This window comes from Mobula hypostoma, chromosome 4 (genome assembly GCF_963921235.1).
Source record: "Mobula hypostoma chromosome 4, sMobHyp1.1, whole genome shotgun sequence".
Taxonomy (NCBI): domain Eukaryota; kingdom Metazoa; phylum Chordata; class Chondrichthyes; order Myliobatiformes; family Myliobatidae; genus Mobula; species Mobula hypostoma.
Genome location: NC_086100.1, coordinates 11723427 through 11867605, shown reverse-complemented (window position 1 = coordinate 11867605; position 144179 = coordinate 11723427). Strand labels below are relative to the sequence as shown.

The 144179-nt window shown below is 43.8% G+C and overlaps 2 protein-coding genes and 2 pseudogenes across 3 annotated transcripts; all 4 read right to left on the bottom strand.

Annotated features, from left to right (window-relative positions):
- Positions 1-26616: 26616 nt before the first annotated feature.
- Positions 26617-36631, bottom strand: LOC134344716 (extracellular calcium-sensing receptor-like). 2 transcript variants are annotated; one of them, XM_063044803.1, is made up of 6 exons: positions 36359-36631; positions 32663-33254; positions 32418-32629; positions 30575-30799; positions 27638-27761; positions 26617-27530 (listed from the first exon to the last, which is right to left on the bottom strand). In XM_063044803.1, the coding sequence occupies exons 1-6, from the start codon at positions 36608-36610 to the stop codon at positions 26617-26619; spliced, it is 2319 nt and encodes a 772-aa protein (XP_062900873.1). In that variant the 5' UTR covers positions 36611-36631. The 2 variants fall into 2 exon arrangements, with proteins under 2 accessions (XP_062900873.1, XP_062900872.1); XM_063044802.1 differs by having other exon boundaries at positions 32418-33254.
- A 22767-nt stretch (positions 36632-59398) lies between these two features.
- LOC134345066 (extracellular calcium-sensing receptor-like) lies at positions 59399-72355 on the bottom strand (annotated as a pseudogene).
- An 11215-nt stretch (positions 72356-83570) lies between these two features.
- Positions 83571-98440, bottom strand: LOC134345065 (vomeronasal type-2 receptor 1-like; annotated as a pseudogene).
- A 13326-nt stretch (positions 98441-111766) lies between these two features.
- Positions 111767-128393, bottom strand: LOC134344715 (extracellular calcium-sensing receptor-like). Its single transcript, XM_063044800.1, is given in 7 exon segments — positions 111767-112671; positions 112760-112883; positions 115189-115416; positions 115523-116359; positions 127146-127358; positions 127361-127439; positions 128290-128393. Coding segments are annotated over 6 exon segments (2373 nt in total). The 5' UTR covers positions 127427-127439; positions 128290-128393.
- Between the last annotated feature and the right edge of the window lie 15786 nt (positions 128394-144179).

Here is a 144179-nt window from a genome sequence, read left to right as displayed (position 1 = left end):
TTAATGCTGACGGCGGCCTGTCTCCCAAACCTTCCAGGAGCATTAAGCGGCGTGCTCGTTCGCGCCGTGAGAGTCCGAAAGTCCTCATGAGCAGGGCTTTGAATGCTGTGTATTTGCCGTCCTCCGGGGACGACTGTATAAACTCCTCAACTTGTGCAGCTGTCTCCTGGTCGAGGGAGCTCAGCACGTAGTAGTAGCGAGTGGACTCCAAGGTCATCTGCCGAATGTGGAATTGTGCTTTTGCCTGTGCCAACCACAGACGGAGTCTCAGCGGCCAAAAGCTTGGCAGTTGTAACGAAACTGCGTGAACAGATGCGGCGTCGGTCATCTCTGGTCCAAATATTGTTTGGGCCGTCGGGGTCACCAATTGTAATGATGTGCTACACACAGCGCTAGAATAACCACACGGAGTCGGTGAGTTAGATTTGCGATGAAAGAGATTTATCCAAACTTCGCGGTCCGCTTTAAAGCCTTCCCGTTCCCGCCCTCCCTGGGCGGGACTACTGTGGGGAATGTATATTCCCAGACCCTTTCTGCGAGCGGGATTTTCCCCCTGCTGGTGAAGATGGCCTGGCGCCCTTTTGCTGCCGGCCCCCTGCCTGTGCGCGCTGTTGTGAGCCGGTTCGTGTGTGCCAGAAAGTGGGTCGCCACAAGGTTAGTATTATTAAGAAGTTGCCCAATTAAACAAATCTTCATGGAAATAGTTTAAAAAAGACAAACTACCATTTAACTGAGTAACAAACTGTATATTTAACTGAAGTACAGAATAAATTAGAACACTACCACTACGACTACAGTACTATAAAACTGTGTTTCATTCCCTGATCGTTATTGACAGCGGAATTCATTTCGAGTACGCTGCTGTGTTCTTTTGATTGACTGCAAATTAACAAAATCACCGCGGACACCAAGTGCAGATATGGATTGCCTTCTTGCGTGAAATAATATTGTAATCCAACAATAAATTTCCCAGCATCCAGTGTCATCACGGGCTCATGTTCAGATGTGTCACCTTCATCACCAGGTGCAGTGCCTGATGGCCACACAAGTGTCCGTGACTGACGCTGGTTACACCGACACTCTGCAGTAGTCTTCTGTCCCAATTCAGAGGCAGTGTCCTCAATAAACAAAGGTATCCTGATTATTTTCTTGATTTGCTTTTGTTCCTTCAGAGTTCTCCTTAATTAGTGGCTGTCCCAAATAACCTGAATCCACTGTACTTATTAATCCTGCATTTAGAATGCCTTCCAATAATTTATCCATAAATTAATTGGCCTATCATTTGCTGGCTATTTCTTAGAATGTTTCTTGAACAATGTAACAACTTTAGATATTCTCCACTCTCCTGGCTCCTCACCCATGACTAAAAGTGGTTTAACTATTCCTGCCAAGGCCCCAGCAGTTTCAACATTAGCCTTCCACAAGGTCCAAGGGAAAACCTTGTCAGGCCCTACTGATATATCCACCCTTGTTGGCCTCTAGACAGCCAGCCCTCCTCTTTTGTGACTAGATACGGTCTATGACTTCGCGAATTTTTGCCTCAGTTCGACTATTTGTGTCTGTCTCCAAAGTAAACACCGATGAAAAAATCTCTCTCTCTCTCTTTCAGTTCCATGGATAGATGACCATGCTGATCAACCAGTGGACCAACTTTGTCTCTTGTTATTCTTTTGCTCTTAAGATGGCTAAAGAAACCTTTGGGACTTTCTGTCATCTTGCATTGCACTGCAACCTCAAGTCCTCTTTTATTCCTCATAATTCCTCTGCTGAGAAGTCTTTTGCATTTCTGAAACCCCTCAAGTGCCTCATTTCCATGAGTTGTATACAGGAGCCATCCTGTATTCCTTCTGTTGCTAGCTGCCTATGGACTTTACTCAAAATGCATAAATTTATGTCATAATTTTAAATAATTCTTTCTATACAAAAGAGACAGAAGTTGACTCGTCATGGTTGTGACAGTAGCAACATCAATAAATATGTAACAATTATTGGAAAAGTAGCAAACTTAGAGGAGATTGTTTGAACTTGTTGCATTCAGCAGATGTGGAGGGTGGAAAGGGGGTCCTCGGGAATATAGTTGACCACGTGGTTGCCTGATTTTATTCCTTTTTTTATAAATATCTGCTGGTGTTGACAAAAACTTGGTACACATTTTGAGCAACCACAAATAAGAGTAAATATTGTTGAAAGTTCACTGCCTTTAGTTTTAAAGAGGTTTTTCAATCTAGTCTTTCATCTGGCATATATGTTATACATTTTAAATCATCTTTTCACACTTTTTTATCAAATTGAAATGATAGTCTGTTGTCTGAAGACAACTGATTTTGTGGGTACTGGGCTATCATATAATCATATAATTTATAAAATTAAAAACAAACATATGGAAAAATGTTGCTTTTGTGCAAAAGACCCTCAGATGATCAACCCTGATTATTTTAAATAAAAAAATGTTATTCATTTTCAACGGAATTAGCACTTTTCTTAGTGGGAGATGTTTTCGCCGAAGTCTCAAGAATGGGTGAACTGCCAAGGAAGAGGCTGGAGAGCAAAGTGTTGGCCCGTGGAGGTCGGGTGTCGTGGCTTTGCAGGCTATTCACTCTGCAAAGTATACACTGCACTTGGAATCACAGGAGATAGAGGAAGGAGAGCCATTTTTACCACCACAGGTACAGCAGAGGAAGCGTCAAGATGGCTGTGAATAAAGAGGGCAGATCGGTGGGTTGCTGCTAGGACACAGGCCGGGGTCTGATCAAACCCGGCTGGGTCGCCTGGGTGAGGGTGTATGATGTTGAAAGTCCTGAAACACCTGATGACCCCAGGTAATATCGCTGATGATGTGTCCTAGCTTAGCATCATGCAGATATTTCTGTAAGAACTAAGAAGAAGAATGGATGTGATATCGTTATATCATTCTCATTATTTATTGCTATTTATTTATATCTGAATTTGAACAGTTTGTTTACAGTTCCTGGTGTTTACAGTTTACAGGTACTGTTCCATAGATTTGCTAATTATGCCCGCAGATGAAGAATCTCAGGGTTGTATGTGGTGACAGCTATGTACTCTGAAAATAAATTTTTCTTTGAGCTTTGAACTTTTTGAACTTTGTTTCATTCAGTATATTTACTTGTATTTTGAAAGTGAATTAAATGTGATTTGATGTGGTTTTGGTGGAAACGTACAGTATTCACAACTGTTGACATTGGGTTGGGGTTCACTTGAAGAGGCTGGTCTGAGGTGGTGAGTTAATTACATCAATGACTGCTATTGCACTTTTTGTTCAGTTTTTTGTGTTCTATAAATAAGTTGCTATTTTTTTCTTAAATATAAAGTGCCTCTGCCATATAATTTGTGAAATCCTACATTGGATCAAACTGCTGTTATGTTGTTAGTGCAAGGCAAAGTCCAATTTATGTTGTGAGCCATCTTCCCCGACAACACCAAACAGTGCTATGTGTTGCCAGAGTGAAGAGTCTCCTTGAACACCTGCCTGGATACGATCAATACCGATCGTTGAAAACTCACCATTTACAGAGTTTTGGACTGTTGGAGTCTGAGTGCACCAACAGTTGTTTTCCTCGCCCAGCCACGGTGACGCTAAGCCATCAGAGCTAATGGATCACATGTTATCCCTCCTGAGCAATCACCATCCTTGTTTTAATTTTAAACAACTCTTCATGCAGAAAATGCCGAAACAAGTTTGCTTAGCCCCAGCTAATACACCTGTGAAGGACGAAAGGGAGCTTGCTAATATGGCTGATAGTCTACACTCAGCTTTCTCTACCTCAATAAGCCCGGTCAGCAAGCCCCCATCTTAAGGACACCCGTGGCTGCGAAACAGACAATGCCAGGCCTGTGTTTTTACCTCGCTTGCTTTGGTATGGACACTAGAAAGTGCCGACGAGCTGGCAGCTTTGACAGGGCCAGCGCATCTGGACCTCAGAGGTCTGTGAACACAGTGGGTTCCAGCTGCCAGGGATGTTTACTGTACACTACAGACACAATTTCGGGGCGATGTTTCCTGTGTGACACAGGTACCCATGTGAATGTGCTGCCAGTATCACTTATTGATCAGATGGCAAAGAGCGACGAAATTAGTTGGAGTTTGCCAATGGCAGCAGGATCCAAACCTATGGGACATCAGGGTCAATGTTGGGACCGCTGTTTTTTATGATGTGTGTCAATGATTTGGACTGTGGGATTAATGGATTTGTGGCTAAATTTCCTGATGCTGCAAAGATAGGTGGAGGGGCAGGTAGTGCTGAGGAAACAGAGAGCCTGCAGAGAGACGTCAATAGTTTAGGGGAATGGGCACAGAAGTCGAAAATGAAATACAATATTGGAAAGTGTATGTTCACGCACTTTGGTGGAAGAACTATACGGCTGACAATTATTTAGATGGAGAGAGAATTCAAAATGCAGAGATGGAAAGGGACTTGGGAAACCTTGTGCAAGATATCTGAAAGGTTAACCTGCAGGTTGAGTCAGTGGTGAAGAAGCAGAATGCAATGTTGGCATTCATTTCTAGAGGTATGGAATTTAAATACAGGGACGTGATGTTGAGGCTCTGTAAGGCACTCATGAGACCATGTTTGGAGTACTGTGTGCAGTTTTGGGCTTATTTTAGAAAGGATATACTGACATTGGAGAGTGTTCAGACAAGATGCATGAGAATGATTCCAGAGATGAAAGGATTACCGTATGAGGAACATCTGGCAGCTCTTTGGCTATATTCTATTGAGTTCAGGAGAATGCAGGGGGAGCTCATCGAAACATTTTGAGTGTTAAAAGGCCTGAAAGACCTGTACAGATTAGATATGGCTGTATAATCACATTTGGCCTTTCTGAGTTTCTGCGCATGCCATTTGGACTGAAAAATGCAGTACAGTCTTCCAATAGCTGATGAACTCTGTATTAAAAATTAGATTTTCTTTTTGTTCAATTGGATGACATAATCATCACCAACACATCCAAATCCAAACTTGAACCTCATCTCTGCACAGTTTACAAGCATTAAAGCCAACACAGGTTGATCACTAACCATGCAAAATACCAGTTTGGGTTATCAGCCATCACATCTCTGCAGAAGGTGCAAAACCACTCCCATTAAAAGAAGCTGCAATTACACATTTCCCCTGCCCCACACTACTAAAAAACTACAGGACTTCCTTGGGATGGTAAATTTCTATTACAGCTTCTTTCGTCAAGCCTCAGAACTTACGTATGCTCCCCTGTAAGGAGCGTTTAAAGGCAACATCCCTAATCATGTGCTTGACTGGTCTGCCACTTTTTTGCTATTCTTCCAAATTGTCAAAATTCTGCTGCAATCGCATTGCTTCCTCAGCACTACCTACCTCTGCACCTATCTTCATATCATCCACAAACTTTGTCACAAAGCCACCAATTCCATTATCCATGTTATTGGCAAACAATCCGAAAAGTTGTGCTCTCAAAATGACCCCTGTAGAACAACATGAGTCACCAGCAGCCAAACAGAAAAATGCCCCTTTTATTCCCACTCGCTGCCTCCAGCCTGTCTGCCATTTCATGGGAGAAAGGGAAGGAGGAGGGATGCCGGTAGGGATGGGGGTGACTATATTTGAAGCCTCTGCATGTTGCTCTTGTTCATCTCCAGTTGCTGCTCACTCAGTGTGACTGTTGGCATCACGGTAATCCTTCTTACAAGTGCCATTCTTCACCATCGACTCAGTTTGCAGGAGTGCCTGACCTAGGTAGTGTGGCTGTGGTTTCATACATTTCATGATCAACTGCACTGAGCTCCAAGGTGTGTTCAGTGCCTTTGCGATTGTCATGTACCATTCCCCAGATTTGTTCCTCCCTTTCCTCAGTTTCCTGATTTGTCTTGAATGCTCCTTTGTCTTCATTTTGGTTTGGTCTGTTTTAAGTCTATCATACAGCTGGACCTGACAGAGTGATGGGTTTTTATTCTTATGAATTCACTGGTCCTACAATGTTCTGCATTGACAAATTAGGTGAGTTGGTGAGATCACAAATGGCATCTGAGGAAAGTGATTTTGGTAATTACAAAGGAAGGGATGAATACTTTATCAGACTCACAAGTTTGGTTTAATTTTTAGCAAATTGTTGAGAAAGTTTGGAATTTTTCTTTTGATTTGATATGATGCACAATGATTTGTCGATTAGCTCAATAAATTGTACCTCAAAATATTTAGAAAATGACAGAGTAAAACATGAAAATACTGTGGTTGTGGGGACTGAATACTATTTCAAGGCACTGTATTTCACCTTAAGGTTCATTTTCTTACAGGCATTTACAGGAGGATGCAGAAATTCAACAGAATTTATGAAAAGCTTCCCATAAAGACTGACAAACAACCAAAGTGCAAAAGGCAAACTGTGCAAGAAATTATACTGAGAACATGAATTGTAAAATGTTCTTGAGAGTGAGACATTCCTGGAATCATCTTTGTCAACCTCTGCTGGTCATTTTGCAGTATAGATAAGGGGCCCAAAACAGCAGACAATACTTCAAGTGTTTCCAACTACTGTGAATCCTCATCCTTAATAATGGATTACAGCATTTTACCAACCACTGAAGTCAAGATTACTGGCTTATAATTTCTTGCATTTTGCCTCCCTCCTTTCATCAAAGTGGAGTGACCTTTCGATTTTCCATTCCTCCAAAAATATTCCAGAATCTCATGATTCTTGAAGGATCATGACAAATGCCTGCACAAGCTCTTCATCTACACCTATCAGATCCGAGGATTGTAGTCAATCTGTTATCTACCATCAGACTTCAGCTTTCCAAGCACGTTCTCCTCAGTGATAGATCATTACTAATGCTTCCTTACAAATCTTCATTCCCCTGTTGGGACCCTGCACTCCCACCTTCCTGCTGCCAACACCCTGCAGATCCACATCTCCTTCCCTGGATGGTGAGGACCCTCATTCACACCCACTCTCTCAGCTGAACTTCAACCAGCTACACAACATCAACAACGGTGACAGCACCTCCTTGTCTCAATCAATGCTATGGACACCTCATCCCCTCATTGTTCTGCTGCACCATCTCCAACCCTGTCAGTAAGCAGAGCACAGTGGCAACCTGAAGCGGAGCAGTAGTGCAGTTCTGCCCTGTTCATGTCTGGGATGCGGACAGAGGGAAGGGAGGGAAAAAGGGTCTCCCTGGGTCAATCCCATTCCACCTGGGAATGGTTAGGGTGGGGTGTCATTAACGTCTACCTGAGTCTTTCCCACTCTCGTGGGCGATGGTTAGTTTGGGCGTGGGAAATGTCTGCACGGTTCTGTTCCATTCTCACTGGGGAAGGGTCAGGTTGGAGAACGTCTGCCATGGAGTCCCATTCTCACTGGAGACAGGTCTGCATTGGAAATGTCTGCCTGAGTCTGTCCTACACTCACTGGGGATGGGCAGTGTAGGGGCGGGGATTGTCTGCCTGGGTCTGTCCCACTCTCACGGAGAAGGGTCAAGGTTAGGAATGTCTGAATGGGTTTGTCTCGCTCTGTCTTGGGATGTGTCAGTGTGGGAAATGTCTGCCTGGGTTTGTCTTTCTCTCACTGGGGATGGGTCAGAGTGGGGGTGGGTAATGTCTGTCAGGGTCTGTCCCAGTCTCAGAACACAGGAGCATGGTGACAGTCAGGAAGGGGACAGGGGTGAAACAGCCAGTGCAGACTAAACCTTTGGTCACTCCCCCTCAACAACATCTTTGGTTACAGTTCGGGGCATGAGCAAGCAGAGAAAAGTCACAATGGTCAGGATTCTGGCATTGAGTCTCTCTCTGAGACTCGGAAGGGATGGAGGTTGAAGAAGCAAGCTGTGGTGATTGGGGGTTCGTTCGTTAGGTTAACAGACAGGAAGTTCTGTGGGCGAGTACGAGATTCCCAGATGGTATGTTGCCTCCCAGGTGCCAGGGTTCAGTACACCTCAGATCGAGTCCTTAGCTTTCTCAAGAGGGAGGGCGAGCAGCCAGAGGTCGTGGTTCATGTAGGTACCAAGTGATGAGGCTCTGCAAAGTGAATTCATGGAGTTAGGTGTGATGTTAAAGGGCAGGTGGTCCAGGTTTGTGATCTCAGGATTGACACCTTTTCCATATGCCAGTGAGGCCAGAAATAGGAAGATCATATAGATCAACTCTTGGTCAAGGAGTTGGCGGAGGAGGGATAGCATTAGATTTTTTGAATCATTGGGCTGTCTTCCAGGGGACTTGCAACTTGTAGAGAAAAAAACTGTTTGCAAGTGAACTGGAAGGGGACTGACATCCTAGTGGGAAGGTTTGCTCGTGCTTCATGGGCGATTTAAATAGGAGTTGCAAGGTGGTGGGAACCAGAGTGTAGAACAAATATTGGTGTGGTTTTGGGGTTCTGTTATTTGAGGCACAACAGAGGGGGAGGGATGTTACTAGTCAGGAACTGATTCGGGATGGTCAGCACAGCTTTGTGTGTGGTAGGTTGTCTGACTAATTTTTTAGAGTTTTTTGCGGAAGTTATCAGGAAGGTTGATGAAAGCAAGGAGGTGGATGTTATTTGCATGGACTTTAGCAAGGTTCTTGATGAGGCCTTGCAAGGGATATTGGTCTAGAAGATTCGGTTGCTCGGCATTCAAGATGAGGTAGTAAATAGGATTAGACATTGCCTTTGCGGGATAAGCCAGAGAGGGGATGGAACTGGACTCTCTGACGGTGGTGTCTGAAAAGTGGATGTTGTCCAAATTGCATGCCATCTTGGACAATGTCTCCCATCCAAACATAATGTACTGGTTGTGCACAGGTGTACATTCAGCCAGAGACTCATTCCACCGAGATGCAACACAGAGCATCATAGGAAGTCATTCCTGCCTGTGGTCATCAAACTTTACAACTCCTCCCTTGGTGGGTCAGACACCCTCAGCCAATAGGCTGGTCCTGGACTTACATACGAGGAATTTTAATTCCACATCCCATTCCCATTCTGATATGTCTATCCACGGCCTCCTCTATTGTAAAGATGAAGCCACACTCAGGTTGGAGGAACAACACCTTATATTCTGTCTGAGTAGCCTCCAACCTGATGGCATGAACATTGACTTCTCTAACTTCCGCTAATGCCCCACCTCCCCCTCGTACCCCATCCATTATTTATTTATATACACACATTCTTTCTCTCTCTCTCCTTTTTCTCCCTCTGTCCCTCTGACTATACCCCTTGCCCATCCTTTGGGTTTCCCCCCTCCCCCTTTTCCTTCTCCCTAGGCCTCCTGTTCCATGATCCTCTCATATCCCTTTTGCCAACCACCTGTCCAGTTCTTGGCTCCATCCCTCCCCTTCCTGTCTTCTCCTATCATTTTGGATCTCCCCCTTTCCCTCCCACTTTCAAATCTCTCACTAGCTCTTCCTTCAGTTAGTCCTGACGAAGGGTCTCAGCCCGAAACGTCAACTGTATCTCTTCCTAGAGATGCTGCCTGTCCTGCTGCGTTCACCAGCAACTTTGATGTGTGTTGCTTGGTCCTGGACTTATTTCCTGGCATAATTTACATATTAGTATTTAACTATTCATGGTTTTATTACTATTTAATTATCTGTGGTGCAACTGTAACGAAAACCAATTTCCCCCGGGATCAATAAAGTATGACTATGACTATGTGTTCATAGATGGTTGTATCTCTGACTGGGGGTCTGTGACTAGTGGAGTGCCACAGGGATTGCTATTGGGTCTCTTGTTGTTTGTCATCTGTATCAATGATCTGGATGATAATTTGCAGATGAACCAAGATTGTGGGTGTAGTGGACAGCAAGGAAGACTATTCTGGCTTGCAGTGGGATCTGGTCAAGCTGGAAAAATGGGCTGAAAAATGTCAGATGGAATTTAAGACAGACAAGTGTGAGGTGTTGCACTTCAGTAGGACCAACCAGGATAGGTCTTGCACAGTGAATGGTAGGGCACTGAGGAGAGCTGTAGAAGAAAAGGCTCTGGGAATACAGGTCCATAATTCACAGGTAGATAGGACTGTAAAGAAATCTTTTGGCACATTGACCTTCATATATTGAAGTTCTGACTACTGGAAATGGGATGTTATGTTGAAGTTGTATAGGACACTGGTGAGGCCTAATTTGGAGTATTGTGAGCAATTTTGGTCACTGTCCGACAGGAAAGATGTAAATGACATTGAAAGAGTATGGAGAAAGTTTAGAAGGATCTTGCTGGGTCTGCAACACTCCTGCTCCTGCCCTTTACCTCACCCTCTCCCCAACCCTCTTCTTCCCCCTCTCATTCCTACCATCCTCCTACTTAGTCCCACTTGCCTTCCTCGCCTGTTTCCTCACCCACCCTCCCCCTCAACCTACCCATTCCCCTCCTGTTTCCTCACCCACCCTCCCCCTCAACCTACCCCTTCCCCTCCTGTTTCCTCACCCACCCTCCCTCTCAACCTACCCCTTCCCCTCATGTTTCCTCACCCACCCTCCCCATCAACCTAACCCTTCCCCTCCAGTTTCCTCACCCACCCTCCCCCTCAACCTACCCTTCCCCTCATGTTTCCTCACCCACACTCCCCCTCAACCTACCCCTTCCCCTCCTGTTTCCTCACCCACCCTCCCCCTCAACCTACCCTTCCCCTCCTGTTTCCTCACCCACCCTCCCCCTCAGCCTACACTTCCCCTCATGTTTCCTCACCCACCCTCCCCCTCAACCTACCCCTTCCCCTCCTGTTTTGTCACCCACCCTCCCCCTCAGCCTACACTTCCCCTCATGTTTCCTCACCCACACTCCCCCTCAACCTACCCCTTCCCCTCCTGTTTCCTCACCCACCTTCCCACTCAACCTACCCCTTCCCCTCCTGTTTCCTTACCCACCCTCCCCCTCAACCTACCCCTTCCCCTCCTGTTTCCTCACCCTCCCTCCCCCTCAACCTACCCCTTCCCCTACTGTTTCCTCACCCACCCTCCCCCTCAACCTACCCCTTCCACTCCCCTCCCATCCTGCTCCCTCTGCTTCCCATCCCTTGCCTTTCCCTTCTCTTCAACCCTCCACTTCCCATTCCCTCCCCCTCCCCTCCCTCCCTTTTCCTCAACTTTAGCTTTCCTTCCCCTTCCTCCTCTTCGGTACTTCTCTACCTCCACCCTCCTGCTGCTTCCCACACTCCCCCCATCCTCGCCCTCAACCGCCTCTTCCACTTCTCCATTATTCCCCCTCCTCCTCACACCCCAACCCTAACCCTCCAGTTCCTTCACCCTCCTTGCCTATAAACCCTCCCCACACCCTCCACCTCCCCTCTCCTCAACCATCCCCTTCCCCTTCCATCTGTCTTCACTTCCCTCCCCCTCTCTTACTGCTCCCTCCATCTCCCCTCCCCTCCCCTCCTCCTCCCTCCCACTGAACCATCTCCATCCTCTCACCTCCTTCCCTCTCATCCTCACTCCCCCTCTTCCACCCACTCTGTCCCCCACCCCCTCCATCCATCACCCCAACTGTATGTGCGTTTGAAGGTGTGTGAGAGAGAGGGGAGGGTGAAGATAAGGCTGGAGGGGATGGGGAGGAATCAGAGGGGTGGGAAGATGGTGGAAAGGAGAAGTAGTGGGTTGTGGTGACAGTGTGGAGAGGGGAAGAGGGGAGGGTGTTAGATGGGAGAAGGGAAGGAGTGTAGGGAAAAGGTTGACAGCAGGGAGGGGCAGGTGAGGGATGGTTAAGAGGGAGGTGCAAGGAGGAGTTAGAGTTGGACAGAGGGAGGGAGGGAGAGAGAGCAGGCAAGGAACAATGGGGAAGGTGTGTTCAGTTGGTGTGAGGTGTGCAGTGTGAATGAGGGTTGTGGTATGTGTGGGGGTTTCAGTAAACTCGGGGGATTGCAGTTGGGCGACTGGAGTGCACACCAGGGTTACAGTGAACGTAGGAGAGTGCGGAGTGTCTGGGGATTGGGGTGTGAGAGGGGGTTGCAGCTTATGCATGTGGATTGCGGAGTGTGGGGGTAGTGGTGTGGGTGTGGATTACAATGTGGGGTCACACTGTGTCTGGGGGGAGTGATGTGGGTGTGGATTACAGAGTGTGTGGGATCACACTGTGTCTGGGGGGAGTGGTGTGGATTACAGAGTGTGTGGGTTCACACTGTGTCGGGGGGAGTGGTGTGGGTGTGGATTACAGTGTGTATGGGATCACACTGTGTCTGGGGGGAGTGGTGTGGGTGTGGATTACAGAGTGTGTGGGATCACACAGTGTCTGGGGGGAGTGGTGTGTGTGTGGATTACAGAGTGTGTGGGATCACACTGTGTCTGGGGGGGAGTGGTGTGGGTGGGGAATGCGGTGGAGATGGAGGGAGGTGGGGGAAGCGGGGACTGTAGGTCTCTCTCACACACACAAAATACAAAAACACAAACATTTGCGGGGATGGAGGGTAGGGAAGGGAAGGGAGGTGAGAGGTTGAGCAGAGGGAATTGAGGTGAGGGAAGAACAGAGGCAGGAGGGATGGAGAAAGAGGGAGGGGAAGGAGGAGGATGGGAGGGGAAGGGGAGAGGAGGGAGGGGAGGGAAGGGGAAGGGGTGGGAGATGGGAAGGGGGAGGAATTGGGATGGAGTGATTGATGGCTTCAGCCATCATGGACTGATTATTAACCCCATTAAATACCAGTTCAGGTTGTATATCCTTGACTTTCTCAGCCACTGTATCTGTGCAGATGGTCTGCCTCCCCACCATCAAAAGTCACAGCTATGATGGGCTTTCCACTGCCCCCCAGTCAGGAGTACTGAATGCAGTTGGTACCTGCTGTCTTGGGCTTGAATTGTGTAGTGGTCACTCTCAGCTTCATACGGTTCAAATCTGTGTTGTCTTGTGCACAATTATGTGTCATGGTTTCTGGCACTCTTGTCCCTCAAGGAGAAGAAAGAAAAAGTAAATTCATGCAACACACAGAAAACGCTGGAGAAACGCAGCAGGCCAGGCAGCATCTAAGAGAAAGAGCAGAGCCGACGTTTCAGGCTGAGACCCTTCATCATGAAAGGAAACAAAGGAGAGGAAAAATATTCACTGTTTACAATGAGACAATTTCAGAAAAACATTCCAGCGACTCAAAGTCCTGACGAAGGGTTCTGGCCCGAAACGTCAACTCATCGTTTCCACAGATGCTGCCCGACCTGCTGAGTTCCTCCAGCATGTTCTGAGTGTTGCTTTGACCCCAGCATCGGCAGAGTATTTTGTGTTCCTGTTGCATGATGTGTCTGTATATTCCAGTGTAGAACATTCTGGATGTTGATACCTAGATACTTGATATGTTTGGTTTCTTCAATAGTGACACCTACGATTTTATATGATGTTTTACCTGGTTTTCTCTTCCTGGTGACACGCATGGTTTCACATTTGGAAGGACTGAACTGCATGCCCCGTTGTTGAGACCACTCAACCATACTATCAAGATCTTTTTGGAGAGCATCTTCATCATCACTTGACTTAATTAGCCGGTATATCAAAAAATCATCATCAAGAAGTCTGGTTGTGCTTGTGACTTTTTTGTTGATGTCACTAATGTAAAGTAAAAACAAAATAAGACGATAAAAATATTAAATCAACGAGAAAGTAAACTGCTTGACCAGGAGGGAAAGTCACGACAGAAGAATATCAGAATATAGTCATAGTCATACTTTATTGATCCCGAGGGAAATTTGGTTTTGTTACAATTGCACCAATCAAGAACAGAGTATAAATATAGCCAAATAAACCATAAATAATTAAATAATAATATGTAAATTTTGCCAGGAAATAAATCCAGGACCAGCCTATTGGCTCAGGGTGTCTGATCCTCCAAGGGAGGCTATATGCGGAACCAAAGCAAATGGGGGAGATCTTAAATAGGTTTTCTGCGTCTGTATTTACTAAGGAAACTGGCATGAAGTCTATGGAATTAAGGGAAACAAGTAGTGAGACCATGGAAACTGTACAGAATGAAAAGGAGGAGGTCCTTGCTGTCTTGAGGAAAATTAAAGTGGATAAATCCCCGGGACCTGACAGGGTGTTCCCTCGGACCTTGAAGGAGACTAGTGTTGAAATTGCAGGGGCCCTGGCAGAAATATTTAAAATGTCGCTGTCTACAGGTGAGGTGCCGGAGGATTGGAGAGTGGCTTATGTTGTTCCGTTGTTTAAAAAAGGATCGAAAAGTAATCCGGGAAATTATAGGCCGGTAGGTTTAACTTCGGTAGTAGGTAAGTTATTGGAGGGAGTACTAAGAGACAGAATCTACAAGCATTTGGATAGACAGGGACTTATTAGGGAGAGTCAACATGGCTTCGTGCATAGTAGGTCATGTTTGACCAATCTATTGGAGTTTTTTGAGGAGATTACCAGGAAAGTGTATGAAGGGAAGGCAGTGGATATTGTGTACATGGACTTCAGTAAGGCCTTTGACAAGGTCCTGCATGGGAGGTCAGTTAGGAAAATTCAGTCTCTAGGTATACATGGAGAGGTGGTAAATTGGATTAGATATTGGCTCAATGGAAGAAGCCAAATAGTGGAGGTAGAGAATTGCTTCTCCGAGTGGAGGCCTGTGACTAGTGGTGTGCCACAGGGATCAGTGCTGGGTCCATTGTTATTTGTCATCTATATCAATGATCATGTGGTAAATTGGATCAGCAAATTTGCTGATGATACAGAGATTGGAGGTGTAGTGGACAGTGAGGAAGGTTTTCAGAGCCTGCAGAGGGACTTGGACCAGCTGCAAAAATGGGCTGAAAAATGGCAGATGGAGTTTAATACAGACAAGGGTGAGGTATTGCACGTTGGAAGGACAAAGCAAGGTAGAACATACAGGGTTAATGATAAGGCACTGAGGAGTGCAGTGGAACAGAGAGATCTGGGAATACAGATACAAAATTCCCTAAAAGTGGCGTCACAGGTAGATAGGGTCATAAAGAGAACTTTTGGTACATTGGCCTTTATTAATCAAAGTATTGAGTATAAGAGCTGGAATGTTATAATGAGGTTGTATAAGGCATTGGTGAGGCCAAAGCTGGAGTATTGTGTTCAGTTTTGGTCACTGAATTACAGGAAGGATATAAATAAGGTTGAAAGAGTGCAGAGAAGATATACAAGGATGTTGCTGGGACTTGAGAAACTCAGTTACAGAGAAAGGTTGAATAGGTTAGGACTTTATTCCCTGGAGCGTAGAAGAATGAGGGGAGATTTGATAGAGGTATATAAAATTATGATGGGTATAGATAGAGTGAATGCAAGCAGGCTTTTTCCACTGAGGCAAGGGGAGAAAAAAACCAGAGAACATGGGTTAAGGGTGAGGGGGGAAAAGTTTAAAGGGAACATTACGGGGGACTTCTTCACACAGAGAGTGGTGGGAGTATGGAATGAGCTGCCAGATGAGGTAGTAAGTGCGGGCGGGTTCTTTTTTAACATTCAAGAATAAATTCGACAGATACATGGATGGGAGGTGTATGGAGGGATATGGTCCATGTGCAGGTCAGTGGGACTAGGCAGAAAATGGTTCGGCACAGCCAAGAAGGGCCAAAAGGCCTATTTCTGTACTGTAGTTTCTATGGTTCTATGGTTCTATGGGAGGAGTTGTAAAGTTTGATGGCCTCAGGCAGGAATGACCTCCTATGATGCTCAGTGTTGCATCTTGGTGGAATGAGTCTCTGGCTGAATGTACTCCTGTGCCCAACCAGTACATTATGTAGTGGTGTGGGTGTGGATTACAGTGTGGGATCACACTGTGTCTGGGGGGAGTGGTGTGGGTGTGGATTTCAGAGTGTGTGGGATCACACTGTGTCTGGGGGGAGTGGTGTGGGTGTGGATTTCAGAGTGTGTGGGATCACATTGTGTCTGGGGGGAGTGGTGTGGGTGTGGATTACAGAGTGTGTGGGATCACACTGTGTCTGGGGGGAGTGGTGTGGGCGTGGATTACAGAGTGTGTGGGATCACACTGTGTCTGGGGGGAGTGGTGTGGGCGTGGATTACAGAGTGTGTGGGATCACACTGTGACTGGGGGAGTGGTGTGGGTGTGGATTTCAGAGGGTGTGGGATCACATTGTGTCTGGGGTGAGTGGTGTGGGTGTGGATTACAGAGTGTGTGGTATCACACTGTGTCTGGGGGGAGTGGTGTGGGCGTGGATTACAGAGTGTGTGGGATCACACTGTGTCTGGGGGGAGTGGTGTGGGCGTGGATTACAGAGTGTGTGGGATCACACTGTGACTGGGGGAGTGGTGTGGGTGTGGATTTCAGAGGGTGTGGGATCACATTGTGTCTGGGGTGAGTGGTGTGGGTGTGGATTACAGAGTGTGTGGTATCACACTGTGTCTGGGGGGAGTGGTGTGGGCGTGGATTACAGAGTGTGTGGGATCACACTGTGTCTGGGGGGAGTGGTGTGGGTGTGGATTACAAAGTGTGTGGGATCACACTGTGTCTGGGGGGAGTGGTGTGGGCGTGGATTACAGAGTGTGTGGGATCACACTGTGTCTGGGGGGAGTGGTGTGGATTACAGAGGATTTACGTCGGAGTGTCCTTGTCCGAGGTGGATGGCCTGACAAGGCTAACGAGCCCCACCTGCCCGGGTTTGGATTCAGAGTTGTCCCTCGCTTAGGCTGGCTGCCAATTCCAACCAAGGCTAACGAGCCCAGCCGACTCATCCAGTTATACCGCCGGACACTCGGTCGCGCATTGACCGAGCAAGCTCGGTGGAAACGGGGGGCACCGGCGAGAAGGTGTTGCTACGGCCGCAGTCATGTAGGAGAGGCCATTTGCAGTGGCCGCTGCCCAGCTGGCCAGACAGTGACCACACGGCGATCGCTACACCGGGAAAGGAGAGGCGATGCATTGCGCTCACTTTCCCGGGGTGAGCGGGACGTCAGGCCTGGACCTCACCCGCACCCCAAATTAAAAGGTAGCTCTTTGTACACTAATCCCTGACATTTATTGTCCAGCTGAGGGAAGATCGCCGCGAAGCTGTGATTTAAAATCTTGAACTCGAACCTGACTGAAAGATAGCTTTTTTTGACGCACTGCCTCTGCTGATTGGTCGCTCAACTCAGAGAAACTGCCGCCAAAATCTTGTCTTTGAAATCTCGACAGCCCTCGTGATTAAAAGGTAGCTTTTTACACTCATTCCTTATGTGTATTGTGCATCTGAAGGAAAACCGCCGCGAAGCTGTTCTCTTTAAATCTCCATCGCTCTCCAGATTAAAGGGGTAGCTCATCTTCCATTTAGCCCTGATGTTTATTTTCCAGCTAAGAGAAGATCGCCGCGATGATCTGTTTTTAAAATCTTGAAGGCGGATCTGAGAGAATGGTAGCTCTTTTATTACGCACTGCCGCTTGATTCTGAGTTGAGTCGATCCTCAACTCGGAGAATCTGCCACGAAATCATTGCCTCGATAGACCTCCAAATTACAAGGTAGCTCTTTTCCCACTCATCCCTGAGACAAAACCGCCGCGAAGCTGTTTTCTCTAAGTCTCGATCGCCTTCCAAATCAAAAAGCAGCTCTTTTTTATGTAACCCTGGCGTTCATTGTCCATCTGAGAGAAAACTGCCGCGAGCGAAGCTGTTTTCTAAATCTCGATCGCTCTCTAAATTAAAGGGGTAGCTCTTTTCACACTCAGCTCTGATGCTTATTGTCGAACTGAGAGAAAATTACATCGAAGCGCTGCTTACAAAATCTTGAACGCAGACCTGATAGAAAGGTAACTCTTTTATTATGCACTCCATCTTGCTGATTGGCCGTTCCTCAACTCAGAGAATCTGCCACGAAATTATTGCCTCGATAGTCCTTCTGATTAAAATGTAGCTCTTTTCACACAGCTTGAAGTCGATTCTCCAACTGAGGAAACTGCCGTGAAGCTCTGCTTTTGATGTCCTGAAGCGGAGCTGACTGAAAGGCGGCTCTTTTTCACACACTGCCTCTTGCTGATTGGTCACTCCTGAACTCAGAGAAACGTCCGTGAAACTCCCGCCTTTTACATCTCGACAGCCTCCTGATGAAAAGGGAGCTATTTTTACACACAGCGCGACGTTGTTTGTCCAACGAAGAGAAAACCGTCGCGAAGTTCTGCTTTCTAAATCTCGATCGGTTTCTGATTAAAACGTAGCTCTTGATGCACAGCCCCGAGGTTGATTGGTATTAGGGAAGTTGAAGGACCCCATGATAACAAACCTATTGTTTTAACAGATTTCCTTAATCTTATTCAGGGGTGCAGTGCTAACTTTTTGGGTGTCGGAGCTGACAAAATGCTTGCCATTTCCTCACAAGACAAGACAAAGGAGCAGAAGTAGGCCATTCGGGCCATCGAGTCTGCTCCGCAGCTCCCCCATGAGCTAAACTATTCACCCATCTAGTTCCAATTTCCGGCTTTTTCCCCATATCTCTTGATACCCTGACTAATTAGATACCTGTCAATCTCCTCCTTAAACACCCTCAATGATCGAGCCTCCACAGCTGTATGTGGCAACGAATTCCACAAATCCACGACCCTCTGGCTAAAAAAAATTCTCCTCATCTCTGTTTTAACTGGGTACCCTCTAATTCTAAGACCATGGCCTCTTGTCCTGGACTCACTCACCAAGGGAAACAACCTTTCCACATCTACTCTGTCCAACCATTTCAACATTCGAAACGTTTCTATGAGATCCCCTCTCATTCTTCTATACTCTGATGAATACAATCCAAGAGCTGACAAACGCTCCTCATATGTTAGCCCCTGCGTTCCAGGAATCATCCTCGTAAATCTTCTCTGAACTCTCTCCAACATCAGTACATCCTTTCTAAGATAGGGGGCCCAAAACTGCACACAGTATTCCAAATGAGGTCTCACTAATGCCCCATAGAGCCTCATCAACACCTCCTTACTCTTATACACTACTCCTCTTGAAATGAATGCCAACATAGCATTCGCTTTCCTTACCGCCGATCCAACCTGGTGGTTAACCTTTAGGGTATCCTGCACGAGGACCCCCAAGTCCCTTTGCACTTCCGATTTTTGAATTTTCTCCCCATCTAAATAATGATCTGCCCGATTATTTCTTCTTCCGAAATGTACAGCCCTACATTTGTCAACATTGTATCTCGTCTGCCATTTCTTTGCCCACTCTCCTAAACTGACTAAGTCTGTCTGCAACCTTTCCGTTTCTTCAACATTTCCTGCTCCTCCACCTATCTTGGTGTCATCCGCAAACTTAGCCACAAAACCATTTAATCCATAATCCAAATCATCCATATACATCGTAAAAAGAAGCCGCCCCAACACCGACCCCTGCGGAACACCTCTAGTAACCGGCAACCAATCAGAATAGGATCCCTTTATTCCCACCCTTTGCTTTCTGCCTATCAGCCAATGCTCCACCCATTTCAATATCTTTCCTATAATTCCATGGGCTGTCATCTTATTAAGCAGCCTCATATTCGGCGCCTTATCGAAGGCCTTTTGAAAATCCAAATACACAACATCCACAGCCTCTCCCTTGCCAATCTCATTCGAGATTACCTCAAAAAATTCCAATAGGTTGGTGAGGCAGGATCTTCCCTTCATGAAACCATGCTAGCTTCGGCCTATCTTGTCATCCACCTCGAGGTATTTCATAACCTCATCCTTGAGGATTGACTCCAATATCTTTCCAACTACCGATGTCAGACTAATAGGTCTGTAATTTTATTTTGCTGCCTCCTTCCTTTCTTAAATAGCGGAACTACATTTGCGACCTTCCAGTCCTCCGGAACCGTGCCAGAGTCTATTGATTCCTGGAAGATCATTTCTAATGCCTCCAAAATCTCCAAAGCCACCTCCTTCAGAACCCGTTGGTGCACCTGATCCAGTCCGGGAGACTTAACTATTCTTAGTCCACTTAGCTTCCCAAGCACTTTCTCTCTAGTAATCTTGACTGTACCTAATTCTATTTCCTAATACCTCTGGCTATCAGGTATAATGGGTGACTTCAATCTACATGTAGACTGGGGAACCAAATTGGTAAAGGTGCTGAGGAAGAGGATTTCTTGGAATGTATGCGGGATGGTTTTTTGAACCAACATGTCGAGGAACCAACTAGAGAGCAGGCTATTCTGGACTGGGTTTTGAGCAATGAGGAAGGGTTAATTAGCGATCTTGTCGTGAGAGGCCCCTTGGGTAAGAGTGACCATAATATGGTGGAATTCTTCATTAATATGGAGAGTGACATAGTTAATTCAGAAACAAAGGTTCTGAACTTAAAGAGGGGTAACTTTGAAGGTATGAGACGTGAATTATCTAAGATAGACTGGCAAATGACACTTAAAGAATTGACGGTGGATATGCAATGGCAAGCATTTAAAGGTTGCATGGATGAACTACAACAATTGTTCATCCCAGTTTGGCAAAAGAATAAATCAAGGAAGGTAGTGCACCCGTGGCTGACAAGAGAAATTAGGGATAGTATCATTTCCAAAGAAGTAGCATACAAATTAGCCAGAGAAAGTGGCTCACCTGAGGACTGGGAGAAATTCAGAGTTCAGCAGAGGAGGACAAAGGGCTTAATTAGGAAGGGGAAAAAAGATTATGAGAGAAAACTGGCAGAGAACATAAAATCGGACTGTAAAAGCTTTTATAGATATGTAAAAAGGAAAAGACTGGTAAAGACAAATGTAGGTCCCCTGCAGACAGAAACAGGTGAATTGATTATGGGGAGCAAGGACATGGCAGACCAATTCTTTTTTCTTTCTTTCTTTTCTTTTTAAATCTTTTTATTGAGTAAGTATACAAAAAAGGTAAGCCATATAAACATTAATACAATGTTAAAGTACAATAAAATTCCAAAAGATAACAATACCAAAAAGAAAATACTACAAACAATGTAATTTAAGCATAAGAAACCAAGATAACATAATAGTATACTAGATTTTATATATATCAATGGAAAAAAAAGAAAAAAAACCCCCCCAAAAAAAAACCCACCGTGCAACTACCTAAAAGCAAAGCAAAGCAATGGGCTAACTTGAAACCAAACAGAGTTAAACTTAAAATCACGTCCTCAATCCCGACCTCCATTAAAACAGTGAAAAAAAAACAAGAAGGGTAAATATTACATTAAATGAAAATATCGAATAAAAGGTCCCCAAATCTGTTCAAATTTAAATGAAGAATCATAAAGGTTACTTCTAATTTTCTCCAGATTCAAACATAAAATCGTCTGAGAAAACCAAAAAAAGGTAGTTGGAGCATTAAGCTCTTTCCAATGTTGTAAAATACATCTTTTCGCCATTAAAGTAAGAAATGCAATCATTCTACGGGCTGAAGGGGAAAGATTACTAGAAATTTTAGGTAGTCCAAAGATAGCAGTAATAGGGTGAGGAGAGATATCTATATTTAATACCTTAGAAATAATATTGAAAATATCTCTCCAAAAAGTTTCCAAAGTAGGGCAAGACCAAAACATATGAGTTAAAGAGGCTATCTGCCCCGAACATCTATCACAGAAAGGATTAATATGCGAGTAAAAACACGCTAACTTATCTTTGGACATATGTGCTCTATGAACCACTTTAAATTGAATTAGGGAATGTTTAGCACAAATAGAGGAAGTATTAACTAATTGTAAAATCTGCCCCCAATCATCCACAGAAATGGTAAGCCCCAATTCCTGTTCCCAATCTACCCTAATCTTATCAAATGGAGCTTTCCTAAGTTTCATAATAATATTATAAATCATAGCCGAAGACCAATTGAATAATTACTTTGGTTCTGTCTTCACTAAGGAGGACATAAATAATCTTCCAGAAATAGTAAGGGACAGAGGGTCCAGTGAGATGGAGGAACTGAGTGAAATACATGTTAGCAGGGAAGTGGTGTTAGGTAAATTGAAGGGATTGAAGGCAGATAAATCCCCAGGGCCAGATGGTCTGCATCCTAGAGTGCTTAAGGAAGTAGCCCAAGAAATAGTGGATGCATTAGTGATAATTTTTCAAAACTCGTTAGATTCTGGACTAGTTCCTGAGGATTGGAGGGTGGCTAATGTAACCCCAATTTTTAAAAAAGGAGGGAGAGAGAAACCGGGGAATTATAGACCGGTTAGCCTAACGTCGGAGGTGGGGAAACTGCTGGAGTCAGTTATCAAGGATGTGATAACAGCACATTTGGAAAGTGGAGAAATGATCGGACAAAGTCAGCATGGATTTGTGAAAGGAAAATCATGTCTGACGAATCTCATAGAATTTTTTGAGGATGTAACCAGTAGAGTGGATAGGGGAGAACCAGTGGATGTGGTATATTTGGATTTTCAAAGGGCTTTTGACAAGGTCCCACACAGGAGATTAGTGTGCAAACTTAAAGCACACGGTATTGGGGGTAAGGTATTGGTGTGGGTGGAGAATTGGTTAGCAGACAGGAAGAAAAGAGTGGGAATAAACGGGACCTTTTCAGAATGGCAGGCGGTGACTAGTGGGGTACCGCAAGGCTCAGTGCTGGGACCCCAGTTGTTTACAATATATATTAATGACTTGGATGAGGGAATTAAATGCAGCATCTCCAAGTTTGCGGATGACACGAAGCTGGGTGGCAGTGTTAGCTGTGAGGAGGATGCTAAGGGGATGCAGAGTGACTTGGATAGGTTGGGTGACTGGGCAAATTCATGGCAGATGCAATTTAATATGGATAAATGTGAAGTTATCCACTTTGGTGGCAAAAATAGGAAAACAGATTATTATCTGAATGGTGGCCGATTAGGAAAAGGGGAGGTGCAACGAGACCTGGGTGTCATTATACACCAGTCATTGAAAGTGGGCATGCAGGTACAGCAGGCGGTGAAAAAGGCGAATGGTATGCTGGCATTTATAGCGAGAGGATTCGAGTACAGGAGCAGGGAGGTACTACTGCAGTTGTACAAGGCCTTGGTGAGACCACACCTGGAGTATTGTGTGCAGTTTTGGTCCCCTAATCTGAGGAAAGACATCTTTGCCATAGAGGGAGTACAAAGAAGGTTCACCAGATTGATTCCTGGGATGGCAGGACTTTCATATGAAGAAACACTGGATGAACTGGGCTTGTACTCGTTGGAATTTAGAAGATTGAGGGGGGATCTGATTGAAACGTATAAGATCCTAAAGGGATTGGACAGGCTAGATGCAGGAAGATTGTTCCCGATGTTGGGAAGTCCAGAACGAGGGGTCACAGTTTGAGGATAGAGGGGAAGCCTTTTAGGACCGAGATTAGGAAAAACTTCTTCACACAGAGAGTGGTGAATCTGTGAAATTCTCTGCCACAGCAAACTGTTGAGGCCGGTTCATTGGCTATGTTTAAGAGGGAGTTAGATATGGCCCTTGTGGCTACAGGGGTCAGGGGGTATGGAGGGAAGGCTGGGGCGGGGTTCTGAGTTGGATGATCAGCCATGATCATAATAAATGGCGGTGCAGGCTCGAAGGGCCGAATGGCCTACTCCTGCACCTATTTTCTATGTTTCTATGTTTCTATGTTTCAGTTTCCACCTGCATTCCCAAACCGTGTGGATTAATAGTTTACAGTCATAGATAAGTACCACATAGAAATAAATCATTCGGCCCGTTCAGGCGAGAATCTGTATGCGGTCTATCCCCTACACACTGTAGGTAATCTCCTCAACAATATCTGAAGTTATATAATTATTATTGAGCGGGGTGGGGGGGAGGGGAGAGGGAGGGTGGCCGCAGCTGTATTCCGCACTGGCTGTGCATTTCTCTTCCTCCTGTCAGTCACCCAGTTACCTGACAGCTGCAACGTATGGATGACTCTAGTTCCTACCTGTCACCTGCCCATGCTCCCGTATGAGTCGAAGGTTATCAAGCTGCAGCTGCTGTCCCTTAACACAATGTTTCAGAAGGTGCCGCAAATACGCCTGGTGCAGAAATGTTTGTCCAGGAGACTAGACAAACACTTGTCATCCCATACCACGCACACACTACAAAACATTACCCCTGGAGCCACTTTCACTGCAGTGCTATTTTGTAACCGTCGAGGAATAAAGCAAGATGAACAAAATAAGAACGTTTCTAGATACTGTAGAATATGATCTCGTTAAGCCAAGGCCACTCTATAAACAATCACAGTCAAAAGCGATGGCCACTCCACCTGTTTGCATTATTTTTAGTTACTCTTTCTAATGAATCCATTTTGCTGATTGGTCACCGACCAACTCAAAAAAACAAGCTGACGCGAAGCTCTGTTTTTTCAACCTTGATCACGGACCTAATTGAAAATTTAACGCGCTCCCTCTCTGTTGATTGGCTGCCCAACTTGCAGACAGCTTAGATCTCTGTTCATAATATAGTTCGTCAGGTGTGGGTGGTAGCATGCTGTAGATGTTGTCCTTGACCAAGTATTTGCTTATTATTCAGGTGAGTGTGGCAGGACATGTATTAGCAGATATCCTGACAGACATTTTCAACATCTCCCTTAGACATGCTATTGTCCCCAGATGCTTCAAAACATCCACAATCATCCCTGTAGCAAAGAAATCAGTTGTAGCCTGTCTGAATGATTACCGTCCCGTTGCCCTGGCCCCCATAGTGATGAAATGTTTTGAACGGCTTGTCAAGCCTCACAGCCAGCCTCCCCTCATCGCTGGATCCTCTACAGTTTGCTTATCGTCCAAATCGCTCTACGGAGGACGCAATATCCACCACACTGCACACAGTTCTCTCTCACTTGGACAACAAAGACACTTATGCCAGAATCCTGTACATTCATTTCAGTTCAGCGTTCAATACCATCATCCCGCAGAGACTAGTGGAGAAACTGTCGGTGCTTGGCCTTAGCACTGCCATGTGTCGCTGGATTCTGGATATCTTGACAGAGAGACCACAGTCAGTCCGTGTTGACAGGAACATCTCTGACTCCATCACACTGAGCACTGGATCCCCACAAGGCTGTGTGCTTAGCCCATTGCTGTTTACACTGCTAACACATGACTGTGCAGCCCGATTCAAGGAGAACCTGATCATTAAATTTGCAGATGATACCACAGTGGTGGGGCTCATCAGCAAAAATGATGAAACAATGTACAGCGAGGAGGTCAAACACCTAGAGAGCTGGTGCAGGGATAACAACTTGATGCTTAATGTCACCAAAACCAAGGAGATATCGTCGATTTCAGATAGTCTCAGCCTGAGCACACACCCCTCAGCATCAGCGGCTCCGCAGTGGAGAGAGTGGAAAACATCAAGTTCCTTGGGGTGCAGATCTTGGACAATCTCACCTGGTCCAGGGACACCACTGGGATTGTGAAACGGGCCCAGCAGAGATTGCACTTTCTGAGGAAGCTTAAACAAGCATCACTCCCCACTAACATCTTAACTACATTCTACAGAGGCGTGGTTGAGAGTGTGCTGACCTTTTGCATCACAATCTGGTACTCCAGCTGCAGTGCTGTCGACAATAAAGCCTTGCAGAGGGTGGTTAGGGGAGCAGAGAAGGTTATTGGGGTCTCCCTACCTTCTGTCCAAGACCTCTTTCAGAGTCGATGCCTCCAGAAGACACGATACATCATTAATGATCCCTCACATCCTCTCCATGAACTGTTTGTTCTTCTGCCATCAGGCAAACGTTACAGGAGCATCAAAACTAAAACCACAAGGCTACTAAACAGCTTCCTCCCACAGGCAGTCAGACTGCTAAATAGCTGCTCTACCTGACTCTGCTTTGGACACTTTTAACTTGCACTGGACACTTATAACTTGATTTTAACTGACATGTGGCTGTTGTGTTTTACTATTTATTGTTATGTTTATTATTTAGTGTTGTGTTTGTTATGTTATGATTGCACTGCTCCTGAGAAATGCTGTCTCATTCTGCCCTGCAGAGCTGACCTACGGTTTGAATGACAATAAAGCTTTTTTGAATGTTACCTTGGTCTTTTTAGGTACAGGGACAATGCTGGCTGTTTTGAAGCAGAGGGGCACACAATGCTGGGAGAAGGAGAGATTAAAAATGTCTGTAAACACATCTGTCTGTTGTGCTGCGCACATGTTGAGTACTCTCCGAGGGATGCCGTCCGGTCACGCAGCTTTGTGACTGTCCCCTCGTCGGTAAAACTCGCGAATTTCAGCCTCAGAGATAAAGCTGAAATACTCAGCTGAGATGTATCAGTTGTTTAAACCCTTGTTTTAAAAAGGCGATTTGTGCCGCCGTCTCGCGAGCACTTGTTGAACTGAAGTTGGTTCAGCAAAGTTGGTTTTAAAAATTAACAAGAGTGTGAAGACATTTTGTGTTGGTATTGACAATCACGATACAGCAGGAGCTCGTCTCACTGTAGGAACCACGGAGTAGATGTGGTAGCAGAGGTATCTCACCAAAGTACATTCGAACTGTGACTCATTTGGACTTAACTCAGACTGTAAATTTCTGGAAAAAAATGGATTGTTTACTTTGGAGCGTCAGCCCCTGAGTGGCGGCCTCATGAAATTTGTACAAAGGAGATGGATTCTGGATCCTAATTTTAGATAAGCGCATGCATGCGAAGAAAATAGAAATATATGTACATTGTGTAGGCAGAAGAGATTAGTGTAGCCATTTAATAACGAATTTAATTGGTTCGGTAAAACATTGTGGGCCGAAGGATATATTCCCCCGGGTATTTTTCTACATTCAATAAGCTTAACCCAACGAATCTTACAAATTTATAGCAAAGAATGCACACTGAATATTAAAAAGTAACTTGTTCATTCTTAAGTCTTTCCGGAAGGGATTTTTCCCATGACATGTCTCTTTGTGTTCTGTTCTCGTTTAAAGAGTATAATGTAACATTTGGGAGCAAAAATACAGAACAGCAACGCATAGCTGGACGCTAAAATGGCAAACACTTCCACCGCCACCGTGTACTTCCCAGGAGAACTCACGTAGGCTGGGATGAAGGTAATCCAAACAGCACAAAAGATAAGCATGCTAAATGTGATGTGTTTGGCTTCGTTGAAGTTGTCAGGAAGTTGCCGGGCTAGAAAGGCGACCACAAAACACACACAGGACAAAAATCCAATATAACCCAGCACGCAATGAAAGGCAAGTTCAGACCCAAGGTTGCATTCAAAAATTATTATTTCGGTAAAATGTTCCGTGCTCTTCCGAGGGTATGGCGGCGATGTGGCGAGCCAGACAGTGCATATTAAGCACTGTAGAGAAGTAAGGCTTAGGACGGTCAGTCGCTGCTGGGTTGGGCCATACCTCTTCATTATGTTACTGTTGGGCAGAGACGCTTTGAACGCCAAGACAACAACTATCGTTTTACCCAAAACGCAAGACACACAGAGAACAAATATAATACCGAACGACGTGTGGCAAAGTGTGCAAGACCATGTTGACGGTTCTCCGATGAATGTTACTGAACAGAGAAAGCAAAGCATTAAAGCAACGAGAAGAAGGAAACTTAGCTCTGAGTTGTTAGCTTTAACAATCGGCGTCTTTCTGTGAGTATAGAACGTTACAAATACCAGGATTGTCATACAGAATCCAACCAATGCCAGCGTCAACAGGATAATCCCCATGACTTCATTAAATGATAGAAATTCGATCTCTTTTGGTATGCACTCAACCCGTTTCTCATTGGACTTGTACTCTGCTGGGCATTTAAAGCAACCGGTTGAATCTAAAATGTAACAGATTACTATTAGGGAGGGAGTGGGACAAGTTTATATTTCAAAAAATAATTCTGCACCGGCATTTAATTATTGGAATGTCACAGAGATATCTCACCGGTGTTGTTGCTAATTTCTCCTTGGGGACATTGTACACAATCATAGCAACATTTAGGTTGCCCTTTTCTGGGAGCCTTCCGTGTTCCGGGAGCACAGCTTTCAGAGCAAACGGCCTTTGGAACCTATGGAGAGAATAAATACAGGATCTGCCCGTTATGTGTAGAAATGGGACGAAAGGGTTCAATCACCACAAATATGAATTCTTTCCACAACCCATAGACTCACTTTCCAGGACTCAAGATCTGTCATGTTCTCAGGGTCACTACAGAATGCTGGAGGAACTCAACAGGTTAATAGTGGAGGAAAGGTAGCTCCGTTCTTTGAAAAAGCATACTTCACATGTCCCTGAAAGGAAAAACTCATCCTGGGAACAGTTGCGGCGCAGAGGACTTATATGAGAAAATGGAACAGCATTTTTACAAGAGACGGTGAATTATTGTTGAGATAACTGTGGGAGTCAATAAGTTTATAAAAGCTCACGGACGGCAGCTTGTCTCTAAAGATAGAGGCAAAGAGATTGAGAAAGGGCTGGGAGGAGTCAGAAGTGGATCAAGTGAATTAAAGAGCAGGGTGGCAGTTGGAGGCAAAGTTGGTGGTAGCTCAGCTTGGGCGCATGAAGCAGCAATAAAGTAGTCAGTTATATTTACTTAGTTATTATTAGTAGCCTTTTTTCTTTTTGTATTTTCTCAACTTGTTTTTTTTGGTAGGTTGTCTGTTTTATGTGCAATTCTTGCAAGAACATAAATTTCGGGGTAGTATTTTGTGACACGTACTCACTTTATCATTAATGTACTTCGAACTTTGAAAGGTTGGGCGATTCAAGGCGATTCAAGGCAAATCTATTGTGCCAATCATTTGGTTTCACAGCAGAAATTGGCAATGAACTCCACAGATTCACCACCTACTGTCGTTAGGCATTTCTACTGATCTGTTTTCTCAAGGGTCGCCCTTCTCATCTGCTGTGCTTTCTGGTCCTAGACTCCCCACACCCTCCCCATCCCTCCGCCTCAGCTATAGGAACATCCTCTGCACATCCATTCCATCTAGGACTTTAATTATTCGATAGGTTTAAGTGAGATTCCACCCTCCCATTATTCTAAATTGCAGCGACCACAGGCCCACAGCGTTTGTGCATTTGATTTCTGAATTTTCACCCCGTTTAGAATGCTGTCTACGCCTTTAGTCTTTCTTCAAATGTGCCGCATAATACACTTCCATACATTGCATTACGTTCCATCTGCCAAATAATTGCCCACACCCCCAATCTGTCTACATTCTTCTGCGGACTCCCTTCTTCGTCAGCACTATCTGATCCTCCAAGTATCTTTGTCGGCAAACTTGGCCACAAAAAAACATTAATTCACTCACCCAAATCCTCTCTTTGCCCTATTCTTTTCTCCTATACCGATTTTGCAAATTAAAAAGAACTTTCCTTTTCTCTCTAACTCCAACGGAGAGAGGGTGAAGGTAGAGAAACTGAATTCCAAAACCGTAAGCAGGAGAACAAAGGTAAACGTTTAGCAATTACAGACTGGAGCAGGGTGAGATGAATGAACTTGACTGTTCAAACTTTAAAAACACTACGAAATAGGAACAGGAGTTGGCCAGTCAGTTCCTCAAGTCTACCCCAACTCTTATTATAGTCATGGCTGATGTACCATATATATCTTCTCGTCTGTGGAAGTTCCCATAGGCCCTACTTGTCTGGCCTTTTGAAAACAAAATGTTCACTCTTCCACCAAAGATCCAGCTCCCTCGGCCCTCTGGGGCAGAGAATTCCAGAGCTTCACTAGTTTCTGTGACAAGAAATTCCTGACCAACTCGGTTTTATTTGATTGCCCGCTGAAGTTGCAGCTAATCTCACAGGCTGCTTCATTAGGTAAAACCGTACATCTGTTCATTAATGCAAATATGTATCAGCCAATCATATGGCAGCAACTTAACGCATAAAATTCATGCAGGCATGAATAATATTGTTGTTTAACCCAAAAATAAGAATGGGGAAGAACTGTGATCTAAGTTTCATTGACCGCAGAATAATTGTTGGTGCCAGACGGAGTGGATTCTGTATCTCTGAAACTGCTGAAGTCCCCGGATTTTCATGAAGATCAGACTCTACAGTTTACAGATAATGGCAAGAAAATTCGGGGGAAAATCCATTCTGCGGTATATTTGTGAGCCAAAGATGCCATGTTAATAAAGGAGGTCGAAGAAGGATAGCCAGACCGGTTCAAGCTGGCAGGAACTCGACAGTAACGCAAACAACGCGCATTACGACAGCTGTGTGCAGACGACAACCCTGAACGCAGAAAAAATATATACCTTGAATGGGATTAGCAACAAACATACACTGAGTGTAAATCTGCCACCAGTAGAAATATCTCAGTGCTGTTATCACCCCTTAGTATCTTACGTCTTTTAATAAAATCTGCTCTCACTATTTTTCGATTTTTACCAAATAACCTACTAACCGTTACGTCTTTGGACTGTGCAGGAAACTGGAGTACCCGGGGAAACCTAAGCAATTTTTGAGGAGGAAGTACAAACTCCTGACAGACGGCGCCGTAATTGCACGTTGACCTCCATAATATCTCGAGTTGTAATAGCGTCGTGCTAACCGATACACTACCGTGGCACCCACTCGTATTTTTTTCTCAGCTTGAAACAATATAGAGATCTGCCTTTAGACAGATTACTGTTATCACCCCAGGTATTAACCTGAGGGAGGGGAAAGAACGTTGCTGCCAACACACCTGTAGCTCTAATTTGTCCCTTATTATTGCCTGAAGAAAGAAATGTAAAATAATTGGCTTTAACATTTTGAATTTCGTATATTCGTGATTACACACTGTTTTAAATCTAAACTCCCGTCTGAGTGATCAACGCAACCGAATAATCATCTGTAACATCCAGGATCTTTTTACACATCTCTTACCTTGCGTTGTCCTCTCGTCCATATGATTGACTCTTCAGATAATATAAATTGCTTTCCTTCGGGCGCCGTTCCATCGTACTGTCCCACAGTTACAGTAACAGCGCCGGTGTCTGTTGGCTGCCAGTTTACGATGTCATATATCGGGACCGGATCACCGTTGCTATCGAAATAGACCCTTTCTCCAATCCTTGTCGTGAAATTTACTGTTTTCATGTAATGTAGAAGCTAAATCGGAAATTCATAATGCGGTGAGAAGTAATGTCTAGTCTCCGGGTTCAAAATGAACAAGACATCTCTCAAAAAAAATTCATAGAATGTTAAGAAAGAAAGAAAGGAAGAACAACTACTGGAAGGACTTGGCAGGAAATGGACAGTAGATGTTTCTTGTCGAGATTTTTCATCTGGATTGAAAGATAGAGGAGCGAGAGGCAGCATAAAGAGATGTGCAAAACAAGAGCCAGCAGTGGATAATTGGATCCAGGTAGGGGATGACTGGAAATTGAGTAGGGAGGGGAAGGAATTTCCTAATTTTTCCAAGGCGCTATATAAACGCAGGATATGTTTCACAAACACGTTCAGGAATCAACTAAGGGCTGGCATTTGAATGTGCCATTAGCCTAATTTATTAACCGTCCATACCGGGGTAGATGATAAATGGGTAAATTTGTTTATTGTTGTTTATTACGTTTACTACGGAAGTACACTGAAAACTTCGTTTTGCAGGCTATTCAAAGAGATCGTTACACTACAGAAGTTCATTGAAGGGGATACAGTAACAGAATGCAGAACAAAAAGTTGCAGTTGCAGAGCACCTGCAGTGGAGGTTGGTTTTATTTCATTTAGACGTAGGACACGGAACTGGATGTTCCGGCCGAACGAGTCGCACCGCCACCCTATTTAACACTAGAACACAGAACATAGAATAGTACAGCACATTACAGGCCCCTCAGCCCACACTGTTGTGCCGACACTCAAACCCTGCCTCCCATATAACCCCCAACTTAAATTTCTCCATATACCTGTCTAGTAGTCTGTTAAATTTCACTAGTGTATCTGCCACTACCACTGACTCAGGCAGTGCATTCCAGGCACCAACCACTCTCTGAGTAAAAAACCTTCCTCTAATATCCCCCTTGAACTTCCCACCCCTTACCTTAAAGCCATGTCCTCTTGTATTGAGCAGTGGTGCCCTGGGGAAGAGGCGCTGGCTATCCACTCTATCTATTCCTCTTAATATCTTGTACACCTCTATCATGTCTCCTCTCATCCTCCTTCTCTCCAAAGAGTAAAGCCCTAGCTCCCTTCATCTCTGATCATAATGTATACTCTATAAACCAGGCAGCATCCTGGTAAATCTCCTCTGTACCCTTTCCAATGCTTCCACATCCTTCCTATAGTGAGGCGACCAGAACTGGATACAGTACTCCAAGTGTGGCCTAACCAGAGTTTTATAGACCTGCATCATTACATTGCGACTCTTAAACTCTATCCCTCGACTTATCAAATCTAACACCCCATAAGCTTTCTTAACTACCCTATCCACCTGTGAGGCAACTTTCAGTGATCTGAGGACATGTACCCCCAGATCCCTCTGCTTCTCCTAAGTACGGGACAATTTACATTGACCGATTAACTCCCTAAACGGGAAGTCTTTGGACCGTGAAAGGGAACTGGAAAACCGGGAGAAACCCTGCGCATTCATGGGAGAACGTAAAAACTCCTTACAGATGGCGCCGGAATTGAACTCTGAACTCCGAGTCTCGAGCTGCAATAGCGTCGCACTGACCACCGCCCCTCCGTGATGCGTACGAGGGGACTGTTCAATAGTCTTATCAGTGCTTACCTGCCACGGTTGGAAATTTGAAATATTAGCACAACTCTGATTGGGAAATGGTCCGGTCCCATCTTGACAGCTGAGCATATCATGGATAGCGTGGGCGATAGCGTAGGTCGCTTTATATACGTTGTAGGTCATTCTGTACTCAGACACGTCACTGAATTCGTTGTGCACAGTAAGTAGAGTTTCATTCCCTGTGCATTCTCGAAGCCCCGAATCTGGTTTGGAGTCGACCGTGTTACTTTCTGTACTCGTTAACTTGCAGCTGAACGTTTTTTCCCAAAACTCCTGCACTAAAGGGTTTCCAGGATAGAGAGACGGGTGAGTGTGCATGAGGAATTCTTTCAACCCTTGCAATCGCACTTTTCGGGTCGCGATTCCAATTGTACCGACGACAAATAGTCTACTCTCCATTGGGGGTAGAAACTGTGTGGTGATCCAAGCCTCGCTTCCTATCCATTGTATACCGGTGACATTCTGCTGTACAACTTCTTGTAGTAAAATGCTCATGTTCACTTGCGATAGGAAAGCTAATATTACCTTTGTTGAAGATTTCTTAATGATGTCTATAGTTTGAAGTAATTTCTCCCTAGGGTACGTTATGTGAACAGCCTCAGAGAAAGCAATGCAAATTCCTATCTGTTCCATCGCTTCATTGAAAGCTTGCATCCCAAAATTACCATAGTCATCGTCGCTCCTAATTGTTCCGATCCAGGTCCATCCGAAATGCTTAATGAGCTGAGCCAACGCCCTCACCTGAAAGTAATCGCTGGGGATCGTTCTGAAGAACGAGGGATATTCACGTCTGTTGCTCAGACAGGCACATGTGGCGAGATAACTAACCTAGAGGGAGAGAAGTTTATAATTGATATATTACAATTGTTCAGTTAATATCTATATTGTAACTTTATTGCCCAACGAGCTAGAACATCTACTGCACAGGATTGAAATGAATGGCGCTGGATAAGTGGAAAGCAGAAGGGTCAGTGTTCCGGGTCTGTAACTGTTCGTCAAAAATTATGAAAGACCAATGAGGACTGACATACTTTTGAAGGGGGACAAGGCGGCAGGAACATATGGAAATCCCGCGGGAGGAGACCGGGTGTGGGGCAGGCATTGACTGTTCTCTTTGCACTGACGCAGCCTGACTTCTTGAGACTTTCTGGATATTTCCGTATATTTTATTTTCCAGAATATACAGTTTTTCTTTGGGTTTTCATATAATGTAAAATTATGTTGGTCTGTTCTCTCGCTGTGGTGACAACCCTCTGCCCCTGTCAGCGAGAGAGAGAGAGAGAGAGAGAGATTGTATCATGTCCAATTGCTCGGTGATCAATTACACTTTTTGTTGGAGTGCAAATCATGATCTCTCTTTGTAGGTTTTCTTTATGTTTGCTGGTGCGTGGCTTGTGCTGAAATGTGTTGGGGAGGGGAGAGGGGCTTGATGCTTGGAAGGGGAAGAGGGAACTTTGGGATTCCGACGTTTTACTGAAATGCATTCTATGGGTTTTTTTTTCTGTTTTCCTGGATGACTCCAAAGAGCATGAATTTCAGGTTGTACACTGTATTCATTCTCTGATAGTAAATGGAACAATTGACACCCTTGAAACTATTACAATGAAAAAAAAATGAACAGCATTAGAAGAATCTTAAATCAAGTGTGACATCGAACGACAGACATCAGAGGCCGCTGCTCTGTTCTGCATTCTACCTGACCGGGGATCACAAGATCATGAATGTCGTAGACAGAATGGAAAGCACACAGTCCTTTTTCCCAGGGAAGGACTGGGAAACGAGTGGTGCGTGTTTTGAATGAGCTGCCAGAAACAATGAGTATGGACGAGGTATGCCGAAGGGTCAGTTTCTATGGTTAATATCCTCCTCGTAATTAGCGACATTGTCACCATAATACTCTTTACAAGTTGGCAATACGTAGATAAAACGCGATGTATCAATTTGCCGATGACACAACTCTTGCTGGCAGTATCTCAGATAGTGACAAGGAGTGAGACGGTTTGGTTGGTTGACTGGCGTCGCAATAAGAACATTGCACTTAGTGTCATTAAGACCAAGGGTCTAGTTGTAGGCTTGAGCAGAGGGAAGTCCGGGGAACACCCACCAGTCCTCATCGAAGGATCGGCAGTGGAATGTGTTGTTACAAAAGTATTCATGATCAAAGGAGTCAGTTGTCATCCACTCTACCGCTATGTGTTGCATCCATGATCGGCCGGAGAAGACTAGTAAATCAAAGTAAAACTCAATCTCAAGCAGATTTCTGCAGATTTATCATGTATAGCATTCTAACTGATTGCATCGCCGGTGAGTACGGCCAAACCACAACATGGGATTGGAAAAAGCTGCAGAACGCTGTAAATAGCCAGCTTCATCATGGAATCTAGCCTTCCCAGCTTCAAGGAGATGTTCAGTCGACGAAACAAAAAGGCAGCGTTCGTCATTAGGAGCCCCGATCACCCAGCACATGCCCCTGTTCCATTACTAACATCAGAGAGGAGGTACAGGAGCCTGAAGGTGCAAAGTCGTCGTTTTAGAAACAGCTGCTTCCCCATCGGAATCAGATTATTGAAAGGACAATTAACCAACCCATGAATACTACCCACTGCATTCACTGTTGTTGCTATCATTTGAACTATATATTATCGGGATTCATAGTTTCTTTTATATGTTGCGAAGTACTGCTGCCGCAAAATAACACATCTGTCAGCGATATTTATAGTGATTCTGATTCTCGCTCTCATTCTGATTTTTACAATGTATGTCAATGATTTGGACTATGAGACTAATGGATTTGTGGCTAAATTTGCTGATGATACAAAGGTAGTTAGTTGGACGAGCCGGTAGTGTTGAGGAAACAGAGACTCTGCAGAGAAAATTGGATAGTTTAGGAGAATGGGCAAATAAGTAGCAAATAAAATACAATATTGGAAAGTGTGTGGTATACACTTTGGTGGAAGAAATCAACGGGCAGACTAATATTTAGATGAGGATAGAGTTCAAAATTCAGAGATGCAAAGGGACTTGGGAGTCCTTGTTCAGGATACCCTAAAAGTTAAACTCCAGGTTGAGTCGGTGGTGAAGAAGGCAAATGCAATGTTGGTATTCATTTCTAGAGGTATAGAATATAAGAGTAGGGATATGATGTTGAGGCTCTATAAGGCGCTCGTGAGACCAGACTTAAAGTATTTTGTGCAGTTTTTGACTCCTTATTTTCGAAAAGATATACTGACATTGGAGAGGGTTCAGAGAAGATTCACGAGAATGATTCCAGGAATGAAAAGGTTTCTATGAAGAATGTCTAGCGGCTTTTGGGCTGTATTCCCTGGAAGTCAGGAGAATGAGGGGGTTTCTCATAGCAACATTCTGAGTGTTAAAAGGCCTGAACCAATTTATATGGCAAGGTTATTTCTCATAGTTGGGGAGTCCAGGACAAGAGGGCACGACTTCAGCATTGAAGGACGTCCATTTAGAACGGAGGCGGCGAAATTACTTTAGTGAGAGGTTGATATATTTGTGGAATTAGTTGCCACTTGCAGCTGTGGAGGCCAAGTTATTGGGTGCATTTAAGGCAGAGATAGATAAGTGCCAGGGCATCAAAGAGTTTGGGGAGAAGGCAGGGAAGTGGGGATGACTGTAAAAATAGGATCTGCCCATGACTGAATGGTGGAGCAGACTCGATGGGCCGAACGGCTTACGTCTGCTCCTATATCTTATGGTCTTCTGGCCTTATGGTCTTATGGTCAAATAACATGAGCAGCCAGCATACCTGAATAAAAAATAACGATGTAAGTTATATTTCCTGTCAGTCATGCGCAAATGCACCAATATACTATTTGTTTGAGTGCATATTTCTGAAAATCTGATCATGTTTACGAAACATATTCACAGATTTACGCATCAGCTAGGTAATTGTTGTTCACCACCAGACTTACCACAGGGATTTTAAAAGGACCAATTAATGATGCGATCCCTAAAGTCATTGACGATCTAGAATCCCCGACGATAGCGGGAACCACGGGAGCTCTTTTGCATTCGGAACTTGTTGCATCTGGCCTGCTTAAAAACTCAAAGGCTGCTTTTAACGATACATCAGGCATGCCGCAAGAATCGTAAATCCAGTAACCCAGCGTAACGTTTGGAAGAAGTTCTGTGTTCTTGTTAATCCCCTCTATTGCAAAGATCATCGTTATTGCGAAACGGAAAAGTCTGACCAGGAAGCTGCAGAAAAAGGAAGTGAGTATTACTGAAGAGGGTCTCAATATTGCTTGTTTCACGAAATATGACATTGTAAAACGGCACACATACAGTACCTTGAAAAAGTATTAAGCCCCTCAACTATGTACACTGGTTACTGTCTTATTTCCTAAGTTTGATATATATTAAAGTAGGATTTTGATTTAACCCGCAAATCATTGAGCGGCATATAAAATCAAAAGAAAAAAATAAAAACCGTCAACCGTTCACTAAAAATGAAAAACTAAAATTAGGAGCCAGGCAAAATATTCATCCCCTTTGTAGTTACTATCGTAACGTTCCTCTGGTGCAAGATACGCAATACCTTATCAACTTACCCATTTTTTTCAATCAAGAAAATAGGATGATCACCTGAATAAATACACATTCTCTCTCGCTCTGAAATCCAGAAGTAAGGTATATTTTCAACGGACGAAACGGAAATGAAGGCAAAAGAGCATTCAAATCAAATCAGGGAAATTATAATAGAGAAGCATCAATCTCGGAATGGGCACAGGATCATATCAAAGGCACTAAAAATACCCCAGAGATCAATGCAGTCCATCGTAAGAAAGTGGAACAACTGTGAAAGCACAACCTATAGGTCACTGCGCAGGAGAATAATGGTACTTGTAAGAGAGGCTACTGTGACGCCAAGAATCACTCTGAGCGAGCTGCAGAAGTCAATGGCTGCAACTGAAGATGATATTCATGGCTCCACCATCTCGAAGGACTTTCACAAAATGGTGTTTATGGAGGAGTGGGATGGAAGAAGCTCACCTAAAAACATACCCTTGCCCGTACAGATATTGCAAAGTATTACTTTGAAGCGACGGTAAGAATGTGGAAGGTCTTTTGGTCCGAATGTGAAAGGTCAAAATGGAAGTAAGTTGGCCTCAACTTCAATCGCTACGTAAATCAGATACCGTACATCAGCCAAAAAAAAACCGCCATTCCTACTGTAAATTATGGTGCGAGTGGCATCATGCTTTTAGTAGCAGGCACTGGACATCTGGTCAGGAATTTGGGGAAGATGAATGCTGCTAAATGCATAGAGATCCATAGAACCATAGAACCATAGAAACTACAGCACAGAAACAGGCCCTTTGGCCCTTCTTGGCTGTGCCGAACCATTTTCTGTCTAGTCCCACTGACCTGCACACGGACCATATCCCTCCATACACCTCCCATCCATGTATCTGTCCAATTTATTCTTAAATGTTAAAAAAGAACCCACATTTACCACCTCGTCTGGCAGCTCATTCCATACTCCCGCCACTCTCTGTGTGAAGAAACCCCCCCCCCATGTTCCCTTTAAACTTTTCCCCCCTCACCCTTAACCCATGTCCTCTGGTTTTTTTCTCCCCTTGCCTCAGTGGAAAAAGCCTGGATAAATCGTGGATAAAACCTGCTAATCTCTGCAACAAGGCTCAAAATGGGCAGGAGTTCGTCTTTCAGCGGGACAGTGACACAAGACCCATTGCCAAAGCAACCATGAAGTGGCTTAAAATGAAGAAAATTGATTTTCTTCAGTGACAGAGTCAGGATCCGGCGGTCCAATCAGCGGGGGAGCTGCTCACAGCGAGGAGGCTTCTCGCAGGTCGGAGGCGCCCGTTATAGGGAGAGGTTCGCGAGCCTTCGGTGTCATTCCGGCAGCCAATAGACAGCGAGAGCAGCGCACATTGAGGAGCTTTCTCACAGATCGACGGCGCTCCTTTGCATGTGATTCGAAAACGGTGGAGGGGCAGGTAGCGTTGAGGAATCAGCAAAGCTGCAGAAGGACTTAGATTAGGAGGATGGGCAAGAAAGTAACAAATGAACTACAATATTGGAAAAAAGTATGGTCATGCTCTTTGGTAGAAGAAATAAGTGCGCATCTATTTTCCAAATGGGGAGAAAATCCAAAAATCTGAGATGCAATATAATTTGAGTGACTTTGTGCAGAACACCCTAAAGGTTAACTTGCAGATTGTGACCGTGCGGAGGAAGGCAAATGCAATGTTACCATTCAGTCCAATCGGAATTGGAAACACTTGCCCCATCACGTTGTGCAAAGCATATACAGGCATATCCAAAAATATTTCTGGCTGTATTAGCTGCGAGAGGTAGTTTTGCTATGTACTGATCAGAAGGGGATGAATACTTTTGAAGAGTGGAAATTTCAGTTTATGCATTTTTCTTTTATTATGCTTTCTAATTTTTCTGTTTTTGGGGGGGAACCACAGTGAAGACAGAGCATGTTTTAGCAAATATTATTTATCAGTTAATTTCATTAAAAACCCCTGGTTCTAATACACATTTGTGTGACCAAAGGGTTGGGGCTGAATTCTGTTCCAAGATACAGCGTAAAGCAAAACCAAACAGCATTACTATCAATATATACATACGAGTAACGGCAGATACTAGAATACGGAGTAACAAATAATCTGCTGGAGGAACTCAGCACCTGTGAGAGAAAAGGAATTGTGGACGTTCAGTGTGGAGATCCAATGTCAGGAACTGGTGCAGGGTTTGGACTCGATAATTCCTCTGCTCACACGGATCCAGAGACCCTCCAGCCTATTGTTTGTTGCTTAAAATTAAATTATCTCGATATTTAGGAAGAATAATATTTCAATCATGTACTGACGGAAATAAATCGATTCTCCCTGCCCTTATCTTGAATGAAAAAAAAAGTTGCTTGCAATATGTTTTACCGAGATTAACGCTGCTCTTAAATAAATACAACCTTTCAAACTATTTGAAACAACAATAAAATGGCCAAGAGTTGTAACTGATAGCGCAGGATTTCAGAATTTATGGAAAGAGATATTGAGTTTATATCGCAAATTGAATATTACTGGCTATATCTAAGTATATCTAAGTAGAATGGCACTGTCTTATCTCAGTCCCCTTTGTTCGGAGCTGCCGTCAGGAAGAGATGTACAGGAGCGTTAGGTCCCACACTTCCTTGCTCGTGCACAGTCCCGAACCAGCGGGAACCAGCAGCATCACCTCAACACTGGACTGATTTCACAGCCTATGGACTTACGCTCAGTGACTCAATTACTCCTGCATCCAATATTATTCATTTCCTTATTTACTAATTATTATTAATGCATTTTATTATCTCTCACCTCAGGCTGGTAAAACCTGAAGTACAAGCATAGCCTAGCACGCTCATTTCTCAATTGCTAGAAAATTTCGGACCTGTCCTCCACAGCTGCAGTGACAAAGATTTCCATAGATTCACCACCCGTCCCTAACTCCGGCTCAAGAAATTGTTCCTCACCTTCATTCTCAATGGATGTCGCTCTACACTATGGCCGTGCCATCTAGTCTTAGACTTCCCCACTATAACAAACATCCTCCCCACATCCACGCTATATTTTTCTTTCAACGGTCGATAGGTTTCAATTAGATTCTTCCTCATTCTTCTGCATTCCGGTGAATATAGGCCCAGAGCCTTTAAATGCTCCGCAAACGAAAAGCCTCTCATTCCCGGAATTACTGACGTGATCCTCCATTGGGCTTCCTGACCAATGACTCAGCCTTTAGAGAATCCTGCAAAAGCACCCGAGTCCCTATGGAGCTCGGAGTTCTTGAATTTTCTCATTTTTTTGAAAGTAGACTACGTCTTCATTTCCTCTATCAGAGTGCATGAACATACTTCTCTGTACACTGTATTCCATCTACCACTTTGTCCATTCTCCTAATATCTATCATTAATTCTACAGCCCCCCTGCTTCTACAGCACTGAAAGCCGCTGCACCTATCTTCGTTGTGTCTGCAAACTTGTCCGAACAGCCATCATTTCTGTCACGCCAATCATTAGTCATAGTCATAGTCATAGTCATAGTCATACCTTATTGATCCCGGGGGAAATTGGTTTTCGTTACAGTTGCACCATAAATAATAATAATATAATAATAATAATAATAATAATAATAATAATAACGACATAGAATATAGAAACATAGAAACATAGAAAATAGGTGCAGGAGTAGGCCATTCGGCCCTTCGAGCCTGCACCGCCATTTATTATGATCATGGCTGATCATCCAACTCAGAACCCAGCCTTCCCTCCATACCCCGTGACCCCTGTAGCCACAAGGGCCATATCTAACTTCCTTTTAAACATAGCTAATGAACTGGCCTCAACAGTTTGCTGTGGCAGAGAATTCCACAGATTCACCACTCTCTGTGTGAAGAAGTTTTTCCTAACCTCGGTCCTAAAAGGCTTCCCCTCTATCCTCAAACTGTGACCCCTCGTTCTAGACCTCCCCAACATCGGGAACAATCTTCCCGCATCTAGCCTGTCCAATCCCTTTAGGATCTTATACGTTTCAATCAGATCCCCCCTCAATCTTCTAAATTCCAACGAGTACAAGCCCAGTTCATCCAGTCTTTCTTCATATGAAAGACCTGCCATCCCAGGAATCAATCTGGTGAACCTTCTTTGTACTCCCTCTATGGCAAGGATGTCTTTCCTCAGATTAGGGGACCAAAACTGCACACAATACTCCAGGTGTGGTCTCACCAAGGCCTTGTACAACTGCAGTAGTACCTCCCTGCTCCTGTACTCGAATCCTCTCGCTATAAATGCCAGCATACCGTTCGCCTTTTTCACCGCCTGCTGTACCTGCATGCCCACTTTCAATGACTGGTGTATAATGACACCCAGGTCTCGTTGCACCTCCCCTTTTCCTAATCGGCCACCATTCAGATAATAATCTGTTTTCCTATTTTTGCCACCAAAGTGGATAACTTCACATTTATCCACATTAAATTGCATCTGCCATGAGTTTGCCCACTCACCCAACCTATCCAAGTCACCCTGCATCCTCTTAGCATCCTCCTCACTGCTAACACTGCCACCCAGCTTCGTGTCATCCGCAAACTTGGAGATGCTGCATTTAATTCCCTCATCCAAGTCATTAATATATATTGTAAACAACTGGGGTCCCAGCACTGAGCCTTGCGGTACCCCACTAGTCACCGCCTGCCATTCTGAAAAGGTCCCGTTTATTCCCACTCTTTGCTTCCTGTCTGCTAACCAATTCTCCACCCACACCAATACCTTACCCCCAATACCATGTGCTTTAAGTTTGCACACTAATCTCCTGTGTGGGACCTTGTCAAAAGCCTTTTGAAAATCCAAATATACCACATCCACTGGTTCTCCCCTATCCACTCTACTAGTTACATCCTCAAAAAATTCTATGAGATTCGTCAGACATGATTTTCCTTTCACAAATCCATGCTGACTTTGTCCGATCATTTCACCGCTTTCCAAATGTGCTGTTATCACATCCTTGATAACTGACTCCAGCAGTTTCCCCACCACCGACGTTAGGCTAACCGGCCTATAATTCCCCGGTTTCTCTCTCCCTCTTTTTTAAAAAGTGGGGTTACATTAGCCACCCTCCAATCCTCAGGAACTAGTCCAGAATCTAACGAGTTTTGAAAAATTATCACTAATGCATCCACTATTTCTTGGGCCACTTCCTTAAGCACTTTGGGATGCAGACCATCTGGCCCTGGGGATTTATCTGCCTTCAATCCCTTCAATTTACCTAACACCACTTCCCTACTAACATGTATTACGCTCAGTTCCTCCATCTCACTGGACCCTCTGTCCCTTACTATTTCTGGAAGATTATTTATGTCCTCCTTAGTGAAGACAGAACCAAAGTAATTATTCAATTGGTCTGCCATGTCCTTGCTCCCCATAATCAATTCACCTGTTTCTGTTTGCAGGGGACCTACATTTGTCTTTATCAGTCTTTTCCTTTTTACATATCTATAAAAGCTTTTACAGTCCGTTTTTATGTTCTCTGCCAGTTTTCTCTCATAATCTTTTTTCCCCTTCCTAATTAAGCCCTTTGTCCTCCTCTGCTGAACTCTGAATTTCTCCCAGTCCTCAGGTGAGCCACTTTCTCTGGCTAATTTGTATGCTACTTCTTTGGAATTGATACTATCCCTAATTTCTCTTGTCAGCCACGGGTGCACTACCTTCCTTGATTTATTCTTTTGCCAAACTGGGATGAACAATTGTTGTAGTTCATCCATGCAACCTTTAAATGCCTGCCATTGCATATCCACCGTCAATCCTTGAAGTGTCATTTGCCAGTCTATCTTAGCTAATTCATGTCTCATACCTTCAAAGTTACCCCTCTTTAAGTTCAGAACCTTTGTTTCTGAATTAACTATGTCACTCTCCATATTAATGAAGAATTCCACCATATTATGGTCACTCTTACCCAAGGGGCCTCTCCCGACAAGATCGCTAATTAACCCTTCCTCATTGCTCAAAACCCAGTCCAGTGCATATGTTAATTAATAATAATTAACATAGAATTTTAAAAAGAAGCAATCCCAACATTGACGCCTACGCAACACCACTGGTCACCGGAAGTCTATCAGAAAACTGTTCATTTATCCCACCATTTAACTCCTGGCAATCGGCCAATGTTCTATCCATGGTGGAATCTTTCTTGTAGTATCATGGGCCCTTTTCTTGCTCATCAACCTCATGTACGGCAACTTGCCAAATGTCCTTTGGAAATCGAAGTACACCACATTCTCTGATTCATCTTCGTCTATTCAACTAGTTATTTCTTCAAATAATTCTATCAGATTAGTCAGGCAAGAATTCCACTTTAAAAAACCATGCTGACGTTAGCTTGTTTAATCACGTGCCTCCAATATCCCGAAAGCTAAACAATCCACTCCATCGTCTTCCCCTAAACTACCTTCCCGTTCACTTATCTTCATATCGTCTGAAAAGTTTGCAATGAAGCCGTCATTGACAAATAAGGTTAAAAGGAACGGTCCCAATACAGAGCACTGTGGAATACCAGTAATCATCTACAGACAACCTGAAAAGGCTCCTTTGTTTCCACTCTTTGCCACCAGCCATGCTAGAAATTTTCCTGTAGTACTATGGGCATGTAGCTTGGTAAGCAGTTTTATGTGTGGCATCTTGTCAAAGGCCTTCTGAAAATCCAGGGACACAACATCAACTGATTCTCATTTGTCTATTCTGTTCGTTGTTTCTTAAAATAATTCCGTCAGATTCGTCAGGGAAGCATTTCTCTTGTAGAAAACATTCTGACTATGGCCTATTTTGTCATGTGGCTCCAAGTGCGCCAAAACCACATCATTAGCGATCGACCCCAACAACATTCCAAGCACTGAGGTCAGACTAACTGGCGTACAGTATCCTTTCTTCACCACTTACCCATTTCGGCGAGCCAAATGACATAATCCTGCGCCTATGCCTTTTGGTCTTATGGTCTTCTTAAAGAGTGGAGTGTCTTTGCCATTTTCCAGTCTTCTGGAACATGCCAGAGCACATTGATATGGAATTAACGGTAGGGACCATAACAGTCAGTGAAAATGGATCCAGGTAAGACCATTGCAACTGTGCATACCGCTCCGTTCCCAATGCAGACATGCGCATTTATACTTCTCCATTGCAAACCTGTATTTTTTTCGTTGCACCCATGCATAAATTTACGCTTTCATTGCACCAATACAATTTGTTAATTAGTAGGATGCAACAGTTATCATCCCAAAATAAAAAAAAACTCATCGAAATCGAACAATCCATCAACACAAAATTAGAAAGCCCTTAGCAAGATAATTACGAACTTTTACTGACAGTGTACATTTTACCGACTTAGGCTGCTTTCTGAAAGATATGTCTTGGTCTTCCACGTCGCCGTGGATACTGAAAACTCCGCCGAGCACAATATCAGCTTCCTTAGAAAACCCGAGCAAACCGAAATCGCCCATGCGCTTGCAATTTGGTTCCTCCGTCAATCGGGCGGTAATAAGGCCAGGCAGTAACAGCAGGCAACAATGTAGACTTCGCATTGTCACCGAGAGGGACTATTCTCATTCTAACGCCCTACTCCGTTCCTCGTGTTTATATTCTGATAGTTCTTGACAAAGTAAACATTCAAAGGCGCCGATTGGCTGTTTCTCCAGGGTCTAAGGCATAATTTCCAAGGAAGAAACTAATGTCACAGTCACGAGTAAAACATGAATCCCCAGTGCTTTCTAAATCACCGGCTTCCGTAACAATGCGCAGCACCCTGGAACTAATCAAACTGTCTTCCCCAGTATAATCTGAAACGCCTCAAGGCATGCACGCTTCTTGGAGCGTCTGAACGAACTAATTAATTCAATTACTAAAGCAATATTTTACATTAATCTGGATCGGAGAGTGGAATTTGCTTTTCGCTTAGTGAATCGCGAATGAAACAATATCTGTTAGGCGCGGAGCAAAGCACCATATGGTCAAATCAGCACCAGTTAGTGCAAGGTTGGGCTAGAGAAGGGGAAAACGAAAATGTTTGTCCGAAGGGCAAATTTCTATCCAGTTTCACTCTCGTCCTGTGTTGGGCACGTGACCAAGTGGTTAAGGCGTTCGTCTAGTGATCTGAAGGCTGCTAGTTCGATCCTCAACCGTTGCGGCGTGTTTGTGTCCTTGAGCAAGCCACTTAATCACACATTGCTCTAGTGTCTGTACAAGGAGTGGCGCCCCACGCAGGCTTCCAATCTGCACCTTGTAAGGCATGAAAATGCCTGACGCAGGTTTCTCATGGTCTGAGTCGACGTTCCCTCCCCTTCACTCTCGTTCGCCGATATTGGCCAGCCCTTCTCGTCTAAAACGTGGTTAATGGTGAGGTGGGGGCATTGAAAGAGACTTGACGGGCAATCTTTTCAGACACAGGGTTTTGGGGATATGAACATGCTGTCGGCGGGTACAATTATAAAACTTAAAATACTTTCTGATCGATTCTTGGATGGGAAAGTTTAAAGGGATATGGACCAGACACAGGCAAACAGGACACGCGCAAATACGTAACCTGGTTGGCATGGTGAGTTTGGGCTGATGGGGCCTCTTTTCATGCTATAAACTGCATGATTCTATTGAAAAAAAAATTGAAATCACCCTTAAGCTATGTGGAAGCTGTTAAGCTACAGTTAGAATACTGAATGTATTTCTCATCGGTATATTATTGAACATATTTGGAGTCTGGCAAACGGTGCAGAGAGGGTTTGCATGGATAATTTCAGGAATACAAGCTATAGAGATCAAAACAGTTGCAAATTAGAAATTTGGACAGGTACTTGGCAGAGGTATGGAGGGTTATGTTTTGGGTGCAACGCGATAGAATTAGGCAGCATAATAGTTTTTTCACAGACGAGATATGCCCAATGGTTTGTTTCTGTGTGTTCTTTTCCAAGGAATTTTGGCTAAATCCTCACCCATGCCTCTGTAATTTCCTTGACTCCACTGTAATAGAGATGCATTTGATTTTAGCTTCTCCTCTCACATTTCAGGGTGAATTTTATCATATTTTGGTGTCTCTCCTAAGGGTTCTTTTTCCTTCAGCTCTTTAATCAATTCCCGTTCATAGCACAACACCCAGTCCCTAGTAGCTCAAGAGTTTTAGAGGCCTCAACCACGAGATGGTATAAAAACAAACAAACAAGAAAACAAATAAATAAATATGTAAGGGATTTCTTCTTTTATGTTACTGCTAAGGCTAATGAAAATGGCTTCTTTGTTATGTCAGAATACAATGGTTTATTTGTTAAGTTAACTGCTCAGAAAGTGCTTCTCTCTCTCAGCTTGTTTGGGTTATATTATTGATAAGAGCATTGTATTCATTTGCTAACCAATTGGGATAGATGTTATTCTTTCTTGTGTGTCTGTAAGCGATTGTTTTTCGCTGGCGTTGTGGCAGAGGCACGAGGGGGACAGGGAGAACATAGAACATAGAATAGTACAGCACAGTACAGGCTCTTCGGCCCACAATGTTGTGCCGACCCTCAAACCCTGCCTCCCATATAAGCCCCCACCTTAGATTCCTCCATATACCTGTCTAGTAGTCTCTTACACTTCACTATTGTATTTGCCTCCACCACTGACTCAGGCAGTGCATTCCACGCACCAACCACTCTCTGAGTAAAAAACCTTCCTCTAATATCCCCCTTGAACTTCCCACCCCTCACCTTAAAGCCATGTCCTCTTGTATTGAGCAGTGGTGCCCTGGGGAAGAGGTGCTGGCTATCCACTCTATCTATTCCTCTTATTATCTTGTACACCTCTATCATGTCTCCTCTCATCCTCCTTCTCTCCAAAGAGTAAAGCCCTAGCTCCCTTAATCTCTGATCATAATGCATACTTTCTAAACCAGGCAGCATTCTGGTAAATCTCCTCTGTACCCTTTCCAATGCTTCCACATCCTTCCACATCCAGAGGAGATGCGATGCCCTAAGCGGGGCAGTGGAACGGACCCCGAGCGGAAGTCCAAGGCCCAGGGTCTTCGGCGAGGAGAGGAGACGAAGACAGACTCGTGTGGAGCGTCTGGTCGACCACCGTGGTTGGTCCCGGGCGGCGGGTCGAGGAGGTCGAAGGGGATCGGATGGTGCAACAAAGACTCCGTTCATTGAGCTCCAACTGTTGTGCACAAAGTGGTTGAACTTTGATAAGAGTGGCGCCATTTACTTTCCTTTTGTATTTTATCTCTATTAATTACGAAGTTCCAGTAAGATCTCTAAAGTGTAATTCATTTAATCGCATATGGTGCATTGCCTGTTATTTGACGGGGTGTGGTACTTCACACAGCATCCGCAGAGAAGTTTACGTCCTGTTCATAACTGTGTGCTTCTTCCTGGTTTCCTCCAGATGCAGAGGGTTCTTTCTACAGTCCAAAGGCATACAGGTTAGTGGGTTAAATGGACATTGTAAATTGTAAATTGTCCTGTGATTAGGCGAGAGTGAATTGGTGAGGTTCTAGTGGTGCGGCGCGATGGGCCGGAGAACCCCGTTCCTTGCAGTTCCACAAGATAAAACTAAATAAATAATATTTGGAATTTTGTTCTAAATCATAGATTTCAGAAAAAAAAAACAAGACTCTATTTTATATGTTTCTATTTGTCGATAATCACTTAAGTCGCGGGGAAGGCAACACACAGAATGGTTGCTTTTCCTGCAGGTCTGTCCTGTGCAGCACAGCCAATGAAGATCGTGGGATCGTACAAACAACTCAAATTATGAATTTTGATAGTTTGAATTAGTTTCAGGATCAGTTCCTCCTTCCTTATCTACCTTCTTACGAGAATAATATTGAAGTTGTTTCACTGTAGAACAGCAACAGACCCTTCAACCTATGATGCCAAAATTAACTAAATCAACCTGCCTGAACACGTAAAGAACACAGAACATAGAAATGTACAGGACGGTCACAGGCCTTTTGGTCCACAATGCTGTGCAGAAACAAATAAATTAATTAATTATTAAACGTGTTACAATTAAGGGAAAGATCCGGAGTTTGGAACTGAACATTTCCCTGTCCAGTGCAGCCGAATCAGTCTCCTTTGACTTCCAGTCACCCGGAAACACCTAACAAGTTCCCGCATAGAATCAGTAAGTCAAACGTTAATTGATAGATGGATAAGCCCGCGAAAGCAAGGACCCATGCCGTACCCAAAAAAAAAAACCGTAACACTTTGGATAGGACATCTCTCCAACCGTAAGTTCTTAGGTAAGAACAGCTTGATAATTTTCTGGTCCGTTCTGATCGGTACAAACCAGAAGCCCCAGGATCGAGCGTTGGCCCGGAATCAGTGCTTTCCACTGCAGATTATTCTTCATTAGGTTGCTGAATAGTTCAAGAGCTCGGTCTGGGTCGAAGTTTCAACTGGCCGTCTCCTGATGTGGACTAGCTGTCCGAGGCGTACACTACCATCCACAAGCAACTTGCTGATCCTCTTTCACCACAACTTCTCCTTTCAACAATTTTTGGCTTTCAGGGTTCGGACGAAAATAAACTGGATCTCAAACATCAAAGTTCCGAGATTCCGCAAATTGAAACATACCACACGTTAGTTATCTATCTTAGAATCAGTCTTCCGATTCTGGGCTCAAGAAATCCAGTGGGGAACGTAACCTGCCGCCTATCAATAGATTAAATGGAGAGAAACCTGTGGTACTTTGTTGGGTTATTCGGTCCCCTCGTGTGTATGTCCCCTTTCAACTTGTATACCCCTGCTTGACAGCCTGAACAACTCTTTCAGCCATGCCGTTTGATTGTGGTTGATATGGAGCCTTATCACATATACAAGAAAATCTGCAGATGCTGGAAATCCAAAGCAACACACTCAAAATGCTGGAGGAACTCAGCAGGCCGTTATCACAGAACACAGTATCGGGGAATCCATGCGCACAGAATCGTTTGCGTAAAATGATATTCGTCGTCTGGCTGGTGGAAACCTTCACCACTTTGGCCTCGATCCATTTAGAATCCACATCAACAACTTTCAATAACATGGGACTGTCCAATGGACCTGCGCAGTTTAACTGTCAACGTCTCCAGTGTTTGTTTGGCCAATGGCATGGAACAATAGGTACAAAAGCGTTTAAAGTTCGAGACTGCTGGCATGGTTTTCATACACAAACAATATGCTCAACGATTTAATCAACTTCTGTCACCAAACGTAATTCCTGGCTAGCGTCTTCATATGTGATGTTGTTGGATGCGCACAATGCAACTGTTCCAGGATAGGGGACAGTAATCGTGTACGACTTACAATATGATTTCCCCACGCTACACAGCCATCATACATGGTAAGCTCATTTTGACGTCTGGCATAGGGTAACACAGTTTCAGGCACGCTACAACACACATCAAAGTTGCTGGAGAACGCAGCAGGCCAGACAGCATCTCTAGGAAGAGGTACAGTCGACGTTTCAGGCCGAGACCCTTCACTAGCTGGCCATCCATCTTACCGGTCCGAATGTTACATCTCACTCGGTTTCTTCTTTTACCGGAGAAGCGGTGATCGGTGAGGCGTTGAGCCAGCCCATAGGTAGTGCCAGTTCTCCTGGAAGTTCTGACTCACTAGAATATTCATGTAAGTCAAGGCGATTTAAAGTACCCGTGCTTTAATTGTGTCTACCGAGAACATAAGATATTGCGTATTGGTGAGTGGATTCCATGGTGACGACAACTGCGGAATGGCCTTGCTCTCACCAAGCAATCCATCCGATAAATGTGGTCGGTATGAAACGGTGGCCGTGCAGGAGATGGCGAAAACGCATGACCCCCTCCCCGCCTCCCCCCAAAACAACTACCGATGCTTGCATGGCCGAATGTATATAGTTTCGTTCGGTTAGATTAAGGGCGTCTGATGCGAAAGCGATACGCTTTACATCACCATCCGTATTATTCTGGGTTAGAAACTGGATCAACACCATACGGGAAGGAATCACAATGCAAAAGTATTGCCAGCCCGGGGATGATGTGCATTAATGCTTGGGATTGAATCAACCTTTGTTTGGCTCTCTGAAAAGCAGATTCTTCTCCTCGTTCTCAACGCCACCTCGTACCTTTTTTTTCAGTAGAATTCACGTCAACGGCTAAGTGGCGTAAAACGCGTGGCTGGCTGAGGCAAACGTCTGGCATAATGATTGAACATGGCCAAAAAGGAGCGTTTCACGCATATTCATTGGTGCTGGGTCTTCAAGAATGAGGCGAAGCTTTTCATTGACTGGATGTATACATTTGAATTCCAAGGGAAAACCAAGGGCAGAAGGATGCACTTCTCGCGGCTTAGTAGTAGACCAAGTTGCAACAGTGAGGAGATGGTTTTATCAAGATTATTCAGGTGGTCTTCTCGGGTCGACCAGGTATTCAGAATATCATCTAAGAAAGCTATCGTGTCGGGCAGGTTGTTAATGCTGGATCAGATGGTTTGGAATATGAGAAGGCAGATAGTGGTGGCTAAAGGGAACAGTTCGAACTGGAGTTCTGTAATTAGTGAAGTTCAGTATTGATTTGTGCTGGAACCTCAGCTGTTAGTAATGTATATAAATGGCCTACAGGACAGCACAGGGCAGGCCATCCGGCTCGCAAATTTGTGCCGAAGGAGCTAAAAGGAAAACGCAAATCAATCCCTGCTACCTACATAGTTCCCATCTGCCTTAAATCCATGTGCCAATTCAAACGTCTATTAAAAAAACCTCTAATGTATTTCTCGTAAGCGCTATACCAGGCAGCGCATTCCGGGCATTCACGACTCTATGAGTAAAATGAAACTTACCGCTCATAAAACCTCTTGAATCTACCCCGTCTCACCTTCAATGCATGCCCTCTGTTATTCGGTATTTAAATCCTGGAGAACATATACTACCTGTCCACTCTATTTATCGCACATGCCCTCTAAATCAGGCGGCATTCTGGTAAACCTCTTCTACAACTTTTTCAAAGCGTCAACATCCGTCCGACTGTGGAATAACCAGAAATGTACGCAATGCTGCGGATATGACCAAACCAGAGCTTCGTAAAGTTGCAAGGTTATCTCCTCACTTTTAAATTCAATGCCTCGAGTAATGAAACTACGCATTCCTTAAGCCTTCTTAACCACCTCATCGATCTGTTTAGGCACATTCAAAAAGCTGTTAACTTCGATACCAATATTTCCCTACTCTGCGATACTGTTTAGAAATCTGCCTTTAACAGCGCAGTTTCTCCTTGTTTTTGCACTGCCATGGTGCAACACCTTACATTGATCTGGGTTAAACTCCGTCTTCCATTTCGCAGCCCAGATCTCAAGGGAGATCAGGTCCCTTTCAGCCCTACGCTCTTTCTTACATGGGCAAGCCAGTTCTGAATTTGAACGGTGGATTCACCACTGATCCCATGCATCATAATCTTCCGGGTAAGCGTCCCATAAGGTACCTTGTCAAACACCTTACTAAAATCAATGAAGCCAACATCCCCAGCTCTACCTTCGTCAATCAACCTTGTCATATTGTAATAAAACTCAATCAACTTCGTAAGACACGACTTGTCCTGCACAAAGCCAAGCTCGTTCTCTCTAATTAGACTATGCTTTCCAAATTGTCATAAATCGTATCCCTAACAATTATTTCCTGTAACCTCCCAGCTATTAACGTGAGACTCAACGGTCAAGATTTTCCAGGATTATACCTGGTTTCCTTCTTGAATAGGGAAATACCATTATTACTCGCCAGACCTCACATGTACATAGAACATAGAATAGTACAGCACAGTACAGTACAGGCCCTTTGGCCCTCAAACCTGTGCCAACGCTAATCTTTAATAACACCCTGGGAAAAGTTTCACTGCTAACATAATTGTCTTTCTACAATCAGATGAGGGGGGTGAAAACTACTGTCTCAAAAGAAATAAAGAGTTTTGAGACTTTACCGAAATATGTATAACTGAATATTCATATTCAGCTTCATAAATACAAAATTAATTTCTTGACTTGTTAGAATTTACACCCCTGAGTGAAACGTCCTTGACCTCGCTGGAGTTTAATTTAGAGGCTAAAGAATTGTCTGAAACTATAACGAACATGAAGGGAGGGAAAACTCCTGGGCCTGATGGAATTCCGATTGAAATATATAAAATCTTTAAGACTGAATTAATAACACCTCTGCTTGATATGTATCAGGAGTCATTTGACAACAGATACCTTCCCCCCTCTCTTAATATGTCAGTAATTACACTACTGTTAAAACCTGGAAAACCACCGTCCCTATGTGGAACTTAAAGGCCAATCTCACTTCTGAACAGTGATCTCAAAATTCTCTGTAAGGTATTAGTTAGGAGGCTGGAGCCAATCTTGCCAGATATAGTCCACCTTGACCAAAACGGATTTGTTAAGGGAAGGCAGGGCTTCCACAACATTCGAAGAGTGCTTAATATACTTTATCAAAAATCCGGAAGCTCTGATAGCACTATTCTGCCATTGGATGCCGAGTAAGCCTTTGACAGGGTGGAACGGCAATACCTATTTAAAGTTTTACAAACATGTGGAACAGGTTAAAAATTTCTAAGGTGGATTCAGCTTAGAAAATTCGAGCTCACAGGCTGAAATTTTAACTAATGGGTTTTTATCTCGGCACCATTTAAATTACAACGGGGATCAAGACAGGGCTGTCCCTTATCTCCCCTTCCGTTTATCCTGAAAATTGAGCCACTTGCTATGGCAATTCGAAATCAGGCTAACACAGCAGGAATAACTATAGGAGATATTGGACATCGCATAGCCCTGTACGCAGGTGACATAATTTTGTTTTGCTCCAACTTGAAACAAACATTACCTGCCTTAATTCACCTGATAAGTACTTTTGGTACTTTTGCAGGCTATGAAATAAGCAACCGCAAAAATGCAGTATTATTCATGGATAAAGATGAGAGACTCAATCCCCCATTTCAAACTCCGTATATGGTGTCAGAACAGGGTTTTACTTACTTGGGTGTTAAAATTATTCCTACCATTGATAAAATTATCCCAACTAATTAAAACTCTCTCACAGACTCAGTTATTCCACTTATAAACAAATGGACGAAATTGCCTATATCTTTAATTGGACACATAAACATTCTAAAAATGTCAATTTTACCGAAGTTCCTGTACCTTTTCCAATCTATCCCACTTTCTTCTCCATCATCTTTCTTTTATCTATTAAAGATTTTTTTTCTGATTTTACCTATGATGCTCTGGCTTATTTGGGACAGACATCACAGTTATCCCAGTTTAGTCCTATCTTTTGTAATGATAACTTACAGCCCGGCAGAGCAGACCCTGGTTTTAAAACTTGGTCGACCCGAGGCATAGCTAAGATATCTGATCTTTATAATTGCAATGCATTTATGTAATTTGAAGAGCTCAAGGTCACATATGGAATTCCAACAAGACATTTTTATAAATACTTTCAGTTGCGAAGTTTTATTATGTCCAGGCTAGATTACAGTTTGAAGCTCCCTCCTTTATCTACCCTAGGAGACATCACTCTGAAATTATCTGAAGCTAGGGGACAGGTGTCTGCATTATACAATTTGTTTGCAAGTAAATGCAAAGAGTCATCAAACAACATTCTACAAGCATGGAGAACTGATTTACATGAGAATCTGTCAGAAAAAGAGTGGTCTGAAGCTTGTTCCTCAGTTCAAACCCATTCTGTGAACACTCATTCTAAATTACTACAATACAAATGGATAACCAGGCAGTACATTACTCCAGTCAGCTTGCATCACTTTAACCCCAACATTCCTGACACATGCATTAAATGTAAACACCAAAAGGGTTCTCTGTTTCATTGTATGTGTGAGGGCCCCCAGATAATCTGCTTCTGGAAGAAGGTGCTGGATTTGATTAGTCAGATTATTGGAAACAAATGTGCCCCTTGATCGTAAATTATATATTCTGAATATTTATCGAAATGACTTTGTAACCTCCAAAAATGTAAGGTCTCTTCTTAATATTTGTTTTTTTTTTTTGAAAGCCAAGCATTGCATAGCCTATTCATGGAAGAAACCAACAACTAGTGGACACTCACAATGGCTGAAAGGAATGACTTCTTATCTTGCTCTAGAAAGGATAAGCTACAGCACAAAAAAAAACAAACAAACTTGGCAAATTTCGGGAAATTTGGGATATTTTCTACAAGTTTCTGGAGAACAATATTCAGGATGATGAAAGTAAATAACTGAATTGACTACTTTTTAATGGCGGGGTGTTTGCATTTTTGTGTGTTTTTTTTCTTTTGATTTCTTATGTATTTTCTTTTTCATTTTCTTTATACTTTCAAACCTATGGATTATCTAATGTATTGTCTTTTCAATCTGTAAAAGCTATACAGAGATGTTTAAAAATGTCTTTCTGTAGAAGCAGTGTTTGGGTTATGATTGGAAATAACGGGTGATTTGGCATCTGAGCCGTCCAGTGAAGGGAGTGTGTTTTTCGTGTTGTGTGCCTGGCCATGGTGTGAGCTAGGACTTCTGTTCGATAGGAGATGAAGGCAGAAGACATCGGAGAGAAGAGGTTGCAGGACTCTACTGGGAGGGCATCCATGATTCTGTGGAATTCTGGAAGATCGAAGGAGGATCGACAAAGGGGAAATCGCGAGATCCAACCTGTGCATACTAGACTGTTCCATTAAAATAAGCCTTTTTCTTTATTTTCCTTTTTTTTAATAGCACTTTAGTCAAATTAAGAATTAGAAAGTTAAATCTTTTAATTCTACACGGTGTACTCTCTGCTATTTCATGGTCTTTTTTGTAACAGGGTACGAATCACATAGCCTCCACACAAACAGGTGGTTCTGATGGGCTTGCGCTTTAACCTCTCACGTTTGACGGGGCCCGAGATGGTCTTCCCTAGACTTACGCAGCCGGAGGAACTGGGGTGTTTCAATTGTGAGGGCTCGTCCGGGATCAATTTAGTTGAATGCTGTGTGATTGCCCTGAGCGCCGAACCAGTGGGTTGTGTGGTTAAGTCTGTGCTAAACGGTTGTCTAGTAAAGAGATTAGGATACGTAGTTATGGATGCTGCCGGGGTAGAGGGTTGATGCGAATCCATGGGGTTACTGGTAACAGATGCGTGCGTGTTGAGTGGGGTAGACATTCGTGATACATGGTGAATTGTTAATTCGAATTTTAAGTACAGTTAAAGCTGTAGGAAAAGTTACGACTCTGCGGCGGAGGTTTGATATAACGCCGGGCAAAAACGATGTTTTTGTTCAGACTAGTACTGACGTAATGGTTCCCCAGCCAAGAGTTCACCTGCCAATTTATTCCATTCTTACCCTCGCCGGCACGCGGCACAGGCCGAAATACAGCGATTGCTACTCTAGAAGTCCTGTTGTCAGCTTTCTAATTGCACCTCCAAAATCTTTCTTCAGGACCTCTTCATGTTGTCTGCCTATGTGATTGGTGCCAATTTGCACTAGGACTTTTGCCTGCTTACCCTTCTCCTTGAGAATGACATCGATCTTTGTCATCCTTGGCTTTGGCATCAGGAAGGCAATATGTCATCCTAGTGTTTATATCGCGCCCTCAGTGTCGCGTCTGTGCTCCTCCAAGTAATCTCCTTTCAACACTAGAGTCCTCATCACTTTTCTACTCTTCTGAGCCACAGCACCAGGCTCAGTATCAGGAACCTGGTCACCGTGGCTCCGCCGTAGTAGGTCATCCCTTCACCAATATCTAAAGTTGTATATTTATTATTGAGTGCATTGGACACAGATGTCGTGTGCATTGGATGAGCATTTGCCTTCCTTCTCCTGACAGTCACCAGGTTACCTTTCACCTGCAACCTAGCGGTGACTACCTCCCTGTAGCTCCTTCCTATCACTTCCCTGCTCTCCCGTATGAGTTGAAGGTTGTCAAGCTACAGCTCTAGTGTCTGTATAGTGTATTCACTCAGCCCACCCCCACCCCCAGGAATTTTTTATGTTTTATTGCTTACAGCACTGAAGAACTGTGTAATTAATTTGGATATTTTGATACCGCTCAAGAAAAAAATGCTCTTTCGCGTCAAAGTGAAAAAAAAATCTTTGCAGAGTGATCCAAATTAACTACAAATATTAAAAAATGATTGCGTAAGTATTAACCCTCTTCATGCCTTCATGCCAGCATTCAGTGGATGCACTGGTGGCACTAATTAGGGCCTTGAGTCTGTGTGGATAGGTCTCTATTACCTTTGCACATCAGGACACTGCAATGTTCCCTATTCTTTTTACAAAATTGCTCAAGCTCTGTCAGATGCTGCCACCACCGTGCTCATGGAAGCGATGGGGTGTTTTGATGATGTGCAGTGTTTAGCTTACGCCAAACGTAGCATTTAGACTAGTGGCAAAAAAGAAAAACAACACTCAGTTTTGGTTTCATGAGACCATGGAACTTTCTTTCAGGTTACATCTAACTCTCTCACTCGCCTTCTGGATAACTCGAGCCGAGATTTCATGTGTTTCTTTTTCCCCAGAAGTTCCGTTTCCTTTGCCAGTCTCCCATAAAGCCACGAGTGGTGAAGCACCCAGGCAACAGCTGTATGCGTTGTCTCTCCCATCTCAGACACTGAAGCTTGTATCTCCTGCAAAGTTGTCACACGTCTTCAGTGACTTCCTTTTTCCCACACACACTACAAAACACTGCGTCTGGACGCATTCACATCGCCCTACTACGCTGTGACAGACGAGGACTGAAAGAAGATGAACAAAAAGAGAAAACTTCCAGATACTTTGCCCTGCCCGAGCCTGATGAACCAAGCCACACTTAAGACTGGCACACTCAAAAACGATGCACGTCAAAGAATTGCCGCTTCTCTTGCACTTGCATTATTTTTAACAGCCCTTTGTAATGAACCCCTTTTGTTGCACGGCCCCGCCCAGCTCAGAGAAACTGCCACGAAGCTCTGCCTTTTAAACCTTGACAGCGGGCCTAAGTGAAGAAGTGGATTATTTTTTCACGCACTCCCTCTCTGTTGATTGGTCACCGCCCAACTTGCAGAAAGTTTTGTTTTCTGTTAACGATATTGTCCGTCATCGCAAACCTTACTGATAATATTAGCGTTTTATTAATAGCTTTGAACTATGCATTTCTATATGATTCACCAAATCAGCTTGACGCTAGAATAGTTGGTAATAATCCATTGTTTAGGACAGCTTCCGCACCCTTCTGACACACGGGAGTTCAGTGCCGCCTTCTTTCGGGCATTTAGTTATACTGAACTAGGTTTAGCAAAATCCCTTCTGAAAGTTAACAAGAATTTGAACACAATTTGTGTTAAAATTAACATTCACGGTAAAGCAGGAACTCCTCTCACTATGTGCAACACAGAATAGATATGACGGGGCAGGTATCTCAGCTAGGTTCATTAGAACTGTAACTCATTAGGAATTAACTCAGACTGTAAAGTTGGAAAACAAATTAGATTGCTGTCTGTGGTGTGTCGGCCGCTGAGGGATTCCAACCTGTCCCCAAACCTTCAGAGTAGAAATGACAAATTTAAAGGGCATTGCTTCAAGGTGAAAGCGGGGAATTTTCAATCAGTTGTTTGGGAAAGTTTTTTTTTCCACACGGGGTGAGGTGATTAATAAAATGTGCCAGCAGATGTAGTGATGGAAGCAGTCATGATAGTGTTGTTGAAGAGGTATTTAGACAGGCACACGGACATGCGTGAAATGGAGGGGTATGGACCATATGCAGGAGGATAATTTAGCTTAATTATGATGTTATGCTGTACTTTTGAATGAATAGGTAACAGAATGTAACAGAACTGCGAAGTGTGCCAATTATTTGGAGCATTATAAAACTCCAGTTAGGAGTGCTACAAATCTTTCTGGCCACCCCATGATAGGAAGTATGTGGAAAAATTGGAGAATGAGCAGAAGAGGTTTATCAGGGTGATGTCTGGATTGGAGCTCATGTGCTATAATGAAAGGTTGGGCAAGATTGGGTTATTTTTCCGGAGCTGCAAAGACTGAGCGGAGATGGCTTAGATGGTCAAAAGTTTATGACAGACATCGATCGAGTGGGCAGATAGTATCTTTTTTTTTCAGGAGTTGAAATTTCAGAGGGCATACATATAAAGTGAGAGGTGGTTCATATCAAAGGAGATGCGAGAGTCACGTTTTTTACACAGAGTGGTGGATGATTGGAGCGCACTGCCTGGTTTGCTGGTAGAGGCAGAGACATTCATTAAGAGATGTTTAGATCGGCACATTCATGTAAGGAAATAGAAGGGTACTCGCATGGTGTAGGCAGATGAGATAAGTTTAGTTAGCCATTTGATAACTAATGCAATTGATCCTGCACAACATCGTGAGCCGAAGGGCCCATTCCTGTGCTAGAACATTTAATATAGAACATAGAAATCTACAGCACATTACAGGCGCTTCGGCCCAAAATGTTGTGCCGATCATGTAACTACTCTAGAAACTGCTTAGAATTTCCCTGCCGCATAGCTGTTTATTTTTCTGACCTCCATGCACCCAAGAGTCTCTTAAACGGCCCTATTGTATCCGCCTCTACCAGTGTCGCTGGCAGTGCATTCCACGCTCCCACCACCCTTTGTGTGCAAAACTTACCTCCGACATCCTCCTTGTCCCTACCACCAAGCACCTTAGAACTATCTCCCCACACCCGCCCCCCCCCCCCCCACCCATGTATGCAATTTCATTCCTGGGAGAGAAAGACTCTCTATCCACACGATCCATGCCTCTCATCATCGTATATTCGTCAACCAGGTTATCTCTCATCCTCCGTCGCTCGAAGGAGAAAAGACAAAGTCCACTCAATCTATTCTCATACGGCAGCTCTCCAATCCCAGAAACATCCTCGTTGATCTCTTTTCTACCCTCCATAGAATCCACTTCCTTCCTGTGGTGAGGTAAACAGAATTCAACACAGTCATCCAAATGAGGTTTAACTAAGGTCTTTTGTAACGTTACCTCACGGCTCTCGAACTCCATCCCACGCTTGATAAAGGCCATCACATATTACGACGTCTTAACAACACTGTCAACCTGCGCAGCAGCTTTGAGTAACCTATGGACATAGACCCGAACATATGGCTGATCATCCACACTGTCCAGTGTCGTACCATTAATATTATATTGTATCTTCAAATTTGACCTCTAGAAATGAACTACCTCACATTTATCTGGGTTGAACTCCGTCTGCCGATTCTCAGCACAGTTTAGCACCTTATCAATATTCCGCTGAAACGGCATGCTCTGACCACCATCCAGAGCATCCAGAACACCCCCAACTGTGTTGTACAGTTCTATGTTCTATATGTTGAATGCAAAGAATATTGATGCGATATAACGGGAGACGTACAAAATTAAAGCAAACAATGGACATTGAAAATTTAAAGTAGTGAAGGCACAGCACACAACATAGTTATATCGTTGTTCATTATTAAAGATTTCCGGATGGCATTTTGCCCATGACATATCTCTTTGTGTTGTGCTCTTGCTTAAAGAGTATAATGTAACATATGGGAGCAAAAATACAGAACAGCAACGCATAACTGGACGATAAAATGGCAAACACTTCCACTGCCACCGTGTACTTCCCAGGAGAACTAACGTAGGCTGGAATGAAGGTAATCCAAACGGCACAAAAGATTAGCATACTAAATGTGATGGTGTTTAGCTTCGTTGAAATTGTTAGGAAGTTGTCGAACAAGAAAGGCGACCGCGAAACACACACAGGACAGAAATCCAATGTAACCCAGCACGCAATAAAAGGCAAGGTCAGACCCAACGTTGCATTCATAAACTATTACTTCGGTAGAATATTCTGTAGTCTTCCGAGGGTATGGCGGCGACGTGACGAGCCAGACGGTACACATTAAGCACTGCAGCCCGGTGAGGCAAAAGACGGTCAGTCGCTGCTGGGTTGGGCCAAACCACTTCATTATGTTACTGTTGGGCAGAGTCGCTTTGAACGCCAAGACAACAACGACCGTTTTACCCAAAACGCAAGACACACAGAGAACAAATATAATACCGAATGACGTGTGACGAAGCATGCAAGGCCATGTTGATGGTTCTCCGATGAATGTTACTGAACAGAGAAAGCAAAGCATTAAAGCAACAAGAAGAAGGAAACTTAGTTCTGAGTGTTAGCTTTAACAATCGGCGTCTCTCTGTGAGTGTAGAACGTTACAAGTACCAGCATGGTCATGCAGAATCCAACCAATGCGAGCGTCAGGAGGATAAGCCCCATGATTTCACTAAATGATAGAAATTCGATCACTTTTGGTATGCACTCAACCCGTTTCTCATTGGACTTGTACTCTGCTGGGCACTTTAGGCAACCGGTTGAATCTAAAATGAAACAAATCAGTATTGGAGAGCGAAGGGCAAGTTTATATTTCAAAATGTTTCCGTACCGGCATTTAATTAATTGAAGTTCACATAGATGTCTCACCGGTGGTATTGCTAATTTCTCCTTTGGGACATTGTACGCAATCATAGCAGCACTACGGTTGTCCTTTTTTGGGAGCCTTCCGTGTTCCGGGATCACAGCTTTCCGAACAGACCGATGGTGGAACCTATGTAGAGTTTGTACATAGGATCCGGCCATTATAAGTAGAAAACCGAGGAAGTGATTCACTCACCCCAAATATAAACTCATTCCACAACCTATGGAAACAACAGGAATTCTGCAGATGCTGGAAATTCAAGCAACACACATCAAAGTTGCTGGTGAACGCAGCAGGCCAAGCAGCATCTATAGGAAGAGGCGCAGTCGACGTTTCAGGCCGAGACGGACTCACTTTCAAGGTCTCTAATTGTCATGTTCTCAGAACCACATACAGAATCATAGAGAACCTCAACAGGTCATGTAGCATTTGTGGAAAATCCATAAACTGCCAGCGTTTCGGGTCTCAACGCCTCTTCAGAACTGGAAATGAAGGAGGAAACACCAGAGTAAACAGGAGGGGGAAGGGTAGGGGAAGACCCAGCTAAAAGTTTGCAGGTGAAACCAGGTGAGTGGGAAAGGTAAAGGACTGGAGAAGATGGTAGGAGAGGAGACTGGGCCATAGGGGAAAAGGAAAAAGACGGGACACTCGAGGAGGTGCTAGGTATGTGGGAGGAAGAGATAAGAGGTATGGTATGGGAACAGAAGGAGAGAGAATGAGGATGGAAAAAAAATACCAGAAGGAAAATCGATGTTCGTGCCAACAGTCTGCAGGATACTTTTACAGAGTATGAGTTGTGTCTCCTCAATCTTCAGAGTGGTATCATAGTTGCAAAAGTGGAGGCCACGGACCAACATATCGTAAGAGGACTGGGGATAGGATTTTAATGGCTGGCCACCGGGCAATTGCGCATCTAGCAGATGGAGAAATTTACGTCAGGCCTCACGGTTGTAGCGGAAGATGTTTCGGGAGCACTGGATGCAATAGACTACACCTACTGGTCTGCAGGTGAAGTGTTGTCCCAGCCGGAACGGTTGTTTAGGGTCCGGAATAGAGGTATGGCAGGAGATAAATAGGTAAGTGTAGCAAATCTCTCGCATGCAGGAATAGATGCCTGAAGTGGGTTTGGTGAGGAAGGACAAGTGAACAAAGGGAGAGATCCCTGCAGAAAGCGGAGAGTGGTGTGGAGGTAAATATGCATTTCGGGTTAGAATCCAGTTGAAACTGGATGAAGGTAAACATGGGAATCAGTAGGTTTATAAAAGTTATCGGTAGGCACTTTTTCTCTCGGAATGGAGACAAAGAGACCGAGAAAGGATTCCGAGGTATCAGAAGTGGATCAAGTGAACTTAAGGGCAGGATGGAAGTTGCAAGCTAAGTTGAGGAAAATGAAGAGCTCAGCTTAACAATGTTAAACTGAGTGAGAGGTTAGACGGCTGTGAATCATATGTGAACTTGAATGCCACATACATCAAAGTTGCTGGTGAACGCAGCAGGCCAGGCAGCATCTGTAGGAAGAGGTGCAGTCGACGCTTCAGGCCGAGACCCTTCGTCAGGACTAACTGAAGGAAGAGTGAGTAAGGGATTTGAAAGTTGGAGGGGGAGGGGGAGATCCAAAATGATAGGAGAAGACAGAAGGGGGAGGGATAGAGCCGAGAGCTGGACAGGTGATAGGCAAAAGGGGATACGAGAGGATCATGGGACAGGAGGTCCGGGAAGAAAGACAAGGGGGGGGCGGGGGAACCAGAGGATGGGCAAGAGGTATATTCAGAGGGACAGAGGGAGAAAAAGGAGAGTGAGAGAAAGAATGTGTGTATAAAAATGAGTAACAGATGGGGAACGAGGGGGAGGTGGCGCCTTAACGGAAGTTAGAGAAGTCGATGTTCATGCCATCAGGTTGGAGGCTACCCAGACGGAATATAAGGTGTTGTTCCTCCAACCTGAGTGTGGCTTCATCTTTACAGTAGAGGAGGCCGTGGATAGACATGTCAGAATGGGAATGGGATGTGGAATTAAAATGTGTGGCCACTGGGAGATCCTGCTTTCTCCGGCGGACAGAGCGTAGATGTTCAGTAAAGCGGTCTCCCAGTCTGCGTCGGGACTCGCCAATATATAAAAGGCCACATCGGGAGCACCGGACGCAGTATATCACCCCAGTCGACTCACAGGTGAAGTGATGCCTCACCTGGAAGGACCGTTTGGGGCCCTGAATGGTGGTAAGGGAGGAAGTGTAAGGGCATGTGTAGCACTTGTTCCACTTACACGGATAAGTACCAGGAGGGAGATCAGTGGGGAGGGATGGGAGGGACGAATGGACAAGGGAGTTGTGTAGGGAGCGATCCCTGCGGAATGCAGGGGGGGGGGGAGGGAAAGATGTGCTTAGTGGTGGAATCCCGTTGGAGGTGGCGGAAGTTACGGAGAATAATATGTTGGACCCGGAGGCTGGTGGGGTGGTAGGTGAGGACCAGGGGAACCCTATTCCTAGTGGGGTGGTGGGAGGATGGAGTGAGAGCAGATGTACGTGAAATGGGGGAGATGCGTTTAAGAGCAGAGTTGATAGTGGAGGAAGGGAAGCCCCTTTCTTTAAAAAAGGAAGACATCTCCCTCGATAGTGGAGGAAGGGAAGCCCCTTTCTTTAAAAAAGGAAGACATCTCCCTCGGATAGTGGAGGAAGGGAAGCCCCTTTCTTTAAAAAAGGAAGACATCTCCCTCGTTGAATGCCGTTGTGTTGTTTTCAGACTTTTACCTGGTGACCATCCCAGAATGAGTTAAGATTAAGGATGATCTTGACAATGCATTGTCAATAACTTATCCGTTTATGGAATATTTCTAATAGTGCCCATAGGCACGGAGTATTGTTTTTTTCATATGCCTTTACCCCCTGTAGACGATTCGGTTCCAGTAAGAACGATTAAACGTGTAGGTGCTATGTTAGTCGAGGAAGTATACAGCAAGGAAGCATACACTTCAACGCACTGAGTCTGCGCCGACCAGCAGCTATCCATGTACACCAATGACAGAAATATCCATTTTCATTATCCCCATATTTTCATGAGCTCCCTACAGATTTCTCAGTCGCCAACACTTCGGGGGCTTTTTACAATGACCATTTGACCTATCAAACCACACATCTTCGGCGTGTGAATCGACACCAGAGCAGCCGGCGTTGTCACGGGTAGAACATGCACACTCTAGGAAGAGAGCACGGGAGATCAGGATTGAACCCCAGTCTCTGGCGCTATGAAGCAGGGATTCCGCCTTGCTTCAGCTCATTTATGAGGCCCAGAATATACCCTTAGGCACTTTGTCTCCAACATTTGGAGTTCTCTGAAACAGAAATCGTTTGGATATTTGTGATCGTGTGCATTGTTAATCATTATCTGGCAAAATTATTTCAATGTTACCACTGATGAAGAAGAAATAAACAATCTTAAATTACTTGAAAAAATCATTCGATTGACCTCACCAACATATTTCCGGGGTACCTCTGGCCTCATCCTTTCAGTGATATTACGAACATGAGCCAAAGGAGCAAAATTAAGCTATACGCCTCATCTATTCTATTTCACATTACCATCTTGGCCATTTTTTTAAATCCTCAGTTCCATTCTCCTGCATTCTTGCGTAACTTTTGACGGCACTACTAATTCGGAACTCATCAAACTTCGCTTTATATATGCCCAATAGATTCACTTCCATAGCCGACGGAGGCGACGAATTCCACCGATTCACAACCTTGTCTTGGAAGACATTCCTAGCATCTCAGTTCTAAAGGAACGAACTTCTTCCTGAGGTTATGCATTCTGGTTATAGACTCTCCCCACACCCGCACGTTAGGAACACCCTATACACATCCACTCTATCCATGCCTTTCAATATTCGATGGGTTTCAATTAGATCACACAATCCAACCCCCGAATTCTAAACTGCAACGAGTACAGGAAGACAACGTTTGTACCTTTGATTTCTGATTTTTCTCTACATTTAGAATACATACACCGCCTTTATTTCTTCTGCAAAAGTGCAGGATAATACACTTCCATATATTACATTGTATCTGCCAATTCATTGTCCATTCTGTCAAGCTGTCTACGTCTTTCTGCAGACTCCTTTCTTCCTCACCATTATCTGACCCTCCACTTAAATGAGTAGGCAAACTTGGCCACAAAACCATCGGTTCTGTCATTCAAATCCCCCCTTTGCCCTTTGTCCGACTCATTTCTCAGCTACCGATTCTGCAAGTTAAAACGATCTTCTTCTCTCTCTCTCTCTCCTGTGTCTGAGAAACTGCTGTTATCTTGGGATTTTAATGACGAACCGTATCTAGAGTTTACGCATAATGGCGAGAAACACGAAAAGGAAATAGCCACTCAACGGTAGTCCTGTGCGTCAAAATGCCACGTTAGCGAGAAAGGTCGGAGAACAATAGCCAGACTGGTTCAAGTTGAAAGGAACGCGGTAGTAACTGAAAGCAACACGCATTACAACCGCGGTTTTCGGACCACTATCTCTGAACGCATAAAATATCGTACCTAACACCTAGAACTGGATGGGATACAGCTGCAAAGGAGCACGAACGTACACTCAGTGGCCACCTTATTAGGTACCTAATGAAGTGGTTCCAGAGATCTTTCAAAGAAATGCCATTCACTGTAACATTGTTAACTTCACCTGAAGGTTGCCCTTCTTTTACAGCTTTCCTCGTTCCAGATGGGCAGCTCTCACTTCCGATAGGCTTTAGTAATTACAGGAAGTCACCGAATTAAGTGGTCCCGACTCTATATCGCTTAGTTAGAATCTCTACCACCAGTGGAAATATCTCAATGCTTTGATAACCCCTTATGTTCTTATATATTTTAATAAAATCTACTCTCACTACTTAGTGATTTTTACCAATTAACCTACTAACCATTACGTCTTTGGACTGTGCAAGAAACTGGAGTACCCAAGAAAACCCAAGCAATTCATGAGGAGAAAGTACAACTCCTGACAGACGACGCCGTATTTGATTTTTTTCCCCCAGAATATCCCGAGCTGTAACAGCCTCGTGATAACTGCTACGCTACGGTGGCGCCCAGTCAAGATTTATTCTAAACTTCAAACAAAATACCGATCTGCCTTTAGGCAGGTCAATGCTCTCACCTTGGGAATTAGCCTGGGGCAGAGAAGCGAGAGTGGCTGCCACCACATCTCCTAACTTCTCCCTTAATGTTGTATGAAGTAAGAACACTACAGCTATTGGTTTTATCATTTGGAATCTGGTACTCTCGCGATTACACACTTATAAATCCAAACAATTCTCAGAGTGATCAACTCAACCGAATTATCGCCTGTAACATCCAAGGTCTTTTATCAATCCACTTACCCTGGGTTGTCCTCCCGCCCATAAGATTGAGTCTTCGGCTAATATAAATTTCTATCCTTCGGGCGCTGCTCCATCATACTGTCCCACTGTTACAGGAATAGCACTGGTGTCCGTCGGCTGCCAGTTTACGATGTCGTATATCGGGACCGGATCACCGTTACTATCGAAATAGATCCTTTCTCCAATTTTTGTGCTGAAGTTTACTGTTTTCATGTAATGCAGAAGCTAAATCAGAATTTAAAAGTACGGTGAGAAGCAATGTATGGTCTCCGCATTGAAGATGATCGCGATAGATTTCAACCAAGTTCACTGAATGTTACAAAAAATCCGAACAGACTGCTTGAAGATCTCGGCAGGAAAACAACAATTGCAGTTCCGGTCGAGATTTTTCCTCTGCATTGAAATATAGAAGGACGAGAGGCAGGATAAAGACATGTATGGAACAAAAAGTAGCAACGGAATTGGACCCAGTACCCAGGGGTGACTGGAAAATTGAGAAGGGAAGGCAGGAAATGTAATTTTGTTTATTGTTGTCACATATACAGAAATACAGTGAAAACTTCGTTTTGCATGGTATTCAAAGACATCATTACACAACATCCAAGCAACACACATCAAAGTTGCTGGTGAACGCAGCAGGCCAAGCAGCATCTGTAGGAAGAGGCGCAGTCGACGTTTCAGGCCGAGACCCTTCGTCAGGACTAACGAAGTGTCTCGGCCTGAAACGTCGACTGCGCCTCTTCCTACAGATGCTGCTTGGCCTGCTGCGTTCACCAGCAACTTTGATATGTGTTGCTTGAATTTCCAGCATCTGCAGAATTCCTGTTGTTTGCGTTTAAATTACACAAAATCAGTGCGTTGAAGGGAGAACAGTAACAGAATACCGAACAAGGAGTTACAGTTGCAGAGCATCTTCAATTGAGGTTGGTTTTATCTCATTTCGAGATATAGCACGGAATTGGCTGTTCCGGTGGAACGAGTCGCACCACCACCCTACTTAACACCAACCTAAACACAGGACTAGTTACAATGACGATTAGCTACTAAGCGGTACGCCTTTAGACTGTGAAAGGAACCCGAACACCAGGAGTAACCCCTCGTAATAATGGGAGAACTTTCAAACACCTTACAGATGGCGCCGGAATTGAACTCTGAACTCCGAGCCTCTAATTGTAATAGCGTCGCGATATGACGGCTGCGCTGCCGTGACACCACGAAAGCAAGGTATAAGGCCATTTTAAGATAGATTGTGAGGTTAAGAGTCCATCTTATCATACTACGGCACAGTTCAATAGTCTTGTCAATGCTTACCTGCCACGGTTGGAAATTTGAAATATTGGCACAGCTCCGTTTGTGAAATGGTCCGTTACCATCTTTACAGCTGAGCATATCATGGAGAGCGTGGCCGATAGCGTAGGTCGATTTATAAACGTTATAGGTCACTCTGTACTCAGACACATCAGTAAACTGGTTGTGCGCTGTAAGTAGAGCTTCATTCCCCGTGCATTCTCGAACCCCCGAATCGGATTTGGAGTCGACAGTGTTACTTTCTGTATTCCTTAACTTGCAACTGAAAGCGGTTTCCCAAAACTCCTGCACTAAACGGTTTCCGGGATAAAGAGACGGGTGAGTGTGCATGAGGAATTCTTTCAACCCTGGCAAGCGCACTTTTCGGATCGCGATTCCAATTGTACCGACAACAAACAGTTTACTGTCCTGCAGGGGTAGAACCGGTGTGGTGATCCAAGCCTCGCTTCCTATCCATTGTATACCGGTGACATTCTGCCGTACAACTTCTTGTAGTAAAATGCTCATGTCCGCGTGCGCAAGGAAAGCTAATATTACCCTTGTGGAAGATTTCTTTATGATGTCTATAGTTTGAAGTAATTTCTCCCTTGGGTACGTTTTGTGAAAAGCAACAGAGAAAGCAATGCAAATTCCCATCTCTTCCATCGCTTTATTGAATGTCTGCATCCCAAAATTACCATAGTCATTGTCGCTCCTAATTGTTCCGATCCAGGTCCATCTGAAATGCTTAATGAGCTGAGCCAAGGCCCTCACCTGAAAGTAATCGCTTGGGATCGTTCTAAAGAACGAGGGATATTCACGTCTGTTGCTCAGACAGGCACATGTAGCGAGATAGCTAACCTAGAGGGAGACAAGTTTGTAATCGATAAATTACCATTGTTCATTTAATCTCTACACTCTAACTGCGAGCAAGCACATAGAACCATAGACACTACAGCACAGAAACAGGCCTTTTGGCCCTTCTTGGCTGTGCCGAACCATTTTCTGCCTAGTCCCACTGACCTGCACACGGACCATATCCCTCCATACACCTCCCATCCGTGTATCTGTCCAAATTTATTCTTACATGTTAAAAAAGAACTCGCATTTACCACCTCGTCTGACAGCTCATTCCATACTCCCACCACTCTCTGTGTGAAGAAGCCCCCCCCCCAATGTTCCCTTTAAACTTTTCCCCCCTCACCCTTAACCCATGTCCTCTGGTTTTTTTCTCCCCTTGCCTCAGTGGAAAAAGCCTGCTTGCATTCACTCTATCTATACCCATCATAATTTTATATACCTCTATCAAATCTTCCCTCATTCTTCTACGCTCCAGGGAATAAAGTCCTAACCTATTCAACCTTTCTCTATAACTGAGTTTCTCAAGTTCCAGCAACATCCTTGTAAACCTTCTCTGCACTCTTTCAACCTTATTTATATCCTTCCTGTAATTTGGTGACCAAAACTGAACACAATACTCCAGATTCGGCCTCACCAATGCCTTATACAACCTCATCATAACATTCTAGCTCTTATACTCAGTACTTTGATTAATATAGGCCAATGTACCAAAAGCTCTCTTTACGACCTTATCTACCTGTGACGCCACTTTAAGGGAATTTTGTATCTGCATTCCCAGATCCCTCTGTTCCACTGCACTCCTCAGTGCAATACCATTAATCCTGTATGTTCTACCTTGGTTTGTCCTTCCAACGTGCATTACCTCACACTTGTCAGTATTAAACTCCATCTGCCATTTTTCAGCCCATTTTTCCAGCTGGTCCAAGTACCTCTGCAGGCTCTGAAAACCTTCTTCGTTGTCTACTACACCTCTAATCTTTGTATCATCAGCGAATTTGCTGATCCAATTTACCATATTATCATCCAGATCATTGATATAGATGACAAATAACAATGGACCCAGCACTGATCCCTGTGGCACACCACTAGTCACAGGCCTCCACTCGGAGAAGCAATTCTCTACTACCGCTCTTTGACTTCTTCCATTGAGCCAATGTCTAATCCAATTTACCATCTCTCCATGTATACCTAGCGACTGAATTTACCTAACTAACCTCCCATGAAGAATCTTGTCAAAGGCCCTAACTAACCTTCCAGGCGGGACCTTGTCAACATTTGCCGTACAGGAGTGAAAGGATTCTGGTAACTCAAGATACAGATGTGATAGGTCATGGATCAGTGTAAAGAAGGAAGATTAATGTTCGTGGTCGGTAACTTCTCGTCAACACTTTAAGAAAGACTAGAAGTGACTGAGAAGTTGTTGAAGGTGGACAAAGCGACGGTAAATGATGGAACTCACGCCGAAGGAGACCGAGTGGGGCGGGGCGTGGAGGGGTTTTGACTGTTGATATCTTCCCACAGGTACGGCCTGACGCCCTGAGATTTTCTGGAGGTTTCCGTCTCAGGTACGTCCCCACTGTCATCAGGGTTTTGAGCGGTCAATACACAAACCCATAAGCACTAGCTTAGTGTTTCTGTTCTATATTTGAATTATATCCAATTGTAATTCATAGTATGTTTCATAGGAGTTTAATGCTGAAAAATGTGAGGTGTTACGTTTTGGTAGAACTAATCAAAATAGGACATACATGGTAAATGGTAGGGCATTAAAGAATGCTTTAGAACAGAGGGATTTAGGAATAATGGTGTATAGTTCCCTGAAGGTGGTATCTCATGTGGATAGGTGGTGAACAAAGCTTTTGGTTTGCTGGCCTTTATTAATCAGCGCATTGAGTATAGGAGTTGGGATATAACGTTGAATTTGTATAAGGCATTGGTAAGGCCAAATCTGGAGTATTGTGTACAGTTCCAGTCACCGAATTATAGGAAGGATGTCAATAAAATTGAGAGAGTACAGAGGATGTTTACTAAAATGTTGCCTGGGTTTCATCTTCTAAGTTACAGAGAAAGGTTAAACAAGTTAGGTCTTTATTCTTTGGATCGTAGAAGGTTGAGGGGAGACTTGATAGAGGTGTTCAAAATTATGAGGGGGATTGAGAGAGTTGACGTGGTTAGACTTTTTCCATTAAGAGTGGGGAAGATTCAAACAAGAGGGCATGGGTTGATAATTAGTGGACAAAAGTTTAGGGGTAACATGAGGGGGAACTTCTTTACTCAGAGAGTAGTGGCTGTGTGGAACGAGCTTCCAGCAAATTGGTTGAGGTAGGTTCTATATTGTCGTTTAAAGTTAAATTGGATAGATGTATGGACAGGAAAGGAATGAAGGGTTATGGCCTGAGTGCAGTTTGGTGGGACTAGGATAGGGTAAGAGTTCGGCACGGACTAGAAGGGCCGAGATGGCCTGTTTCCGTGCTGTAATTGTTATATGGTTATATGGTTATATGGTTTCATGTAGTGCACTGCACTGCTGCCACTAAACAACACATTTTTGACGTATGTCAGCGATATTAAAACTGATTCTGATTGTCATTCTTATTCTGACCAAATAACATGAGAAAGCAGCCTGCCTGAAGAAAAAAAAGAAAAAGAAAATAATTAATATTTGGTGCCAGCACTGCGCAAATGCAGCAATATACCAGTTGTTTAAGTGATTATTTCTGAAAGTCTGATGATGTCTATGAAACATGTTCACAAAGTTACGCATCAGCCAGCTAATAGTAGTTCATCTAATCCATCAAAAGGCTTACCACAGGGATCCGAAAGGGACCAAATAACGACGCAACCCCTGAAGTCTGTGATGATCCAGAACCCCCGACGATAGCGGGAACTACCGGAGCTCTTCCACAGGAGGAATTTGCTGCGTCCAGCCTCTTTAAAAACTCAAAGGCTGCCTTTAAGGATATAACAGGCTTGCCACAAGAATCGTAAATCCAGTAACCCAGCGTAACGTTTGGAAGAAGTTCCGGGTTCCTGTTAATCTCCTCAATTGCAAAGATTATCGTCATTGCGAAACGGAAAAGTCTGAACCGGAAGCTGCAGGAAGTAGAGTTGTGTACTTATAGAGAGGGTTTCACTAATGCTCGTTTATCAAAATATGACAATTACAAAACGCCACATATACAGTACCTTGAAAACGTATTCAGCCCACAGCTATGTTTAATGGCTGTTATTTCCAAAATATGAAATATATTAAAGTGGAATTTTGAGGTAAGCTGTAAAACATTGCACATCATGTCAACTCAAAAGAGCGAATCTAAAACCTGTATTCGGTTCGGTTTACTAAAAATGAAAAAAAAATGGGAGGCAGACAAAATATTCATCCCCTTAGTTAATACTATGCTAACTTTATGCAGGTGCAGGATACGTATTACCTTACCAACTTCCTCAATTTGTTGATGTTGAAAATTAGAGGATCATCTGAATAAATCCACGCACTCTCGGTAAGAATCAACAGTAGGATTTTCAAAAAAAAAATCAAACCGTAATGAAGGCAAAAGAGCATTCAAGACAAATCATGGAAATTATAAAAGGAAGCACAAGTCTGGAAATGAGTACAAGATCATATCAAAGGTACTGAACATACCCCAGAGCTCTATGCAGTCCATCATAAGACAGTGTAACAGATATGAAGCCATAGCCAGAGTGCGTTCCTCTTAACTTAGTCACCAGAGAAAAATGGTACTTGTAAGAGGGACTACTGTAGCGCCAACATTCATTCTGATTAAGTTACACAGATCAGTGGCTGCAACTGAAGATGACGTACATGGCTCAACCATCTCGAAGGCCCTTCACAAAAAGAGTATTTCTGGAAGGACTGGCAAGGAAGAAGCTCTGACGAAAGAAAAAAAGGAAATCATTGCCAAGTGTCACTTGAATGTCACTGTAAAGACTTGGAACTTCTTATTGTCGGTTGAGGCTAAAATGGAAAATTTGGCCTCACAATAAAAGGTATGTGTTGCATTAATCTAATACTGCACAAAACCCAGGTCACACTATCACTGCTGTAATGTATGGTGGGGGTAGCATCATGCAATAGGGATGCTTTATAGCAGCGGGAAATGGAAAACTGCGCAGGATTGAGGGGAAAATGTCTGCAGCTAAATGCATAGAGATCCTGGATAAGGCCTGCTACCGTCTGCCGGAAAGCTTAAACTAGGGATGAGTTCGTCTTTTAAAGGACAATGGCAAAAGCCCACTGGCAAGACATTCCTGGAGTGGTTTGAAATGAAGAACATTGATGTCCGTCAGAGACCCAGTCAAAATCCTGCCTTAATCCGATCCAATCAGCGACGGGAGCAGCGAACAGCGAGGAAGTTTCCCGCTGTCGCCGGCGCTCGTTTGAAGGGAGAGCTTCACAGGCCTTCGGTCTCATTCCGCTGGCCCAGTTGACAGGGCAGCAGCACACAGGGGATATCTTTCTCGTAGATCGTCGGCGCTGGGTTAACAGGACAACATCGTTCCGGCGGACCATTCAGGGGCAGGCACAACGCAAAGAGGAGTGGGCCAGTGACTCAGTGATGAGAGTGGGAGTGTCACGCAAGCATTAAAGTGGGAATCGGCTTGGAAGAGGTGTTGGCTCTGGGTAAGTTTTCCGAGTAAGTTTCAGCTTGTAGCCATTACCCTCGGTGATCAGAGTACTGTTTTGGATACTGCTGTGGGCGTGACCTCCGAGTGGAATGCAACAGAGACCTAGTTACTGGCACTGATCATGGGCCCGTGATGCAGAAGGGAAAGAGGAGGAAAATTTGAGCTGTAGTGATAGAGGACTCAATAGTCAAAGATGCTGTGGATCTGAACGAAACACCTGGATGGTATATTGCCTTTCACGTGTCAGGATAAGGGACGACTTGGATCGTGTCCACAGCACTTTGGAGGGGAATGGAGGGTAGTCTTGGTCCACACTGGTAACGATGACATAGGAAGGAAAGGCAAAGCGGTCCTGAAGAGAGAATATAGAGAGACAGGCAGAAAACTGAGAGGTATGACGTACAGCGTAGCAATTACTGGATTGCTACCTGCGCCACAGACCAGTAAGGGTGAAAAAACAGGATGATTGGTTAGATAAATGCATGGCTGAGAAGCAGGTACAGGGACAGTGCTTCAGATTCTTAGATCATTGGAATCTCTTCCGGGGGAAGCATGACCTGTACAAAAAGGAAAGTTTGCACCTAATCTGAGAGGGACCAATGTTCTCGCGGGCAGCTTTGTTAGACCTGTTAGAAACATAGAAACATAGAAAATAGGTGCAGGAGTAGACCATTCGGCCCTTCGAGCCTGCACCGCCATTTATAAAGATCATAGCTGATCATCCAACTCAGAACCCCGCCCCAGCCTTCCCTCCATACCCCCTGACCCCCGTAGCCACAAGGGCCATATCTAACTCCCTCTTAAATATAGCCAATGAACTGGCCTCAACTGTTTCCTGTGGCAGAGAATTCCACAGATTCACCACTCTCTGTGTGAAGAAGTTTTTCCTAATCTCGATCCTAAAAGGCTTCCCCTCTATCCTCAAACTGTGGCCCCTCGTTCTGGACTTCCCCAACATCGGGAACAATCTTCCTGCATCTAGCCTGTCCAATCCCTTTAGGATCTTATACGTTTCAATCAGATCCCCCCTCAATCTTCTAAAGTCCAACGAGTACAAGCCCAGTTCATCCAGTCTTTCTTCATATGAAAGTCCTGCCATCCCAGGAATTAATCTGGTGAACCTTCTTTGTACTCCCTCTATGGCAAGGATGTCTTTCCTCAGATTAAGGGACCAAAACTGCACACAATACTCCAGGTGTGGTCTCACCAAGGCCTTGTACAACTGCAGTAGTACCTCCCTGCTCCTGTACTCGAATTCTCTCGCTATAAATGCCAGCATACCATTCGCCTTTTTCACCGCCTGCTGTACCTGCATGCCCACTTTCAATGACTGGTGTATAATGACACCCAGGTCTCGTTGCACCACCCCTTTTCCTAATCGGCCACCATTCAGATAATAATCTGTTTTCCTATTTTTGCCACCAAAGTGGATAACTTCACATTTATCCACATTAAATTGCATCTGCCATGAATTTGCCCACTCACCCAACCTATCCAAGTCACCCTGCATCCTCTTAGCATCCTCCTCACAGCTAACACTGCCACCCAGCTTCGTGTCATCCGCAAACTTGGAGATGCTGCATTTAATTCCCTCATCCAAGTCATTAATATATATTGTAAACAACTGGGGTCCCAGCACTGAGCCTTGCGGTACCCCACTAGTCACCGCCTTTCATTCTGAAAAGGTCCTGTTTATTCCCACTCTTTGCTTCCTGTCTACTAACCAATTCTCCACCCACACCAATACCGTGTGTTTTAAGTTTGCACACTAATCTCCTGTGTGGGACCTTGTCAAAAGCCTTTTGAAAATCCAAATATACTACATCCACTGGTTCTCCCCTATCCACTCTACTAGTTACATCCTCAAAAAATTCTATGAGATTCGTCAGACATGATTTTCCTTTCACAAATCCATGCTGACTTTGTCCGATCATTTCACCGCTTTCCAAATGTGCTGTTATCACATCCTTGATAACTGACTCCAGCAGTTTCCCCACCACCGACGTTAGGCTAACCGGTCTATAATTCCCCGGTTTCTCTCTCCCTCCTTTTTTAAAAAGTGGAGTTACATTAGCCACCCTCCAATCCTTAGGGATGGTTTGAATTCATTTAGCTGGGGAATAGGAGCCGGAGTGAAGGGACTCAGAACAGGATGGACGGAAAAAAGAAAGAAATATAGCATGTTGTCAGACTGTCAGGAACGGCAGGCAGGTTATAGGCAAAAATAAAATCACTACAGCCAACAGGGTGGGTAGTAGTGCATTAGGGATGCAGAATCAAAAAAGGTAGCAAATGCAGTACTCAACGTATTACATCTCAATGCAGAAGTATAATAATTGAGGTGGGCGATCTTGTTGCACTTTTACCGATTGTTGGGTATGTTAAGGTGGTTATCACTGAATCGTGACTGAAGGATGGTTGTAGTGGGAGCTGAATATCCAAAGGTACTCATTGTATTGGAGAGATAGGAAGATAGGTAGAGGAGTCGGCATGGCTCTGTTGATAAAAAAGGTAATAGAGTTAAATCAATAGGGAGATACGACATAGGATCGGAAGATGTTGAATTCTTGCTGGTTGAGTTTAAAAACTACAAGTGTAAAAAAGGATGTTTATGGCAGTTATTCCAGGCGTCCAAACAGTATCTTGGATGTAGACTACAGATTACAATGGGAAATTTTAAAAAAGGGCGTGTCGTAAAGGGTAATATTATGACAGTCATGAGAGATTTTAACATACAGTTAAATTGGGAAAATCAGGTTGGTAATGAATCTAGAGAGAGAGAATTTGTTGAATGCCTACGAAATAGATTTTAGAGCAATTTTTCGTTGAGCCTACTCGTGGATCCGCTATATTGGATTGGGTGTTATTTATGGAACCAAAGGCGATTAGGTAACTTAAAGTAAACGAACCCTTAGGAACGTATGGTCGCAAGATGTTTGCGTTCAACTTGAAACTTGAAAGGGAAAAAGTAAAGTCTGACATAGCAGTATTCCAGCTGAGTAATAAAAATTACAATGGTGTGGGAGAGGAGTTGACCAAAGTAAATTGGAATGACATGCTAGTAGGAATGACAGCAGAGCAGCAATGGCTTGAGTTTCTGGGATAAATGAGCGAGCTGCAGAACGGATGTATTCCAAAAAGAACGAAATGCTCAAATAGAAAAAAAATCGTGCAACCGTGGATTACAAGAGAAATGCAAGTGAATGTAAAAGCAAAGTGAACGTCAAAGCAAAAGAGAGGACATACGGAAAAATAAATATTAGAGTGAAGCTAGAGGATTGAAGACTTTAAAAACCTACAGAAAGCAACTAAATGAATTTTTAGTAGGGAAAAGATGAACAATGAAAGCAAGCTAGCAATTAATATCAAAGTTGATAGAAGAAATGAAGCACATAAAAATAGAAGAGAGATGAGAGTGGATATAGAGCGTTTGAAAAGGAAACAGAAGAAATAACAATGGGGACAACAAGTTGTCACATGAACTAAATGAGTATTTTGCATCAGTCTTCACTGTGGGAAACACTAGCAGTGCACCGGGTGTTGAAGAGCGTGAGGGAAGAAATGTGAGTGCAGTTAGTTACAGGAGAGAATGTGGTCAAACATCTGAAAGACCTAAGGGTACATAAGTCCCCAGAACCAGATGAACTGCATCCTAGGGTTCAGAAAGAGGGAACGGTAGAGGTTGTGGAGGCATTAGTAATTATCTCTCAAAAATCGGTGGATTCTTGCATGATGCTAAAATTACAAATATCACTTCACTCTTTAAAAAATAAGTAAGAAAATAGAAAATAAATTATAGAACAATTAGCCTGACGTTAGTGGTTGAGAAGATGCTGGAGGAAATTTTTAAGGATACGCTTATGGAATACTTGATGACCCAGGCCAAGACAGGGCAAAGTCAGCAAGCTTTCCTTCAGGGAAAATCTTGCCTGATGAACCTGTTGGAATTCTTTGAGGAGAAGACGAGAACGACAGATAAAGAAGTTGCAGTGGATGTTGTGCATTTGAATTTTTAGAATGTCTTTGAAAAGGTGTCACACATGAGGCAGCTGACCATACTAACCGCCCATGGTATTGAAGGAAAGTTACTAGCATCGTTAGAGCACTGGAAGATTGGTAGGATGCAGGGAGTGGGAATTAAAGAATCCTTTTCTGCCAGTGGCTGTCAGTGACGAGTGGTGTTCCGCAGGGTCGATGTTGGGAACTATTTTTTATGCCGTGCATGAATGATTTTGAAGATGGAATATATGGCTTTATTGCCAAGTTTGACGATATTTCGAAGATCGGTAGCCAGGAAGGTAGTGTTGAGGAAAGAAGGAGGCTGCAGAAGGACTTAGACGGATTGGGAGGATGAGCAGGAAAGTGGCAACTGAAATGGAATGTAGGAAACTGCATGGTCGTGCACTTTTGAAGAAGACATATATGTGAAGACTTTTTCTAAACGGAGAGAGAATCCGCAAATCTGGGATGCAAAAGGATTTGGGAGTTGTACAAAACATCCCTAAGGTAAACTTGCAAGTTAAGCCTATGGCGAGTTAGGCAAACGCAATGTTAGCATTAATGTCAACATTATAATTGAAAGCAGGGACGTGATGCTGAGTTTTATTCAGGTATTGGTGAGGCCACACCTTGATTACTGTGAACAGTTTTATGCTTCCAGTCTAAGAAAACATGTGCTCGCATTGAAGGGGGTTCAAAGGCGGTTCACAAAGATGATACCTGGAATGAAAGGGTTATTTGAGGAACATTTGATTGCTCTGAGTCTGTACCGCTGGGATTTAGAAGGATGAAAGGAGATCTGATTGAAACCTTCCGAATGTTGAAAGTTCTCGACAGAGTAGAGGTGGAAAGGATGTTGCTGATAGTGGGGAAGTCTAGGACAACAGGGCACAGTTTCAGAACCGAGGAGCGTCCATTTTAAACAGATGTGGAGAAACGTCTGTAAACAGAGGGTGGTAAATTTGTGGAATTTATTATACAGACAGTTTTGGAGGACATGCCATTTGGTGTATATAAAGTTGAGTTTGATAACTTCTTGATTGACCAGGACATTAAACGTTATGGGGAAAGAGCCGCGTACTCGGGCTGAGGAAGTGAAATTAATTACCCATGATTGAATGGCAGAGCACATTCTAAAGGCTATTTTTTTAATATTCATTTACAGGATGTAGACGAAGCCAGGATATGTTGCCCATCCCCAGCTACCTTTACGAAGGTGGTATTGAGCTACCTTCTTGAACCGTTGCAGTCCCCGACCTGCAGATACATCCTCAGTGCTGTTAGAAAGAGAGTTCCTTGATTTTGACCTAGCGACAAAGAAGGAACAGTGATACGTTTCCACGTCAGGATATTGAATAAATTGAAGGGGTATTTCCAGGTGGCGCTGATCCCAGGTCTCTCCTGTTCTCGTAATTTTAAATAGCAGTGGTTGTGGGTCTGGAAGGTGCTGTCTTAGAAACTTTGGTGTGCTGCTGAATTGCATCTTGTAGATAGTACACATTGCTGCAACTGTTTGTACATAGTGGAGGGATTGGATGCTGTGGAAGGGGTACCAATTATGTCGGCTGCCTTGTACTGGATGGTGTCAAGCTCCTTGCAATATGATGGAGCTGCGCTTATCCAGGTGAATGGCCAGTGTTCGATTACGCTCCTGACCTGAGTCTTGCAGACGGTAGACAGGTTTTGGGAAGTCAGGAGGTGAGTTATACTTCGTAGGATTCCTAACCTTTGACTTGTTCTAGTAGCCACGGTGTTCTATGGCTAGACCAGTTCAGTTTCCTGTCAATATTATCACCCACGATATTGATTGTAAAGGATTTATCGATGGCGATGAAACCGAATGTGAAGGGACGATGGTTAGAGCCTCTCTCGTTGGATATGGCCGTTTCCTGGTACTTGCGTTGCACAGATGTTACAAGTCTGGATATAGTGCAGATCCTGCTGCATTCGCGTATGAACTGCTTCACTATCTGGGGAGTCGCGAATGGTACATAGAAACATAGAAACATAGAAAATAGGTGCAGGAGTAGGCCATTCGGCCCTTCGAGCCTGCACCGCCATTCAGTATAATCATGGCTGATCATCCAACTCAGAACCCTGTACATGCTTTCTCTCCATACCCCCTGATCCCTTTAGCCACAAGGGCCACATCCAACTCCCTCTTAAATATAGCCAATGAACTGGCCTCAACAGTTTCCTGTGGCAGAGAATTCCACAGATTCACCACTCTCTGTGTGAAGAAGTTTTTCCTCATCTCGGTCCTAAAAGGCTTCCCCTTTATCCTTAAACTGCGGCCCCTGATTCTGGACTTTCCCAAAATCGGGAAAAATCTTTCTGCATCTAGCCTGTCCAATCCCTTTAGAATTTTATACATTTCAATAAGATCACTCCTCAATCTTCTATATTCCAGCGAGTATAAGACTAGTCGATCCAGTCTTTCTTCATATGAAAGTCCTGCCATCCCAGGCATCAATCTGGTAAGCCTTCTTTGTACTCCCTCAGTGGCAGGAAAATCTTTCCTCAGATTAGGGGACCAAAACTGCACACAATACTCCAGGTGTGGTCTCACTAAGGCCTTGTACAACTGCAGTAGAACCTCCTTGCTCCTGTACTCGAATCCTCTTGGTATGAATGCCAACATACCATTCGCCTTTTCACCGCCTGCTGTACCTGCATGCCCACTTTCAATGACTGGTGTACAATTACACCCAGGTCTCGTTGCACCTCCCCTTTTCCTAATCGGCCACCATTCAGATAATAATCTGTTTTTCTGTTCTTGCCACCAAAGTGCATAACCTCACATTTATCCACATTAAATTGCATCTGCCATGAATTTGCTCACTTACCTAACCTATCCAAGTCACTCTGCATCGTCTTAGCATCCTCCTCACAGCTAACACTGCCGCCCAGCTTCGTGTCATCCTCAAATCTGGCGATGCTGCATTTAATACCCTCGTCTAAATCATTAATATATATTGTAAACAACTGGGGTCCCAGCACTGAGCCTTGCGCTACCCCACTAGTCACTGCCTGCCATTCTGAAAAGGTCCCGTTTATTCCCACTCTTTGCTTCCTGTCTGCTAACCAATTCTCCACCCACATCAATACCTTACCCCCAATACCGTGTGCTTTAAGTTTGCACACTAATCTCCTGTGTGGGATCTTGTCAAAAGCCTTTTGAAAATCCAGATATACCTCATCCACTTGTTCTCCCCTATCCACTCTACTCAAAAAATTCTATAAGATTCGTCAGACATGATTTTCCTTTCACAAATCCATGCTGAGTTTGTACAGTCCGTGCAGAACATTGTGCAGTCATCTGCGAACGTCCTTACTGCTGACCTCATGATGGCAGGAAGGTCATTGATGAACCAGCTGCAGATGATTCGTCCTAGCACACTTCCCACAGGGACTCCTACAGTGATGCCATGAAGATGAGATTTTTGATCTCAAACTACTACAACCATCTTCCTTTCTGTCAGGTATGATTCCAACCAGCGTAGGATTTTCACTCCTAGTTCACATTGAGTCCATTTTAGCCAGGGCATTCTACTGCCATAAATAAACGGCCGAATGCTGCTCCAGGGTTTTTTGGTGTTAGGTTCTCATGGTCTTCCATCTCTTGCAAGAACTCAAGATTGCTGTCCACCGTCGTTCCCCAATCTTGAGCAACTTCGGCAAGAAGAAAAGAGAAATTCTTAGTCCATCACGCTCTGCGAAGCTTATGTAGACATTTTCAAGAATACTGTAGGGTGTATTAACTGCGAGAAGTAGTTCTGCTAGTTACTGATCAGAAGGGTGTGAATACTGTTCAAGGGTGGAAATTAATGTTTTGAATTTTTCGTTCTTCTTTCTTTGCAATTTTACTCTTTTTGGGAGGCAAGTACGGTTAACAAAGGAGCATGTGATTCACAAATAAAAATTTCCAGTTAAATTTATTAGAATTGTTGATTTTAATACATATTTACGTGAACAAAATTTTGGGACTGAATACCTTTCCAAGGTAATGCTTAAAGCAAAAATATCAAGATAGACACACGGCAAATTGCAGATACTAGAATACGGAGCAAAAAATTAATCTGTTGGAGGAACTCAGCATCTGTGAGAGGAAATGAATTGTGTACGTTTCGGGTAGAGAATCCATATCAGGACCTCATGCAATGTTTGTACTCCATAATTCCTTTCATCACACAGATCCTGAGATCCTGCAGCTTATTGTTTGTTGTTTAATATTAAGATACCTCGATATTTAGAGGGAATAATATTTAATTCAGATACTGACAGGAAAAATCGAATCTTAATACCTAGATTCTGAATGAAGAAGAAATTACTTTCAATATGTTTTATCGAGATTAACGCCACTCTGATATGAACAAAGGTTTTCAAACTACAAACTTTGTATTCGAAACTCAGCAGTAAAATGAACAAGAATTTTCATAAGGGCGCAAGATTTAGAATTTATAGAAAGAGAACCTGAGTTTACTCTCAGATCGAATATTATTGGCTATGTCTATGTAGATTAACATTGTTTTCTCTCCAAGCCCTTTGCTCGCAGCTGACGTTGGGGAGGACGTACAGAAGCCTTCGATGCTATATCACCTGGCTCTGGAACAGTCTCCAACTAGCGTGGATAGCTTCACTCACCTCAACACTGGACTGATTCCGCAGCCCATGGATTCGCTTCAAGGGCTCAACAATTCGTGCACTGGATATTATTAATTCATATATTTATTTATTTATTTATTTATTATGTTTTATTTTTATGTTTAGTTCAGTTCCGGCTTGCAAAACCTGAGGTACTGGCATAGCCACGCAAGCTCATTTCTCAAATGATAGAATATTTCGGACTATTCTAATGGGGGTTAGTATTGTGCCTTTGTGTCTATCCACAGATATTTCTGTATAGCCCTGTTTTTTTAATGGTATTGTGTACGGCATTTGGGATGACACCAGTTATAGATAATAATATCGGGACAATATATAACTTCGTCATGTTTTTCAATTTCCTCTTTTAATTCAGCATATTACTGTTTTTGCACATTTTGATGTCTGTACGTTATCTGTGTTTGGGATAGCTCTATCGATTAAATACGTTGTTCTTGCTTATTTATCCTATAGTATTATATCAGAAGTTTTTGTAGATTATTATTATTATTATTATTATTATTATTATTGCTATTATTATTATTATTATTGTATTCACACTGTCTTCATCTGCACTTTGGTAGCTTGTCAGTGTTTGTGTGTACTTTTCCATTGATTCCATTGTATTTCTTTGTTCTGCTGTGAATGTCTGAAAGAAAATGAATCTCCCGGTATTATATGGTGGCATACCCCTAGTTGGACATTGAACTCTTTTATGTTGCTGACATAACACGTGACATAAAACAGTGCAGCATATGAACAGGCCCTTCGGCCCCCAAATTACTGCCCTACGAATTGCTCTTCATAATCACTCTTCTAAACTATTCTCTTCAACCTATAAAATAACATATCCTCCTCACCACCGACATCAATCATCTGCGCTATGTTAAGAATCACTTAAACATACGTCTCCATTCTCACCCCGGTAGCACACTGAGTTACTCTCCATTCCCTAAGAAAGGTATCCGGCCAGAAACACCAAAGACTTCTGTTTTCCTGTTTTCCTGTTTTCGTGGCTGCTGCCTGACCTGTTGAGTTTTTCCGGCAACTTCCGTTGTTAAAGCATAACACCATAAGACCATAAGACAAAGGAAAACGATTCAGCCAATCGAGTCTGCTCCGACATTCAATTGTGGCTGATTTATAAGCCCTGGCATTGCCATTTTCCTGACTTCTCCCCATAATCTTTCACGTCCTCAATAATCAAGAATTTATGAACATCTGCCTTACAGAATTCCAGTGACCTGTCCTCCACAGCCGCCAGTGGCAACGAATTCCACAGATACACCACCCTGCGGCTGAAGAAATATCTCCTCATCTCCATTCTAAATGGATGTCACTCTGTCCTGAGGATGTACCATCTGGTCTCAGACTCACCCACTCTAGGAAATATCCTCTACACACCCAATCTATATTTTACGTTCTACATTCGATAGGTATCAATGAGATCCCCCCCCCCCCATTCTTCCAAATTACAGTGAATATAGGCACAGCACCGTTAAGTGTTCCTCAAACGATAAACCCTACATTCTCACAATTATTGTTGTAAACCACCATTGATTATTCTGCAATATCTGCACTTCCTTTCTTAGATAAGGACCCCAAAACTGCTCACGGTTCTCCAACAGAGGTCAGGGTCATATAAACTGCAATATTACATCCTTGTTTCTTTATATTCTACTCCTCTCGAATTCAATGTTAACATCACATCTGCCTTCCTCTTCACCGGCTCAGCCTACAAGATAACCTACAGCAATCTTGAAAGAGGACTCCCCAAGTCCCTCTACAGATCGGATTATTTTATTTTCTCCCCATTTCGAAAATAGACTACACTTTTATTTATTCTACCAAAATGCTCGCAAAGGACCGCGACTCGTCCACATCTGCCACTTGTTTGCTCATTCTCCTAATATCTGCAATTAATTCTGCAGCATTTTTGTAAGTCCTTCGGTAGCCGTTCTACTTCTTCAAACGACCTGCCCCTGCCCCAATCTCAACATCGTCTGAAAACTTTGCAACCAGGCATCAATTCAAAATTATTGACAAATAACGTAAAAAGTATCCGTCTCAATACACTCTCGACTACCAATCATCACCTGTAGAGAACGGGAAAGGCTCCTATTGTCACGGTCCGATCTGTGAAGTTCGCATTCCGGTTCACGGTTCGGCCGTGGTCTCAGGACTCCAGGTCTTCCAGCTGTCCCTTGTTTTGATTGAGTTAAGCATAGGCACCTGATTCCCATCTTGGGGCTTGGAATATAAGTAGCCTTGGGGTTGAGTGTAAGCTGCTGGTTTGTCTCGTCAGTCGCCCTTGGAGCAATCTGCTGACGGAAGGCCAGTGAAACCATTCGTGATCTTTACGCCTGGTTGGAGAACCACCCCTTCATGGAGCCTTGTTGACACTCATCGGAACAGTCATCGTGGTATAGATTTGGCCATTTCTGTAGCCAGCCAAGGTTGCTGGCAGCCCCGAGACGCAGAACCACCCTGGACTGAGCTCCTTTCCTGTCCTTGGAACCGATGGGAAAGCTAGGCCGTAATTGCTGTTGCCATGCGGTCGGTTCTGTCCCTCCCTGCCCTTGACTCCGTGGGGTGAATTTCGGCGTCCTGCCCAGCAGTTTGGGGTCCTGCCAGCAGTTCAGCGTCCCTCCCAGGAGTTCCGCATCTTGCCCAAGCCAGGCTCCAAGCACCCAAGCCTCGACGATCCCAAGCCAAGCTCCAAGAACCCAAGCCTCAAGGCCAAGACCCCAGCCTCCAAGCCTCTAGACCAAGAACCCAGCCTCCAAGCCTCTAGACAAAGACCCCAGTCTCCAAGCCTCTATACCAAGACCCCAGTCACGTCCTGCCCGTAGTCATGTCATGTCTTTGCCTTGTTCTGGGGCACGAGCTCGAGGCAAGACCCAGGTTCTGGGCCCTTGTCCAGTCGCTGGCCCGGAGCCCAAGCCCAGGCTGCTAGTGCATTGTTCCTTGTCCGGATTCCCCGTTTTTTCCATGCCCTAGCCCAAGTCTGCGTTCTTGTCCCTGCTCCTTGTCTGTATCCTGTCACGTCCCTACTCTAATCAAGTCCTGTTTCTTGTACTTCAGTGTCTGTGTCCCGGATTTGGGTCCGTTCCCAGCACCCCATTGTGACACCTTTATTCTCACCTGCCAAGCAACCAATGCTTTATCCATGCTGGAGTCTTTCCTGTAATAGTCGAAGCTTTTTAAGCAGTCTCATGTGCTGCACCTTATCAAAGTCCTTCTGAAAATCCAAGTGGAAAACATTAACCTATACTCATTTGTCCATCCATTTTCATCGTTTCTTCAAAGAATTCCAACAGATTTGTCAAGCAAACTTTTTCCTTAGGAATAAAATACTGACCACGGCCTACCTTATCATTGTACTCCAAGCACCCGAAAACCACATCGTTAACACACGAATCTAACGTCTTGCCAAACACTGAGATCAGACTTACTGGCCAATAAGTTTCTTTCTTCTGCCTCTCTCCCTTGTCGACGGCTAACTCGCATTATTCTTCTCCTCTGTCTTATGGTCTTATGGTCTTCTTGAAGTCTGGATTGATATTTGAGTTTTTCCAGTGTTCCACAACCGTACCAGATTCAATTGATTCTTGAACAATCATTACAAATGCCTCAACAATGATTTCAGCCACGCCTTTCAAAACACCGGGGTGTACACCATCTGATCCAGGTGTTTCAGTTTTCCAAGAACCTTCTCTCTAGTTATGGCAACGTCACACACTTCATTTTAACGCTAATTCCAAATGCATTTTCGCCTGTCTGTATTGGTTCTGCTATTCGGATGGGCAGATGTTCCGTCTGTGCCTCTCTTGTTGAGTGAAAATTCAAATGGTCTCAGGTAACGGCATTGCAACTCTGCATAACGGTGCTTCCCCGTTGAAAACCTGCCTTTTTCTTTGCACCCATGCAAATCTGTACTTTTTTCTTCCACCATGCAATATATGTACTTATGCGTATGACAATAAAACTTCGTTGACTTTGATCCTGAATTTGTGCATGGTCCAAGTATAACGGAGTAACAGTCATATTTTACTGACGTGTTAGCCTTTGGTAAATTAAGAGCCGTCATACGGTTCAATGTTCAAGATATAGAAAAAAAAGAAAATAAATTTTATAGGATACATTTTGTTAATTGTTAGAATATAATATTCCTAATTTCAGAATAAAAAGCTTCGTCCAAAATCACCAATACTTTATATCAACATAAATTTGAAATCCCTCAATAAGATAATTACAAAACTTATACCGACGGTGTACATTTTACCGCTTTAGGCTGCGTTCGAAAAGATATGTCTTGATCTTCCACGTCGACGTGGACGCTGATAACTCCGCCGAGGACAATATCAGCTTCCTTGGTAAAGCCGAGCAAACCAAAATCATCCCAGGGCTTGCAATTTGGTTCCTCCGTCAATCACATCGGATTTATTATCAAATGCCTGTGTTGTGATTTTTTAAAAGCTAACAGCAACAGCAGATCAATGCAATAGAATATATTGAAGAAAATAATAAACATTATAAAATATAAATAAATAAATAAGTAAATCCATTGCAGTACATATATATTGAAATAATAAATGTGAATAAGTGGTAATGGGTCATATGTCCTGGAGGAATCGGATGGCAGAGGAGAAGAAGCTGTTCCTGAATGGCTGTGTGTGTGCCTTCTGGCCTCTGTACCTCCTCCCTGATGGTAACAATGAGAAAAGAACATGCCTTGGGAACTGGGGGACCTTAATAATGGACGCTGTTTTTCTGAGTCACCGTTCTCTGAAGCTGTCCTGGGTACTTTGTATGCTAGAACCTAAGATGGAGCTGTCTAAATTTCCTACCGTCTGCTGCTTATTCTCCTGTACAGCGCACCACCCCCACCCCACATACCAGACACTGAGGCAACCTGTCCGACTGCTCTCCATGGTACATATATAGAAGTATTTGAGATTTTTGTTGAAATACCAAATCAGTTCAAAATCCTAATGAAGTATAGTTCCTGTCTTGCCTTCTTAAAAGCTGCAATGATACATTGGGAGCAGTTTAGGGCCTCAGAGATTTTGACACCAAAGAACTTGAATAAGACCATAAAACCATGAATTACAGGTAGCCGTAGTCGGCCATTCGGCCAATCGAGCCTGCTCCGCCATTCAATCATGAGCTGATCCTATTCCTCCAGTCATCCCAGTCCCCTGCCTTCTCTCAATACCCTTTGATTCCATGGGTAATCAAGAACCTATCCATCTCTGCCTTAAATACACTCAATGACCTAGGCTCCACAGTCGCTCATGACAACAAATTCCACAGATTTACACCCTCTGACTGAAGTAATTTCTCCGCATGTCTCTTTTAAATGGACGTCTTTCAATCCTGAAGTGGTGTCCTCTTGTCCTGGAATCCTCTACCATGGGAAGTAACTTCCCTATATCTAATCTGTTCAGGCCTTTTGACATTCGGAATGATTCTAAGAGTTCCCCCTTCATTCTCCTGAACTCCAGCGAACACAGCCCGAGAGCTGCCAGACGTTCGTCATATGTTAACTGTTTATTCCTGGAATCATCCTCGTGAATATTTTCTGAAACCTCTCCAATGTATTTTCTAAAATAAGGAGCCTAAAATTGCGCACAATACTCTGTGTGGTCTCACCAGTGACTTAATAGAGCCTTAACTTCACAGCCCTACTCTTATATACTATACCTCTAGAAATCAATACCAACATTGCAGTCGCCGTCTTCACAACCGACTCAACCTGGAGGTTAAACTTTAGGGTATCTTGCACATATATTCCCAAGTATTTCTCTCCGGCTTTAACAATATGATGCAACATTTAGGCGTAAGGGTACAGAAAACTAAGCCAAAACTGGAAAGCAACATGGCAAACACTTACACAGCCACAGTGAATTTCCCGGAAATTTAAAAAAAAACTGACTTAAGCTGGAATGTAAAAATATCCAAACAGCGCAGAAAATTAGCATGCCATATGTGATCTATTACGCCACGTTGAAATAGTCCGGTAAATTTCGTGCGAAAAGACAACGGCAAAGAAAACCAACGACCGACACCTAATGTAACTCAGGACACAGTAAAATGTTACTTCGGACAACACATCACACTCCAGGAGGATCATTTCGTTCCATAGTACATACTTTTGAAAGAGACGATGGAGATTTGATGAGCCAAATGGTACATATTAAGCACTGTAGCTGTGTAAGAAGGAGCACAGAGAGGCGGTGTTAGAGGGAACCAAACACTTGGCCACATTATTGCTGGTACTTTCGCCTGAAATTCTATCACCGTAACAATCAACTTGCCCAAGACACAGGAGACACAAAGGACGAAAGTAACGTACTGACGTAACTTACAGGATCATGCCGACGGTTCGCCAGTAAGGAGGTATTTGAGTCAGGTGGAATAACGACATCCATAATGTACTTAGAAAGTTTATTCCAAGGAGCAAGTCAGTGGGGATAGGTCAAGTGCGGTAAAAGGCACAATCGTTGATTTCTACGAGCACGGATGCAGTAGTCCGAAAGACATTGTTCGATGCTCTCTGTCTCTAAGTCTCTGGACTTATCTACCTTGGCTGATATTACGCGTACGGTGGTAACTAGAAAAATCAGTAATACAGTAGCCGTGCATTTCCCGCAGGTAATTAACGGAAGTATAAACACATACCAATATCATTGGGAATAGTTAATGGCAATGAAAAGGAATGTCTAGCAAGTACAAAAAGTGGAGATGAAGAGAGCTAGATCGATCGATAGATAAAGATTGAATCTGTAGATTTGTGCATGTGTGTGTGTGTGTGTGTGTGTGTGTGTGTGGATAGATAGAGAGCTAATTTGTGGGTGTGGGTGTGTGTATGTGCGTGTGTGTTTGTGTCTGTCTGTCTGTGTGTGAGAGAGAGAGAGAGAGTGCGTGTGTGTGGGGGGGGGTTGTGAGTGAGAAAAAGAGACAGACAGACAGAGAGTAAAAATCTTTCTGTTCGTCATAGAAACTGGATGATTGAATCAGGCATCGCAATGGGAGCTCTTTTTTTTTTATTTAGAGGTATTTATCACTCGTCGTTTCAAACTCGAGGACCCACTATAGTTTTCCTGTTCGATCACATCATCAACCTTTTTAGTAGGTGACAGAAGGAAATTTGGCATTTAAACTTAAAAATATATGTTGTTACCACTACACACACATTTTCATTAATTACCACTCAGCGATCAACAGACCAAACTATAGATCCCTCATTTATCTGACTTATTCAGCTGAAGGTGCGGATCCGTCATTCTGTCCAACTATCAGATCAGTCGTATTCCCTCACTATTAACCTGCCAATTCACAATATCATTCGTAACCACTGAGTCTCAGATGCGTCGAAAGTTACCCGGTCCCCGACGTTAGTAGTGAAATCTACCGAGCGGTTGCTATGCAAATCTTACTAACGGCAGACACAGACGATAGAACATGATATCGGTCACCCAAAGTTTACATAAACTAACAACTTTAATTAAGTTGTGTTCTAATTACTTGGTCAGTTCTACCTACCGTGGCTGAAAATGCAAAATATTTGCAAAAGACTGATTCCCATATGCACACGAAAACATATTGTGAAGTGCATGGGCTATGTCATAAGTACCGTCATAAATTTTGTTGGTCACCCGCTGCTGAGATGTGTAGGTGCATGTGTCAAACATAGTTTGTAGGCTCTCCATTCCTATATATTGACGAGTCTGTGCGAGGACGTTTTGGTCCCTAGGTTGTTATCTTTTCCTTTCAGGCTACAGCCAAAATTCTTTCACTAAAAGGTGAGGACTCGTTAGGCAGACGGATGAAGACTCGTTAATAATCTTTGAAACCCTGGTAATCATGTTAAGTATGCCATCCCCGATGGGACTTGCAACGAAGCATTTACCATCTGGAGACCGAAGCGAAGTAGCGATCCATGCCTCACTGTCCACCCACTGAATGCCAAGTCTGCTCTGTCGGGCAATTTCCCTCAATAAAAAGGCCATACTGCCTTAAGCGTGAAATACCAGCATAAAATTCGTGGACGCTGTCGGTGTAATGCACATAACACAAAGTAATCGTTCTCTCGAATACGTCCTTTGGAAAATATCGGAGAATGCGATGAAAAACCCCAAGCTGCTCAACCTTCTCAGTGAAAGTCTGCATCCCAAATTTTCCATAAACGCGTAGGATCTGTTGAATGAAGTATGAAGATTCACACCGGTTACTGAAGCAGGTACAGGTGGACATGCTTGCTGCATGAAGGATGGTCACCAGTGGTGTTCCACGGGGATCTGTCTTGCGCCCCCTGCTCGTTGTGCATTTTAGAAATACCCTGGATGAGGAACTAGAAGGGTGGGTTAGTACGTTTGCTGGTGACACAAAAGTTGACGGTGTTGTGGACAGTCTGGGTGGTTTACAGAGTTTACAGCGCGACATCCATGGGTCCAGAACATGGCTGTGAAGTGGCAGGTGGAATTCACCCCAGAAAAGTATGAAGTGGCTCATTTCGTTCGGTTAAATTGGAAGACACGTTGTAATATTAATGTTAAGTCTCCTGGCAGTGTGAAGGATCAGTGAGGTCTTGCGGTCCGTGTCTATAGGACACTTAAAGTTGCTGTACAGGTTGACAGTGTTGTTAAGTAAATGTGTGGTTTGTTGGCCTTCATCCACTGTGAGATTGAAATCGAGAGCGGGGCGGTAATGTTACAGCTATATAACAATTTAGTTAAACTCCACTTAGAGCACTGTGTTCAGTTTTGATCACCTCACTGCAGGAATCATTTGGATATTATAGAAAAAAGTGTAGAGGAAATTTATAAGGGTTTTACCTGGATTGGAGAGCATGCCTTATGAGTATAGCTTGAGTGAACTTGGCCTTTTCACCTTGGGGCGACGGAGAATGAGAGGTGACCTGATAGACGTGTATAAGATGATGAGAGGCACTGATCGTGTGGATAACCAGAGGCTTTTTCCCTCAGGGCTGAAATGGCTAATACGAGGGGTACATTATAAAGGTGCTTGGAAATAGGTACGAGGGATTTGAGATAAGCTGGGTGCGTGAAATATACTGCCAGCGACGGTAGTGGAAACGTATACAATAGGGTCCTTTAAGATACTCTTAGATAGGTACACGGAGCTTAGAAAAATAGATGGCTATTCGGTAGGGAGATTCTAGACAGTTTTTAGAGTAGGTTACATGGTCGGGCAGGCGTTGTGGGCTGAAGAGCCAGTAATGTGCAGTAGATTTATACTTTTATGTTTCTATAGTCAGAAAGTACAATGGAAATAGAAAATTAGTTCGATCGCGGGTATGGAGAAGGATGAACACTATCTACGGAGAACCACAACTAACGTATTCCACACTATTAGAGTCATAGACTTGAACGGTAAAGATACAGACATTTCGGTCCTACCCTTGAATGACAAGCGACATATCCACTGAGCGAGCTGAATTTGGTCCATGTCAATTCAAACCTTACGTCGAAGTGTTTTCTAAATGTTATAATTGCACTTAGCTCAAACCTCAGCTCATTTTATCTATCCGGACCCCCCGGTGCAAAAAATGTGCCCCTCAGTTTTCTGTTGAATCTTTCCCTATTCATGTTAAGCTGATATCCTGTTTTCTTAAATTCCTCAATCGAAGAGAAAACAAATGCTTTGAAATCGCCGCGTGTCTGATATCACGTTTTTATACCGTATGAAAGAATAGACAAAAATCTTGTAAACAATGAGAGAACCCGTGATAATATTTCGAGCCAATGGCCATTCGCTATTGTTTTAGTTCTATCTAAATTTTCTATTTTCATTTCGGATTTCAGGTCTCGCCAGCATTCTGATTTCTGACAATTTTCTATTACAAAATTAGGAAAGGCAAGAGCCTAAGGACCTATCCTCATTACTTTACCTTTGTCCAGTATCCTGACAGCATTCCCACATGAAACAGTTAAATATCATATGCTTAACACTAGTGTCTTCCAATACGACCACGCACTTGGTGTTGTTTTGAGGCTTGCCTACCTCAGTGAACCAGAGAACTCTATTGACTGTAGTAAAGTCTTAATATTCGGCTGTTAGTAGAGTCACCCGTGCCAAAAAGGGCAAAGGGAGAAAGGCCAGACTAAAACCGTTAGACCATAAGATTATAAGATATATAAGCAGAAACAGGACATTCAGCCGATCGAATCTGCTTCGCCATTTTATCATAACTGATTCGGATCCCAGTCAATCCCATACATCTGCCTTCTCGCCATATCTTCTGATGCTCTGACCAAACAGAAAACTACGAACTTCCGCCTTAAAGATAAGTCCGCCTCAGACTACAGCATAGCATTCCACAGTGCACTCCAGCTTACAAAAATCCTCCTTACCTATGTTCTAAAAGGTCGCCCGCTCAAGTTTGAGACTATGTCCTCTAGTTCTAGACACCTCTACCATAGGAATCATCCTCTCCACATACAGCTTATTTAGTCCCTATAATATTAGGTAACTTTCAATGATATCCCCCCGCATTGTTCTAAATTCTAGTGAGTACTGGCATAAATCTGCTTAAAACTCTTCATGTCTTAAACTGTTAATTCCTGGAATTATTCTCCTGACTCGCTCCAATGATAACACGTCCTTTCAGAAATATAGAACAGACTAGGGACAATACCCCAATTGCGGCCTGACCAGTGTCTTACAAAGCCTAAGAATAATTACTTCGATTTTATATTCTATTCCCCAAGAAATAAATGCCAACATGGTATTCACCTTCTTTACCACTGACTCAACCCGTGAATTAACGTTCTGGGAGTCTCGTACGAAAACACCTAACTCCCTCTGCTCCTCTGGTGTTTGCACCTTCTCCTCGTTTAGAGAGTAATCCGCTTTATTATTCCTTTCACCAAAATACATATTTGTACATTTCCCCAATGTAGTATTTCATAAGTAGTGGGTAGTGGCTGCATATGTCACTATTACAGGGCGTGACGACCCTACCTTACACGAGTCCCGGGCTCAGCTGGCTCCGGCTGACAGTAGCCGGTATGGGCCCATTTCCAGCGTTACGGCTCCCACTGCCTTGTGTGTGTCTTCGGGAGAAGAGAAGGCTAAGCAGTAAACTCTACACAACTCTGGAGTGGAGCCTCTAAGGCGGTTGGATGACGTATCACGTCACCTCCCGGCAGCTCCTGCAGCTAAACTGGTGCCAAATGTACTGCTTTGCATTCCTTTGGACCACATCCGCGAGGCCGAGATGGGGATATTGATGTCCGGGCAGCCCAGGATCTCCATATTTATTGCCCAGGTCTGTGCCCCGGAACGGCCGCATCCATTGTGTACTTAGACAGATGGAGCCATGATAATGATGTATTCCATGTGTCACTTTTTGACCACTGTTCTAATTTGTATAAATCCTACTGTAATCGCGTTACTTCCTCAGCACTACTTACCCCTCCCCCATCATCGTATATTCCGCAAACTTTGCCATAGAACCATTAATTCCATTATACAAATCATTCATAAAAAATATGAAACGGAGCGGACCCGATCTGGATATCTATGTAACAACAGTAGCCACTGGCAAACAATCGGAAATAGCACACTTTATTCCCAGTAGCTGCCACTTTTCTGTCAGCAATTACTCTGTCCATGGCAGTATCGGTCATGCAACTACATAGGATTTTATCATGTGGCACCTTACAAAATGCCTTCTGAATATCCCAGTAAATTACCTCCACCGTCCCTCCTTTGTTCACCCTCTTTGCTACTTCCTCGAAGAACTCTAACAAATTTGCCATGCTAGATTTCCCTTGGTAGAAAACGTTACTTTATCATTAGTTTCCAAGTACACCTAATTGGCTTGCCTGCAGAAGGCAGAGGGTGGTGGTGGAGGGAGTACATTCATATTGGATGATTGTGACTAGTGGTGTCCCACAAGGATCTGTTCTGGGGCCTCTACTTTTCGTGATTTTTATTAACGACCTGGATGTTGGGGTAGAAGGGTAGGTTGGCAAGTTTGCAGAAGACACAAAGGTTGGTGGCGTTGTAGATAGTGTAGAGGATTGTCAAAGATTGCAGAGAGACATTGATAGGATGCAGAAGTGGGCTGAGAAGTGGCAGATGGAGTTCAACCCGGAGAAGTGTGAGGTGGTACACTTTGGAAGGACAAACTCCAAGGCAGAGTACAAAGTAAATGGCAGGCTACTTGGTAGTGTGGAGGAGCAGAGGGATTTCGGGGTACATGTCCACAGATCCCTGAAAGTTGCCTCACAGTTGGATAGGGTAGTTAAGAAAGCTTTTGGGGTGTTAGCTTTCATAAGTCGAGGGATAGAGTTTAAGAGTCGCGAGGTAATGATGCAGCTGTATAAAACTCTGGTTGGGGCCACACTTGGAGTACTGTATCCAGTTCTGTTCGCCTCAATATTGGAAGGATGTGGAAGCACTGGAAAGGGTACAGAGGAGATTTACCAGAATGCTGCCTGGTTTAGAGAGTGTGCATTATGATCAGAGATTAAGGGAGCTAGGGCTTTACTCTTTGGAGAGAAGGAGGATGAGAGGAGACATGATAGAGGTGTACAAGATAATAAGTGGAATAGATAGAGTAGATAGCCAGTGCCTCTTCCCCAGGGCACCATTGCTCAATACAAGAGGACATGGCTTTAAGGTAAGGGGTGTGAAGTTCAAGGGGGATATTAGAGGAAGGTTTTTTACTCAGAGAATGGTTGGTGCGTGGAATGCACTGCCTGAGTCAGTGGTGGAGGCAGATACACTGGTGAAGTTTAAGAGACTACTAGACATGTATATGGAGGGATTTAAGGTGGGGGCTTATATGGGAGGCAGGTTTTGAGGGTCGGCACAACATTGTGGGCCGAAGGGCCTGTACTCTGCTGTACTATTCTATATCTATATCTATATTTTTCTTCTGTTATGTATGCGGCTAACAACATCTATGACTGAACTTCAGACATTCGTGTTATTGCCACTCTCCAGTTGCTAAGGGCTATTTAATTATGCGAATATATTACCGGGAGGCAATATTCTGTCTATGTCCGGTGACCGATCGTAATTTAATTCTGCCGTACGTCGGAATAGACGCAAAAATTGCCCCCCCCCCCCACGAAAAGCATAAACAGACCGCCATACTCCTTTAATGAATACCATAAAAACACGTATTTACGTCTGATTTCAAGGAACACAACGTGGAGAAAGCGTGTGTGTGTGTGTGTGTGTGTGTGTGTATGAGAGAGAGAGAGAAGGAGATACAGGCAGAGAGACAGGCAGACATTCAGTCACGGGCAGAGAGAGACAGGGATAAATAGATATGATCTTAGAAGGTAGAAAGGTGGATTGGTACGGTGGATTTGAATTTTAAAGTGTTATGGAATCTCGCTGCTAGACAGTGGTGTCCATGAATTCGTCCTTTCCTAACCTGGGTCCACCCGACGTTGATATTTGATCATGTCATGAAACTCAATTATAATGCTGTTTCCGTGACAAGCTTGGCACTTAAGTTTAGAAATTATTTTCTTAAAGCTGCAAATACGTTTTCGCACATTACCTGACTGCGACTACCAGTCCACACAATCGATCCCTCATCTATTATAACTTGTGCAGCCAAAGGTGCAGATCCGTCATAATATCCAACTATCAAAACAGTGTTCTTTCCCTCGTTATTCACCTGCCGGTTCACAATATCGTACGTAGCCATCGAATCTCCGTTTTCGTCGAAATTTACTCTTTCCCCGATCTTACTAGAGAAATTAAGTGTTTGCATTTAATGCAAAACCTGCCAGAGGAAGACACAAAGAGTAAAATGTGGCATGGGTCACTTACCGGTTTGCAAATACAAAGAATTTTTGTTGCTAAACACAAGCTATTTTGCGGATGCTGGAAATCGAAAGCAACACGCAGCTAACACTGGAGGATCCCACCAGGGCAGGCGGCACCAATGGAAATGAACAAACAGTCGGCGTTACGGGCCGAGTGTTTTCATTAATATTGAAAAAGAAAGCGGAAGATGCTATAATAAGAAGTTGGGTATGTGTGGCGGAGGGCGGGGAATGGGGAAGGAGGTCAAGAAATTGGCAGATGAAGCCAGCTGGTCAGAGGAAAGGGGAATGAAGTCAGAAACTAGGAAAATGTTCAGTGAATTGTGTTCGAATTTCTTGGTCCATTCTACGTAGCTGCCACGGCTGAAAATTTGAAAGGTTTGCGCAAGACTGATTCAGAAACGGACCTTCACCGCTTTTACAGGAGAACATATTATGAAGTGCATGGGCTATGGCATGAGTAGCCTTATAAACTTTGTTAGTCACCCTCAGCTGAGGTGTGTCCGTGTAGGTGTTAAACACAGTCTTTAGGCTTTCCATCCCAGTATATTGACGAGGCTGCGCGGTCGCCGTTGCGCTCTCTGTGTTATTGACTATTCCTTTCCAGTTACAGCCGAAGGTCTTCTCCCAAAATTTTTCCACTAAAACATTACCGGGATAGACAGACGGATGAAGATCCGTTAAGAACTCCTTAAATCCAGCGATATTTACATTACGAATGGCGAGTCCGATGGCCCCAGTAACGAATCCTTTAGTGTCCTCTAGAGGCAGAAGCGAAGTGGTGATCCAAGCCTCACTTCCCACCCACTGAATGTCAGTAATCTTTTGTCGAACAATTTCCCTCAACAAAATGGTCACATCGCCTTGAGCAAGGAAAGCAACCACGACTTTCGTGGACGCTGTCCGAATAACGCGGACTACACGATTAATCTTTCTCTCGAGTACGTCCTGTGGAACAACTCAGAGAAAGTAATGCAAACCCCAAGCTGCTGAACCGTCTCCGTGAAGTCCTGCATCCCTAAGTTTCCGTAATCGTTGTCGCTCTTCACCGTTCCAATCCAAGTCCATCCAAACCGCTTGACAAGCTGGGCCAACGCTTTGGCCTGGAAGTAATCGCTTGGGATCGTCCGAAAGAAGGAGGGGAATTCCCGCCGGTTGCTGAGACAAGCACATGTAGAGAAATAGCTAACCTGGTCAGAAGCCACAATGGAAATAGGAAAAAGGAAACAGTGAAAACAGAAACAAAGTGCGATATCTACAAACACGTTGCTACAATTGACATATTACTCATATGTTAAGATTCATAGAGCAGTGCAGCACGGATATGTGTCTTCTGACCCAACTCCATGGCAACCTGTAAGCCCACTAAGCTGGCATTCTCCTGTTGTAGGCCATCTCTACAATTTTTACAATTTTGTAATTCTGCCCTCTCTACAATTTTTTTTCAATTTATGAAAATATCCAAATGTCTGCTAAATGTTGTAATTATACCACGCTCATCCACTTCCTCTGGCAGCTCATTCCATATACCCGTGCCCTCGGTGTGAAAATATTTCGCCTCAGATTCCCTTTAAAGCTATTCTATCTCATCCTCAACCGATTCCCTCTGATTCCTTATTCTCCCACCCCGGGAAATATCACCCTATTCATAGATAGAATGGAGGAAATCGTCCCAGTTCAGGCAGTCAGAGGACAGCATCCGAGGAAACCTTCGGATCAGTGACCAATCACTACTTTTATTTGAGCACTGTCAGCATTTTCTATTTTTAATTTCAGATTTCCCCTGAGTAGTCAGGATTAACGGTGCTTTGAGCTTTTTTTTTCTGGAAGGGTGCCACGCATTATACATAATAGAGATTTGCAAAAGAGGGCTCTGCAGCTACGTGGATCATTTCATCTTTCACTTGTTTATACAGTACATATCTCCGTACTATGGCAAACTTAAGTGTGGCATGGCTAATTGAAATACAGTCCCTGATGTAAATGGATGCACCGGGATATCAAGCTCCATAGATAGTAAATATATCACGCCAAAACCGGATCGCTTTCCCCTGTGTAACAGGTCATGGTGCACGAAGAAGACATGCTTAATGCTCTTGTAAAAAAAACTCTAAATAATTCACGCTTAATTGGCTTTTCATTAGGATACGTGTATTTGACGCGTGTATGCTGTCTGAAAGTAAGGCTTTCATTGCACCTGTGCATAGATGTCCTTATGCATGATGACAATAAATAGATTTTGACGCTTAAAGAAGAAATTTTGACGCTCGAATGTTTCTCATAATGTTTTACTTTAAGTTGCTGCTGTCTAAGTAATTGATCAATACATAGGACATTTGTTATACATTGCCCCCAAAAGCACTAATAAGCCAAATATAGCAGCGATCAGTTAATGCAAATACAAGAGACAGCACACGCTGGAATCTCGAGCAACAAACAAGGTGCTGGGGTAAATCAACAGGCTATTCAGCGTCTATAGAGGAAGGTGGACAGTTAACGTTTTGGACTGAACACCCTTCATCTGAATCAGCAATGACTGGTCGCTTCTTCAACACTGTCGTTATGCCTGTTCAGCGAACATGAAGAGTCTACACCCGAAACGTTAGCGGTTCATTTCCTTTCACGGACGCAGCCTGATCCGCTACGCTTCTCCAGTATCTTAATTGTAAGACGAGTTATTGATGCTGCTATCTCACACCACTTTTCGACCCCCACCTCTATAGATGCTTCTGTGCAGTGTGGACGTTTTACCTGTGGCCTCAGTGTTTTCTCCTGCGTTCTGGTAAAATGTTCGTATTCGTGACGTACGTCAAAGTATAGCTAATGGAGAGCTGAGAGATGCAAAATATTACAGGACTGGTGGAGCAAGAGTGGAGATTGAGTGATTGTTCAAATGGGATCAAGCAGGACATAATATGCAGAATGGTCTCTTGCAATGTGGGATTATGTATTATATAAAACAAAGAATAGTTATTCAAATTTGGAACATCTTAACAGTAAATAAGCTAATATACTGCAATGGAAATCATAAAAAAAAACCAGCATTTCAGCAAGAAGAAATAAGAGCACGAGGTTTTGTACGGGCATAGCTCAACTATGACGGCTTGAGAAGAGAATAATAAGACTCTAGAAGTTAAAGTCTGGTCTTACCATGGGAAGGTTGAAAGGACCTATTGAAGTCGCAACTGCCATGGACTGCGAAGATCCTCCATCACCCACGATGGCGGGGACTAGTGAGCGCGAGGGACAGGATGGCTGCGGGAATGTTGGGTCCAGTCCGTTTATCATTTCGAAAACAGCTTTTACTGATAGTGAGGCTGATTGCACGAATCATAAATCCTGTAACCCAGTGTAATATTGGGAAGCAGAACGGGATTCCGGTTTACCTCTTCAATCGCAAATATCATCGCCTGTATGAAACGGAATTGACCGAGTACAAAACTGTAGGGCAGACAGAGATACACGGTAAGTTGGTGAACTGGAAAATTGGTTTATGACTATCACGTGCACAGTGAAAAAACTTCTTTGCATGCCGTCCATGCAGATCATGTCAATACGACAGTAGGTTGAAATAGCTGAAGGGAAAACAGAAAAAGGCGTCAGTGTCACAGACAAAGTATAGTGAAGGCAGGCACTAAGGCACAAAGCCATAACGTGGTAAGTATGAGGTCAAGATACCATTTTGTGATACTAAAGGAACGATTAATAGTCTTCTAATAGCGGGTTAGAGACGTTTCCTGAACCTGGCGCTATATATTTTCAGACTTTCGTATCTTCATCCTGATGTGTGGATGGGCAGAGAGGAGAAGGGTGTATAACTGGAGTTGTTGGAGTATTTTTACTGGCGAATTAGAACTAATGCTCACCGATTGTTTATCTTCAGCGTTCTTTCATTTCAAACAAAGGCAATCATCTGATGAACAATGATGGCAGTTTATTAAAGTAAAAGTTTGGTGAACACCTAATAACAGAAATCAAAAACCTAGTCATCCTTGCTGAAATAGAAAGAGATAACTTCAGGTCGTAGATCCTTACCAAGAAAAAAAAGAGAAAGCAACTTTTTTTTAATTTAGCATTTTTTATTTATTTTTCTGGGTTTTAATCAATTTGTTGGGGTAGATACGCTTTGCTTTCAGAAGATAAAGACACTTTGATTCGCGTCGCCAAGCTGTCCAAAAATAAACTCTGACCTGGAGCAAAAGGTGAACCGCTGGAGAACGACAACGAGTCAGGCAACATCTGTAGAGGGAAGTGTACAGCGGACGTGTTGTCTGCTCCGGTTGTAATCGCGGTGCTTTCGCTATTCAGTTATTAAACAAAAGTATACTTTCGTATTTAGCTGGATTCAACACACAGTTACGGATCTAAATTTATGCAAGTTAAACGTTAACATCGGGTTGTTTGCGTTGATTATAATTTCTTGTATTTTTATCAAATCAGCCTGGTGCTGGGACAGATGTTACGGGTGCTTTAACACAACAAACAATAAGAACTCCAGTTAAAAGACCTTTGGCATTTGGTGGTGGTAACCTCAAACTCTTTATAGGGACACTGGCATCAAAAGAGAGACTACCATTTTGAGGTCTCAACCTGAAAAATGGACGGTTTATTTTCCTCCAATTATGATGCCACGCCTTCTGATTTCCTCAATTATTTCGTATTTTTGCTCACGAATCATTATTGCTATTTTAATTAAGAATTCATGTCACTAATCAAAAATGTAATTGGGTACTTTCGGGAAAAGTTCTCAAATTTTGAAATGCCTGCTTCGCTGCTGCTGCTACTGTGTAGTCCAGAATCTTCGGAGGAAAAGGCTCCGAGTTCTCGGCTTTGCTTGTTGCTCAGTGGCCGGGGCGAATCGAAGCGCTCGGCAGAGGATGGTGCTCGGAGGGGCTGTGTCGAAGGGGCTGGTCGGAGGGTCGAAGTTTTCGGACGGACTCAGAGTCCGCTGCGGTCGGGTGCATCCAATGGTGCTGCATCGGCAAATTGGCGGCACTTGGAGGTTCATGGCAGGGAGAGTTTCTCCCTTCTACCGCCTGCGTGAGATGATGAACCTATCGGGACTTTGAGACTTTATTTTACTGTGCCCATGGTCTGCTCGTTATGAAATTATGGTATTGATTTGCACTGTTGTAACTATATGTTATAATTATGTGGTTTTGTAAGTTACAGTCTTGGTTTGTCCTGTGTTTTCTTGTGATATCATTCGGGAGGAGCGTTGTCTCATTTTTTAATGCATGCATTACTAAATGACGATAAACGAGGACTGCGTGTCCTCATAATCTATCTAATCTAATCTAATCTAAAGTTTCTTAGAGGACTTTTTAGTGGATTTGGCTTCAAGTCTGATTACAGGAAAATTGGACTCACATCAGTCACAAATAAGCCCTCGTCATGCCATTGCTCAAATGCATACTTGATTTTTTCTAGATCCGCTACAGTTCGCCTGCAGAGCCAACAGATCTGTCGATGATGCTGTTAACACTGGTCTTGACTGCATACTACAGCACCTCAATTCCCCTGTTTCACTCTTCAATACCACCGTCCCTGAGCTTCTTTTAGAGAAACTCCAGACTTTAACGTACCACTCTATCTGCAGATGCACCTTCCTCTCTGACAGGAGGCGCTGTGGGAGTCTAGGGAAACAAATGTCTAAGCACTGCTGTCCCGACCTGTGCACTACAGCAGTGTATTCAATACTTTCCTCTCTCCTATTTTGTCTACACACCAATAACAGTGTCTTGAATGATCCATCTGATTTGAGAAGACTTTTTGACTTCAGAAGAAATGTTTTTCCTCTGCACCCACTCATCATCCAACAACTGTACAGCCACCACCGTTTCTACATTCAGGTCCCTGTACATCATTATTTCGCTGGACCTCAACTCGTTACACCATATCTCCTTCATTAAGAACAGTCTCGGTAGAACATGTACGTCTTGCAGCAATTGGTAAAATTCCATCCTCTCCTGAACATTCTGGTGCAGTTATACTCTGCCACCATAAAGAGCACCTTTTCATATGGCAATTACTGTCTAATTTTGTGCAGCATCCTGTCGCAATATATGACAATTACAGCGAACCATCTGGTCAGCAGAAAAGGTTAGTGACTGAAGTCCATAATCACTGCGGGACGTGTATGTCTGCAGGACAAAGAGGCAGGCAGAAAACTCATGCAGACACTACTGACTCCGCACTCTGCCTTTTCCAAAAGCTCCACTCTGGAAAGGGCTATAGGGCTATTGAAAAAAAAAACAAAAACTTTACGCAATATTGAACTATTCTAGTTTTCGATCTATCTATTGCCCTGTCGCTGCACTGTGAGCACCTGACAGAAATGTTTCGAATTCGGTTTATTTTGTCAAAACACGCTGGTGTTTATGCATCTAGGCACATTTTATTCCATGCCCATGCATTAAATACAAATTGTATTTATATAATCCTTTGCTCTTTATAATAGTTTATTGTTTACTCTCTTGCTTTGCTGCTTGTCGCTCCCTTACCAACACACCACAACGAGTTCTCAGTAAATGTAAATTCCGCACTCACAACAAACACAACTGCTGCCAGTACTAACTATACGCCAGTCGGATCAATTGGAGAATGTATAGGATAGTAAGCATTTTGAAGTTATGATAAAGGATTCATGATCTTATTAATACGTGACTGATTTCTGGCCCATAATTTTAGAGATGGCGAGCAACAGGAATACAGGCGGAAAATGAGTTCAATCCTATCGCACCCACTTTTACACCTCTCCTGTCTCCAACCTATAAACTGAATAATAAAACCAGAAAATGCTGAAATCTTACAGCAGGTCAGGTAGCATCTGCGGACAGAAAATAAAGAATAACGCTTTTGGACGAATACACTTCATCAGAACATGAAAGGAGAGAAAATCTAGTCTGTTTTAAGTTTCAGAGAAAGTGGTAAACCAAGCACTCAGCTCGTTAAACTGACCGTTTACATTTCACAGCTCTCGGTCTGGTTTCAAATGAAAGTTCTGATTTCTCTATACGGGTGTGCAGAGCAAAACTTCCGCCGATGTCGATGTCTCCTTCCTTCGATAAACTAAACAGATCAAACATTTCCCTGCGTTTGCATATTAGGCTGCCAGTTGACACTGTAACGGGTAATAATAACCCCCAAATCACCACACAGCACATATTTGCTTTTGTTCTGACTCTTGCTGATAAAGAACCACGCAGTTTTATATTCGAGCTCATACCTGGGCGAACAATGTTGTTTTCCATGACTGAAGCTCAGGAGGGAATAATTTACTATTTTAATCTAATTTGAGACAGAGACGAAGAAACGCAATTAACGGTGTCATTCTCGTAATTAGTAAAACAAACATACAGCCGAATTGAACTTTAGGGAAATTTAAAAAAAACAGAATCAGTTATAGCCCAGAGCTAGTATTTTCTGCGATCCTTATCAATCCATCTCTTGCATTATTTTCCCCTGTCCCATGGGTGACTGCTCCGCCATCACTATGTTATCATTTCTCCTTAGATTCACTTTATGTACAGGCATTCCTGTACCTAGTGTCACTATATGTACATACAACCAATCTGTGCATATAGGCTATCTTATGTATTTATATCCATTGTGCTTTTTATTATCATGTTCTCGATCTTGTGCAGTATCAAGTTCAGAGTAATTGTTATTTCGTTCTCCTTTATACATGTATACTGGTAATTACATTAAACAATCTTTAATCTTTAATTGCATGTTGAAAATCAATGTACTGTGTTAAAGGGATCAGATCAATTTCTGAGCCAGTCACACCGGCAGACATTCTCAAAAGTAACCTCTATTCCACTGAAATGCAAAAGACATCACTCCATTTGAGATATAATGCTGTCCGATTCACTTTATTATGCACTTCCTGGTGGATAATATAGTCTCCGAAAATGACGGATATGGTATAGAGGCATCCCTGAGACTATACGTCCGTCAGACATAGGGCATTTAGCTCATAGAGTCTCCACTGTCATACCAGCATATTTGAATTATTATCCTTCTCAAACCTATTGCTTTGCCTTCTCCCCGTAACCTTTCAAGCCCTTACGAATCAAGAACCTGTCAACTTCCGCTTTAAATACACCAAATGACCTGTCATCCACTCGCTTCTGCAGCAATGAATTCCACAGGTTCACCACTCTCCGCTTAAAGAGCTTTGCCTCATCTCTGTTCTAAAGGGATATGATATTCTGAGGCTGTACCTCGGGTTATAGACACTCCCCAATATAGGCAACATGCTCTGAACCGCCACTCTATATAGGTCTTTCAATATTCCACATGTTTCGATGGAAAGCCCGTCTTACTCTTCTCAACTGCAGCAAGTACAGACCCAGCTCCATTAAACGCTCCTTACTTCGTATGTTAAACTCTTTATTAAAGGGAATACTCTCATGAACATGAGCTCGACCCTCACCACTGCCGGCAAACAAATAAAGTATTTTCTTAGACAAGGGGCCCAACATTTCTCACAATACTGGCTGTGGGCCGAGTAAACCTTCAGCAGTACATTTATTTCAGATTCTAGTTCTTTCGATAATAATGCTAATCTTGTCTTTGCCTTACTTAGCTTCTACTCATCATGCAAGTTAACCCTTACGGATTCCTGCAGCAAGACTCCAAACGCCATTTTCAGCTCCGAGTAGTGAATTTGCTCCCTGTTAGAAAAAAAGCTATACATTTATTTCTTCTACTGAAGAGCATAACCACATACCACTCCACACTATTCCATATGCTGTACCATTGCCTATTCTTCTAATCGGTCTCAGTCAATTAGCAGTCATCCTGCCTCCTCAAAAGTATATCAACGTCCACCTAAAATTGGTCTCGTCCGTAAACATGACCTGGATGTCACAATTCAGTCATCCAAATTGTTGACAAATAAGGTGAAAACAAGCGGTTCCAACACCAAACCCTGCGAAACACTACTAGATACCGGCAGCCAGACAAAAAAATTCCCGCTTTATAACCACTGTTTACAACCTGCTGTCAGGAAATTTTCAATCATTGATAACATCTTTACTATTATACCATGGGCTCCTCTGGGGTCATAGAGAAGTACAGCACAAAAACAGGCCGCCGGGCCCGTTTAATGTATGCTAGAACCATTTAAGCTGCATACTCTTATCGATCTGCACTGGTACAATAGATGTCCCTACCCACAGCGACCGACCGAATCTTCTCTAAAACGGTGAAATCGGTATCGCTTGGATTACTTGTGTTCTTAGCTCATTCAACACTCTCACGACATTCTGAGTAAAGTTATTCCGAATCAGTCCATGTCTATGAAAATATTCTTATACCCGGACCCTTGGGATACCTTCCAATAACTTTCCATCAACTAATTTTAGACTCACAGGCTTCTACTTTCCCGGTTTATGTTTAGAGACTTTTGAAAGAGCGGAATAAAATCAACTGTGCTTTCATCGTCTGGTGCCCTTGAAGGCTGATTTACATATCTCTGCTATGGCCCGGCAATATATGCAATTGCTTAACGTAGGGTCTGAAGGAACACCTTGTCATGTCATCCGAATTGATCCGCTATGATTTGCTCAGGATTGCAAACACCTACGCTATAATCTGTATAGTGTACATGAAGTTGATGACGCTTTGTGTCACTTCTACGGACTCTGTGTCGGTCTCCTGAGTAAATGCAGATGCAAAAAGAGGTCTCCCACATCCGTTTTGGCTGCACAGATGAATTACCTTTCTGGCCCTCTTGATGACTAATTTTGACCCTTGCAATCCTGCTAGAGGAATCTCATGTCTTTCTTTAGCCCTCATGATCTTTGCTTATGTTCTACTGTATAGGCGGGAGGAGAACATGGCGGCCGACGTGGTGCGCGTAGCCTCTCTGGTGAAATAATATCGTATTTATTAAATAGGGGCCGTGCACAATTCTGATTTGATGGAGGCAGTCGTGAGAAGCTCGGAGGAACATTTGGAGAAACTTCTGAAATGCCCGGTTCGCTGCCGCTGCTACTGTGCGATCGAGAATCTCCAGAGGGAAGGCCCCAAATCCTCGGCTTTGCCTGCTGCTGGCGGCCGGGGTTGGAGTCAAAGTGCTCGGCGGAGATACTGCTCGGTGCTCGGTGTCAGAGGGCTGGTCGGAGGCCGGAAGTTTTCGGACGACTCAGAGTCGGACTGTGGTCGGGCATGGCAGGGAGAATTTTCTTCCTTCTTCCGTCCGCGTGAGATGTGGGACATTCGAGAGACTTTGAACTTTTTTACTGTGCTATGGCCTGTTCTTCATCAAGTTATGGTATTGCTTGCACTGTTGTAACTATATGTTAGAATTATGTGTTTTTTTTATCAGTTTTTCAGTCTTGGTCTTGTGTTTCTGTGATATCACACCAGAGGTATATTGTATCATTTCTTAATGCATGCATTACTAAATGGCAATTAAAGAAGACTGTGTGTCCTCATAATCTAAACTAATCTAATATTTTATAGTCCATATTCACACATTTGTTGCTACCTGTATATACCTCATGTCTCTTAACCAGAGCTTCAATATGTCTCGAAAAACAAAGTCCTCTACACTTGTTATCTTTTCCTGTTATTCCATATTCACTTTAGAATGCCCCCCACTGACCAATCGCATCTTTTGCAAAATAAAGAAAGAAAACGCTTTGTCCCAATCCACACTTGCCAGATTATTTCTGATACCATCGAAAATAATGCTGTCAAAATTTAGAATTTGATCTTTCTTCTTGCATATTGACTTTTAAACTAACGGTGTTGTGGTCACTAGATAAAAAGAGTCCCCCAACTCAACACTTTGGCACCTGTCCTGTCTGATTCCCAAACAGCAGCCCAACTCTTTGGGTACTCGTGTCAAATACAATCAACAACATACACTGGATCGCTTTTGTCTTCCCTGCCTAGATAGTTTCCCACAGAGTTGTTAAGCGTCATGTATAACAGAAATTAAATCTCCGATCATTAGCATTTTGTCACCTCCACCTATCAGCTCCCCGCTTTTGACGCCATTTTCACTCAACTCTTTCCTCAATCCCGTCACCTATGCTTCGGTCCCCTCCTCACCTCGATACAAATATCAGTAGCTGGATCTTATTCCAAACATTCCCTCCAACTATTTAAGCCAGTAGTTTCCCTTGTATCTTTCATTCTGGGACATCTTACATTTTGGTTATATTACATTAATCGTGAGGATTGCCCGATGCTCACCTTTGCACTTCCGAATTTTGAATTTTCTCCCTATCTAAATAATATCCTGCCCGATTATTTCTTCTTCCAAAATGTACAACCGTACATTTCTCAACATCGTATCTCATCTGACATTTATTTGCCCGCTCTCCTAAACTGACCAAGTCTCTCTACAACCTTTCCGTTTCTTCAACACTTCCTGTTCCTCCACCAAACTTGGTGTCATCCGCAAATTTAGCCACCAAACCGTTTAATCCATAATCTAAGTCATCGATATATATTGTCAAAAGAAGCAGCCCCAACACCGAACCCCGCGGAACACCACTAGTAACCGGCAACCAATCAGAATAGGATCCCTTTATTCCCACCCTTTGCTTTCTGCCTATCAGCCAATGCTCGACCGATTCCAATATATTTCCTGTAATTCTATGTGCCCTCATCTTATTAAGCCGCCTCCTATGCGGCGCCTTATCGAAGGCCTTTTGAAAACCAAATACACAACATCCACAGCCTCCCCCTTGTCATCTTATTTGAGATACCTCAAAAAATTCCAATAGGTTGGTGAGGCAGGATCTTCTCTTCATGAAACCATGCTGGCCTGGCCATATCTTGTTATGCACCTCGAGTATTTCATAACCTCGTCCTTGAGGATCGACTCCAATAACTTTCCAACTACTGATGTCAGACTAATAGGTCTAAGATTTTCTTTTTTCTGTCTCCCTCCTTTCTTAAACAGCGGAACTACATTTGCGACATTCCAGTCCTCCGGAACCATGCCAGAGTCTATTGATTCCTGGAAGATCATTTCCAATGCCTCTACAATCTCCAAAGCCACATCCTTCAGAACCCGTGGGTGCACCTCACCCTGTCCGGAAGACTTATGTATTCTTAGTTCATTTCCCAAGCACTTACTCTCTGGTAAACTTGACTCTACCTCATTCTATTCCCTGAGACCTCTGGATATCAGATATGTTGCTAATGTCTTCCACGGTGAATACTGATGCAAAATACTCATTTATTTCCTCTTCCATCTCTTTCTTACCCATTATAATTTCTCCAGCATCATTTTCAATCAGTCCTATATCTACCCTTGTCACTCTTTTACTCTTCATATATTTAAAAAACAAACTCTTCGTATCCTTTTGTATGTTAATTTCAACTTCCTTTCATAATTCATCATTTCTTTCATACTGACTTTATTCGTTTCGTTCCGTAAGTTTTTAAAAGTAATCCAGTCCTCAGTTTTCCCACTAATTTTTGTTTCCTTGTACGCCGCATCTTTTGCTTTTATTTTAGCCTTAACCTCTCTCTGTAACCACATTTGTGAGATTTTTCCATTCGTGACTTTCTTCTTTTCTTGGAATATATTTTCCTGCACTTTCCTTATTTCTTGTAGGAATTTCATCCAATTCTGCTCTACCGTCCCTCCATCTAGCTCATTTTTCCAATCTACTTGGGCCAGTTCTTCCCTCACACCACTGTAATTTCGTTTTTTTTTCCACTGAACTATCGATAAACCTGATACCAGCTCCTTCTTCTTTTCAAATTTGAACTCAATCATATTATGATCACTACTTCCAAGGGGTTCCTTTACCTCCAGCTCCCTAATCGTCTCAGATTCATTACACAGCACCCGATCTGAAATAGACAATCCCCTGGTTGGTTTATGGACAAGCTGCTCCAAAAAAAAGATCCCGTAGGCATTCAACAAACTCCCTCTCCAGAGATCCAGTACCTTCCTGACTTTCACAATTCCCTTTCATATTAAAATCCCCCATAATTATCTTGACATTTTCCTTCTGACACGCTTTATCTATTTCCAGCTGTAACCTGTAGTCCACGTCCCGGCTGCTGTTTGGAGGCCTGTATATAACTGCTATTAGGGTATTTTTTTCTCTTGCCATTTCTTAACTCGACCCATAATGATTCTACCTCTTCTGATCATATGTCCCTTCTTTCTAGTGAATTGATAACGTTGCTCACCATCAGGGCCACGCCACCCGCTTTACCCACCTTTCTCTCTTTCGTATACACTGTGTATCCTTGGACATTCAGCTCCCAATCACATCCATCATTTAGCCATGACTTGGTGATGACCACAATGGCATATCCTTTAACCTGTAGCTGTACAACAAGGTCATCCTCTTTATTTCTAATGCTGCGTGCATTTAAGTACAGTACATTTAAATCAGTATCTGTTACCAATTTTACTATATTTCTATCGCACAGCAAGTTATCCTATCTATTCACCTGCCTGTCCTTCTTGCCATCTTTGCTGCACAGTATCTTTGACTTATTTCTATTTTCCTCTTCCTCGACCCTAACACCCTGGTTTCCTTCCCCCTGCCAATTTAGTTTGAACCCTCCCACACAACTATATAAAACAATCCTGGCAGGATATTAGCACCCATTGAGTTCAGGTGTAACCCGTCGTTTTCGAATAAGTCATACCTCCCCAAAATAGATCCCAGAGATCCAAGAATTTGAAGCACTGCCCCCTGAAGCAGTTACTTAGGCAGACATTTATCTTCTTAATTCTGCTAGTCTTACCTTTATTAGCGCGTGGCCCAGGCAGTAATCCTGAGATTATTACTCTGGAGCTCCGGCTTTTCAATTTGCTTCCTAGCTCCCTGTGATCTTCCTTCAGGACCTCCTCTCTTATTCTGTCTATGTCATTGTTACCAACATGTACCAAAACTTCCGGCTGCTCGCCCTCTCTCCTCAGAATACTCTGGACCCGATCTGAGACATCCCGTACCCCGGCACCAGGGGGTCAACACACCATCCGGGTATCCTTGTCCAGCTCGCGGAATCTCTTGTCTGTTCCCCTCACTGGAATCCCCCATAACTATTGCATTTTTCTTTGCTCTCTTGATCACGGCACTGAGTAGACGCCCAGAGTGGCGTTCGCTGTGGTCTTCCTCTGTCAGGTCAATCTCTCCAACAGTATCTAAAACGATATATCGATTTCTGAAGGGGACTGTCACAGGGGCGCTGTCCACTATCTCTCTATAGGTATTATCCATCACCTCCTCACTTTCCCTAATTAGCTGAAGGTTATCAAGTTTCAATTCCAGATGCCTAACACGGTCCTGAAGAAGCCTCATTTCAAATCACCTAGTGCAGATGTAACCCTTCGGGAGACTGGGAGTCTCCCAGGGTCCACACATCTGGCACTACAAGCACAACACTAATCTAGATGCACACCTCTACTGCTACTGTTATTACTAAATAAATAAACCTGTAACTTACCCCTTTACTGAGAGACTCAATGGTCGCAGTAAGGCTCTTCCCGTTTCGGCCTAAGCCCTATCACCATACACCCTCTCACTCCGCTACCCGCTGGATAATGCGGTGCTCTTTTAAAGTCTTCCGCGATCTGAGGTCACGCACCTGCGCAGATCCGGTCTTACCTCACTTGGAGCAAGCCGGTCCTCAGTCTCTGCTCGCCGAATTCTCTAGAGCCAAAGCCTTCCTACTCTGTCTCCCACTACTCCGTCGCCCGCTCTGTCAATCTGCTCGCTTTTTAAACTCTGCCGCTGTCTCACGGGCCGACTTTCACGCGCTTGCGCAGTCGTGCCCCGTTCAAGCTGCCGAAGAAATGACCCTGCAGGATTCTGTCCAAAAATGCATGACTTTAACTAAAAAAACACCAAATAGAGATACCTGCATCTCACCTGACAGAGAACTAACAGCATTCCACCACCTCTTGTACCAAATAATGTGGGCACTGAGTGTATATTCATGGTCTGCATCAAGTTCGGGAAAAAAAAACGTGGGTTCATGGATGTTCTTCCACACATCACTGTTGTAACGTGGTTAGTTGAGTTACTGTTACTGTCACCTTCCTGTCACCTAGAACCTGTCTGGCCATTCTCCTCTGTCCTCTCTCGTTAAGAAAACATTTTCGCCCACATAACCCATTCAGTGGTTATGTTTATTCGTACGTTGCAGGCACCATCTCTATACTTTATAAAAACTGTTGGCGTGAAAATATCAGGAGATCAGCAGTATTCTGAGATACTCAAAGCTTACTGCCTGGCAGCAAGAATCATTCCACAGTCAAGTCACTTACACAAAATCTCTTCCCTATTCTGATATTTGGTACAAACAACAACTGAACCGCTTGACCATGTCTGTATGCATTTATGCATTGATATACTCTTACATGATTGGCTGGTTACATATTTTCATTAAATAATAGGTGCATAGGCGTACTTAATAAAGTTGCCACTGTTTGTATATATCACATACACTTCGTTACTATATTTTTACTTGGGTCTAACTTAAATGAATCAATGTCTTTTGCCGAAGCATTTTGATACATAAGCCCCATATTCTACCCATTGTATGTTGTCCATCATGAGTAGCTAAGCAAGTGGAGAATAATTTTAATTTCATTACTTAATTTTAATGATCCTGGGATTTCAGAGGCTTCCCCCCCCCCCCGGGTTGAAATGGCTAGCACGAGGGTTATAGTTTTAAGGTGCTTGAAAGTAGGTGCGAGGAGGATGTCCGACGTATGTTTTTCACAGAGAGACTGGTGGGTAGGTGCAATGCACTGCCAGCGAAGTTAGTAAATGCAGATGCAATATGTCCTTTAAGAGTCTCTCAGATAAGTACATGGACCATCGAAAAAATGGAGCGCTATGCGGTAAGGAAATTCCAGGCAGTATCTAGAGTAGTTTGGATGGTCGACAACATATTGTAGGCCGAAGGACTTGTAATATGCTTTAGATTTTCTAGGTTTCTATGATTGAAGGCAGTTAATGTTGTTGAAACTGGTGGTGCGAATCCTGAGGGACTTGTACCATCTACCTTATGGCAGCTAAGAAAAAAGAGCACGTCCCGGTTGGTGTCGAAATTTCATAATGGTTAGTACATTCCTCCGGCACCCTTTCATGCTGATGCACAAACTACCCTATCCAGCGCGAACAAACATTCCATGTTTCAAAGTCACTTCGACCACGTTATTCACCAATCTGATGTTTGGTCTGACTGAAAAAGACAACTGAACCTCTTGACAATATCTGCATGCCTTTATGCATTATGTTGCTGCCACAATATTGGCTGATTCGATATTTGCATTCGCGTGCAGGTGGATATCTGCACAGAGTACAGTGATCACTGAGTGTATTGTCAACGACAGAGAGATACAACCATCGATAAGGAAAAAGAGGAAGTTTTAACCCTGAAAATATATACAGATTTATTGTCTGGTTTATTAAAATATTCAATGACGATCATCAATATTCCCCAATTCTAATCATCGATGTATACTTTCAATGAAGGAGAGCAAATTACTAAAACGGAAACAACCTCACAATCCAACTCATTAATATGCACATTATTGATCATCTTGACTGCATTTTCTCTGTAACTTTTACACTTCATTGTTAAAGTTTTACATTGTTTACTTTGTTGTAACTTGCAGTATCTGCTCAACAGTATGCAGAACATGCTTTAACAGCATATTGCCAATAGCGACGATAATACTCTGATACCAAATAGACCACACAATAAAAATGCTACATACGCTCTTATGAGGACACTTTTCCCATTAAATGTTTCTTTGTATTTCTCTCCGGCTTTAATAATATGATGTAACATTTAGGTGCAAAGATACAGAAAAGTAAGCCAAAGCTGGAAAACAAAATGGCAAATACTTCCACAGCTACAGTGAATTTCCCGGGAGAACTGACATAAGCTGGAATGAAAGATATCCAAACAGCGCAGAAAATTATCATGCTAAATGTGATGTACTTCGCTTCATTGAAATTATCCGGCAAATTTCGTGCGAAAAAAGCAACTGCAAAACAAACCAATGACAGGCACCCAATGTAACCCAGGACCCAGTAAAATGCTACTTCGGACCCCACGTTACACTCCAGGAGGATCACTTCGTTCGAATAGGCCATGTTTTTGATAGGGAGCGGTGGGGATTTGATGAGCCAGACGGTGCATATTAAACACTGCAGCAGTGTAAGAATAAACACAGTCAGGCGTTGCTGTAGAGGACCAAACCACCTGGCCACATTATTGCTGGGTACTTTCGCCTGAAATGCCATCACCACAACTATAGTCTTGCCCAAAACACAGGAGACGCAAAGGACGAAAGTAACGCCAAACATGGTGTGGCGTAACACACAGGACCACGGCGACGGCTCGCCAATGAATGTGACTGAACAGAGGAAGCAAAGACTCAGTGCGAGGAGAAGAAGGAAACTGAGCTCCGAATTATTGGCCTTCACGATCGGAGTGTCTTTGTGAAGCAAGAAAATGCCACCTATCGTGGCAGTGATGCAAGCTCCGAACAGCGCCAGCGTGGTCAGGACAATCCCCAGCATCTCGTCAAATGATAGAAAGTCAAGTTGCTTCTGTATGCATTGGTCTTGCCGGTCGTTTGACCAGGAATCGCTGGGACACCTCATGCACTCGATTGAATCTTGAAGGAGGAAATGGAAAGTTGATTTAGTAAGCGGACTAGAAACGGATGCGAGCACTTAGGCAATGAAATTATTATTTGTCCATACCTGTTGTGTTACTGATAGCTCCTTGGGGGCATGGAATACAATCAAAGCAACAAATAGGCTGTCCCTGGCGAGCTGCTTTCCTTGTTCCAGGGGAACAGCTGTTTGAACAGACTGCCTGGGGAGCCTCCGGACAAAGAAGGAACACGTGTTAGGTTATTTTTTAAAGACATATCGGAGGTGGGGTATAGAGGCGTAGAGAAAGCACAAACCAGAGGATTAAGGTGAGGAGGTAGATATATAAAATGATTTCTTCAAAAATAGTATAGTGGGTATATAGAACCATAGAAAATAGGTGCAGGAGTAGGCCATTCGGCCCTTCGAGCCTGCACCGCCATTTATTATGATCATGGCTGATCATCCAACTCAGAACCCTGCACCAGCCTTCCCTCCATACCCCCTGATCCCCCTAGCCACAAGGGCCATATCTAACTCCCTCTTAAATATAGCCAATGAACTGGCCTCAACTGTTTCCTGTGGCAGAGAATTCCACAGATTCACCACTCTCTGTGTGAAGAAGTTTTTCCTAATCTCGGTCCTAAAAGGCTTCCCCTTTATCCTCAAACTGTGACCCCTTGTTCTGGACTTCCCCAACATCGGGAACAATCTTCCTGCATCTAGCCTGTCCAATCCCTTTAGGATTTTATACGTTTCAATCAGATCCCCCCTCAATCATCTAAATTCCAACGAGTACAAGCCCAGTTCATCCAGTCTTTCTTCATATGAAAGTCGTCCCATCCCAGGAATCAATCTGGTGAACCTTCTTTGTACTCCCTCTATGGCAAGGATGTCTTTCCTCAGATTAGGGGACCAAAACTGCACACAATACTCCAGGTGAGGTCTCACCAAGGCCTTGTACAACTGCAGTAGTACCTCCCTGCTCCTGTACTCGAATCCTCTCGCTATAAATGCCAGCATACCATTCGCCTTTTTCACCGCCTGCTGTACCTGCATGCCCACTTACAATGACTGGTGTATAATGACACCCAGGTCTCGTTGCGCCTCCCCTTTTCCTAATCGGCCACCATTCAGATAATAATCTGTTTTCCTATTTTTGCCACCAAAGTGGATAACTTCACATTTATCCACATTAAATTGCATCTGCCATGAGTTTGCCCAGTCACCCAACCTATCCAAGTCACTCTGCATCCTCTTAGCATCCTCCTCACAGCTAACACTGCCACCCAGCTTCATTTCATCTGCAACCTTGGAGATGCTGCATTTAATTCCCTCATCCAAGTCATTAATATATATTGTAAACAACTGGGGTCCCAGCACTGAGCCTTGCGGTACCCCACTAGTCACTGCCTGCCATTCTGAAAAGGTCCCGTTTATTCCCACTCTTTGCTTCCTTCTGCCAACCAACTCTCTATCCACATCAATACCTTACCCCCAATACCGTGTGCTTTAAGTTGGCACACTAATCTCCTGTGTGGGACCATGTCAAAAGCCTTTTGAAAATCCAAATATACCACATCCACTGGTTCTCCCCTATCCACTCTACTAGTTACATCCTCAAAAAATTCTATGAGATTCGTCAGACATGATTTTCCTTTAACAAATCCATGCTGACTTTGTCCGATGATTTCACCGCTTTCCAAATGTGCTGTTATCACATCCTTGATAACTGACTCCAGCAGTTTCCCCACCACCGACGTTAGGCTAACCAGTCTATAATTCCCCGGTTTCTCTCTCCCTCCTTTTTTAAAAAGCTTCTGGAGGAAGTGGCTGAGGCAGGTGGATGAACGTCATTAATAAGGTCATTGGACAAGTATATTACAAAGAATGGATTAGAGGTGAGTGGGTCAAATGAGGGAAATAGGGCGATCATTGATCTACGCTAGCACTGGCACGTTCGTCCTGAATACCTTTTTTCTGTGCCGTGTGACTCGAAGTCACTGGATTTTTCTACCTTAGTTGTTCTTACATGCACGATGGTATCGAGAGAAATCACTAACGCACACGTCGTGAATTTCCCGCCAGCAATTCAGGGAAAGTACGATCGCATATCAGTATCATTGAGATTAGTGAATGGCATTGAAAAGACAATTCTAACACGTTCTAAAAGTAGAGCTGAATAGAGATAGATAGATCGATGGATGGAGATTGAATTTGTGGCTGTGTGTGTGTGTGTGTGTGTGTGTGTGTGTGAGAGAGAGAGAAAGAGAGAGAGAGAGAGAGAGAGAGAGAGAGAGAGAGAGAGAGAGAGAAGGAGACAGAGGGTGAGAGACAGAAAGAGAAAGGGACAGACAGACCGACAGAGAGTAAGCTAGTTCTGTCACTAATAAGAATAAAATTGTGTAGTCCGGATGTTTGATTAGTATATTATTATGGGAGCTCGATTTCTGTAGGTATATCAATCACACCGCCAATTTAATGACAATTAAACATAAAAGGTATGTATTACACAACAGCCACAATTCATACATTACCTTTCTGCGACCATCAGACCAAACTATAGATCCCTCATTTATTATAACTTGTTCAGCTGACGGCGCGGATCCGTCATAATGTCCAACTATCAGAATAGAGGCATTCCCCTCGCTATTCACCTGCCAGTTCACAATATCGTACTTAGCCATCGTATCCCCGTTTTCGTCGAAATTTATCCTTTCTCCGACCTTAGTTGTGAAATTTAGCGATCGCATGTAATGCAAAACCTAACAGCAGAAGACACAGACGATGGAACATGGTATCGGTCACACAACATCCACGTGAACAAACAATTTTAATTAAAATTCCAATTACTTGAACAGTTCTACGTACCTGCCACGGCTGAAAATGTGAAATATTTGCGCAAGACTGCTTGACAAATGGACCTTCACCACTTTTACAGGAAAACATATTGTGAAGTGCATGGGCTATGGCATAAGTAGCCTCATAAACTTTGTTGGTCACCCTCAGCTGAGATGTGTCCGTGTAGGTGTTAGAGACAGACTTTAGGTTCTCCATTCCTGTACATTGACGAGGTTGAGCCGTGGCAGACGTGCTTCCTGTGCTCTTATCTATTCTTTTCAGGCTACAGCCAAAGGTCTTTTCCCAAAATTCTTCCACTAAACGATTACCGGGATAGGCAGATGGATGAAGACGAGTTAAGAATTCTTTGAACCCTGGAATATTGACGTTACGAATGGCAACACCGATGGCCCCCGTAACGAAGTTTTTGTTCTCCTCTGGAGACAGAAGCGAAGTGGCGATCCACGCCTCACTCCCGACCCACTGGATGCCAGAAATGTTCTGTTGAGCAATTTCTCTCAGTAAAATGGCCATATCGCCTTGAGCAAGAAAAGCAACCACGACTTTCGTGGACGCTGTCTGAATAGTGCGGATAACACGAAGTAACCTTTCTCTCGAATACGTCCTGTGGAAAGACTCGGAGAAGGCAATGCAAACCCCAAGCTTCTGAACCGTCTCCGTGAAGGCCTGCATCCCAAAGTTTCCATAATCGTTGTCGCTTCTCACTGTTCCAATCCAAGTCCATCCAAACCGCTTGACAATTTGCGCCAATGCTTTGGTCTGGAAGTAATCGCTTGGGATCGTTCGAAAGAAGGAGGGGAATTCTCGCCGGTTGCTGAGACAGGCACACGTGGAGAAATAACTAACCTGGTCAGAAAGCACAATGGAAACAGAAGAACAGCGGAATTACTTCGATCGCGGGGGTGGTGGGATGACGGGGTGAAGACAGCGTATCATCACTGGCGTATTCGTCTCTACTAGATTCATAGACTTGTACAGCACTGATACAGATATTTCGTCCCTACTTCTCCATGACAAGCAACATATCCATTAAGCTAGAGCCATATGGGCTGTATTTCGCCCATATCCACTCAAACCTTCTCCGTCCAACAGTCTTCCAAACGTTATCATTAATCCCGGCTCAACAATGTCTCCCCTCTGCTCCTTCCATCTGTCCGCTGCCCTCTGTGTGTAAAATGTGGCTGTCTGGTTCCTGTTAAATAATTCCTTTCTCCACTTGATCTAACGTCCTGAATGTCTTAATTTCCTCCAACCTGGGACAAAAAGATGCTTTGAATTCGCCCCATGAATAATATCACGATTTTATACCAAAAATGGAAGAATAGTCTAAGATCAGGTAAACAGTATGGCAATCCGTGGTGATATTTCGACTACATGACTAATCACTTTTATATCAGAACAGCCAGCGTTTCCTATTTTTAATTTCGGGTTTTTGGTATCACCAGCATTGAGGTTTCTGACAATTTTCTATTCCAAAATGACGCATCCTTATTACTTCACCGTTGTCCAGCATTCTCATAGTTTATTCGCATGAATCAGTTCGCGGTATATAGAATACGATATGCTTATAACTAGTGTTCTCCAGTAGGACCACAAACCCAATGAACCAGAGAGCATTGTTGGCTGGAGTAAGGGTTTTTCTGCTTTGGCTCTTGGTAGGGTCACCGATGCCAAACAGATCAAAGGGGGACAGGCGAAACTTAGGCCATAAGACCATAACATCAGAAGATATAGGAACAGAATTAGAACATTTAGCCCATCGAGTCTGCACCATCATCCAATCATAGCCGATCCGGGATCCTACTTAACCCCATACACTCGCCGTCTTGCAATATCTTTCCATGCTTTGACCAATCAGGAAACGATCAAATTCTGTCTTAAAGATACCCATGGATTTAGCCGCCACCACAGTCTGTGACAGGGCACTTACAGATTCATTACTTTCAGGCAAAATAAATTACTACTGCCTTCAATTTTGAGTATGTGCCCTCTAGTTCTGGCTACATCCACCATAGGAACCATCCTCTAAACATCCACCTTATTTAGTCCTTACAGCATCCCGTAGATCTAAATGAGATTCCCAGCCTTATTCTCCATTCCAGTGAGTTCAGGCCCAATGCTGCCAAACACTCTTCATATGATAACCTCTTCATTCCTGGGATTATATTCGTGAACTTCCTCCGGACTCGCTACAAAGACAACACATCCTTTCTGAGATATATGGCCCATGACTTTGACAATACCCCAAGAGCAGCCTGATCAGTGTCTTAAAAGCCTCAGAATTATCTCATAACTTTTATGTTCTATTCCCCTTGAAATAAATTACAACGTTGAATTTGTCTTCTTACCACTGACCCAACCTGTAAATTGACCTTCTGGGAGTCTTACACGAAAACTCCGAAGTCCCTCCGCACCTCTGATGTTTGAACATTCCCCTCATTTAGGTACTAATCCACTTTGCTCTTATTTCGACCAAACTGAGTTTAATACTTGAATACTTCATACTTTATTGTCGCCAATCAATTGATACTAGAAGGCACAATCATCACAGCGATATTTACTAATAAATAGAAGAATGGAAAGTGTGGTAGTTCAAATAAACCGAGAGGCAGGTCCGGATATTTAGAGGGTACGGCCCAGATCCGGGTCAGGATCCGTTCAGCAGTCCTATCACAAGTTGGAAAGAAGCTGTTCCCAAATCTGGCCGTATGAGTCTTTATCGTATTTTTCAAAACACTGCATTCTATATGCTACATTTTTACCAGTCTTCCAATTTGTATAAGTGCTGCTTAATACTACTGAGTATTTGTCTCAGTACTGCTGAATCGGTTTGCTTCATACTTCATGCCCCTCCACCTACTTTCGTATCAACCAAAAGCTCTGCCAGAAAGACATCAAATCCATCTAATTCATTGATAAATAACGTGAAAAACAGCGATCCCAATACAGACACCTGAGGAACACCGCTCGTATCCAGCAAGCAACCAGAAAATGCCCCGTTTATCCCACTCGCTTCTTCTGGCCTGTCTAGCTATTCCGTTATCCATGCCACTGTCGTTCGGGAGAGCGAAGGGAAGTGGAGAGCACACCTGTGGCTGCCCCCCTCAGCAACAAGTATCCCGTTTTGAATGCTGTTGAGGGGGATGACCACCAGACAGGGGACGGCCACGGTGACCGGGTCTCAGGCACTGAGCCTGGAGCTGTTGTGCAGGAGGGAAGAAGGGAGAAGAAGAATACGGTAGTCATAGGGGATGCCGTGGTCAGGGGAACAGGCAGGAGATTCTGTGAGCCTGATAGGGATACCCTAATGGTGTGTTGCCTCCCAGGTGCCAGGGTACGGAATGTCTCGGATCGGGACCAGAATATTCTGAAGGGAGTGGGCGAGCAGCCAGCTGTCTTGGTACATGTGGGTACCAATGACATAGGTAGGAAGAGAGAGAAGGTCCTGAAGAGAGATCTCCGGAAGTTAGGAAGGAAGTTGTGAAGCAGGACCACCAGGGTAGTAATCGCTACCTGTGCCACGTGCTAGCGAGGGCTGGAATACTAGGATTAGGCAGATGAATGCGTGACTGAGAGACTGGTGCAGGCGACAGGGCTTCAGATTCGTGGATCATTGAGATCTTTTCTGGGGTAAGTATGACCTGTTCAAAAAGGACGGGTTACACCTGAACCTGAAGGGGACCAATATCCTGGCGGGAAGGTTTAATAGACTTGTTAGGGAGGGTTTAAACTAATTTGCAGGGGGATGTGAACCGGAATGATAGAGCAATAGAGGGGGAAAACAGAAATAAATCTAAGATAATGAGCAGTAAAGATGTCAGAAAGGACAGGCAGATGATGGGGCAAATTTGCAGCCATTGGGATGAGTTGTAGTGCAATAAATTTGCAGTGCAATCAAAGCAAAAATTACGAAACACTGGGCTTAAGGTATTATACATCAATGCACGCAGCCTAAGGAATACGTTGGATGATCTTGTCGTACAGCTACAGATTGGCGGGTATGATATTGTGGACATCACTGAGATGTGGCCAAAGGATGCATGTCTCTGGGAGCTGAACATCCAAGGATACACGGTGTATCGGAAGGATAGGAAGGTAGGCAGAGGGGGTGGCGTGGCTTTATTGGTAAGAAATGATATTAGATCATTAGAAAGAGGTGACATAGGATCGGAAGGACCCTGATGGCAGTTTTATACAGGCCTCCAAACAGTCGCAGTGATGTGGACCACAAATTACAACAGAAAATAGAAAGGGCTTGTCAGAAGGGCAGTGTTATGATAATTGCGAGGGACAATGCAAGTGGATTTTAACATGCGAGTGGATTGGGAAATTTAGGTCGGCATTGTATATCGAGAGAGAGAATTTGTAGAATGTCTATGAGATGGCTTTTTCAGAACAGCTTATTGTTGAGCACACTACGGGATCGGCTATACTGGATTTAGTATTGTGTAATGAACCAGAGGTGATTAGAGAGATTGAGGTAAAGGAACCCTTAGGAGGCAGTCATCATAACACGACTAAGTTCACTGTGAAATTTGAGAAAGAGAAGTCGAAATCCGATGTGTCGGTATTTCAGTGGATTCCAGTGCCATGAGAGAGGAACTGGCCAAAGTTGACTGGAAAGGGCCGCTAGCGGGAAAGACGGCACAGCAGCAGTGGCTGGAGTTTATGCGAGAAGTGAGGAAGGTGCAAGACAGATATATTCCAAAACAGAAGAAATTTTCGGATAGAAAAAGGATGTAACCATGGCTGACAAGAGAAGTCAAAGCCAAAGTTAATTCAAAGGAGAGGGCATACAAGGAAGCAAAAATTAGTGGGAAGACAGAGGATTGGGAAGTTTTTAAAAGCTTACAAAAGGAAACCAAGAAGGTCATTAAGAGGGAAAAAGATGAACTATGAAAGGAAGCTAGCAAATAATATCAAAGAGGATACTAAAAGCTTTTTCAAGTATATAAAGAGGAAAAGTAAGGTGAGAGTAGATATAGGACAGATAGAAAATGATGCTGGAGAAATTGTAATGGTAAATAAGGAGATGGCGGAGGAAGTGAACGACTATTTTGCTACAGTCTTCACTGAGGAAGACATCAGCACTATACCAGACACTCAAGGGTGTCAGGGAAGAGAAGTGTGCGCAGTCACAATTACGACAGAGACTGTACTCAGGAAGTTGAATAGTCTAGGGGTAGATACATCTCCCGGACCAGATGGAATGCACCGTCGTGTTCAGAAGGAAGTAGCTGTGGAGATTGCGGAGGCATTAGCAATGATCTTTCAAAATTCAATAGATTCTGGCATGGTTCTGGAGGACTTGAAGATTGCAAATGCCACTCCGCTACTTAAGAAGGGGGCAAGGAAGCATAAAGGAAATTATAGATCTGTTAGTTTGACATCGGTGGTGGGGAAGTTGTCGGAGTCGATTGTCAAGGATGAGGTTACGGAGTACCTGGAGACATATGACAAGATAGGCCGAACTCAGCATGGTTTCCTTAAACGAAAATGCTGCCTGACCAATATGTTGGAATTTTTTGTGGAAAGTACAAGTAGACTAGACAAGGGAGATGCAGTGAATGTTGTGTATTTGGATTTTTCAGAAGGCCTTTGACAAGGTGCCGCACATGAGGCTACTAAACAAGATAAGAGCCCATGGAATTACGGGAAAGTTACATACGTGGATAGGGCCTTGGCTGTTTGGCAGGAAACAGAGAGTGGGAATAAAAGGATCCTATCCTGGTTGGCTGCCGATTCCCAGTGGTGTTCCACAAGAGTTCATGTTGGGGCCGCTTCTTTTTACGTTGTACATCAACGATTTGGATAATGGAAAAGATGGTTTGGCGGCTAAGTTTGCTGATGATACAAAGATATGTAGAGGGGCCGGTAGTGCTGAGGAAACAGAGAGTCTGCAGAGAGACTTGGATAGATTGAGAGAGTGGGCATAGTAGTGGCAAATGAAATGCAGTGTTGGAAAGTGTATGGTTATGCACTTTGGCAGAAGAAATAAACGAGCAGATTATTATTTAAATGGGGAGATAATTCAAAGTTTTGTGATGCAACGGGACTTGGGTTCCTCGTGCAGGATACCCTTAAGTCTAACCTCCAGGTTGAGTCAGTGGTGAAGGAGACGACTGCAATGCTGGCATTCAATTCTTGAGGAATAGAGTATAGGATCAGCGATGTGATGTTGAGGCTCCATAAGGCACTGGTTAGTCCTTACTTGGAGTTCTGTGGGCAGTTTTGGTCTCCTTATTTAAGAAGGGATGTACTGACATCGGAGAGGGTTCAGAGAAGATTCACTAGAATGATTCCGGGAATGAGAAGGTTAACATATGAGGAACGTTTGTCCGCTCTTGGACTGTACTCCCTGGAGCTTATAAGAATGAGGGGGGACCTCATAGAAACATTTCGAATGTTGAAAGGCATGGACAGAGTGGATGTGGCAAAGTTATTTCCCATGGTGGGGAGTCTAGTACGAGAGGGCATGACTTAAGGATTGAAGGGCGCCCATTCAGAACAGAGATGTGAAGAATTTTTTTTAGCCAGAGGATGCTGAATCTGTGGCATTTGTTGCCACGGGCGGCAGTGGAGGTCAGGTCATTGGGTGTATTTAAGGCAGAGGTTGATAGGTATCTGAGTAGCCAGGGCATCAAAGGTTATGGTGAGAAAGCGGGGGAGTGGGACTAAATGAGAAAATGGATCAGTTCATGATAAAATGGCGGAGCAGACTCGACGGACCGAATGGCCAACTTCTGCTCCTTTGTCTTATGGTCCCATTGTTTTTAACGTCATTGGATTTTATCCTGCAAAGCAACCTCATGTGTGGAAGCTTATGGACTGCCATCTGAAAGTCCTAGTAAATGCCATGTGCCGACACTCCTTTGTCCACTCTACTTTTTGCTACCTTGAAGAACTCTAACAACTTTGCCAGGAACGTTTTCTCTTAACAAAACCCATGCTGACTTTTACTTACTTTATCATTAGTCTTCAAGTACCCGGAAAACCCCGAAAACTCGTCCTTAATAATATTCTCCAACACTTTCCCAACTACTGAGGTTAGACTAACTCACCTAAACTTTCCTTTCTTTTGCCTTCCGTCCCTCTTAAAGAGTGAAGAGTCGTTTATAAATTTTCCCGTTCTCTGGGTCCATGAAGGAGCAAGTGGATCTTGAACAATCGTGACCAATGCGCCCGCTATGTCTTCTGCAACCTCTTTCAGGACTCTTGGATCTAGTCCATCTGGTCCAATTGACTTATCCGAACTTAAAACCTAGGGCATTTTCCTTTGAAATTGCAAAGGCTCTCACTCCTATTCCGTGACACTCAGAAACTTTTGGCACACAGCTAGTGAAGACTGATGCAAAGTACCCAAAATGTTGATCTGCCATTTCTTCCTCCGCCATTACTACCTCACCAGCGCTATTTTACAGTGTCCTACATCAACTCTCACCTCCTCTTTACTCTCTATATTACTGAAAATAGTTTTTGGTATCCTGCTTTCTATTATTGAGTAGTTGTCTTCATATTTCGTATTTTCCATTCCTATTGCTTTCAAATCGCTTTTTGTTAAATTTTAAAAGCTACCCAATTATCCAATTTCTCGTCACTTTTGTTACATTCCACGGCTTTTCCTTCGCAGATATGCAGTCCTGAGCTTCCTATGTCAACCACGGTTGCCTCGCGCCGCTATTAGATAACTTTTCCTTCTGTGGGACATATCTATCGTGCGCCTTCTGACCTATTCCCAGACACTTCAGCCTACTCTGTTCTACCGTATTGGGGCTAGTATCGTCCTCCAATCCACCTGGACAAGCTCCTCTCTCATGCCTTTTCAACTTCCTTCATTCCATTGGGATACTGATACATGCGATTGAGGCTTCTCCCTCGCAAATTGCAGTATGAATTCAACTGCAGTATGATCACTGCGTCCTCAGCTTCCTCATATGATCTGGGTTATTACACAGCACTAAATCTAAGATAACCTTTCCCCAAGTAGGCTCAAGCACAATGCCATCTCAAAAGCATTCAATAAATTGCCTCTCTTGCAATTCGACACCGACCTGATTTTCCCAGTCCCTTTACACATTGAAGACCCCATGAAAATTGTGTTATTAGATTTATTAAATGCCTTTTCCTACTCCCTTTGCAATCTCGACCTTACATCCTGGCTACTATTTGGAGGCCTATAAATGATTCATTTATATTTAACCTTGCAGTTTCTTAACTCTATCCACAAGGACACAATATTCTCTGATGCCATGTCACTTCTTTCTGAATATGTAATTCTATCTCTTGCCAACAGTGCCACACCGCCGCCACTGCCTTCCTGTCAGTCGTTTAATGCAAAGTGTACCCTCTCATGTTAAGCTCCCAACAAAGGCCATATTTCTGCCACGACTCAGTGATCCCCACAACGTCATGCCAACCAACCAGTAATTACTGCATGATTTCATCCATGTTATTCCGAATGGCACGCACATTTAAATACAGGACCTTTTTTCTCTGTGGTATAATTTAAATCTTTGCTCTGCATGTGTACACAATCAGCGGCTTTTCCTTCGCTACGTTCACGTTATGTAAATCATCCACGTGTAAACCTCTTGGCTTATCCTGAACTCTGTCATACTTGTTCCAATTCCCTGCCATATTCGCTTAAAAACACATCCAATAGCTCCAGTAAACCTGCCGCAAGTATATTAGCACCGCTCGGATTCAAGTGTAAAGCAGATCACACCTGCCCCAGAAGTGGTCCTAAGTATCTATTAATCTGAATCTCTGTCCCGCTATGCAGTTGTTGAGCAACATATGTGGCTGTCACCTCGTTCTCCTCCTAGTACGAGTAGCCTACTGGTCCATTCAGTTCGTGAGTTCAGGCAGGGTAATAATCCTGATTGCTCAAATGCACATCTCACGAAAACAGTAACGAAGAATCCTTCTACATCTCAGTACTACAGTTCTTTAGACTTCTTCGTAGACGTGGATGGCAGATAGTAATGAAAACTAAGATGAAGTTACTGGAATGATGAAAGAAGCCCTGAACAGCGCCAATAAATTTCATGGGCCCGAAACGATATCTTTAAATCATCTTTATGAACAGGTTAGGTACTGGGTGGATAGCTAATGTTGTGCTCCTGTTTAAGTAAGATGCTAAAATTAAAGCATGAAATTATAGGCTGGTGAACTTGACATAGGTCGTGGGAACGTTGTTGGAAGGTATGCTGGGACCTGCTATCTGACTATGTGGATAGTTAGCATAAGATCTTGCATTGGTGGGCACGTGTAACCAATATTACAGAATTATTAAAGACTCTACCAGGAAAAATGATGAAGTCAAAACAGCGGGTGTTGTCTACATGGGTTTTTGCAAGATAGAGGAAGGTAGGAAATGATTGACTTTCTGACTTGCGGCTAGATGCGGTCTTGTATGTCATCTATAGAATTTATTCGCAAGAAGTTAGAAGACTGATAGGAGCTTTCAATTAGCCGATATATTGTAAGTGCAGGCGGGCTGATTCCACTGAGGTTTAGTAGAGATGCAGCTGGAGGTCATTGGTTAAGTTTGAAACATGAAAAGTTTAGGGGAACATAAGGCGAAATTCATTTAGAGGGTTGTGAGAGTGTGAAAAGAGTTGCCAGGGCTTTTGGTGCATGCGGTGCATGTAACGTTTAAGAAATTTTTTTACAGGTACATTGATGTTTGGGATCTTGTGGGCAATGGTTCTGGTGCAACTCGATGGGAGAAGGCATTTTAAATGTTTCGTCACCGACTAGAAGAGTCAAGGGACCTGTTTCTGCGCAGTACTTTTCTATTACTCTTGACTTTATGAAACCAAGACCAAATTTTGTCAGGAAAAAATGCAGCTGGGAGACCTCCATTGCTGCCTTAAACGGCACTGGTGTAACTGGCACAAGGTAAGTAAAATAAATTGTGCATAATTTGAGTTCATGTTATGTTTTATGTGTTAATACTACGTCCCTAATGTTGTGTGCCTGTGATAATACTGCAAGCAAGTTTTTCTTACAACTATGCATACCCGCTGTCGAAGTCATAGAGCACAACAGCACAGAAAAGAGCCCTTCCGGGCACATAGATAGTACCGAATTGTTCGTCAGCTTAGTCCAATCGACTCACACTTCAGTCCGATAATGTTTCTGTCCGTCGCCAAACTAAATACAAACGTAAGAAAAAGCACATCTCTTTCAGCTTCATGTTTAGATGGCCACGCTGATCTTCAGTTGGAACAACTGTGTGCTTCCTATTCTTTTATTCTTGACATACCTTCATCTAGTCTGACGGAGTAACGTCGTATGTTCTTTTAGCCATTAAGATTTCCCTCCTAAGTGTTCCCTTGCATTTCTTATTCTCTTCAAGCGCCCCATTTATTCCACGCTACACATACCAGCTAAATCCCTCATTCTTCTTTACCAATCTATTTATGTACCTCTAAAATAAGGTTCCCAAAACTGTAGCCTTGTCATGTACTCTCACAAGAGTATATAAACTCGGCACTGTCAATACTTCATTTTGACGGCCTTCCTCTTGTGAGAAAACAGCCTATTGCAATTCACACTTTCCGATGTTCAAATTTAGTCTTCATCCAGTTTGGAGTCACAACCCGAGAACTAATCTCCGTATTTCCTTAATTATAATTAAACTATTTTTGCGAATTATACTAACTAAATTTGAACTAATAACATTGTGATTATCAGTTGGAACCTGACACACACCTCTGTCACTTGACCTGACTCGTTTCCTAACAGTATCTCATCTCTCTAATTTGGACCACTTTATATTAAATATGCAATCTTTCCTGAACATGTTTGACGGCAGTATCTTATCTAGTCATTCTACAGTTGAAGTTTCTGGGCAGAATCTTTCATCTGTACAGGCAGTACACTGTCTCTTCTCAAAAACTCATTTTGACCCAACCACAGAAGACGTACGGTTTCAATAAGAAACGTCAACAGTCCATTGCCCTCCACGGGCGTGCCTGACCCGCTGAGTTCCTCTATCATCCCGTTGGTTGAAACGATTGTGCAAACCACAGGTGGTGTGTGTGTGTGTGTGTGTGTGTGTGTGTGTGTGTGTGTGTGTGTGTGTGGTGTGTGTGTGTGTGTGTGTGTGTGTGTGTGTGTGTGTTTGCATCATCTTTCTTCTCTCTGGTAGGTTTACCCTGGTTACCCTGCTTTTCCCTCCATCATAAATATGATGTACGTGAATTCGTCACTGTAACGTACTCCCCAAAATAGATACCGGGCAGAGGATGAAACGGGAGAATATGGGAACTGAAAGTACGAATAGATTGCGAAATACGTGTAACTCAGGCGAGACTAGAGGTGGGAGGGAATGATGATGAGTTTCGCCGGGTATTCTCGACGAAGTAGCTCATTTCTGTGCAGGTTAAAGTTAGGAAAATAGTGAGTATTAAAAAAAAATACGTTGGCCTGCTGAATCACTCGACAGCAATAAACCAATATCTTGCAATGAAAATTGTGTAAAAATTAGAATAATTCAATCCAAAAGAAACAAGAGCACTGCGCGTCTTACCAGGGTCTCCCTTTTACTTCCGTGGATCAACTACGACAATTGAATAGAACGGAACTTAAAACTAAGACGCAGACATTAAAAGGGAGATCTTACCATGGGGACATTGAAAGGACCTATCGACGCAGCCAGCGCCAGCGACTGCGAAGATCCCGATTCTGCCACGATGGCGGGGACGAGTGAGCGCGGGAGACAAGAGTTCTCTTGGGATGTTGGCTCCTGACCGTTGATCATTTCGAAAGTAGCTTTTACTGACAAGCGGGCCAGGTTGCATGAATCATAAATCCTGTAGCCCAGTGTAATATTTGTAGAAGAAGAACGGGACTCCTGTTTATCTCTTCAATCGCAAATATCATCGCCTGTATGAATTGGAACATTTGGAATTCCAATCTGCAAGAAGAAGATTATTTGCAAATTAGTAAATCGGTAACTTGTTTTATTATTATCACACAGTGTCATGGTCGGGTCCGTGAAGTCCGCATTCCGGTTCACGGTCCGGTCCGGGGACTCAGGACGCCCGGTCTTCCAGATGTCCCTCGTTTGATTGAGTTAAGCATAGGCACCTGATTACCATCTTGGAGCTTTGAATATAAGTAGCCTTGGACTTGAGTGTGGGCTGCTGGTAAATCTTGTCAGTCCCCCCTTGGAGCAACCTGCTGATGGAAGGCTAGTGAAACCGTTTGCGATCTCTAGGCCTGGTTGGAGAACCACCGCTTCATGAAGCCCTGTTGCCACTCGTTGGAGTAGTCTTTGCAGTATGGATTTGGCAATTTCCCGGGTCAGCTGAGTGGCCGTCAGCCACTCTGAGCTAGGTAGGGATCCGGCAGTTTCCGTAGCCTGCGGAGGTTGCTGGCTATAACTGCGACTCGGAGCTACCCCGAGGCAGAGATGGAACTGTCTGTCGTTCTTTGGTCTTTGTCTCTTCTTGTCCTCGCCTCCGTGGGGGAAGTCAGGCCGTTTTGCCTTTGCACTGCGGGGGGATCTGTCTTGTCTTGTCTTGTCTTTTCCTCTGCTGGGTAAGTCCGGCCGTTCTGCCGTTACCCAACAGGTGGACCATGTCTCCTGTTAATAAACTCAGTGACAGCCCAGATAATTCTGGACATATACTGCAGACAAGAAAGAGAATCCGGGTTATGATGGCAGGTGGAAATTTCCTCATTAGAACACAGAAAGACAGAAAATCAAATCTGTTTTAAGTTAGAGAAAATAAAAGACCCATAACTCGGACCATTAAGCCGACCTTTCACATTTCACAGCGCTCGGTCTGATTTCAAATGAAAGTTCCGATTTCTCTATACGGGAATGCAGACCAAAAATTCCGCCGATATCTATGTCTCCTTCTTTCGATAAGCTAAACAAATCAAACATTTCTCTACGTTTACATATCAGACTACTAGTTGACACTGCAGCAGGTAGCAATAACCCCCAAAGCACTACACAGCACATATTCGCTTTCGCTCCGACTCCTGCTGACAAAGCAGCACGCAGTTTTATATTGGAGCTCATGCTTGGTCGATCAATGCTGTTTCCCATGATTAAAGAAATGATGTTCAGGAGGGAATAAATTGATGGTTTAATCTAATTTGAGACAAAGACACAGAAACTCTGTCACGCTATACGGTCGCAAATAATGAAACATGAATCTAGCCGTGTCGATATTTTTGTTTTGGAATAAGTGCAATAGCCAGTTACGTACAGCTAATAACTGCCGTTCATTAATATCATAATAACTCCATTGCTTAGTTAACTTCTTCGCCTGCCCAGCGGATGGTATAATTTTATACAGAGAAACAATGATCCGCGTTAAAGAGGGCGATCGATTGTTGAATCGGTTAAACCGTCAGAATACCTTTGGGAAGAGTAACCTCTGTTCCACAGAGATGCACTGAATGGCACGTCTGTGGAGAAAATTTGTAGGGAATTCACTTTAATTATATATTTCCTGCTGTATTACATAGGGAACGATGGACAATATACGCATGCTTCCCACAGAGCTGTAATGCACCATGCAGTACCGAAACATAAGATTGAACGTCTATAACCGTTTATTGGATCCACCTATCACATATGCCTCTATTCTGATTCAAATCAAATCAAATCAAATTCAAATTTAATTATCATTCATTCATACAGGAATACCGAATGAGACAGCTTTCCTCTGGGAACAAGTTGCAAAGCATTCACAGCACATTTAAAATAGGGGCATTAAGATCATGGGGAAAAGGCGGGTATATGGAGAAAGTGCATGGCTAGATCAGACATGATCTTATTGAATGGTTGAGCAGGACAGTCGGGGCAGATGGCTTACCCCTTCTCCTAATTCTTATGTACTCCACTTATCTAGTCCACGATCATGAGAGGCATGTGCCGCAAGTTGATTGTACAGATCATCGGCAATGCATACCCACTGCACTCAAAACTTTCTTTCCACAAATCGAACACCTGAGGACAGCAAAATCGCGAGAGAATAATCAGCAACAGAACTTGGTCACCACAGTACATTGTTCCGGCGTCTCTCTCCAACGCTGAACCAGAAAGTAAGCCTGTGGCTTGTGGCTTAGTCCTTGCTACAACCGAAGCCGCCAGCACCCACGCTAACAGACCATGGAAACAGACCTGCGACATATTAAATTATCAATGTTTACAGGGATTTGCGATCACAAAAGAAATGTCCAGGATAATCACGCACGGTTGCACTGCCTGCCATCTTCGTGCACCAACTCCAATGCCTTCATGCCTTCCTATGGTAGGCAGCAACATGGCTTGGACAGAGGCAATTTCCTCCGTACCCAGTGCGGCTCCGTTGTCTCACCGGCAGGCTCCAGTCTCACCGCGCAGGCCAACTCAGCCGACAACATGGACATCCCAGCCAGTTCCTCCAATCAAACAGAAGCTTAGTTAAGTTGTAGATTCACAGCACCTGAAACACTTGGAAAACAGCTCTGTCTTGTGCTCGTAAACAAACACATCTAACAAAGAAAAAGGAAACCTTGATGGGTCCCGATGGGTCACTGAACCTGAACGTGTCGCCATCTTACTGGAAGTGCGTTGGCAGAGCCGGTTGGCGTATCACAGGACCCGAATTGAGTTCAGAGGAATCAAAAGCATCGGAGCTGGTGCATGAGCGCGGCGCGCAGTGTAACTATGGGTGATTTTCTTTGATTTTTTAGTTTGAAAACTTACCGGATTCTTCCTTTCCCCCATCTATCTATTACTACTTCCTCTCATCTGGATCCGCCAACCACCTCCCGACGCCGATTCGCACTCATTCCTATGACGTCTGTCAATTAGGTCTATTTCACCTGGACCGTGCTATCAACCTCCTGGGCTTTGTCACTATCCACAGTCTTCCAACTTACCCCACTCATCTGCAGATAGCCCTCTCTTTTCACTAGGGTCCAACTATCACCTCCCAGTGTCTGTCAATATTTCCACTATCGCCTTCCCCATATGACGATCACGCCTAGTCTCTTCGATCCTCCTATCACCCCCAGCCTCTGTAAGTATTCCCACGCTACTTTCCCAATCGCCTGTGACGCCCCTTGCCAATATCCACCTATCACCTCCTAGCCTCTGTCACTATTCACACTGCCTTCTGCCTGACACTCCCTCCTCACCGGAATTCTCCCATCACTTGCCAATTATTACTCCACTCATTCCCCATATCTCTTCATGTTTGCCAATGTACTCTATCTTTAAATTTCAATGAATGTCTCAAAATGAAACGTGGACTGATCACTTCGCCATGCAGATGCTGCTTGATTTTCTAAGTTCCTCCTGCGTTTTGATTGTTGCTTTAATGTCCACAAACTGTCTATGCATAAATGCCTAAGAGAAGAATTAATGGACGAAGCACAACATCTGCGTCAGCCCCGAGAAAACTGGGCCTGATCGCATTTTGTCTTTAAAGGTCAGCAGTGGTCTATGCTACAAACAGATGGAGCTTTACATTGAATTGAGAAAAGACAGAGCAGCCCGATTTCACACAGGAATCACAGCTCACTGGTTGCTTTTGGGAGAAATATGAACTGTCGGATTTAACCATATAATAAGTACAGCAGGGAAACAGGCTATCTCGGCCTTTCTATTTTGTGCCGAACTCCTACTCTCACCTAGTCCCACCGACCTGCACTCAGCCCATAACCCTCCACTCCTTTCCTGTTCATATATCTATCCAATTGAACTTTAAATGACAACATCGAACCTGCCTTAACCAGTTCTGCTGGAAGCTAGTTCCACACAGCTACCACTCTCTGAATAAAGAAGCTCCCCCTCATGTTATTCTAAACTTTTGCCCTTTAACTCTCAACTCATGTCCTCTTGTTTGAATCTCCCCCACTCTCAATGGAAAAAGCCTATCCACGTCAACTCCATCTATCTCCCTCATAATTTTAATTACCTCTATCAAGTTCCCCCTCAACCTTCTACCCTCCAAGGAATAAAGACCGAACGTGTTCAACCTTTCTCTGTAACTTAAGAGATGAAACCCAGGCAACATTCTAGTAAATCTCTTCTGTACTCTCTCAATTTTATTGGCATCTTTCCTATAATTCGGTGACCAGAACTGTACATAATACTCCAAATTTGGCCTTACCAATGCCTTATACAAATTCAACATTACATCCCAACTCTTATACTTAATGCTTTGAATTATAAAGGCCAGCATACCAAAAGCTTTCTTCAGCACCCTATAGACATGAGATTCCACCTTCAGGGAACTATGCACCATTATTCCTAGATCCCTCTGTTCTACTGCATTTTTCAAGGCCCTAAATGCTTCAATGTTCTAAGACGTGGCTTGGACAAGGAGAGGTTCTTGGGTGTGACGAGAGACTCCAGGACGGGACGATGAATTTCCCAGCACAGGACGAGGAAATCCAGCACTGGGCTGTGCGTAGAACTCTTAATTCGACTGGGCTCGGCTGTTGACTCTTGGAGTCTACGAGGTACTCCTGGACGGGACATGCCTCCAGGACCCGGCTTGGCTCAGCTCTTAAGCACTGAGCTGGGCTCTTGGGTACTTTGATTGGGCTTGGCTGGCTTTTGGGTACTTGGACTGGGCATGGTTGGCTCTTGGGTACTTGGCGGGCTCAGAGCCCGGACTCCTTCTTGGGGCTCGGAGCCACCAGAAACCTTCTAGGACACAGGGCCAGGATGCTTTCCAGGACGCAGGGCCGGGCTCCTTTCTTGAAAGCAGTGCCGGTATGCTTTTCAGGACGCAGGGCCGGACCCTTTTTATAACGCAGGGCCGGGGTGGCTGCCAAGGTAACTTGCCGTGGTAACCGCCGAGGGAACTGGCCGTGATAACCGCCGAGGGAACCTGCTCTGGTAACCGCTGAGGGAACCTGCCCTGGTAACCGCTGAGGGAACCTGCCCTGGTAACCGCTGAGGGAACCTGCCGTGGTAACCGCTGAGGGAACCTGCCGTGATAACTGCCGAGGTAACTTGCCGTGGCAACTGTCAGGGATACAGAACAAGGGAAGGGAAGGGAACAGTCCAGCAGCCAGAGGCTGAATCCTGAAGCTATTTATGAAGTCAGCCCAAACGAGAATCAGCTGCCTCAACAGAAACGAAGGAAGACCGGAAAACTTGGAATAGGGAAAATTGGACCGGACCGTGAACCGGAAAGCGGATTTCACGGACCGGACCATGACACTATATGGATGGCACACAAATCAAATATTTTCACTGTGCCAGGGATCATGTGACAAGAATAAACCAATTTAACTCTGTGAAATAGTATAAATACCACTTCCAATTAATTGTATTCCAGCTTCTATGTTCTACGATACAGAAAGCAATTTATTCCTCGGTAACTTACAGCCTGCGATCTTCGAGTTACGCTGAGCTATACGATATTGTTTTGCATGCCAAATGGGCAATGTTACATCAGTCATAGGGACTTCACTATGCGGTTTGGAAAATCAGATTAGTGCTGGATTCAAAGAGCGAGAGTTTCTAGACTGCCTCCGAGGTGGCATTCTGAGTAGTTCGCGTCACAGACCACTACTGAAACAGGTATTCTGGATTAGATGTTGTTCAATGAATTGCCATTGATCGAAAGCTTAAGAGGAAAGAATACTTAGGAAAAGTGATCACAATTTGAAAAAGTGAAGCTGAAGTCAGATCTGACATTATAACAATGAGGAAATGGAATTACAGCGGCATGAGAAATGAGGTGGCCGAAATTGATAGGAAAAGAACACTGAGAGCGATGAAAGCAGAGCAACAATGAACGAAATTTCTGAGAGAAATTTGAAAAGCACAGGTCTACATGCGAAAGAGGAAGAACTAGTCTAAAAGGCAGAATGTCACAACCGTAGCTGACAAGAGAAGTGAAAGCCAGCATAAAAGAAAAAGTAATGGCATATAATAGAGCAAAAATCTGGTGTGATGCTAAAGCAAATAAAAATGTCATAAAGAAGGAAAGGATGGAATACGAAGATAAGCTATCCAATAATAATATAGACTCTACCGAAAATATGTTCAAACGCATTTAGTGTTAACGAGAGGCGAGAGCAGACATTGGATCACTGGAAAATCATACTAGAGACGGAGTAATGGGGGCCAAATAAATGGCCGATGAACATATTAAATATTTCCAGAGATTCAAAGATTCATAGAAACATTGAAACATAGAAAATATACGGAACAGTGTTGGTCCTTCGGCCCACAATCTTGTACCAGCCATGCGACATACTCCAGTATCTGCCTAGAATTACCGTACCCTATAGCCCTCTACTGTTCTAAGATCCATGTACGTAAATAAGAGCCTCTTAAGACATCGTGTTGTATCCGCCACTACAACCTTCACTGGCAGTGCATTCCACGCATCCACCATTTTCTGTGTGAAACAACTTACCTCAAACATCAACCTTATATCTACTTCCAAGCTCATTACAACTGTGCTCCCTCGTGTTGGGCATTTCAGCCCAGTGAAAAGCCTATTGTTATCCACACGATCGATGCCTTTCATTGTCTTATACATCTCTATCAGGTTACCTCATATCCTCCGTCGCTCCAAGGAGAAAAGGCCAATATCACTCAACTTACTCTCACAGCTACAGAAAGGGTGGATAATGTCGCAGGATCCTCTTTTGAGTCAGCATGGGTGGAAGTCAGGAACAAGAAGGGAGCATTTACTCTATTGGGATTATTCTATATGCCGCCTGGTAGTAACCGAGAATCCGAGAAGCAGATTGGGAGGAGGATTTGGAAAGGCGCAAAAATAATCGGGTTGTTATCATGGGTAACTTAAACTTCCCTGATATTGATTGGCACCTGATTAGTTCCAACTGTTTAGAAGGGGCAGAGTATGTTGACAGGTCAACTAGGGGGAATGCCATACCAGATCTAGTACTAGGTAACGAACCGGGTCGGGTCACAGATCTTTCAGTAGGTCAGCATCTTGGGGACAGTGACCACCGCTCCATGGTCTTTAGCATTATCATGGAAAAGGATAGAATCAGAGAACTGTGAACAACGTTATGAAACACTTCTTCTGGCCTAGTTTCAGGACAGATGGGGCGACATTTTGCCTGACTTTTCACACTTCCCAGGTTGTGACTAAACCTAATCAAGTCACCCAAAAACGAGGAAATCTGCAGATGCTTGAATTTCAAACAACACACATAAAAGTTGCTGGTGAACATAGAAACATAGAAACATAGAAAATCGGTGCAGGAGTAGGCCATTCGGCCCTTCGAGCCTGCACCGCCATTTATTATGATCATGGCTGATCATCCAACTCAGAACCCCGCCCCAGCCTTCCCTCCATACCCCCGATCCCCCTAGCCACAAGGGCCATATCTAACTCCCTCTTAAATACAGCCAATGAACTGGCCTCAACTGTTTCCTGTGGCAGACAATTCCACAGATTCACCACTCTCTGTGTGAAGAAGTTTTTCCTAATCTCGATCCTAAAAAGCTTCCCCTTTATCCTCAAACTGTGACCCCTTGTTCTGGACTTCCCCAACATCGGGAACAATCTTCCTGCATCTAGCCTGTCCAATCCCTTTAGGATTTTATACGTTTCAATCAGATCCCCCCTCAATCTTCTAAATTCCAACGAGTACAAGCCCAGTTCATCCAGTCTTTCTTCATATGAAAGTCCCGCCATCCAAGGAATCAATCTGGTGAACCTTCTTTGTACTCCCTCTATGGCAAAGATGTCTTTCCTCAGATTAGGGGACCAAAACTGCACACAATACTCCAGGTGTGGTCTCACCAAGGCCTTGTACAAATGCAGTAGTACCTCCCTGCTCCTGTACTCGAGTCCTCTCGCTATAAATGCCAGCATACCATTCGCCTTCTTCACCGCCTGCTGTACCTGCATGCCCACTTTCAATGACTGGTGTATAATGACACCCAGGTCTCGTTGCACCTCCCATTTTCCTAATCGGCCACCATTCAGATAATAATCTGTTTTCCTAATTTTGCCACCAAAGTGGATAACTTCACATTTATCCACATTAAATTGCATCTGCCATGAATTTGCCCACTCACCCAACCTATCCAAGTCACTCTGCATCCTCTTAGCATCCTCCTCACAGCTAGCACTGCCACCCAGCTTCGTGTCATCCGCAAACTTGGAGATGCTGTATTTAATTCCCTCATCCAAGTTATTAATATATATTGTAAACAATTGGGATCCCAGCACTGAGCCTTGCGGTACCCCGCTAGTCACCGCCTGCCATTCTGAAAAGGTCCCGTTTATTCCCACTCTTTGCTTCCTGTCTGCTAACCAATTCTCCATCCACATCAATACCTTACCCCCAATACCGTGTGTTTTAAGTTTGCACACTAATCTCCTGTGTGGGACCTTGTCAAAAGCCTTTTGAAAATCCAAATATACCACATCCACTGGTTCTCCCCTATCCGCTCTACTAGTTAAATCCTCAAAAAATTCTATGAGATTCGTCAGACATGATTTTCCTTTCACAAATCCATGCTGACTTTGTCCGATGATTTCACCGCTTTCCAAATGTGCTGTTATCACATCCTTGATAACTGACTCCAGCAGTTTCCCCACCACCGACGTTAGGCTAACCGGTCTATAATTCCCCGGTTTCTCTCTCCCTCCTTTTTTAAAAAGTGGGGTTACATTAGCCACCCTCCAATCCTCAGGAACTAGTCCAGAATCTAACGAGTTTTGAAAAATTATCACTAAGGCATCCACTATTTCTTGGGCTACTTCCTTAAGCACTCTAGAATGCAGACCACCGGGCCCTGGGGATTTATCTGCCTTCAATCCCTTCAATTTACCTAACACCAGTTCCCTACTAACATGTACTTCACCTCACTGGATCCTCTGAACGCAGCAGGCCAGGCAGCATCTATTGGAAGAGGTACAGCCGACGTTTCGGGCCCAGACCCTTCGTCAGGGCTAACTGAAAGAAGAGCTAGTAAGAGATTTCAAAGTAGGAGGGGGAGGGGGAAATCCGAAATGATAGGAGAAGACAGGAGGCGGAGGGATGGAACCAAGAGCTGGACAGTTGATTGGCAAAAGTGATACGAGAGAATAATGGAACAAAAGGCCTAGGGGGAAATAAAAAGGAGGCGGGAAAGCCCAGAGGATGGGCAAGGGGTATGTGAAAGGCACAGAGGGAGAAAAAGGAGAGAGATAAAAACAATGTGTGTATATAAATAAATAACGGATGGGTTACGAGGGGGAGGTGGGGCATTAGCGGAAGTTTGAGAAGTCAATATTCATGCCATCAGGTTGGAGGCTACCCAGACGGAATATAAGGTGTTGTTCCTCCAACCTGAGTGTGGCTTCATCTTTCCAGTAGAGGAGGCCGTGGATAGACATATCAGAATGGGAATGGGACGTGGAAATAAAATGTGTGGCCACTGGGAGATTCTGCTTTCTCTGGCGGACAGAGTCAACCCAGTGGCCCCATTGCAACCTATACCGTTTTCTAAAGTTATTATAATTTGTGTTGGCCCAGTGACAAAACCTAAAGCTGGACATCAGTATTTGCTGACCATGATGCGTACAGCCCCTAGGTTTCCTGAAACAATACCTCTTAGGAATATAAAAGCCAACATTGTGACGAAGGCTCTGATAAGGTTCTTTACTTTATTTGGGTTGCCAAAAAAAATCCAGTCTGATCAAGGAAGTAGTTTCATGTCTGGATTATTCCCAACTCAATTTCATATATATTGCTGCTAGATTCTAGATAAGGAACTGTTTATCGTTGTTTAGAACTGTCTCTGTGTTCAAGCCATCGCTAAGTAGGTCCAGCCATTTGCCACTACCTTGTGCATTAAACTGCCTCTCTGTGTTCTGCGTACGAGTACCGACCCTACGTCCTGCTCCCTGGCAGGGGTCCTGACTCTGTGTAAAGCCCTGTTCCCAATTCCTGTCCCAAGGAGGGGTCCCGGCTCTGTGTTCCGTGTTCCTGTCTCTCAAGATCAAAGCTCTGTGTTCTGCGTTCCTGTCTCCCTCGACCAAGACAAGGCTTTGTGTTTTCGTCCTGTCCATGTGCCTCGCCTAGCACTGTGCTGGGGTTCTCTCGTCCTATGCTGGGGTTCCCTCGTCCTGTTCAAGCCACGTCCGTGAACCTCGTCTTGTCCAAGTCAAGGCTTTGTGTTCTCGTCCTGTCCATGTGCCTCATCCTGTGCAGGAGTTACACGCCCTGTTCTGTAGCCACGTCTTGTCCTTGCGAAGATCGTAGTCCTAAGTCCTAGCCTAGACCCGGAATCCGGTTCCGAGTCAAGATGTAGGTTCCGACTCCCAACCAAGACCCAGGTTCGTGTTCCTTGCCCAGTCTCCGGCTCGGACTCTAAGCCCAGACTCCTAGTTCCCAATCCCTTGACTGGTCCCGTTGGGTCCTGGTCCGTTGGGTAAGCCAGACCTTCTTTGCCGTTTACCTGAGGCTGGACTGTTCCCTTCCCTTCCCTTCGCAAACTTCTGCCTGAAACCTTACCTGCAACGTTTGCCTGAAGCCTTGCCTGCAACTTCTGCCTGCAGTTTCAAATTCCTGGATGTGAAGATCTCTGAGGACCTAATCTGGTCCCAACATATCGATGCAGCTATAAAGAAGGCAAAACAACGACAATACCTCATTAGGAGTTTGAAGGGATTTGGTATGTGAACAGAAACACTCAAAAACTTCTATAGGTATACCGTGGAGAGCATTAAGAGAGGCTGCATCACTGTCTGGCATGGGGGAGAGGGAAGCGTGGGGTTACTGCTCAGGACCGAAAGAAGCTGCAGAGAATCGTAAATTTAGTCTGCTCCATCTTAGGTAAGAGCCTACAAAGTACACAGGACATATTCAGGGAGCGGTATCTCAGAAAGGCAACGCCCATTTTTAAGGGCTCTCAGCACCCAGGGCATACCCTTTTCTCATTGTTACCATCGCGTAGGAGGTAGAGAAGCCTAAAGACAGACAGTCAGCGATTCAGGAACAGCTTCTTCCCCCCTGACATTCAATTCCAAAATGTGCATTGAAACCGTGAACAATACCTTACCTTTTAATCTACATTATTTGTTTTTCAATGATTTTAATCTATTCAGAATACATATACTGTAATCGAATTATCTATTTATTTATTTGTTTGCTTGTTTGTTTCTTTACTATGATTCTTCTTCTATATTTTTTAATATAGAAGGAGGAGGAGAAGATGGCGGCACGACGGCAGCGCGCGCGGCCACTTCGGTGGAGATGTCTGTTATCTGTCAAGTAGGGAACGGACGTGAGAGCACGGAGAAACATCTGGAAAACTTCTGAAATGCCCGCTTCGCTGCCGCTGCTACTGTGTGGTAACCGGAATCTCCGGAGCAGAAGGCCCCGAAATCAGCGGCTTTGCGAGTTTCAGCGGTCCGAGCGAGGTCGATGGCGCTCGGGAGGCTGTATCGGAGAGGCTGGTCGGAAGCTCGAAGTTTTCGGACGGATGGACTCAGTGTCGGCTGTGGTCGGCTGCTTACAAGGCATCGGCAAGTTGACGGTGCCTGGAGGTTTATGGCAGGGAGTTTCTCCCTTTTGCCGCCTGCTATCGGGGACTCGGGAGTCGATCGACTCGGGGACTTTTGAGACTTTATTTACCGTGCCCATAGTTTGTTCTTCATCAAATTATGGCATTGCTTTGCATTGCTGTAACTATATGTTATAATTATGTGGTTCTGTAAATGCCAGTATTTCGTTTGTCCTGTTTTCTGTGATACCACTCCGGAGAAACATTCTATCATTTAATACATGTATGCATTTCTAAATAACAAAAAAGAGGACTGAGTGTTTTCATAATCTAATACATTGAACTACTGAAAATGCCAGTTTAACAAATTTCACAACACATGCCATTGATCATAAACCTGTTTCTGATTCTGATTCTGAGAAGTCAATACTGAAGAAGTTACCAGACGGCTTTGAACTCAGAGAGGTCGGATTAGACTGGTTCAAGCTGACAGGAAGGCGACAGTAACTCAAATAACCACGTTTTACAACAGTGGTTTGGAAAAAAAAAACATCTCTGAACGCACAACACGTCAAGCCTTGAGGTGAATGGGCTACAGCATCAGAAGAACAGGAACATACACTTATTGGTCACTTTATTATGTACAGTAGATATCTGAGAAGGCAATAAGGTTAAGACGGAGACACCTCTTTCTCCGATCCTAAACACATCTCAAAATCCACAATGGACTTTTGAAGAGACGCAAGCTGAAGGTTGCGTCATGACCCTCACAGTCCCCCGACATCATCCAGTTCAAAAGAGCAGTACGTGCAAGACGGCCCAAGAATCTCACAGAACTGGAATCCTTTTGCAAGGAAGAAAGGGCGAAAATCCCCCAAACAAGAATTGAAGGACACTTGGCTGGCTACAGAAGGCGTTTACAAGCTGTGATACTTGCCAAAGGGGGTGTTACTAAGTACTGACCATGCAGGGTGCCCAAACTTTTGCTTCGGGCCCTTTTCCTTTATTGTTATTTTGAAACTGTGAAAGATGTAAATGAAAAAGTAATCTTGCTTAAAACATTAAAGAAAGGTGTCATCTTTAATTTTATGCCTTTTGGAAATTAGGTCAACTTTTAATCCCTTAGTTATTCACAGTAATAGATTTTTACCAGATTTTTACAAGTCCTGACGAATGGTCTCCACCCGAAACGTTGACTGTTCGTTTCCAGGGATGCTGTTCGTCCTGCTGAGTTCCTCCCGCGTGTTGTGCGTGTTGCTTTTACCCCAGCATCTGCAGTGTATTTTGTATATAACATAAAGAGGTACCCAGACCAGATGAATATGATGCGTTAGAACCTATTCTACGAACAATGTCCTCTTTGAAATTGTGGGATTAATATAAGAAATCGCGTATTTACATTTCTGATTAGTCACTTGTATTCTCAATTAAAAATAATGAATAGGATTCCCGAACTAAACACACACTAAATGCCGGGGCAACTCAGCAGGGTGCGCAGAATCCATTGAGGGAAATTAACAGTTGAAGATTCAGGCCTTGACGTTTCCTCAGGTCTATCTGACCTGCTGAGGTCTTTCACAATTTTTTGAATGTGTGATGGTGTATGTGTTCCTCAACGTTACCAGCATCTGCGCAGTCTCGTCTGTCTGTGCACAATGATTCGTGCTAGCACCTTAATAGTTTCACATAACGACCTCGCCTTCTGACAAGTATACTCTCAATTGCAATTGTTTTAGAAGTATTGACCCAGCAATAACATTTTATTTCATTTTAACAAATTAACTGCACTAAACGGTCAGGTGGTGCCGTTTTGATAGCGGGCACCGAATGAAGATTTTCAGCTCACCGTCACCACATCTGAAAGTTGTTTGATTGGACTTCAGAACATTGGTTGTTTTGATATATTGGAAACGAAACTCTTTGCGGAAAAAAATCGTTACTTTTGTCTTAGAATCAGATAGAGTTACCAGAAAGTATAACTAAAATTTACCTTGTAATAATTTATTTTTGCAAAATATGTATGCAAATTGCGAACACTATACTTTGTTTAATATCTGCTTTGCCAGAACGCCGAGTCCACAAAGCTCATCTAAAGGGCTCTACCCGAAATATTAACTGTCCATTTCATACCACATATTCTGCCTGATTCGTTGAGATGATTTCGGCTCCAAGCAGTATTTTCTTTCTGCATTGTTGCAGAGACAACAAAAGCTCATTTGTGTTCCAAAAACAAATTACAAATTACATCAATCCAGGTATGTTGAAAATTTCAGTAATATTGTAGGATACTGAAAACTGCTGAATGAAAACGAATTCATTTTCTCCTTTCCCTAATGAAGGGTCTTCAATCTGTAAAGTTAATCCTTTCGCTTTCAGTGCAGAATGAATGTGCTATCAGAGTGTTGTTATCGAGTTTTCCCCAATCTTTTACCTCCATAAATTGTCTACATTATACATCAGAACACCTGTTTCCCCATTCCCACAATTTATATTCACTCTAACCTGCTCATTAACTCCTTTTTGATGGACTTGGCACTTACGTACATTCAGAAGTAATTTAGAGTGACTACTTCACCGAAGACTCACTTATTAGGATGGAGGAAAATGCAGTCCAGCCATAGAGAGAGTGTGCAAACTCTATCCAACAGGAACAGAGATTGGGATCCAAGATGGTACAGAGGAAATATCATAAATAAGTTGTTTTTTTTTTAAATTTTATGGAGAGAGCGGTGAGTGCGTGGAATGGCCTGCCGGCAACAGCGGTAGCGGGGGATACGGTAGGGTCTTTAGAGAGACTCCTGGACAGGTATATGGAGCTCAGAAAAATAGAGGGCTATGGGTAACCCTAGGGTAATATTTCAGATGAGGGCATGTTCGGCACAGCTTTGTGGGCCGAAGTACCTGACTGTGCTGTAGGTTTTCTATGTATCTATGGTATGACAAATAAAATGCTGGAGGCTACTTCTTTGGAGCACAATGAACACACGAAGTTTCGCTTTGAGAAACTCCATCTTTGGTGGATCAATCAACGATCACCTTTGGAGAAGGGGCCAGCCATTACTGATCTTGACGAAGAGCGTCGACTCATAAAGTCAACTGTCCGCTTGCCTTCACAGATCTAGACTGATCTGCAGGCTTCACCCAGCACCTTCTTTGTTGCTGGAGACTCAAACGTGTGCAGCATCTTGTGTCTGCATTAAATGGTGTGCCAGAGCCCTGTCATATATGCTGCGATCGCACTTCTTCCTCAGCACAACCTACCCCTCCATCTATCTTCGTATCATCCTCAAACTTTGCCACAATCTACCAAGTCCATTGACAAATAATCTGAAAAGTAGCAGTCCTAATGCTGACCACTGAGGAACACCACTAGACGCCGGTAGCCAACCAGAAAAAGCCCCTTTATCCATGGCAGTATCTTCCAAAACGCTATAGAATATTCTCTTGTTAAGCACCCTCATGTGTGCCACCTTAACAAACGACTTCTGACATATTCTGCCTCTCCTTGTCAACCCTGTCTGTAAATTCCTCGAAGAACTCTAACAGATTTATCAGGAAGGATTTTGCTTCACATAAACCATGCTGACTTTGACTTATTTTATAATTAGTCTCCAAGGACCTTGAAATCTCATCCTTAATAATAGGAATCAACACTTTTCCAAACACTGAGGTTAGGCCAGCTGGCCTATAATTTCCTTTATTTGATGCAATTAGCGATTTAAGCGAATCCAAGTGCAGGACACAGGTACAGAGATTGAGTTAGGATACTTAAGCGGACGTGAAAGTTGAACAGCAAATTGGAGGGATCTTGACACGGAGCCTTGACACGGAGAGACGGAGTTTCATAGGTAAATCTTGAAACTGGAGCTAAACTTAGAGCACACGGTCCTAATCGGCCCGGAAACATTAATTACCACATAGGTAAAACCAACGATCTGGCGACTCGTGGTTGTAACGCCGGGGTTCTTATGTTGCAGATTTTGATGGAAGGCCGATCGACCTTCCCAATCGACCTGGTAGTGGTAGCCCCTACATCGGCGACGCACATCCAGAATTCACTGGACGGTGTACACTGGGTAGGCTTCAATGATCCGGGCGGGTGGAGGGTTTACGGCAGGAGGGCACAAAGGGCTGACAGATACAGGTTTCAATTGGGAGACGTAGAACATAGGATGACCGTGCATGGATCCGGGCAGTTTGAGTCTGACCACCGAGGGGTTGATGACACTCTCAATCTCGAATGGTCCCAGGTAGCGAGGAGCGAGTTTCTTGGGATCATTCTTGAGGGGGATGTCTTTTGACGAGAGCCAAACCTTATTCCCAGGCCGATAATTTGGTGCAGGAATTCGATGGCGATCGGCAATCCTCCGGTTGCGGTCGGCAGGGCCGCGCGTGCAACCTTCCAGATCCTGTGGCACCGGCGGAGACGGGCCTGAACAGAAGGCACAGCAATGTCATCTTAAGGTGCGGGAAACAGAGGGGGTTGGTAACAAGGGAGCATTCGAAAGGACACATTCCAGTGGCGGTGCTGACTAGGGAGTTATGGCCGTACTCGACCCAAACGAGATGGGTGCTCCAGGATGACGAGTTGTTGGCGGTTATGCAGCACAGTGCTGCTTCCAAGTCCTGGTTTGGTCGTTCGCTTTGACCATTACTCTGCGGATGGAAGCCGGAAGACAGGTTTACTGAAGCTCCAAAGGCTTGACAAAAGGATCTCCAGACTTGAGAGATGATTTGGGGGCCCGGTCAGAAATAATGTCAGAGGGAATACCAAGAAGACGGAAGACGTGACGAACAAGGAGGTCGGCTGAATCACGGGCTGTAGGGAATTTGGAAAGGGCTACGAATTTCACAGCTTTGGAGAAGCGGTCAACCACGGTGAATTCGGCAGTGTTCCCATATGAAGGGGGTAATTCAGTAACGAAATCCAGCGCAATGTGAGACCAAGGGCGGCTAGGGACAGGAATGGGACGAAGTGGTTGGTGGGAGGCTTTTCCGTGGGCACAAACAGAACAGGCAGAGACGAAGGAACGGTTGTCAGCGTCCATGGAGGGCCATCAGAAATGTCTCTTCAGAAGGGGCAGAGTTCGATCGATTCCGGGATGGCAGGCGAAACGAGAAATGCGTCCCCACTGGAGAACCTGAGACGGAACCAAGTCAGGCACGAAGAGGCGATTAAACGGTCCATTGCCTGGGTCAGGTTGAGTC

Coding starts and splice junctions, on each gene's coding strand:
- LOC134344716 (XM_063044802.1), bottom strand. CDS start 36,610: ATGATCTTTGCAATAGAGGGGATTAACAAGAACACAGAACTTCTTCCA. Junction 33,255..36,358: donor GTCCTTTTAAAATCCCTGTG/GTAAGTCTGGTG, acceptor CTCTCCCTCTAG/GTTAGTTATCTCGCCACATG. Junction 30,800..32,417: donor CAAATTTCCAACCGTGGCAG/GTAAGCACTGAT, acceptor TTTCCGATTTAG/CTTCTACATTACATGAAAAC.